The sequence below is a fragment of the Cottoperca gobio genome, chromosome 16 (genome assembly GCF_900634415.1).
Source record: "Cottoperca gobio chromosome 16, fCotGob3.1, whole genome shotgun sequence".
NCBI classification, from domain to species: Eukaryota; Metazoa; Chordata; class Actinopteri; order Perciformes; family Bovichtidae; genus Cottoperca; species Cottoperca gobio.
This window is the reverse complement of record NC_041370.1, coordinates 18,354,009-18,478,791: the sequence shown is the minus strand read 5'-3', so window position 1 is coordinate 18,478,791 and position 124,783 is coordinate 18,354,009. Positions and strand designations below refer to the sequence as shown.

The 124,783-nt window shown below is 39.8% G+C and overlaps 8 protein-coding genes across 14 annotated transcripts; 2 read left to right on the top strand and 6 right to left on the bottom strand.

The window, feature by feature from the left end:
- Positions 1 to 7,617: 7,617 nt before the first annotated feature.
- On the bottom strand, positions 7,618 to 30,863 carry LOC115021697 (proline-rich transmembrane protein 1). The gene is made up of 3 exons (XM_029452298.1): positions 30,240 to 30,863; positions 29,778 to 30,038; positions 7,618 to 8,672 (listed from the first exon to the last, which is right to left on the bottom strand). Exons 1-3 carry the CDS (start codon positions 30,381 to 30,383, stop codon positions 8,529 to 8,531), a joined length of 549 nt encoding a protein of 182 aa, XP_029308158.1. The 5' UTR covers positions 30,384 to 30,863; the 3' UTR covers positions 7,618 to 8,528.
- A 4,611-nt stretch (positions 30,864 to 35,474) lies between these two features.
- Positions 35,475 to 47,203, bottom strand: fxyd3 (FXYD domain containing ion transport regulator 3). The gene is made up of 8 exons (XM_029451466.1): positions 47,021 to 47,203; positions 40,096 to 40,151; positions 39,279 to 39,311; positions 38,922 to 38,945; positions 38,581 to 38,655; positions 38,432 to 38,468; positions 37,615 to 37,658; positions 35,475 to 36,201 (listed from the first exon to the last, which is right to left on the bottom strand). Exons 2-8 carry the CDS (start codon positions 40,127 to 40,129, stop codon positions 36,182 to 36,184), a joined length of 267 nt encoding a protein of 88 aa, XP_029307326.1. The 5' UTR covers positions 40,130 to 40,151; positions 47,021 to 47,203; the 3' UTR covers positions 35,475 to 36,181.
- Positions 47,204 to 50,006: 2,803 nt separating this feature from the next.
- On the top strand, positions 50,007 to 96,170 carry hpn (hepsin). Of its 3 annotated transcripts, XM_029450900.1 has the most exons (14): positions 77,654 to 77,707; positions 78,428 to 78,437; positions 79,694 to 79,853; positions 88,055 to 88,162; positions 88,363 to 88,404; positions 89,036 to 89,165; positions 89,252 to 89,371; positions 89,536 to 89,576; positions 89,858 to 90,023; positions 90,110 to 90,300; positions 91,095 to 91,190; positions 92,773 to 92,915; positions 93,085 to 93,249; positions 94,668 to 96,170. In XM_029450900.1, the coding sequence occupies exons 3-14, from the start codon at positions 79,817 to 79,819 to the stop codon at positions 94,710 to 94,712; spliced, it is 1,284 nt and encodes a 427-aa protein (XP_029306760.1). In that variant the 5' UTR covers positions 77,654 to 77,707; positions 78,428 to 78,437; positions 79,694 to 79,816; the 3' UTR covers positions 94,713 to 96,170. The 3 variants fall into 3 exon arrangements, with proteins under 3 accessions (XP_029306761.1, XP_029306759.1, XP_029306760.1); XM_029450901.1 differs by lacking the exons at positions 77,654 to 77,707; positions 78,428 to 78,437 and adding an exon at positions 50,007 to 50,126; XM_029450899.1 differs by lacking the exon at positions 78,428 to 78,437 and having other exon boundaries at positions 77,653 to 77,707.
- Positions 55,339 to 61,761, bottom strand: LOC115020877 (uncharacterized). Of its 2 annotated transcripts, XM_029450905.1 has the most exons (7): positions 61,417 to 61,761; positions 60,656 to 60,761; positions 59,628 to 59,654; positions 59,044 to 59,249; positions 57,227 to 57,374; positions 56,532 to 56,654; positions 55,339 to 56,443 (listed from the first exon to the last, which is right to left on the bottom strand). In XM_029450905.1, exons 2-7 carry the CDS (start codon positions 60,753 to 60,755, stop codon positions 56,397 to 56,399), a joined length of 651 nt encoding a protein of 216 aa, XP_029306765.1. In that variant the 5' UTR covers positions 60,756 to 60,761; positions 61,417 to 61,761; the 3' UTR covers positions 55,339 to 56,396. The 2 variants fall into 2 exon arrangements, with proteins under 2 accessions (XP_029306765.1, XP_029306766.1); XM_029450906.1 differs by lacking the exon at positions 59,628 to 59,654.
- On the top strand, positions 63,802 to 67,529 carry cd22 (cd22 molecule). The gene is made up of 7 exons (XM_029450903.1): positions 63,802 to 64,036; positions 64,809 to 65,153; positions 65,251 to 65,472; positions 66,051 to 66,341; positions 66,633 to 66,714; positions 66,815 to 66,848; positions 66,929 to 67,529. The coding sequence occupies exons 1-7, from the start codon at positions 63,976 to 63,978 to the stop codon at positions 66,962 to 66,964; spliced, it is 1,071 nt and encodes a 356-aa protein (XP_029306763.1). The 5' UTR covers positions 63,802 to 63,975; the 3' UTR covers positions 66,965 to 67,529.
- On the bottom strand, positions 69,939 to 77,676 carry LOC115020875 (sialoadhesin). Its single transcript, XM_029450902.1, has 8 exons — positions 77,513 to 77,676; positions 76,576 to 76,718; positions 76,212 to 76,294; positions 75,907 to 76,112; positions 73,834 to 74,097; positions 72,961 to 73,272; positions 71,064 to 71,163; positions 69,939 to 70,614 (listed from the first exon to the last, which is right to left on the bottom strand). The coding sequence occupies exons 1-8, from the start codon at positions 77,559 to 77,561 to the stop codon at positions 70,551 to 70,553; spliced, it is 1,221 nt and encodes a 406-aa protein (XP_029306762.1). The 5' UTR covers positions 77,562 to 77,676; the 3' UTR covers positions 69,939 to 70,550.
- A 6-nt stretch (positions 96,171 to 96,176) lies between the features above and the next one.
- Positions 96,177 to 101,612, bottom strand: LOC115020872 (B-cell receptor CD22-like). Of its 2 annotated transcripts, none has more exons than XM_029450898.1 (10): positions 101,503 to 101,612; positions 101,349 to 101,401; positions 100,799 to 101,137; positions 100,488 to 100,712; positions 99,227 to 99,517; positions 98,613 to 98,691; positions 97,998 to 98,028; positions 97,466 to 97,639; positions 97,264 to 97,373; positions 96,177 to 96,575 (listed from the first exon to the last, which is right to left on the bottom strand). In XM_029450898.1, exons 2-10 carry the CDS (start codon positions 101,386 to 101,388, stop codon positions 96,515 to 96,517), a joined length of 1,350 nt encoding a protein of 449 aa, XP_029306758.1. In that variant the 5' UTR covers positions 101,389 to 101,401; positions 101,503 to 101,612; the 3' UTR covers positions 96,177 to 96,514. The 2 variants fall into 2 exon arrangements, with proteins under 2 accessions (XP_029306758.1, XP_029306757.1); XM_029450897.1 differs by having other exon boundaries at positions 97,466 to 97,642; positions 101,503 to 101,605.
- Positions 101,613 to 103,714: 2,102 nt separating this feature from the next.
- LOC115021397 (sialoadhesin) lies at positions 103,715 to 116,690 on the bottom strand. 3 transcript variants are annotated; one of them, XM_029451834.1, is made up of 19 exons: positions 116,399 to 116,690; positions 116,231 to 116,291; positions 115,304 to 115,402; positions 115,017 to 115,128; positions 114,788 to 114,933; positions 112,793 to 112,913; positions 112,543 to 112,679; positions 112,113 to 112,235; positions 111,700 to 111,846; positions 111,313 to 111,418; positions 110,324 to 110,487; positions 109,959 to 110,108; positions 109,655 to 109,786; positions 107,135 to 107,216; positions 106,953 to 107,001; positions 106,574 to 106,660; positions 106,336 to 106,463; positions 105,759 to 105,886; positions 103,715 to 104,845 (listed from the first exon to the last, which is right to left on the bottom strand). In XM_029451834.1, exons 2-18 carry the CDS (start codon positions 116,277 to 116,279, stop codon positions 105,784 to 105,786), a joined length of 1,935 nt encoding a protein of 644 aa, XP_029307694.1. In that variant the 5' UTR covers positions 116,280 to 116,291; positions 116,399 to 116,690; the 3' UTR covers positions 103,715 to 104,845; positions 105,759 to 105,783. The 3 variants fall into 3 exon arrangements, with proteins under 3 accessions (XP_029307694.1, XP_029307695.1, XP_029307692.1); XM_029451835.1 differs by having other exon boundaries at positions 109,974 to 110,108; XM_029451832.1 differs by lacking the exon at positions 116,399 to 116,690 and having other exon boundaries at positions 103,715 to 104,779; positions 116,231 to 116,279.
- Between the last annotated feature and the right edge of the window lie 8,093 nt (positions 116,691 to 124,783).

Genomic DNA, 124,783 nt, shown 5'->3' with positions numbered 1-124,783 from the left:
CTTGTGGAAATTTTCTCGAACTGGACCTCTGGTATACAGTATACGTGTTCTTTAAAGGCTGCTCACTTGTAATGGCTGTTAGTTATCTGTTAACATTATTATGGGGAAGTAATATGGTGAATTGTACAGATCTTATATAACAGCCTGTTGCAAATTGTTTTTACCTTACTGCAAATTCTGCTGGAGGAAGCCGATAATCACTAAATAAACAGTGAAGTAACCTGAGCCTGTTTCATATCCTGACCAGCTGTAAAAGCCAAACCCAGAAAGGTCAGAGCTGAAACGGATGGAGGCTGTTGGCACTCTCCATATTAGCACAAATAAAAGGATTTCAAAGAAGCAAAAAACAATACTCGGTGTGGAATCAGCTGCTACCATCTGTACCCATATGGAATACTTTCTGAAGCATCACCAACATATTTATTCCACCAAAAATTGAAGTCACTGCAATGTGACATTGATTTTCAACATCAATTGTAGGCAAGGGTGTAACTTTGTTTTGAGAAGTGGGGGACACACAAAACAGGGATCTGGGGGTCCTCCGCCAGAAACATTTTCTCGATTTAAATCCCATTTCCTGCATTTCTACAAACATTTAGGGAATATGGTGAAAAAAAATATTTAAAAAGTAATTCTGCCAGAAAGAATAGTACTAAAATATGTATAAGAAAAAGCCAATATAGGGGCCGATAGCCAAGACTAGAGAGAATCATTTTATAAATTTAAAATGTTTTGTGTGTGATTAAAATTAAAATAATGTGAGATTCAATTTCCACTTTGTTTTTTTTCTTCTTTTATTTATGGTCATATAACTATTGATACAAAATATGACCAGACAAACCAAAAACAGGTAAAAAAATTAATTTAAAAATGGCTTAGGTCGAAGGTATAAGACAAAACGACAGATAATCAAACCGTTAATATAAAGAAATGTTTTCATTGTCCTCCATCTATCCCTTAAATCCCATCTCTCCATGTATACTATACTGTCCTTTCTCCTCTTCTCACCTGAAAGAACCAAACACATGCTTCCAGTACTCATTCACAAGGATAAACTCCTGGCAAATGTTTTCTCTGCGGATTTTATCTAGCATTTCTTTGTGAATGTGACAGACTGCTACATTGTTCATGCAAATTTGCAACATTGTGCTTCTCAGCCAGGTCTTCAACCTCCTCAGAGCACTGAAGCTCCTCTCTGCTTTAGCAGAGGCTACAGGAACAACCATAATAAGCCGTATAAGTGTTTCTACTTGGTTGAAAAGGCCACAGACTTCAGGCTAGTGATTCCTCAGAATAGCTGAGGCCTCTGAAGCTGTACAAGCAGCCTGGGTGACCAGATTTACACAGTGGGCGCCACAGTATACATACAAAGCCAGTGGCTGCATCTCCCTTATCCTGGCCTGTGCTTCCTTTCTGTCGCCTGACATGTTTGCTGCTCCATCATATGTTTGTCCACGCAGACCAGACAGCAGAAGATTCAAGCGCAGCAACACATCTGTGGCAACTTTTACTAAGTTTTCCCCAGTTGTGCTTGAGACTTCGTAAAATAGCAAGCAAGGGGGACCAAATCATGCTCTACATACCTGACACATATGGCTTCCTGTTCAGTTCCTTCTATGTCCTGTGTTCCATCAATAATAATGGAATACTGGAGGAGAGGCAGCTTGTAAATAGAGCTAATGTACAAAGCTCACAATTCTTCTTGATTCCTGTTGCTGTGCAGCTTTGGCTGAAGATAACTGGACATCTACTGGTTTAGTTTTTTGGCAGTGGGTAGTGATTGGCAACTTTGTGTGCATTGCTTTGGACATGTTCTGCACATTTTGAGTTGCCTTTTTCCAGTTTCGGAAACCGGTTTTGAAAAATGTTGGATCTGCATTCTTGGCCAAATTTGATCTTTCATGCCCAAAAGTTTGAGCACAGAAAAAACACAAGATTCCATTGACTCCTGGACTGTAGTGGAGCCAAGGAAATTCACGGTACCACCTTTCTTGGAATCGTAGCGTTTTGTTGGTGAGCTGCTGCACTACAATGTCAGCATGGTTGGGTTCAGCTTTCTGCTTGCCTGCCTGCACTTCTCTGCTTGTGTCTGTCTCCTCAGGTCTCTCCTATGAAATATGAAAATGTGCTAGCCTGTTGCTGACATGTGACATAATTGAAATAAATGATCTGGCCCTTTATGCAGCACATACCTGCAACTCTGAGCTGCTTCTTCCGGTCTCACCCTCTCCCTTCACCTCATCTGATCTCTGATATGAAAGAAGTAGACACAAGCACAACAATGCTGATAAGCTGGAGCCATATCTAAATCACGTTGGTTGTGTGCCACAACCGCGGTACCTCCTCATCATCATTCAGTGTATCTCAGAATAGAGCTACCGATAACCAGAGTTGGCTTCTCAGCTGGTGTGTCGCTGAGTGGGGAGAACCTGTTAGAAACAGGAAGCGGTTTGTGGTGAACTGGTCACCCAGTCTCCCGGCTGCTCGGGAACTGCCGGGGGAGAGCTAACAGGAGTTACCTCTGGTGGGCTCACCTCCAACCCTGCATATTTAAACTACATAATAATACATGGACAAACCCCAATTCCAATGAAGTTGGGATGTTGTGTAAAACGTAAATAAAAACAGAATACAATGATTTGCAAATCCTCTTCGACCTATATTCAAATGAATACACTACAAAGACAAGATATTTAATGTTCAAACAAATATTCACTCATTTGAATTTGATGCCTGCAACACGTTCCAAAAAAGCTGGGACAGGAGCATGTTTACCACTGTGTTACATCACCTTTCCTTTTAACAACACTCAATAAGCGTTTGGGAACTGAGGACACTAATTGTTGAAGCTTTGTAGATAGATAGATAGATACTTTATTTATCCCGAGGGAAATTCAGGCATCCAGTAGCTTAAAACATGACATACAACAATTGCCCATCTACCCCCCCTCCCGCCATTACAAATGTACATTTCAAATAAGACTTAAAATAAAATAAAAAATAAAATTAAGTGTTATAAATAAAACTGTTATAAATACAAAGTGAAAGTAAAAGTACAGGCTGTTGTGATTTGAAATTGAATTGAATCTGAATCTGAATCCCCCGGCCATCACCAGCAGGAGTTGTACAGTCTTATGGCCAGGGGGACAAAAGAGTTCTTGAGCCTGTCTGTGGAGCAGGACAGGGACAGCAGTCTGCCGCTGAACACGCTCCTCTTGCAGGGTGAATGTGCTGTGCAGAGGGTGGTGGGCGTTGTCCAGGATGGATGACAGTTTATCAAGGGTCCTTCTCTCTGCTACTGTCACCAGGGAGTCCAGCTCTGTGCCCACTACAGAGCCAGCCCTCCTCACCAGTCTGTCCAGCCGCCCAGCGTCCCTCTTCTTGCTGCTTCCTCCCCAACACACCACAGCATAGAAGAGAGCGCTGGCCACCACAGACTGGTAGAACATCAACAGTAGTTTTTTGCAGATTTTGAAGGACCCCAGCCTTCTCAGGAAGTACAGACGACTCTGCCCTTTAGTGTCCATATTTGCCGTCAAGTCCAGCTTGTCGTCCAGCTGCAGGCCCAGATATTTGTAGGACCTGACCACCTCCACGTCGACCCCCTCGATTGACACAGGTTGCAGGTGTGGCCTGATCCTTCGGAAGTCCACCACCATCTCCTTGGACTTGGAGGTGTTCAGCTGCAGATGGTTCGACTTGGACCACCTCACAAAGTCCTCCAGGATTTGCAAATCATTGTATTCTGTTTTTATATACGTTTTACACAACGTCCCAACTTCATTGGAATTGGGGTTTGTACCATTATCAGTAAAGGAGGCATAGCTAAAGGAATAACTAACCATGAAACATGAAAAGGAAGAGAGAGATTTTATTGCTAGCTGCCAAGCTACAGTTACAATAGCTAACGTTAGCAGTAAACGACTGAGGATTTAGCGAGAACGTCGCTAAGAGAAGAAGGATAAGGAGAGAGTTGTCAGTGCTTGAGAAGTACTTGTGTAGGTTTAGATATATGATGGGTAGTTAGCCGCTGTGATCAAGAATAAAACAACATAAACTGATTCAAGCTAGAACAGCTAAAGTACGTTACCAGCAACATGTGATATTTGTCAGTCAAAACCCAAATTTATTAAGTTTAATACGATATAAAACAGAGAAAAGCAAGAAATCTCCATAATTGAGAGGCTTAAAACTGCATTATCTGCTGTTTTTGCATGGAAAAATGACTTAACTAATTAACAAAATATTTGGCGATTATTTTTCTGATTTATTATTATTATCATTATTATTAATAATATATTATTATTATTGATCGACTAATGGGTTCACCTATAGTGACTTTACATACATTTATTGCAGGGTGTAACTCAATATGAACTTAAAGGAACATTACGAATGCTTTTGATCTTTGTTGTCTTTTGAAGGGTGCTAATTTACAGGGGATGAAGATGCAGAGGGGGCTTCTCTCAGAGGATGCAAGTTTGAAGATCCATCTGGACTAAAGGCCAACCTGGGAGGTTATCACAACTCTCTATAACAGTAGGAACAGTCAAACATTTATAGTTGTATTTTTAAACCAAATGTTGTTGTTATCAGGTGCTAACCTGAAGAGCGTTAACATGGAAGGAAGCCAAATGATCGGCATCAACCTGCGTGTGGCCAAAATGAAAATCTGAAGAACTGTACCTGCGGGGAGTCACTTTAGCAGGGAATGATGTAAGGAGAGGAGGGATCGGGTAACACACAGGCTTTAATGATACCAATGATCGCAACAGATACCGCACAGAACCGTATTGTCGGACTTAAGAACCAGCACGACAGGGCAGCACCAGTCACTGCTGGACTCTTCTATTACTCCCATCTCCAGCATGGCCTGAAGCTCCGCCTGAACAATTTTCCTCTTGTGCTTATGCAGCCGGTAGGGCCGTGACCGCACAATCACGCCCGGGGGCAACTCTATGTGGTGGTGTGCAGGGGTGTGAACACATCAGCAAAAAGCCTTTGCAACGAGGCAACGTCTGCTCACTGACCCGGTTAAAGGTGGCTGTCACAGAAGACCGGGGCTGGTTTGACCGTTTTTATTACCTCCGTAGAGGCAGAGGCCACTTCTCTCCACTCTTTTTCGAGATTGAGGAGGTAAATTTGTGTTGCTCCCCCCCTGTCCAATCGCACCACCTTGTAATCGACATCCCCCACCCGGCGGGTGACGGAGAAGGGCCCTTGCCACTCGGCGAGTAATTTGGAGCTAGAGGTTGGGAGCAATACAAGCACTTTATCTCCCGGTGCAAATTGCCTCAGTTGCAACCCTCTGTTATACAGGCCTTGCTGCCGTTCCTGGGCCTGGAGTAAATTCTCACGTGATAGCTGTCCCAGTGAATGAAGTTTTGCTCTCAGGTCCAGGACGTACTGAACTTCATTCTTACTCGTGCTCGGACCCTCCTCCCAGTTTTCTTTAACTAGGTCCACACCCGTGGCCTCCTGCCAAACAACAGCTCAAGGGGAGAAAATCCCGTGGATGTCACACCGTGGAAAAGGTGAGGATCCAAATGCAGTACACCAGACGAGGGTTTGACAAAAATCGAGCTTTAATAATACAAAGCCGAAAACACAAAAAATACACAAGGTAACAAGTAAACTGAAAACACAAACCAGGATGACACGAGGTAGCACGAGGGAAGCACAAGGTAACATGGGCGTAACATGGAAGACAAACAGACAAGGAACAATGACACAGACCAGGATATATATACACACAGACACTAAACGAGAGAACGAGACACAGCTGGGGAAGAAAGGCAAGGACAAGGTGAATGGACACAGGAGGATCAAATCAACAGTCACAGGGTTAGGGAAAACACAAGGACAGTAAGCAAAACAAGTCATGACACAAGGGGAAGGGAACCTTTCAAAACAAAACAGGAAATGGAAAATCAAGATCCTGACAGTGGAGGCCTGGGGCACCTGTCGCACTGCGAACAACAGAGGGTCTAACCACTTATCCCAATTTCGGCTATCATTGTTAACGAACTTACGAACCATGTTCTTCAGCGTTTTGGTAAACCGCTCCAACAGCCCGTCGTTCTGTGGATGGTACACACTAGTCCTAATGGAGCGGACGCCAAGTAATCTGTACAGATCGCATAACGTACGTGACATAAAGGACGTGCCTTGGTCAGTTAAGATCTCTTTCGGGATCCCAACTCGGGAGATAACGTGGAACAGTGCCTGCGCCACACTCTTTGCCGAGATGTTACACAGCAGCACTGCCTCAGGATACCTTGTTCCCCCTTAAATTAAACTATAAGGTTCACCACAGAGTACTCGCTGCGGTCCGGAACCTCCGGGGCTGGAATGGGTCGGACTTGTGGAGCTGGGGCCCGGGCTTCGCCCCCCAGGCAGGTTGATGGAACTGGACCCAGTTCACCGGCGATGAACTGCTCCAGTGCCACCTGCTTTACGACTTTTTTATTTCCCTGATTTATGACTGCAGAAAGGTTTTTCTTTTGACATGAAGACAACTATTTCCTCTAAGAATATTAAAACAGATCTTCCTTTCCTCTTGCAATTGCTGACTTATTGAAGATTATTGCACTGGTACAGGTTTGTGTGAAAAGATTGATTCGTATTGTTTCCAATTATGTCTTTGCGCTTTTTCTCATTTCGTAGATCGCTCGGTTCAGCTTTCGCGGTCTACGGAGGACCCGCCCCCCGCGAAAAATGTATGGTTTATGGTCCTTTGGTTTCATAACATTTGTATCATTAGCTATTCGAGCGAGTTGAAACCCAATACTTACATTTAAAAGTATATCCACTTTCCGCTACTGCTGGATCAGGGGGCTACATTTTTTGTCAGAAAATAACTTCTCTGGGCGCGCAATGAATCTTAGGATACGTGCGGCCGTGAAGAATCCATCAGATGTATCCTCCAAATCCGGGAAAAGAAGGCCGCATATGTCTGCTGCATTTTAAGGAGTCTCCAAAATGCGACAGCCCTGTCACGGCTGCTGTGACGTAATCGGTCTACAAATGCAGCCTCCGAAGGCTGCAGCCCCTGAATTGAGACACAGCTTGTGTGTCGTGCTCCTCTCTGGTGATGATGGCTTGCGGTTAAAATAAATAAATAAATAAATAAACAAATTTGAAAGTGGGGGGGGACACAAACGGGATTTTGAAAATTGGGGGGGGGACATGGAAATTACGGCCATGATTGTAGGTACAGATAAGAACATTTGCTGAGTAATAAAGGTTTGCTGCTTACGCACAGTTAGGCTGAGTGTTTGTATATATTGTAAGTATTTATTACAGTTAACTATAAGGATGTACATGCCTATGATAAATTTACAACATATTTTAATGGGAAATAAAAATTACAAATTGCCATGACATATCATGTATCATGTAATACACTGACTTATTTTTGAATGATCTATTATTTATATATTTTTTAATTCAGTACTCTGCTGAAACCTTAACGTCTACGTGAAACTGGCAGGTAGCCACTTGTTTCCTATCCTCTAACTTGAGAAACACTGGCCAAAGAGACAAACCTCTGAAAGAGTGTGATCTGTAGAGTGCTAGACCGAGGCTATGGCTATAAATAGTCCAGACAGTACAATATACTCTCAATATACTTTATTTATAAAATAAATGTGGTATACAAATTTGGTTAAGAAAATAACATAGTCTTTACATGACTAATAACACCATACATATCACACTATGTTTTTAAAACAGAGCCAGAGCCATTGATGGAACAACTGGCTGTGTCAGCCATATTGGCTGCGCTGTTGCCAAGCGTGATTTTGTGTGAAGCTGGGCATTCCTGTAATTAAACAGAGGGCTTTGGTGCAATTCAGAACTAACTGGAAAAAGCGTAGATGACTTTGTAGTGTGCACTCTCAGATTAGATGCACAAAGGCTCAACCTTTCTTCTTTTACTCATTTAGCATGAGCTAAACAAAGACAATTCTATTTTTAAAGTATCCTTGGTTAGTTTTTTAAAATCTTATACTATGTTAGCATACCTTTAGGAGGGTTAGCGGGTGATTTACAATTCTGTTAAAAGGGCAGCAATATTTCGACAATCGTACAATCAGACAAATATCTTTCAATGGTAAAATGGGACAAAATTCAAAATAAGATTTGACACACTACAAATTGTATAATTATAATCATTTGCTATTCAAACATAAAATATAAAACTCTTCGGATAATACTTGAGTCAACGTCTATATGTGTGTTGGAGCAAGACTGACCTAAGGCTGAACTCTTAAGGCATCAAAGTTGAAAATATTTCAAACAAATAATGTTGAAGAAATATACATTTTTGGAAAGTTGTAGTGGCTACTCGCTACAGTGTTGGAGAGTAATGGATTACATTGCCATCTATGGTTGATTATTTTATCAATAACTTTCAGTCGGATGACTTCAAGTTTACCCATTTAAAAAAACAATAGAAAACTCTTTCCGATGACCAGTTATGTACCTGGTTGAGTTTGATTACCGATGTAGAATGAGAATGGAAATTATTAATTATTTACAACCGCAGAGAAGACAATCATGAGGATGACAATCCCGATGCCGACACCCAGGGCCACGTGGTTCAGTGTCCTGGCCGTCTTGCTGCTACGCTCCGCCGCAAGCTGATTCCCGGTGTGGTTGGCTTCACGGGCCTAAAAGTAAGAAAACATATTTATAATTAGACATAAGAATCAGAATCAGAATCATTTTAATTGCCATGTAGGTTTCCACCTACAATGAATTTGCTCTGTTAATGTTGGTGCATAAATATAAACATTTTACAATTAACAATATATACAAAATATAAACAGTAGGGGTAATGTACAACGCATAACACAAGGACCGCCGGCTGAGCAATACGTTAATGTAACATGTAGAGGGGGGGAGGGAGAGGCAGCGTCAGTGGGGGTCTCTGGCCTTGTTGATGAGGCCGACTGCAGAGGGGAAGAAGCTGTTCATATGACGTGAGGTTTTGGTCCTGATGGACCACAGCCTCCTGCCGGATGGAAGTGACTGATAGCGTCTGTGTCCAGCGTGGGAGGGGTCCACTGCAATCTTACCTGCACGCTTCCGGGTCCTGGAGACGTACAGGTCCTGGAGGGATGGCAGATTGCAGTTGATCACCTTCTCCGCAGAGCGAATGACACGCTGCAGTCTGACCTTGTCCCGGTCAGTGGCAGCAGCGTACCAGATGGTGATGGAGGAGGTGAGGATGGACTCGATGATGGCAGAGTAGAAGTGCCCCATCATTGTCTTTGGAAGGTTGAATTTCTTCAGCTGCCGCAGGAAGTACATCCTCTGCTGTGCTTTTTTGATGAGGGAGCTGGTGTTAAGCTCCCACTTCAGGTCCTGGGAGATGATTGTGCCCAGGAAGCGTAAGGACTCCACTGTGTCCACAGGGGAGTCACACAGGGTGATTGGGGCAGGTGTGGCTGGGCTCTTCCTGAAGTCCACTATCATCCCCACTGTCTTTAGAGCATTGAGCTCCAAGTGGTTCACACTGCACCAGGTCACCAGTTGGTCAATCTCCCACCTGTAGGCCGACTAATCCCCGCCAGAGATGAGTCCGATGAGGGTGGTGTCGTCCGCGAACTTCAAGAGCTTGACGGGCCGGTGACGGGAGGTGCAGCTGTTAGTGTACAGGGAGAAGAGCAGAGGAGGAAGAACGCAGCCTTGGGGGGGGATCCGGTGCTGATGGTCCGGAAGTCAGAGACATGTTTACCCAGATTCACGTGCTGTCTCCTGTCAGACAGGAAGTCTGTGATCCACCTGTAGGTGGAGTCAGGCACGCTCAGCTGGAGGTGCTGGAGAATGAAGTGGAGTGCCATGTTGACAGTATCGTCTACAGACCTGTTGGCTCTGTAGGTGAACTGCAGGGGGTCCAGGAGTGGGTCTGTGATGGTTTTGAGGTGGGACAGGACAAGGCGCTCAAAGGACTTCATTACCACAGAGGTTAGGGCGACGGGTCTGTAGTCATTTATTCCTGTGATCCTTGTTGTTTTGGGGACAGGATGAGTGTGGAGGCCTTGAAGCATGCTGGCACGTGGCATGTCTCCAGTGAGGTGTGAAAAATGTCTGTGAACACTGGAGACAGGGTTTGTCATTGTTGTAACTCACCCTGGTGCGTGATGGTACACAGCTGTCCTCACAGAAGCTGATGTATGACGTCACAGCCTCTGTGTACTCATCCAGACTGTTGGTAGCAGACCTAAAAACAGCCCAGTCAATGCAGTCCAAACATGCCTGAAGATCCCCCACAGCCTCACTGGTCCACTTCTTTGATGTCCTCACAACAGGTTTACAGAGCTTTAGTTTCTGCCTGTATGCAGGAATCAGGTGGACCATGACGTGGTCAGAGTGACCAAGTGCAGCACGGGGGACGGTATGGTTGACTGTGACCGCTGACTGTGGTGTAACAGTGATCCAAAATATCCCCCTCTCTGGTCGGGCATAGTGAGGTTAAAGGTTTTTTAACACTTTCTTTATTGTTTTTTAGCATATATATATAGACACTACACAAAGACCGTACACAAACTTCCACATCCAAGACATAACAAAATGAAGTACATTAAAAGTCGCACAAATAACATAATTAAATTAAATTAACTACACAAACATGTGGGTAGGCTATGTAAGGAAATATACAAACATGTAGGCAGATATGAAAGGCTTCAATCCTTCTCCCAGCATAGGAACATTAATCATCTCCAAGTTGCTGACCCAGAGTGCCCTCTAGATCCGCATGTTCCAGATAGTTAAGGAACGGGGCCCATACTTTTTTAAATAGTTCTTGTTTTCCTTTAATTGAATAGGTTATTTTCTCTAATGAGACACATGCAGACAATTCTTTTAGCCATTTACCAATACTTGGACTGTTTACATTTTTCCATGAAAGTGCTATCCTACGTTTTGCCTGTAGCAGACAGAGATTAAAAAAGATTTGTTCTTTCTTCCTTATGTTGTGTGACCAGATGTTGATGGTAAAATAAGATATATTTATTAAATATGGTGGACAATTTGACAAACAATTGCTTTTAACGACACCACAAAGAACAAAAGGAGGGCTCACGTTTTTATCTTGCTACACTCCCAAACACAATGGAAGAACGTTCCCTTGGATTGTCCACATTTAAGTCTGGGATATTACCATTAAATGTGTTTAGCTTTTCTGGAGTAATATATGTACGCATTAGCCAGTTATATTGTAAGAGCTTAAGACGGGTATTCGCTGTTTGTGATTGCGCTTTCTTGCAGGCACCTTCCCACTCATCAGTTGAAAGGTCTTCTTGCAAATCCTCCCTCCAATTTTTAAGTTTCGCTTCGGAGGACTCAGGGGACGCAGATATAAGCAAGTTATAAAGTGCAGAAATTAAGTTTTTCCCCCTACAGTCTTTTAATATTATTTTCTCTAATGGTGAGTATGGAGGTATAGATAATAATTGTTTTTGGTTTGCTCCAATAAAGCTTCTAATTTGTAAAAATTTGAAAAAATGTTTCTGTGGAATGTTGTGTTTACTTGCAAGCTCCTCAAACGACATCAGTTTATCATCATTGAGCCGATATAGATCCTGAATCTTCTGTACACCCTTATCTGACCAAACCTTAAACCCACTATCAGCTCTGCCTGGAGTGAAGTCATCATGAGAATTGGACTAAAACATGAGAGAGAAAGGGGCTCGCCCAAGTACTTCCTCACTTCATGCCAGACTCTAATCATGTTCCTAGTAAGAGGGTTAGTGTTTTCTTTTGTAAGTTTCTTAAAACTAGTTGAGTACAAATACATGGGAAGAGGTAGCTCTCCAGGCAGGGAGGTTGTCATTTGCAAAATAAAACATAGTAGTCCTTAACTGAGTTTCCCAGTAGTACCAGAGAGGATTAAGACACGCAAGGCCCCCTCTATCATAGGGCATGTACAGGAGGGATAAGCGCAAGCGGGCTCGTTTATTGTTCCACAATTTTTTTTTTAAATAATTTCCTTAACTTTGAAAATAAGTTTGGAGGAGGAGGCAGGGGGATGTTTTGGAATAGATACAGCAACTTGGGGAGTATGTTCATTTTTTATATATTAATTCTCCCAATTAAGGAGATCGACATCTACCAGGCTTCCATCTATCAATTGTGCTGGTAATTGACTCCATAATAGGATCATAATTAGAATTCACCACATCTGTTATATTGGGCACTATTTTTACACCCAAATATGTAAAATTATCTGAAACTTTAAACTGGGAGACTGATGCAGTCGGACTACTTCTCTCTTTGGAATTTAATAACATTATGGAAGATTTGGAATTATTAATTTTGTAACCGGAAAATTCACCAGATTTTCCTATCACTTCTAATAATACTGGAATTGATCTCTCCAACTCCCTGAGAAACACGATGACGTCATCAGCATATAAAGCTAAGCGGTGGTCTGATTGACCTATAGTTATACCAGAGATCTTTGGATGAGACCGAACAGCTATGGCCAGCGGTTCTATTGCCATTATAAAAGAAAGTGGTGATAGAGGACACCCCTGACGGCACCCCTTGTGGATCTTAATTTGTTTCGAGGTTGTATTATTTGTAAGTATTTCTGCAACAGGGTCAGTGTACAACAATTTAACCCATTTACAAAAAAGATTACCACATCCAAAGCGTTCGAGGACATCAAAAAGATATGGCCATTCGACCCTATCTAATGCCTTCTCGGCATCTAACGATAAGAGAGCAGTATCTGGCATTTCCTTTTGGCTATGTAGAATGTTCAGTACCCTCCTGACATTATGAAACCCTTGGCACCCCTTAATAAACCCATTCTGATCTTCCTTAATTATCCCTGGGAGCAGGCCTTCCAACCTTTTTGCAAGGACTTTACATAACACCTTTACATCCGAGTTGAGAAGGCTTATTGGTCTTAGATTCTCACATCTATTGCAGGGTTTCCCTGGTTTTGGTAACAATGTAATCAAGGCTTCTCTCAGTGATGGCGGAAGGATTTCATTTTTAAAAGATTCTAATAACATATTTAAGAGGGGCGTTTGTACTTTATATTTAAACCTTTTGTAGATATCTATAGGTAGGCCATCTGGCCCTGCAGCCTTCCCAGATTTCATGTTATCAATTGCATCAGAGATCTCTTGTAACGATAATTCAGCTTCCAGACTAGGTCTGAGTTCTGCTGGGACACTAGGTATATTTTCTGACAAGCTTTATTGGATTTGGAGCTTGTGTAGTTAATAATTTGGCCTCTAATAAATGCTTTAAAAGCTTACCATCTTATAGATGCTGATGTTTCCGATGTATTTGTCTCAAAATATAAATCAATTTGTTTGCCAAGATACGTGACAAAATCCGAGTCTTGCAAACATTTTTGTTGGAATCGCCATTTAGGAGGATCTCGTCAGCCTTGAGTCAACATAAAGCAGTGAGTTTGGTGCATGGTCCGAAATAAGGATTCCATCATAAGTGCCGTCTTTAATTTTAGAAGCCCAATTTGCTGATGTAAAAAAGTAATCAATACGGGAATAAGATTGGTAAGAAGCAGAATAGCAAGAATACTCTATAGCATCAGGCTTTAATTCTCTCCAGATGTCCTCCAAATTGAAATCTTTCATAATATTAAGTAATACTTCCCTGCTTTTGGTGTCTGATTTATCTATGCCTCCTGACCGATCCTTTGTTGGATCCAATACACAATTAAAAACCCCTGCTATGATGTAATTACCAGTAAATGTTGAAAGCGTATAAAACAGGTCCCTGAAAAACTTTGGATCATCATTATTGGGGGCATATATGTTAACTAGATTCAGGGTTTCTGTTAGTAGAGTACCCTGTACAATTAAGTATCTACCAGCCTTGTCCTTGATTACATTTGTTACCTGAAATGGTACCAATTCGTGAATTAACTCATAACACCCCTAGCCTGAGTAGAAAATGTTGCTGAATACACACATCCCGTCCACCTCCTCCTAATTCTAATATCATCCTTTGGCAGTAAATGTGTCTCTTGCAAAAAAACTATTTTAGATTGCAGACTTTTAACTCTATTCATAACCTGTTTGATTTTTTAACGTTTTTGCAAGCCTCTGCAATTCCAGGAAGTAAATGTAACCTCCACACCTGCGACATGACCTTTGACACAGATTAGGTTACCCACATGTACATGAAAATTAAAAATACATTTAAAAACCTTTAAGAAACATAACACGGATATTCCAAACCACACCCAACCCTGTGAACGTTTAACCCCTTCCCCGAATGCCTCCACCCTAATGGGCAGCCCCCCCCTCCTCATGTTGATTCTTCCTCATCCTCTTACAGTCACTGTACTCATACAGCACGTGCTTCAGCTCGACTATACTTCTATTCCTAACCTTTGTTTTACATTACTAACAACCATGTAATCATAAGAAGTCCCACCATACTTAACTAATGTGCAGTGATCTCAGGAGGAGCCAACATATGTAATGCCGTAACACTCCAGATTATAAAAGTACCAAAATAAAATAAATATACGTTCATTCTTCAATTTCTATACTGAAGGCTCCACATGCCCTTGTCATAAAACGGCACTTACCCGTTTTGTTAAACAACCATTGCAGGGCTTAACACAAATGTAGCTGAATAGCTAGTTATCAGAGACAAATTTAACTTACATCACCAATCAACCTAAGAGATGGCCTCAGTAGTACTTATTAACTCAACCTCATTTAAAGCCATTGTTTCCAAGCTTGTAACTTAAATACGCCATGCAATATTGGTGAGATACTGAGCAGTATGGTGCAAACATAAAAAACAAAATAAAAACAACCCAGAAATAAGTGCTAGGTCAGGGCTAACGTAATTAGCATCCCATGTGTGGTATCAGATCCCAATGTTATATAAACACTCGTGACCACCAGAACATATAAACAGAACATATTGGTCAGTGTCAGTCATTCAGTTCAAGTAGTTCAATATGTCCAGACATATCCAAGATGCCCGACCGCAAATACTTAAAGAAAATAAGTCTTGATACCTGCACACAGTTAGCCCATATTAGCCCTTTAGCCGGTCGCAGCCACAGGTTACGTTACTCAGCCTGTCCCTCCTCTCTTGTAATCCTCTCGATGAAGTTCTCCACAGCAGACGGGTTCTCAAAAGTGTGCGACTTGTCCTTGTAGGTCACCAGGAGCCTAGCCGGCAATAGCATGCCATACCGGATCCCCCGGTTCCGTAGTTTCTGACGGACATTATCAAACATCTTCTGCCGCTTGTGCACTCCTGCAGCCAAGTCAGGATAACATCTCACCTGCTGGTCTTTAAATAGGATCTGTTGTTTTGCCCTGGCTGCCTTCGTTACAACCATCCTGTCCCTGTAGTTTAGGGATTTCATGATCAAAGTTCTTGGTATTTGCATCCCTCCTCTGGCCGGTTCTGTGAGCGCTCTCCAGTATACACTATGAACTTAGCGGTGCCAAATCTAACACATCTGGGATCCATTTTTCAAGGAAAGCACAAGCATCCCCTCTTTCAGCATCTTCTGGCAAGTTCACCACTCTGAAATTAGATAACCTGGATCTTGCCTCGAAGTCTTCAACTTTATCCTCTAGCTTTGTGTTTTCAGCTTCAAGCATGTTCACTTTAGCTCACAGGGAGCTCACGTCGTCCTCGGTAGATGAGATTCTTACTTCCCGTATCTCCTTTCTCATCCCCTGTATTGCTGTTAGCATGCCATCAGGTCTTGTGGAAAAGTCCGACTTTAGAGAGCCTATGGCAATCAGGATTTCCTCCGAGCCTGCTTCCCACCGCCCGGCCATCTCAACAGAGGTCATGGCTGGCGCAATGCTAGCGCTAGCATAACTTTATTTAGCTTCCACGTGTAGCTTGGCTGCTCCGAAGTTTTTTATCTTAGACTGAAGTGGTTTTGGTCGTCCTTTAGCTGATTTTCCTGCTGCAGCCCTGCAAATTAGGATTTAAGACAGAAATTGGCAGAGCACTGATAGTTGCGTCTTCCTAGCAAGCCTCCATAACCGGAAGTCCAAACTACGTTTTAATTGTTTTATTACATATGATGAGATTGATGTACTGAATCTGTGATAACCAGAAATGGGCATCGCATTTTTAAAGTATGTAGTATAGTATGGGCCTAAACATAAGTTCAATAGCAGCCACTGTGGCTACAAGTGGCAATTACAGGACAACGGTGAAAGCAAAACGTAGTCTAACGGTTGTAGAGAAGTAGAGAAGAGCTATTAAGTCAGCAATGACTTCAGTTATACAGAAATATCTTCAGTTTGCTAACATTACCCAGCATGAGCTACTGGTCATACCAGACAAAATAGGAATGAAGAAATGAAACCTCTTCAAATGAAAAAGGGTATGTTTTCCTTATGAATTCAATATTAAACTTTCTTCTTTAAAAAGTCTCTTTAAACTCGTGTGTGTGTGTGTGTGTGTGTGTGTGTGTGTGTGTGTGGTGCGTGTGGTGTGTCTTTGGGGAGTGTTTCAGTTGATATGACGAGCAGCTAAAGTTAAGTAGGAGAATTTCGAAATATTTTCAAGGACATTTGACTTTTTGTGTGTTTTCAATTACCGTTTTCCAGGATGCGTGGGAAAACTGAACTGAAATTTTTTGTCTCCAAGAAAATAGCTGGCTCTTAGTGCTCCACTATGTTCACCAGCTATGTGACAGCTGCTTAAAGTAGAATTAGAAGAATGTTTCAGGGTCCAGTAAAACAGGGAAATGCAGTATTGGCAGAAAAACTTTGAAGTTGCACAACAAACATTTCAGTAGGGGTGTTTGTCACTAGTATGATGGAATGTGAGTGTTGGCACGCAAAGAGAAATACCTTAACGGATAAGACAAGAAGAAGAATCCAGGCCTGCCCTGGTTTGGTGGAATAGCATGACTTAGACCATGTCCACAGTAAGACAGTGTGAACATGTATTAATGTTATTAATGATGTCGTAGTAATATGAATACAATTTAAAAAAGGCATAATTTTCTCTCAACTTAGAGCTTCCGTCTACAAAACACTCTCCAGTTAAATTTAAAATGAAAGAAAATGTAGGTCTTTAAAACCACTCATACCTTCTCATGCCCACTGCTGAGGAGCAACTGAAAGTCCTTACTGGTTACATGTTCCTCTGGGTAAACTGTAATCTGTCAGATTTTTAAAAGCAAGTTTCATTTAGAAGATTTGGTACAGTTTGTAGAGCTAGGAGGCCCCAGCTCTAATCCCTTTTTCATTCCCTCTATTTAAATACCATTCAGTGTGCAAATGAAGGCGGAAGAGAAAAAAGTATACCCCAATATTGGGGAAAAAACTCCATAAAAAGGACATAAGATTGTTTTCTTAAAAAAAAAAATGATAAAAAGGTGGTTTCACTGGTGTCCAATTTAATCAAAACATGTGCTGTTAGATTTAAACATGACGCAAGAGGCATGTGGTTCATTTTAAAAGAAAGGTGACGTCCCAATCCAACGCTGTTCTTTACTATTTCAAAAGGAAGCTCAACTAAGCGAACTAAGCTTTAGCTTTAATGTTTTTAAAGTTGTTTAGACAGGTAGAAATTTGGAACAAAAGTTATCTTTATGACTCTTAAGTATTGCGAAGGTGTGTTAAAGCTCATTATATCAGAAGTCAGAAGACTACAGACATGTTTTTCCCTTCTAAAAGCTTTTAACTTGAGAAAAACTTGAAAACCAAATAAAAGCAGAATATATATAGAATGACAACCATTACATCTATAGAACGGCAAGATCTTTGACTTTCCATTAGAGCAATTTTTAACATAAACATAAACCTCTCCTTGAAACCACAACTTTTACTCTACGTTTTTTTTAACCTATTAAAAAACCTGAGAAATAACATATCAATTCGAGATGTTGTTGTTACTGTAGGATAGAACCAGGCTCGCTGTTTACCTCTGCTTCCAGTGTTAAGATAAGATAAGATAATTTAAGATAAGATAACTGGCTGTTGGCTATAGCTTCATACAGCTTCGTAGTTTCATACATATATAGTTTTTACTTTAACTCACAAACACAATTGCTTAGTTTTCCTCTCATCTAATTTCCTTTTATTTATTAATTACATTTAATTAAATAGTACATTTCAACCAGAGAAATTAGAAACTAGATTTGTTTGACAATGACTACGTAGTTTATTTCAGAAAAGTTAAATGCTCATGGTCACTAGTAACAAGGGCATATTTTAGAGCTGGAATACGGCAAAGGGCGATTAGATAACACCCTCAGAGTCGTCATCACCCTCACCGTCATGACGACTCTCGGACTCCCGGTTGCTTTCAGTAAATTAAAAGCATACATTTTGCTGCTTCAACAAGATTAGACAGCTCAATCAATTTGTGCAAACAAGGGCAACTCTGTCCCGAAGCCTGAATCAAGGAAAGATGTTGACTGGAGCTGTTCCCAGTGCAGTACTGCCACATCGCTACAAGGTTTAGTGCTTTAATGTAGTCGCAGTTTATTATTCTTCCACTGTTGTGAAATGTTATGGAAGCTAATAAGTAAATTACTCATGTTTTATATATAGTGTGGTCAATTATTCTTTCAACAAGTTGTTTAGCCCCAATACATACTTCCTACTAACTGATTATATGTAATATGCCATCAACTATAATTATATAACAGACTCTTCAAAGTGGATCAATTAGGTGCAATTTCCACTATCATGCAACATCTAGATTTTTATTATTTTATCACTATCGGAAGATTTAGACAGTGATGATGAATTACAGTAATGAGATCACAACAGTAACAGTTTTTCCTCATTTAGCAGCGGTGCCAAAATCTATATCAAAATCTCCCCAAACGCAATATCCTCACTTTCTCTACTTTAAGCAGACCGAGTAAGGGACAAGCGAGGATTATAAAATATATTTATAAAACACCCCCAGATATTTCCACAGTTTAGCAGTCTGTGATTGCTTATTGGTCGTTCGAAAGAGCTGCTGGCGGCAACGAAGGCTCCACTGACGGTCTCACTGCATATTATAACGAAGTTCAGCAAAGACGGAGAGGTGACGCTAAACATGATGCAAGGTCACTGTAGAAACGTTAGCAAATATCAGATCAAATTCACAGTTTATTAATGAATGTAACATTAGGCCTATGCCTAGATGGTGCAAGTTTTTACTTTACTTTCGTTATGATTTGATTATCTAAACTAAACTTGTTTGTATTGTGGTAACAGCTAATAGAGTTTGCTACTTAACTAACATTAGGGACATCAATAAAGTCTACCAATTTCCTCTACATGTTTATTAAATATCTAACACAAATTCAAATATATTTCAACTTGTGTATTCATTTTTGAATGAATATTTTTATGTCAAATATGTCAATGTTGACTGACCTACATAGCACACATTTTTTCAAAATGGGATCACTCGATCTCTGTACACTTAGCTTGTTAGTCAAATTATAAATGTCAGAATCTCTATTTCGGGGGAAGGAATTGAATTTCAAAAGGATACAGTATATCTCAAAAGTGAGTACACCCTTTAGATTTTTGCAAATATTCTGTTATATCCTTTCAGGGGATAACATTATCCTACTGAAACTTTGATATAACTTAAAGTAGTCAGTGTGCTGCTTGAATAACAGTATAGATTTATTGTCCTTTGAAAATTACTTAGTACACAGCTGTTAATGTCTAAACAGCTGGCAACAAAAGTGAGTACACCCCATAGTGAACATGTCCTAATTGTGCCCAATGATGTTGTTTTCCCGCCCTGGTGTCATGTGACTCGTTAGTGTTACAAGGATTCAGGTGTAAATGATAAGCAGGGCTGTTAAATTTGGTGTTTTGGGCACAATTCTCTCTGAATGCTGGACAACATGGCACCTCATGGCAAGGAACTCTCTGAGCGGCTGAAAAAAAGGATTATTGCGCTTCACAAAGATGGCCTTGGCTATAAGAAGATTGCCAACACCATGAAAATGAGTTGCAGCACAGTGGCTAAGATCATACAGCGGTTTTCCAGGACAGGTTCCACTCGGAACAGGCCTCGCCAGGGTCGACCAAAGAAGTTGAGTCCACGTGCTCAGCGTCATATCCAGAGGTTGGTTTCCAAAAATAGACGTGCGAGTGCTTCCAGCATTGCTGCAGAGGTTGCAGAAGTGGGATGTCAGCCTGTCAGTGCCCAGACCATACGCCGCACACTGCATCAAATCGGTTTGTATGGCCGTCGTCCCAGACAGAAGCCCCTTCTGAAACCGATGCATAAGAAAGCCCGCAAACAGTTTGCTGAAGACAATGAATCCAAGAACATGAGTTACTGGAACCATGTCCTGTGGTCTGATGAGACCAAAATAAACCTGTTTGGGTCAGATGGTGTCCGGCGTGTGTGGCGGCACCCTGGTGAGGAGTACCAAGACAAATGTGTTTTGCCTACAGTCAAGCATGGTGGTGGCAGCATCATGGTCTGGGGCTGCATGAGTGCTGCCGGCACTGGGGAGCTGCATTTCATTGAGGGACACATGAATTCCAATATATACTGTGACATCCTGCAGCAGAGCATGATCCCCTCTCTTCGGAAACTGGGCCGTAGGGCAGTTTTCCAACATGATAATGACCCTAAACACACCTCCAAGATGACAACGGCCTTGCTGAAGAAGCTGAAGGTTAAGGTGATGGACTGGCCAAGTATGTCTCCAGACCTAAACCCAATTGAGCACATGTGGGGCATCCTCAAGAGGAAGGTGGAGGAGTGCAAGGTGTCCAACATCCGTGCGCTCCGTGATGTCGTCGTGGAGGAGTGGAAGAAGATTCCAGAAGCAACCTGTGCAGCTCTGGTGAATTCCATGCCCAGGAGGGTTAAAGCAGTGCTAGATAACAATGGTGGTCACACAAAATATTGACACTTTGGGCACAATTTAGACATGTTCACTATGGGGTGTACTCACTTTTGTTGCCAGCTGTTTAGACATTAACAGCTGTGTACTGAGTAATTTTCAAAGGACAATAAATCTATACTGTTATTCAAGCAGCACACTGACTACTTTAAGTTATATCAAAGTTTCAGTAGGATAATGTTATCCCCTGAAAGGATATAACAGAATATTTGCAAAAATCTAAAGGGTGTACTCACTTTTGAGATATACTGTATATTGCCTAATATTTACCAGGAAGAAGGCAGAAACACTTGTGAAACAGTGTGTGGTGGGTGCCTTTGGAAACTTCCAATAATATACCTATAATTGTTTCGCAGTTCGATTACAGCAAGTAAATATCTTTAACATGTGCAGACCCAGGGTGCCAATAGTGGTTGTGTTCAGTGATCTGTGGTTTGTGCTTAAAAAAACATAAAACAGTTTATTTCAGCAGCGGAAATAACTTGATTCTAAGAAGGCTAAATAAAGGGCTATCAATTAATAGTCCCTGCAAACTAAAGTATTAGGAATATATTCATATAAAACTATAATTCATGCTGGAACCCTGAAAGCTGTTACGCCTCAGACACAGGGAAGGAAGACTCATACGCACGACTCCGGACACAATGGTAAAGTGTGAAAAAACAATACTTTACTTCCGTAAAACAGAATATTAACTCAAAGCGCTCACTAGGAGGATAAACAAAGTTCTCTGAAAAAAACACACTGGTACTTGGCACACTGGAACTCACACATGCTATGACAAGGATAAGACAAGACGAACTGACACACAACAAGGGGAGACAGGACAATTTATACAAGAGGTGAGTGGGAACAGGGGAAAACAATCTGGGGCGGGGCAGACGCTGACGATGGTGGGAAACCACACAAAGACAGGAAGTAAACACAAGACATGACACAAGGGAGGTGAACTCTACAAAATAAAACAGGAACACAAATCCAGAGTCATGACAAAAGCATTTGGCTATGTACCGTTTAATTCTGGGACAAAAGTACAAATCACAGCAGGTTATTCAAATAATATCTATTAAAGTAAAGGCCACGAAACCAAGTCAGAAGATTTCTAGAAGTGAAAGTAATTTTACAACCGTAGATAAACCCAGCTGTGCAATTCCACTGAGTGACTTGTCCCTTCACAGCCATTATCACGAAAGAGTGAGCATGTTCGATTGAATTTCTCCTCCACACCAAAGTAGCAGACATCTGATATCAGTCAGAAACACCCAGCTGAGCTCTGCTTATAGCGCAAAGATTTTAAAAAAATGTACACCCCATTTTATGAAGTGAATAGTGTCAGTGTTCTGATAAATCTATTATCTAACTATAAAATAGGAAGAAAGCATGGCAGATTACAGAGTCTTCAAGTCATGTTTCAAAATCTCAAAAGTGACAAGTTAAGTAAGTTAGATAAAGAGTAACTCAACATATATACTTCTACAACAACAAAAATATGCTTTATATTAATGGTCCATAAATTCTCCTCATGATCCCAATCACATAAACAACCCGAAGCAGCAAGGCATACTTAACTTTACCCTCTCCTAAAAAACAATGCCTACTGAATCCTCATTGAACAAATGATCTTCTGAAACAAAAAGGTTTTATACAATGAACATATAAGCCCTTGACATGGATGTAAAGGGTCTCGAATGCATCTTAGAATCCTTAAATGATATTATACAGACATACACTGCTGCTTAAATTGCATTTGAGGCTTTTTGCAGATTGGCTGTCGACATTAATGTCAGCCCGTCGGATTTTTCCTTCAGTATGTGCTCTGTCTGTGAGTGGGTGTGTCTGCCTGTCTGAGTCATTGTGAGGAAAGAAGGGGCTGGGAGAGCAGAGGGCTGATATTTGTGAGAAAACTGCAGAGAGCAGAACTGAATAGAGCTGATGAAAGAGAGGATGGAACAGATACCAACAGCATGCAGAGCCTTTGTCACACACACAAAGACAAAAAGAAAGTCACGATGGCGGAAGGGAACACAGACATGTGATTTTTGCATTTTACGCTCTGTCTCCGTCTTTATATTTTAACAATGTCCTTAAACATTTCACTTCAACCAAACATCCCCCTCCCCTAACTTTCATTCCAACATGTTGACCACCGATTCAGCCTCGAGCCTTCCTCTGATTGGCTGATGGCTCAGTCAACGGGGAAACACATTCCACTCTGCTCTCTGTCTCTCCTGTTGACACGTGTACTTGTTTTTCGTACTAAACAGTCAGAGATGCATACACATACACACATATATATATATATATATACATTATATATATATATATATATATATATATATATACACACACACATATATCTTTTTAAAACCTAAATTGAGCTTTCTTCAAAGTCTATAACAGTTAGGAGATTTTTCCTGAGCAAACATTTTAGCTTCAGAATGCTGTGTTGTTTTATTGCAATCACTTACAGCACGCCATGCTACAGAGTGCTCAATGATCTCAGCCGCCTTGACTGTCAGGCAACAGGTGTTTGACTTCATGTTGTTCTCTGCAGCTCAGGGGTTTAATACATAGCTGCCTCCAGTGGGACATGAATCCCTAAAGTTGGCATCGTAACAGCGTGCAATGCTCTTGATAAGCAATGCATTCCTAGGGTTATAATATTTGGACTCATTCGGATAGTCGGCTGGGAGATGGCTGTATTCAATCTCTCATGAAATGGGAAGTTGATTAGTTTAACGTGTAAAGAGGAGCAAGAGGAAATGATCTAATGCTGCAAATATGCTGAAACGAACTTCTGAAATACAACTACAGTGCAACAATCAAGTTTTTCCATCATGATGTGGGGTTATTTTATCATTTGCAGATAACTGCTTTGCACTGTAAATACCCCCAGCTAGTTATTATCTGGATGTTCATCATAGGTAGATAGTTTTGGGAAACAAAAGACCATTTGATGATGCTTTCACAGAAGCGAGGAGTGGCTTGGAGCGGTACAAACAGACTGCTGATGTCGGATCCTGACAAAAGCATCTCTTGTCCGGACACTCCAGTAGCTGCTGTGTTGAGAATTTAAACTCTCAAGTCTCATTCTGAGTCCAGCAGAAAGTTATTCTCTTTTCTCCACATTATCAAAGTCGTCCAAAGAGAGAACTGGCACACAATGAGTTCTTGATTGATTGTCCAAGTATTGCTTTTCTCAGCAGGAAAGCTTTCAAAAAAGAAAAACTTGAAATTGAAATGAAGTCCAAACTGGTTTGCTTGAGAAGTCACTTTGCCCTCCTCCATAGAGGCTAAAATGCCTGAGAGATAATGTGAAGTTAGAGAGATTCCAGCAGCCAGCTCCACATCTCCCCACCACTCCCCCTCTCCAGATCTGTTATTTCCTTTCTTGGTTCCATCTCTGCCATCTTTTCCGTTTAGCCTTCTAGATATAAGCTTTGATAGTTTGATACACACACAAAATGGCCACTTCTTTCAGTTATTCTTTAGCTGGTATCCTTCTTTAGCATCTCTCTGGGCTCCATCTCTGCACTTTTCACCCAGCTTATTATGTAAGCCACAAAAGAGAATAATGGGGACACAATGAGATACATACTAACAGTAACTGTTTTCTCTCTCTCTCTCTCCCCTTTGTCACTTTCACCTTTCAAGGGAAATCTAGAGAGGCTCCCTCGTCGTGCCAGACTGATCTCGTCCTAATGACCATGTAATGTGTAGCATTAATGCTATTTAAAATGGTAATTACAGTTCCAGGCTTTGCAGAAAAGTCAGTGTTTGTGAGAAGAACTGCATACTACTTGTGATGCAAAAGTGTACATAATAACCATTTCCCTGAGCAATAACAAACCCAGAAAAACATTTGATGTTAGGGAAAGTATGATTCTTCCTTCCTGTCTGTTAGCCATTTTCATCTTAACCACACACTTCCCAAAACCAACATTTTCAGAGTATTTTCAGAGTACCGGTATTATGTTGCGTTCATTATGTATAACGTTCAGGTTGCAGCAGGTTGGTGTTTGTGCTATAGCAGAGTTCCCTACCACTTCCTGGCATGGCTTTATATGTGTTAGTGGGCTCATTGAGATCAGAGAATGCGAGTGGGTGTCTGTTTGCCAGATGCGTAACTGAGAAGGAAGGAGGGGCAGAAAGAGGGACAGAAACTTACAGAAGGGACCGGAAAAGCAACAGACAATAGTCAACAGTGGTCTGAATAGCAGGAAACACTACAGGGACATAAAGTTAAGTCACCCACGAGGCTGTACTGACGATCAACAAACGATTTCCAACGGTTCGCCAAATCTGATGTAATCTGCTGATTGCAGTATTAACCCTGCATGGTTGAATACTGTTAATTGAGATTCTCTTATTTCCCAGGAATAAGCGTCAAAATATACTAATAAATATAAAATATCCCTTTTCCCACAATATAATACCGGTGGGAAACCAGGATTATTAGCATGTGTGTTTGTGTCTTTGTGGAAAGGTGTGTCCACATACTGAGGACAATTGTTCATACTATACAATACAACTACAATAAATCAATTTGTATGTATTCCACGTAATTGTGAACCAGGAAGTTTAAAGAGTGAAGAAGTCAGTGTAGGGAGGAGGTCGGAGTGGGTCCAAACACACCTGACGCTGGATATTCGTAGGAAAGCGCACGAAAAATAAGGAAAAACGTACTCATACGAACCGTTGCATGAGTACATTGACACTCTTGCAAACTCAAAGGGAGCGTAATGTTAAGCAGAACTTTCATGCATATGAACATTTTGCAAATTAGAATGAATGCCATTTCATGAATAGTTATATCAGTCCTGTGTTTCTCAGGTAATAAAAGTTTCAACCCAAGTTAAAATAGGCCTTTTTATTGTTAGACATAAACAATGCCAGATGACTGCTGAGATGACCTAAAGATTTAATGACTTCCAGCCAATCACCCAACCAAAACCAAAAGTCACCCAGCAGCCACAGTCTCCTCAGTGGCGAGGCAAATCTTACGGTGAAAGTCTTATCTACCAGTCAGCCTGTCTGAAGCGGGAAATGCATCATGGAAACGGCAGGCAGCTACAGCTGTTTACATAACAGCCAAGTTCTTACAGTGGGTACACAGCTTTGTATTGTTTCTGATCTTGTCTGATCGCCAACGGAAAATCTAATTTAATTATATCTATTACTTTTGCAATGTACCACAATACCTTAGACAACGTGACTCTGGGACATTCATGGGTGTTCTGTTTCAACACTGCTCTGCTATTCATTCATGCAGCTACAATCTTAGAGAAAGTGTGTATAAAGGAAAGGAAAGCTTCTCTAAGAAATGTTCAATCTATTTACGGCAAAACTCCTTTTCACATAAATCCCTCTTTACCCAGAGCCCTTAAAGATGGTATCACAAATATATGGTTTACAAAACCTTTGGCAATTTGTTTAAAGATAAAGGAACTTCTGAAGAGCTCTCCTCCCAGTACACTCACTTTTTCAAATACCTCCAGGTTAGGAACAAGAACAATATGGCCATTTACAATCATTCAAAGAATTACCTCTAGATAAACTTGTTTGTGACAAAAGGGGAGTGAGAGGGTTTATATCTTCAAATCATACAGTGGGAAGTTTCAGAAGTGAAAAGCAAATGGGAAGTTGAGTGTAATTTTGAAGAAGAGGGAAGCACTGTGTAGGGGTAGTCAGTATTTCTCCTTTACCACAACTCCTAGCAGGCTGCACAGAATAAATCCTAAGTGCTCCCAGTTCTGCCCAAGATGTAAAACTGGTATAGGCACACTAACACATATGTACAGGATGTGTGTAGGTTTTGGGGATATGTGGTGGTGGTTACAAAACCACTAAGGATAATATTTTAATGTTAGGGACGAACAATTAATAGGGATTTTATCTAAATATGGACTAGTGCAATATCCACATTGCCGCATTGAACCGTATTCTACAGACTGAAGAAAAATAAATCTTCTCCCTGCAATATGTAATGAATCATATCACAACTACAATACCAGTCAAAATAATCGCAATTAGATATTTTTTCCAAATTGTTGTCCTAGTGTCAAGCTGTTACTGAGACAAAGTGTTAGTTGTGTGAATGTGTGTTTGGTTTACTTTTTATTGCATCATAGTCTAGTCGGCTCAGGCCTGCAGTGTTGGGCCTCACTGAGTATCTGTTCATGTATCAGCCTTGAAAGCAGGGGCCAAACAAGGCTGTGGTCTGAAAGTCTGCTTCAAATTACAGTCGCAGTATTCTGTCTCTAAGATGCAGACGAGCACCAGTCACACGACCTACTGGCCAAAAATGTGTTTAAATGGACTTTGCTCTGCACATATTAAACAGAGACGGTTCAGGAGAGGACTGTGCTCTGACATAATGTAGGAACAGCAGAGAGTTATTACTGATCGGAGGACAGACATAGAAACAAGTGGCTATCTATCTATAAGTCTAAAAATAGAATTACCGCTATAGAAGGTATGCCACAATAAGTTGTTTGCCTCCAGCGATCACCCTGGCACACACACGCATGCAGACTAAACACAGTATAGTACAATGACTTTGCAACATTAAATGACTTGTAAGTTTTTTGCAGTATATGATTTATTTGCATACTTTTGAGCATGATACATTTTATCGTATTAAAAGATATTTCACAGCACCTTTAAAGCTTCAGAAAAGTCAACTATCCATGCACAAGTAAGACTCAGTGCATGCACTTCAATGTTTTAGGGCCAAATAAATGTTATATTTGGCATGTATTCATTTTAAGAGATGTGTAGGAAGTCACACAAGAGTGTTTCCCTTCTAAGAATTAAACACAGACCACATGGAAACAATCAAACAACATTTCCTCTGAAAGAAGTGTGTATTTCCTTAGGCCAGGAGTCGGCAACCTTTACTATCTGAGCCATTTTGCCCCTCTTCCACCAAATAAGATTTGTCTGGAGCCGCAAAACATATTTGATAACACGGCTTATAGATTTAATATATAGTTATACTATATTTGTTGCATTTATGAAATTACAAAATTACAATAAAAGAAACTGTTGCTATTTTTATCTGTTTTAACAAAGGAAAACACCAAACTCTTGTGAAGAGAAGGAACAAATACACTGGCATGTTTCGGCCTACTTTGAAATAAATTACACGCAGAACTATGCCGGTATATTTGAGTCCTCCCCATATTTGTTGAATAAAATAAAATAAAAAATACATTATAAAGATGAAATGAATAAAAAATGTAGCCCACTTTGAAATAAAGCTGCAGCCTAATATCTTAAAAAGAGTAAACATAAATAAATAGGCCAGTTTGTAGTTAATTATGTCCGTTTCAGTGTGTTTTCATCCACATGGAGGTGGTGATCACATATCACAGGTCAGCCAGCATTGTTGACAGGGAAAGCAAATGTATCTGTCCACGCAGAATTTAACAATTTTCCTCCGAAACTTATCTTTTTTTGGTTTTATCCATGGTTAGCATACCGAGTTAGGCGGGGGTCTGCAACTCAAGATAAGCCACCTGCAGGGAAAGGCAGCGCACCCATAGACGCAGGAGAATGTGACGCATTTTTTAGTTGACGAAATATTAAAAAAAAAAAAACAGTTTCAGTGTCATAATATCACCTCAAACTCCAAGATAAGAGGTGTTCCCTTTGAAAGATTGTCCACTGTGCAACAAAAAATACATGTTCCATGTTTTGTTTTGTCAAAGCTACAGGGAGCCACTACAGAGGGGTTAAAGAGCCACGTGGCTCCTGAGCCGCAGGTTGCAGACCCCTGCCTTAGGCCAAATATATATATATATATATATATATATATATATAAATATATACAGCATGTAACCCAGGCATCCTCTCTCTCTCTCTCTCTCTCTCTCTCTCTCTCTCTCTCTCTCTCTCTCTCTCTCTCTCTCTCTCTCTCTCTCTCTCTTTCTCTCTCTCTCTCTTCCTCACAGACCTCCAATTCCAGTAACAGTCTGTCACTTCCCCAAACTGGGCACTCTTGCACACACACACACACACACGCACACACACACACAACAGAGTTATGTGCATATTTACCTTGGACTAGATGAATGTTTACAACACAAATAGTTTCCTCAAATCATCTGGGGCTATAATATAAACTGTGATAGAGAAGGTAGAAAGCTCGTCACAAGCTATTCTTTAGCTGAATAGAGGCTTTTCATTTTATACATTTAAAACAATCTCATCAATCCACTGTCATTATCACAAGACACAAAGTACTAACGATACTACTGCAGTATCATTAGTGCTATTGGAATTATTAGACATCTTTCCATCTCTGCAGTCATTGGGAGTAGTTGTTTTACTCCATTTATTTTGGAGTATTCAGACTTTTTGGTTAGTAAGCCAATAATGTTATTCTTACAATAATTTCACTATATGAATACAGAAATGTGTGATGCAAGCTGTTTCTTAATGTATTTTACTCAAAGCTAGAGTTGGTAATCTTGAGAAGCTAGCAAGAGTATGGTAGATTTTGAAATAATCCATTTTCAAAAACCCACCCCTAGTGTTGCAAACCCTTTCCCAATGAAAGTAGCTCGCAGCAATTGCTCCAATAATCGCTAAATCTGGCGAGTTGCCAACACTGACACTGACTTTTCAGGCCTCCCTCCAGAGCCACTGCCCCAAAATCGATTATTTGAACTAAATTAAATGATTGGATGGATTTATTATAGTCCTGCAACAGCCACAGATACCAGTTTTTGTCAGAGCATAAGATATAAAAAATAAGAATAAGAATCAGAATTCCTTTATTAGTCTCACGACGGGGAAATTCACATGAAGAAGATTACCAAGATTATTTAGAATTAGATTGATAGTTTTACTCTGTGTATCCATGCTCCGGTCCGTACAGTATAAACAAGGGAATCAAACTCACTGAGATGGAGTAGATGAGGGCAGCGATTCCCAGCGGCAGGCAGCAGCACACCAGGGTGAAGATGGAGTAACACAAGTAGTCGTTGACAGGGTTAGGCAGCGGGACTTGAGTCACGTAGACTGTGGGCTGGACAGTGACCAAGTCCTGATGCCCTGGGTACTGCTGACCCATGGGGTACGGCTGACCCATGGGGTACGGCTGACCCATGGGGTACGGCTGTTGTCCGGGTGCACCGCCATACTGCGGTGGGGGTCCATAGCCCTGCAAACCACACACAGGAATTACAACGTGATTAATTTATTCACAATAAGCGCTTATCTGTCAAGGAAAATAGACAAATATTTAAGATAATTTCACAAACTCTTCAATGACTAACTTGTTACCGTGTAGTACAGTCGATATAACTACAATATATGTTAGGCTTAGGACAGAAAAGACAAATACAGATGTTGTGCTGCCTACCTGGTTCTGTGAGTATTCCGGGCCGGGCTGAGGGTATCCCGGGTGCGGCTGATCCTGGTAGGGCGGAGGGGGCACATGGCCCATAGAGGATTTCTCATCAGCCCATCCCGCTGGAGGAGCGCTCGCAAACTTACTGGGGTCCATAATGCAACAGCTTGTGCTTTCAGAGTAAACTAATTAATAAGTAAACTAACTTTTTACCGCCGGACTAAATATTTTCTTGAAGTAGGCTTATTTAACAGAACTTTTCCAACTCCACACAATTATCCTTATTCCAGCCCTGCTGCTATAAAGTGAATCGTCCACTTTTGGTGGTAGGATGCAGTTATTTGTCAGAACTGTTAAATCGAGAATAACGATTGAGGGAATTCCGCTCATGACTTTCAAATTAAAAGCATCGTTGACCATGAACAGTTCTCCAGCAAAAGTGAAGCTACAGTATGTCATAATATAAGATTAACTGAGAAGATAAAACTTAAAATAAATGGCTCTTCATCCTCAGCCTTAAGCCTCGCACCTTAACCAAAAACACAATTACACATTTCAGACGTGTTACCCCGAAATAATTTAGGCCTTTATTTTGTAATGCCAACTCGTCTAATTTCAGGTCATATTCTGGCAACCAATGGCTGGTTTAATGCTACCGTCTCCCCCATTGCAGTCATTCCAAAACAATGAAAAGGGAGTGTCAAGGGAAGGCGAGGTTGGGCCTCACAAAACGTTCAGACAGGCATAAACACGACCCTACAAATAATAACCCTCCAGAGGTCTGTCACGGTATACTCACGCACAAGCATGCAGTGTATCGCTGCAACATAGAAACTAACAGTGTCCACTAAGGGGAGCCATAGCCTTTATAAGACTCAGACATGGCTCTCAAGTATTCATTTACAATGACATCGAGTCAGTTACAAATAGAAAAGGAAAAAACACAATAACAAAGAAATATACTAACAGAAAAAGAGGCTATACCATTATAAAATAATAAAAGCCTAAACACTTTCTGATTAGGGAAAAAATAATTCGATAGGGTAAATCATTGTATAGAAGAGGGGTGGGCAATTCATTTTAGCAGAGGGCCTCATGAGAAACTGTCTTTTTTGTGCTCCGTGCTGTGCTGCAGTGGCGGTTCTAGACTAATATTACTCGGGGAGCCTGGCTGGGGCCAAGTGTTTTGTCAGAGGGGCACATTCAACCCGGGACAAAAGAAAGGCAATGTTCAAGCCTTCAATATTTTCAGTTAAGTATAAATAATCTTTTTGCTCTTATGGCTCCCAAATGGCTCTTCTGGGACCTCTAAGTTTAGCCTAATTTTGCAATTATAAATGGTTTGTGTGTTCGTAAGCAATTTTTCATTCAGTGTTTTCATAAAACCCTTATTTTTATGTTTTTTTTCGTTACAAAAAAAATACACAGTTCCTATTGTTTAACATTTAATCAAACCTTTAAATGAACAACTTAACACAGAACCACAGCAAACAGATCAAATAAATAAAGGCTAAAGTCTGAACATTATGACACTTTAGATAAAAGCGTCTTTGAGTTACAAGAAAAGCAGTATTACTATTATACTAATGTATTATTATTATTATTATTATTATTGTTATTATTAATAATAATAATAATAAAAGTCTTTAGTGCAGTGATTCTTTTTCGGTTTTCGCTCATTTCTTCACTTTCTCCCGACCTGCTGCATTTAAATCCCCCGTCTCTCTGTGTATCTGGCCTGTACCACTACACTCGCTGTCTTTGGAGCGTCTGCCCCCCTTCCTTCTTTCACATAATGGTATGATCCTAGTCTGTCCTCGCATGTGATTGACCGCATAGTGTGATAAATAAAGTCCCGCCCCTGCCTGGACCGTCGCAAAATCATTACTTTTTGTATATTGTACAATCTTCGTTCGGAAGGGGGCACAGGTGGGTCCAGGCACAGTGTTACAGGGGCACTGGCCCCTGTGTGTGTGTGTGTGTGTGTGTGTGTGTGTGTGTGTGTGTGTGTGGGTGTGGGCGTGTGTGTGTGTGGGAGCAAAACAGAGGGGAGGAGGGAATGTGAATGCGCCAGGGAAGAAAAGAAAAAAAAATTCACGGGGCATCCCTGGAGTAGATGTTACAGGCTAAAAAGTGTGTCCTCACTGCCAGAGGGCCATTTTGCACCGTCCCCCCCCCCCCCCCTTCACGTAGCTCCGACAGATTGATTTATGGAAATTGACTCGCAGGCCGCACACAGTGAGGGCGAGGGCCGCCAGTTGCCCACCCCTGGTATAGATACATTCAAATAATATAAATGTAACATAAAATGCAGTATAATTACAAGTTGCTGGTTTAAGATCAGATTTCTTAATTCTGAGTAGGCATACACTGGGACATGTCATACCAGGAAAAGCACAGGTGTAACTACCTGACATAGTAATAATTACAACTGCTTTTCCTGTTAAGACAAGTCATCAGGACTTGTCTTAACAGGACCATATCTTATGCCCATATGCCATGGTTATATCAATATCTTGCTTTAGTCTGTTCTGCCCAAATTTATTTTTAGTATAGCACTCAGGTTTTCATAAACAATGTTTTTATGTTATTGTTTTGGTGTTTTAACGTTAACATTTTCAAGAAATAACTTTTGGGGGGTATTTTTTGGGGTGCTGCCTCGAGGCAACACTGTACCATAATGGTAAGTAATGAAAAAAGAGAGTTATTGTTTCAAATTTGAATTTTTTTTTAAAGACATAGGAAAAATACTAAATATTCTCAACAGGTTAAAATGCATGCCACTTAAAATATGAAAATAGTTATTTTTAATATTTGAACAAGATTACATGAATGTTGGTAACATTGTAGCATTATGGAACAAAGAGTAAGCATATTTCATCTACCTTTACATGAGCTATTTAACAAAACAATCTCTCTGCTTATGGACATTTAGGAAGCAGTTCTTCTCAGCAGTGAAGCATAGGTAAGTGACACACTTTGAACACTGCACTTTCACTATACAGCCAGGTTATTTGCACCGGCCCTTTTTCTCCACCCACACAGGCCAATGGTCAGTGTTGTCCTGACGCACAGGTGTTGATGGCACTGATGAGGCAGGACCTCTGCTCTTCTTCTCAGCCAGGTCTCAACATTCTGTGATGGTCTCCCCTCTTCTTCAAGACTTTCCTCTCGTTGCAAAGGCAACTTCAGCTTTGAATTTCAGCAAGCTGTACACTTCTTTCTTTGGGATGACGCAGTCCCTGCAGTACAAGAGTAATGCATTGACTAGAGTGAAATCCCTCATGTGGAACACGATCTTGTGATACCACTTCCTTAACCTGACCTTTGTTCTGTAGAGAGCAATCAGCGAGTCTAGAAGATCCACTCCTCCCATACTCTTATTGTATGCATGCACAACACTTGGTGTCAACATCCTTGTTCTCAGGCTCATAGTCTTCGTCACCCTCACTTTCTCCTTGCAAGTTTGCCTGCAGCTCATCTTCATCACTACTCAATCCTAATTCATCCTCTCTAACATCAACTGGGAGTGCGAGTTCTACCTTCTTCTTCCTTGAAGGGGCATAAAATGATGTTACGTTCATTCTGTAAATGGAGGACAAATGTGACGAAAATATAAGCTTGTGCTCTGCAAAGAAGACTCACAAAGTTCACTGTAATAGTAAACTATAGCCTACAGTGTACAGTAATAGCCTGAACTTTACTTTACTACAACATCAAATGTATCTAGGTTCAATTGTATAGATAAAAAGAAAATGATGACTGGTATGCTTTTGAACAGTATATACCTAAATACACAATACCACAATGTCAAGGTGAATCAATAATGGTACGGTGTTGCCTCAAGGCAACATTTGCATTTGAACACATTTCCATTACTTAATTAGCAAATAAACTACATTAAACTATAACAAATTAGCTTTACTCACCTATTATTGTGATTAATATTTTTTCCAGACAGAAAAAGGGCAGGAAATTACATTCAGACAATTTTTGTGGAGAGAAATGGCTGAGCTGGTCCTTGTGGGACAGTCTGCAAAAAAAGGTATTCAGCATGGCCTCCAGTCATGTGACAAATTCAAACACTGCTATTGTTCCTTATGGTCCTGCCTCTTTTTCAAAGTATTGCATTATAACTGGGGATGTGTTGTGTGAATGTAAAAGGTCAACAATGGGTATATTGCCTAGAGAGGCAACATCATACCACAGAGGTGTGTTAATATGAAGAAATCTTTGTATTTACGGTTGAAAAGACAATAAAATGCCTATATAACAACTTAATGCCCCTTAAAATCCATGTACTCAGTACTCATGTCAGTTACTGTGTTTGGTTAGACCTCCTCGCTCTGCCAACAAAGCTGGCAAAAGATGAAAGTTATAGGTTGCATAACTTCTTCCCTTGAGGGTTTTCAGTTCAGCAACAGCACAACTCACCCTCAACAACTATTACTACAGCATCTCCACCTGCTGCTGGTTTAGCATCAGCTTCATTGTCAGACCAGTGTCCTCTTGTGCCACCCACACTGCTTTAAATCAGGCTGCCCTGCTCGTGCTACTACACACATACAGTAATTACCTGCATAGCTCTGACTATCATCAATCTGAGCAGAGGTGCAATCAGCTTTAACAGAAAACACCTGTGTGGCTATGGAGAGCCTTTAATATCTTTAAACAAGGTTAGGATTTATTTTGTAACAAATCAGTTGTTAATTTGAAGAGCTGAACAATGTCATTTCATCCAGTCCATACTGTGGTGAAATGTTGATAACTTCCGAGCAGAGGACTGAATTTAAAAAGAGTAATAACATAGCCCAGCTACAAGACAATTACTAGATATAGTTCAGAACCACTGAAGAGTACAACTTAAACATCAATAGCACTTTAACTACACTCTAGATTCAGATGATATTTGTCACGCTCATATTTCTAATATTTACAGTGAAATCCTGGAGTAGCATACTCACAAGGATCAGCTAAAAGGCAATACTTATAATTCAATTAAGAGTAAACAAATAATAATAGTAATAGGAAAAAATATACATTTTGTTTTAGGAACATGAAATTATAAATTCTGTTAATGTAATACTATTAAAAAGTCCTTGCTGCTCTAATTAATCACAAATAAATAAAATCTAATTCAAATTTAAGTGGGTCTTGGAACCTCTGGTTTTGAGTACAAACACACACACACACACACACACACACACACACACACACACACAAACAGAATGCCATAGCTCTTAGTCGTTTGTTTCAATGGTTCTTTTATAGAAACATGACAGAGTGTTTCTGTATCTCTGAACAGTGCAATCCACTACTTTCCTCCATAAAGCTAAACATGGGAATTAACAGATTATTATGATTTATCAACAGTACTTTAAACACTCATGAATATGTGGATTCCATATATGTGACATGAAAGCATGGACAGTGGGTTAGGATGGTCACAATAAGCGACTAATATCTACACCAATGTTTACCGTACACTCACAGCACAGACAACTAAAGTAGTGTGAGACATTGACGCAGCCTACAGCATGTGGACACAAAAAATGGATTTTTTTGGTAATAGGTGTGTTAACCATTGTATGAGGTCACTTTCAGCTCAATCAACCACAACCATCAACAATGAATGACAAAACAGAGAATTATTGAAGACATTCTCAAAAAGTTTTTTATGACAGTTTCCTCATGGCAGAGCCTTTTCAACTTCTAAATACCAAATAAGGTTTGGTTGATTAAAATGAAAGTGACAGCATATGTGTGTGTTTGTGTGTAGGTGCAGGCTGCAGTAGCTCACACCTCACAGCCGGTACACAGACTACCTTCTGTTGCTCTCTAACAAAAAAACAAAAGCCTCTCGTTGGATGTATCAAATCCTGCTGCTGCTGCTGCTCCTCCATCTTATCTGATGGTTGCAGGTTCAGGAAGTCAGTGTTTGTTCTGGTTGACATCTAGCATTCGCAGGAACGACCTGCAGAAAGACAGACGCACACACACACACAGACAGGAAGGTGAGTTTTCAAATTAAGATGATCAGTAAAATGTGATCAGTAACATAAAACACTGGGTTATACAAACGTATAATCTATTACTTTAAGTTGTTTTTTGATTACTTTTCTCCAAAATTGAAGTTAAAGACCAACTCATCTAATTTGCGATGTGAATCACACAGGTATATGTATACAGCCCAATATCAAAGTTTAACTTTATATTTCATACTGGATATTCTCCGGTGCCGCTTGGTGCACAATGGACGTCCCGAAGGGGCTGTGAGTCGATTTACCACATTTAACATTTGTTCAATTTGTTTCTCTGATAAATTAAGATCCAGGTGTTCAGGAGGTTTTTACCGGGAGAAGAATTATTCTCAATAAAACAAACAAACTTATATAGGATATCATTCTCTGTATGTTAAGATTGAGATAAAGACTCATGGTGCCACTCCTCAGATAATGAGCAGGGGAAAGAGAGATGTATATGTGTATGTGTGCCCATGCAAGTGGAAATTGCCAGCGCATATGTCCCTGTGGGCCCCTGCTGATACGCACGCACACACACACACAGGCTACCTGCATATTTTGTCTACATCACAGCTGTTAAGTCAAAAGGCAACAGGGCATCTTTTATGGCTACACTACTACGTTAAAAATAAAATAAAAAAGTATTGTTGCCTCGCACCACTCTCCCTCTCCCTACTTCCCACCATACTCTGCATGCTAGACACCCATAGTCCCACCACCTGTTGAACAGCGAGGCCCATGGTATCTGAGGCCAACACTATGGGAGATTTCCATACTGTGTCAATATGCGTGTGAGAAACAGATGGACGGAGTAAATATAACTTTAGACCATAGCAGGACATCAACTGGGTGATGAGATCTTAGTGGGGATAAGAACCTGTGTATACATATGCAGTATTGTGTTCTTGGGGGGCAAAACAGCATTTATTTAGATGTGGGAATACAGGTATATTTATTTACAACAATTTAAGTGTATTAGTGTGTTTAATTTTATTTAGTATATAAGCATTACTATTATTACTTTTTTAACTAAGTATTTCTTTACTTAATATGTATTATCACTATTAGTATCTCTCCATGTAGAGAAGTATTTACCAATGTACAAGGTGAAAATCTTCTGTTGACATATTCAGGCAACAAGAACTACTAATTAAATGTCCCTTGTGGGTTAATTCATGTTTTATATAGTTATAACAAAGAAGTGAAACCCGATGAAGGAATTATATTAATTCAGATGTTCCAAGTTTCCTCTCTTGAGGACGGCATCAACATAACTTTGGCTTTTTTTATTTATTTAGATAGTGTCTCACCCACGACAGTTGAACAGGTAAAGAGGGGGTTGCTGCTAGGTGAACAAACATTACCTTGGTCAGAGAGCATCTGCTGAGCATTGCTTCCTGTCCTCCTTCTGCAATGAGAAGAAAGGAGAGAGTAAGAGAAGAGAAGAACCGGAGACTTCTATGATCTTTGGAACTTGGCCATATGAACTGTATATACAACATTGTATTAAATCTAAATAGTTTCTTGTTTAGTTTCCACTGGGGCTATAGGAACAAATTTCAGGGGTTGAATATATAGCGAAAAGTAATATCGTCTTAGCCCACCAGTGAAAACAAAATGCTTTTGTCACCAACATTTCCTTTTTCCGAATCACAATCTCACCATCAGAAGAGATCATGCACCTATGGAGATCATCACTCGACAGCGAGCAACCCGAGGGCACACATGATAACGCTACACCCTGGCAAGCTTGCCGATGTAGCGCATGAGCGGGGAACCACAGACTATTTGCGTCCCTCTTCCTCATCAAAGGGTTACCAGCTGCCCCCAAAAGACAAATTGACACTTTATTCCTTTTGTGCCTAAGCTTAGTTATGACTAAGCAAGAAAGCCATCACCTGGAGGTATTTCTAAAGGTTTATTGGTCATTTTGAAAAGCCCTCTAGTGGACAGAATGTATAACCACCACATGCTGATGGTGGCATTGGCAATGCATCAGCCTGTCTATACACTGTATAGGTACATAGTACATTTTAATAATAGAATCAAGTAGAGCAATTTGAATATAATTTAATTAAAAAAATAATAAGAATGGAAATGGGATTATAAAGGAAGATTGACAGCCATAGTTTCCACAGCAATTACACAAGTGTTTTAATGTTTAACTGTGTAAAGGGTCACCTCTTGTCCTGGTTGAACTTGCACCTGCAGTGGCCACCTGAAACAAGAGAAAAGAAGAGTTGACTTTTTTATATCCGTGTATTTGTGTGTCGTTTGAGTTTATGACTCTGTACGTGTGGATCAGGGTGTGCGTGTAATTTGCATCTTACTGAACAGGATGGTGATGCCAATGAGACAGAGGACAGCCGCTAGAATCAGGCCTCCAACACGCAGCCTGTGGTAGTCTGCACAAAGAGGACATGGTTACCACTTGAAAATATATAACCATGCAATATCGTTGCAGTGTCACGTCATTTTAGATTTGATATATTGCTACACCCCTAAATATAACTAATGTATCTCAGCAAAGAAACATACAAGCTAATTACACGAGTAACACCTTTATGTAAAAGATTATTTACAGTAAACTGCTCTTTAAGTCAATGATACAGATCAGCTACTTTATGACTAAATGATTGTGAAAATAAGACATTAGAAAAGAATAGATTACCAAAGTTAAATGGGTCCTCTTCCACTGCAGGAACAGAAAGGAAACGGATCAGTTGCAAGTTGGTTTGAGCAGCAGATGAACGGATATACAGAAACAGACACATCTCAAACATGATAAAGTCAACAGTGAAGTAAGAGGACCAAACACAGTGGCCTAGTTCGACTATCAAACCAATACAACATAAAAGTGTTTTTTTTTTTTTAAATGCCACCTTGGACATAAAAAAGACTGTTATTGTTCTCTTATTATGTTCAGATATAAATATAGATTTATTTATTGGATGAAACCTACATATTACTGAAATATGAACTGTAGTTGGGCTGATAGAAGGGAAACAAGACAGGTTAGTGTACTTACAGTTCTGTTCTTCTGCAAACCCCAGGGACACAACTGCAAGAGTTCAGAAAATACAAACTTTACACAATGAAACACAATTCCAGCATCCTTTTCTTTATTAGGGATCAAGGTTGGAAAAGACAAGAAAAATATCCCATTACTGTTGCTTTATTTGGAAAGTATAGATTCATGTGGTATTAACGCTGTTAAAATAGTCCAAATAGTTTCAGCTTCTGTCATTTAGAATCATTGACAAAAGAAACTGTCAGTGTCAACGAATAAAACGCCTCTTACATCTTTGCTGCGTTTATCGGAAATCCAGATCTGTTTAAAAATGTTACATAAAACCCTGCCTGCCTGTTTTATCTCTCGTCCTCCTTATCCATCCCATCTTCTCTCTTTTACAATGTCATGGTGTCATGTTGTCAGGACTGTAATTGCAGGGCACCTCATTTGCCATCTCACCGACAGTGTTAGGGATTTGCTATTTTTACAGTATATTTCTATAGAACTGTCCAGAACGTTTAAAATCTATGGTGACGGGTCAACCAGACGGCCAGTGATAGATGATCTCTCTCATCACTCATCCACTCGGCTGCCTTTTGTCTCAAAGTGTCACAAAAATATAAATACTTGAGCAATGTGCTGATGGAAGACAGACCTGTTCCTCTGTGAAGAGGAAGTGGAGCAAACGGATCACAAGTTCTGATTGACTAAAATGGATTGATGCACAGACAATGAATTCAATGGGGGCGTTACTAGTTTAATGAAGGAGTTCTTGGGGATTTGTAAAGAAAAACTGCAATTAAACAAAAATATTTTTAGAAGTTTTACTCACGTGTCATCAACACCAAAGCACAGATCTTTGACATCTTCACGCTCGAGGCTGTTTACCTGCAGAGATGAATACAAACAGTGATATCAACTAAAATATCGTCGACAATAAAGAAGGTAATTAGATTGATGTATACCAATTATTATTGCTAATTATTATAATTTTTAGCTTCCATAGCAAACACATCATTATCTCCAGTCCCAATGGCAAAAATAATCACATTTTAAATGTGTGTGTGTGTGTGTGCATGTTAGTAAACTGCCCTCCAAACTGGCTCACACCAGCCAAACAGAGTCAACAAAGACCTGATGCAACATTTAGCCTTCTGTGTTTTCCACTAACAGAACTTAAACACACAGAAACAGAAAGTGATCACTCTCACAGTACATGTCCCCACTCCCTCTGAAGCACAAAAAGAAATCTGATCAAATATAGATAGAAACAAAAGTGGTCTCTTGCGCTCTTTCACTCAGAAACTGGATCTGATGTTGATGGGTACAAAGTGCTCTAATGGAGCTTTAACAGGAAAACTAAATCACTCTGCGTAATGCATTACACGGCTGCCATGAAAAAGCTCTATAGCTTTAATCTTCCTTTTTCTTGTTTCACTGTAATCTTTCACAACAGGCTTAATCATAACATAACATATAGATATACAGTGCAGTAGGTACATGTGGTCACCCGACTGCCCAGATTGTTCATCTTTCAAATGAGCTTTCACTTGCTGACGAAAAAATCCATGAGAACAATGTTAAAGTGCACTCACCCTGACAAAGCTATTCCTGAATTTAATGCCATGGTAATCTTATTTCTAGTGTACATTGGTCTATAAATGGTTAGCTTTGAGCTTCTTTTTAGAGTACCATCAATCAAGAGATATTTTTTATTGCCTGCTAATTATTATTATTATTATTATTATTATTATTATAATAAACTGGCTCAAAGCTTGGTCCTCCCGAGCAGAATTTACAATAATCCTAATAATATTATCCTTAATGAACACAAGCACATTTCCTGACAGCGGCAATTCCATCCCACACACCGTCTGAGTGGCTCTGTGTCCACGCTGTGTTAGCTGCCATGTTGAAGCAGCAGCAGAGGTAACATGTGCACTGGGAGGAGACACACCTTAAGTAAAGCAGCAGTGATTTTCCACTTAGTGCACTTCTCTTTTGAGAGTCCTTCACAGTTTAGAGTAAACACACCCCGTGCCCATTTCAAAATGCCGTTCACAAACAGTCACGTGTGAGTGGAATGCATAAAAATCTTTAGGATGACATCAAATTCAAGTTGGGTTGACTGCCTGACTGTTTATCTTTACTGTACTGTAAGAGATGATCTGCTCTTCAGCAGTATGGGAGTATGTAGTCAAATCAGTTTGCCTAGTGCGCTGGTCTGAATTCCTGCTAAAGCTACAGCTTAGCCTGTACAGCCGCATGATCCGTCTGTACTCACTGTTTGCTCCAATGTGAGCTTCATGACTTCATGAAAATAGTATTGTAAAACAGAATCAAACGTAGCTTTTGCTCCATCAGGCACCTTTAAGCTCTTCGGATCATACCGACAAGAGTATCTCTGGGGATGAAACTCAAAAGCTGTCAGAGTACAGATTCTGCTCCTTAGTTTTTAAAGTATCTGACACACATACAACTGTGTCCTATGAGAATCAGTGATTCCCAATAAAGGAGGATATAAGTAAAACAATGCGTCTTCCTGCTCTGCTGTTGGTATTTGGAGTTTGGTAGAAAGAAGAGCAGGACGAGTGCACCTCTCCTGGTGCCTCTCCACAGCAACCCAAGGCAATGCCGGGGGAATGTAGAGGATGGGAAACAGGCCAACAACCACGAGAGAATAGTTTACCTCAGGAGAAAGACACAGAGAGTAGAGAGAGGAGACACGGGGGGCAAACTGAGGGTGAGACTATTAGAAAAAGGAGGCAGAGGAGAGAAAGGGATGAGCGGGAGAACTGAAGGGGAGTAAAGAGATGGGAAGAGAGTGAGGAACAGAAAGCAGGAGAGTATAAAGGTGGAGTATAAAAGAGGTGGCGCCTCCCTGTTCCTGTTTGAAGATCATATTCTAAAGCAAATGTTAGTGTAAGGCAGAGCCAGGTGGTGATTGCAGCCAAAAGCACCCTGGTGGTGGATAAGTAAGGTATTATAAGATGCTTGCAAAGCAAGTACTCATACAACACAACATTCAATATTACATAACACATTTTCAAATAGTCCACTAATTGTCTTAGATCTGATTTAGTTAAAGTGCATTTAGCTTTTTCATAAAAAACATATTCAGTTGCAGCAAAATGTTTGAAGTAGGCTGATACCAAAGAAGGCTTTATTACACATATAGCTTAAGAATTTCTAAAGATGAAGACATCATATGAAGAGTAATTTATTTCCCCCTACCAACAAATTCCCCGCAGAGCCACTCGTCTCCGCCTGGTTCCAGGGAGAAAGAGTTTTCTGTTCTGGCTCTGTCATGCTACTCTGCCTGTCTGTTTTATTGTTTGCCTCTTTTTCTTGCTGTCTTTAGGAAGTTTTTTACTGTTTTGTCTCATGCTCTACTGTCTCTAAACCCGTTGCTTCTTTAATCCTGTATGCTCTCTCTCTGTTGGATACTCCTTTCCACTTGTGTGAAAAGCTCTAAGAATCACCTGTTTGTTGGAAACCAGTTTCACACTGCTCTTCTGCCTTTGTTGAGCTGCCGTCTCCTTTCCAATCTTCTTTAAAGCTCTCCTCTACTACTTCACGTCTCTGACACACCTCTGCGTGTCCTTGCTCCTTCACCCCTCTCCTCTCTTCTTGTTAAGTCTTTTCCACTCATGTATCCCTTCCCTTACAAAGCACAGGCTTTCTAGGCTCTATGCCCATCTCACGCTCATACACCATCATCTTCTCTCTTACACCCCACTCGTCGCTTCCTCTTAGCCAACAGTACGGTTACACAATAAACTGCAGGGTCGCCAAAAGACCTAACTGTTAAATGTAGCATCGTTCACATGATCCCACCCATTATTATAGTACTTACTAAGTTTAAATATAAAATATTCTGCTGTGAAAAATAGAGACTATTTCTACATAGTTCCCATAAAAAAAGTCTCAGATCTGTTGATTATCAGGATCAATCGCTGCTGTTGATTTTTTTATTTTATTATGTGAGAACCACAAATGTAAATCTATTTAATTCCATTGTAGTGGGGTGGAGCCCAAAATATCTGGCAAAAACCATACAAATATAGACACACAGAGGGACACAGTGCACACATACAGAGAAAGGCCACCAGTTGGCTTTGAATTTGAGACACGTGTTTACTCCCTTGTGACTAAACTATGTGACAACACATATACAGGCACCCCTACTGCACAGCCAAGTGTTTTGAATAACATTTGTCAATAAAGATCTATTGAAATATGAAGCAAAGCATTCTACTACAACAGCCAAATGTTAGAAATCCATTCTTAAAACTGCTCAGGGTCAGAGGGCAAATGTCATAGGGAATCTGTAATACATTACCCTATTCATCATTTAAAAAAACCAATTGTGTATAAATTCATTTTTTTCTGTCTTCTTAATGCTACTTTATTCCAAAAACCAGAGATTCATTTTGCTTCCTCTCATTTGTAATCACATGACTGTTACAGGATGTGGTGTGCACAGTACATATGTGTGTCTCTATTTCTCCAACACTCCCCCACACAACTTTTTGAATGCTGAACAGTGTGGGGGGGCACAGGTGGGTCCAGGCACAGTGTTACTGGCCCCTGTGTGTGTGTGTGTGTGTGTGTGTGTGTGTTGTACTGCACTACAAAGACAGCTGCCTATTCTCAGTGGCATTTTTTATTCCTAAATTAGCTTCACTGAATTCCAGTGTGCAACACTGTTTGTCACCAGGATTACTGAAAAACTACTGGCTTGATTTTCATAAAACTTGATAGAAGTGCCATTCTAGTTATAATATATAATAGGAAAATATGCAAGGGATATAGAAAGGAAACACATCGGGTGGTGGGTATTCAATGAAGGCAGTTCACTAACCATGGGATGCAGAAATAGAAAGGAAAAGTACAAACAAGATATCAAGTTGGGAAATAAGAGTGAGCAAGAGAGGGAGAGAAGGAGGAAGAAGAATTAAAGCCAACTGGGAATGCGAGAGGGAGACAGGACGACGAAGGAGAGTGCGGTTGGGAAAGCGAGGGAACGAGGAGAGACACAAAGAGATAGGTAGAGGGTAAGAGGGAGTGGAGCATACTAGAGCCATGAGTCACACATGGTAACCACAAGGCTCGCAGTGAGCGGCTAGCAACAGACTTCATGCTCCTCACTCTGCAGTCATTATCAGCTGATTAAAGGATGGAGGACCTTTCCCACATTTCTTCTCAACATTTTACTGAGAGACACTTATAGTTTTGTATTTAACAGTTATAACATAACTATAGAGGTGCAAATACAAATATGTGGACTAGCAACCAAATTGGAAAAGTTAAGCTGTGTCTCTGCTGACCTGTAAATCAAAGCGCTGTGGGTACACAGGGAATGCACTGAAGGTCACAGTCACAGTAAAATCAATGTCTTCTTGTTGAGGTTTCTAAATTTGTGTTTGCGAGACACCAAAGTGCTGTGAGGAAAGGTGAGGCAGAAGTTTGTCTTGCCTGAGAACGCTCTCACTTTTCCCCCTCCGACTGCTTTCCCTCGCTCGCTCTCGTTTTTAAGGAATTGTAGTCATGTGAGGAGAGGTGAGGACAGTGAGCTAAGTTTGTTTCACCCGAGAAAGAACAGACAACTCTGTCTTTTGCCACCTTCGTTCGCCCTCCCTCCATCTGTCTCTCACCGCCTCACTATTCTCCCTCTGAAAAACTGTGTTCATATAAGAGGAGACGACGGTGTATTTAAATCTCTCAAAAGCTAAATACAGTAGACATGCCGCAGTTAGACAGTTGTGAGTTGAATGTGTGACTCTGTCTTTCCCTCTGTGCATTTGTTTGAAATGATCAGTTAAGTTTGCTTTGCAGATGCAGAGCACAATGTAGGGAAACATTTTGATACGATATGTTAGAGTACTAAAATATCCAAAGTACATTTAGAACTGTCGTTTGTGTATAAATTATTTTGGAAACTCTGAAATCAAATCTGTCTGTTGCTAAGCAAACATTAATGGATTGCATGGCAACATATTGATTTGTTTTTTGCAGAAGATTCACTCCACGACATCCACATGGGGGCATTTGTGCCCTCAAATGGCTTGCTATAAATAATACAATCTACACATACCACACACTGTATAATTCATGGATGATAAGAAGACTAAAGGATATCTGGTCTTGCATTGCTAAATATCACCAATCTACGATGTATATTAGTATTCAGAACTTCGTTATTATGTGGAGTTTTGGTGTAATTTACTTTTATTGGTGCCCCTACTTATGTCTACCTCAGTTACCTATGTCCCACATTTGAACTTTCACAAACAGAAGGGATCTACTTGTTTCAGGACAGACATGGTGTAGATAGCTTGCCAAAGAGTACGTTAGCTTTGCAGCATGTCTATGGTCATAGCAACATCACATGCCTTAAAACACAATGGATGTTACTACTGCAGTGCATTCTGTGCCTCTTGTGCAATTCATTTATCACTGTATACGGGTCGGTTTTTGGTGTGAAATAAATATTTGCCCTCAACCGACACTAGAACCTGATACCCATGCATTCTGCATCTGTAAACATGGGTCCCAGAAACACATTGACAATATAAAACTGTTTGTACATCTCTATCCCTTTATAATTAGTATATACTCAAGGCATTTAGCCACACACCTTTGTGCCCACAGTGTCAAAATTATGAAATATGCCTTATATTAGAGCTGAAAGAATTAGTTAAATTGATGACGACAAATTGATAACCAATAAAATGTTTACAACTTTTAACAATACTCAAAATGCTTGCAGCTTCTAAGATGTAAAAAAAAAAAAAATCATTATTAATCCAACAAATAATACATATTCAGGAGACCTTCCAGTTCCAGTATCTATCCATGTGCCACATAGTAGCAAACTGTTATCACTTCTCTTATCAACTGGCCTTTTCTCTCTCTCTCTCACACACAAGTATGACAATATTGAAAAATTCCATAGCAGGACTTCATTGGTAGTGTTAGTGGTAGTAAAGTTGTTAAATGTGCATTTTGCTATATATATATATATATATATATATATATATATATATATATATATATATATATATATATATATATATAAAATATATAAAATATATATATAAATATATATATAAATATATAAGAGTCCAAGGTGTACACACAACGTCCTCCGAATTTATTTTGTCAGTTTTTCTCTTAGCTATTGGGTTTAAACAATGACTAAAAGTACAAGCCGACACAATTGAATCATTGTATCCTAACTACTAAAACAACAACCAAAACGTTGAAATGAACAGTGTGATCAAAACGCTTGAATGAAGACCACTGGCCGTGTTACGCACATTGGCCAGTGGGCGCGTGCCGTTCCGTCCTGGCACTGGGTGGGCTCGAGTAAAAATGTCAGCCGAATAACATCATTGGCTTATAAATTATGACTGATGTTAAAGTACTCTCACATTTTAAAACATAATATACTTTGGTCTGGGGGAAAAACACGCTTCTGTGTTTTATTTGCGCCTTTTTAAGTAACTTATTTGGTTAGTTAAGAAGAAGTACGGAGATTTAACAAGTTTTCCATCGTAAAGGAACGTGTTTGGAAGCTAATTTAAATGCATCCTTAAAATTAGCCTCTCGGGCCTCAAATGAGCTAAACTGTGCTTCTTTTGCCTTAAAAGATATTTGCGCACGAGCTTATCTGAAAAAATGTGAACTTTATAAACATATTGATGAGAGTATCTCCTGAGAAACATGGGCTAATGTCTTTGTTCAACACTTACCTCTCACAGGTTGTATTTAGCAAAACCGAGGAAATGTCTTCCAAGAAGGCGGATATCTGACTCAGAACCAGCGACTTTTCTCCACACAATCCGCCAACACCCTACCTTCTTCAGCACTGTGACACTCAACAGGTTGGCTTGGTTTTAGAAAAGGGGGCTGAGTTTGAAATGCTGGAGTTTTGTGCGTGAATCCTGATCCTGGGTCTGTTTCTGCGGTCCGGCTGAAGACGAGCGGGGCGTGGAAGCGGATCCAGAGTCAGTCCGGACTGAGAGCCGGGAGGAGGAGTGAACCATTAATGTTTGCTTGTCGAGAACGATGATGTCGAAATTTGTCGAGTTGGACTGATTTACTTACTAGGATGTAAATTATGGGCTATTAATATTTAGAGGCATAACACAACGACACTACGGCTGTAATAAAGACACATGGTGATAATATTATAGTATAGTAATGTAATATCCGGTGCATAATAACAATTAAAGTTATAGTAACTTAATGAAAACTCTCAATAACTGAAGTTAAGGTCATTAAAGGTCAAAGAGGAAAACAAGCTACATTAGGCTATTTAGCTACTTGTTAAAAAAACACTGGAATAATGAAATGTGGTTTAGCATAGTGACATTTATTTTTGATGTACACACCAAATGTTTTCATCTAATCTTGTCAATATTGAAATGGTTAACCACATGAACTAGTTCATCATACAGCAAAACATGCAATTAACAGAAGGCCATAATGACAAAACATTACATCATGTTCATAATCACACACTATTTTAGTATGCAACATTATGGTAATGACGTAAGACGCAGCATATGTTAATTGTTAAGGTTTATGTGCATTTTCAGGGATAAACATCTTTGTGATTATAATTTACCCTGATTTACATATCAGTACAGATTTGGGCAAAGTGGATACATTTTGAAACTTACTCGTTACATGGCAATCTTTGTTTTCACATCTTGCATAAAAGGTATATCTTTGCACAGGCCTGTACAGGCGTAATAATCTGAGCTGGTGTGTTTTCCTCTAAACCCCCCACCGCGCACCCAAATCTCTCCCCCCCTTGCCTGTCAGCTCTTCTTCCTGGCCGAAACCGGTTTGTCAGGCCGCATATCAGATTTCACTGTTGTCATCTTCCACTTTTCTACAAGGTAAGAGAGGGTGGTGGGTGTGGCAGTTAGCATGGCAGTTTGGGAAGAAAGGCAGGGAGGGAGACAATGAAAGGGGGAGCAAGTCACATGTTAAAGTTCAGACATAAATTTAGAAAACAACCTACTTGTTCTTCCTGGAGCACCTGGTGTCTGTGAAGGAAAAGTAGGATATGTAACTGAAGTTATGTCCACTTAAATAATTTGCTTTAATTGGTTTATCATACTGGCTTGTTTATCTGGGCAGTTTCAGAACTTACAAAGTAAAACGCAGAGTCCTCCAACAAACAACAAGCTGGCACAGATCAGGCCTCCAATTCGTAGCCTTTGATAGTCTGTTAGAAAATAATGTTAGAAGTTAAGACAAAGCAAAACGTCAATTCAAAAGCAACTCACATTTGGTTCATGATTTATCTAAAACTTTGTACGAAATAATACATTTTTATATTTCTTTTTTACAATCACATGTGCAGTGGTTGCTTTTGTTGAGATAAGTGAATACATGATACTCTGCACTAATCTTTATATAATCCATGCAAGGAGTGAGATGCTAGGTTGTAAAGTGAAGATTATAGGAATTAGGAGATACGAGTGTTTGTACTTACTGTAAGCAAATGGATCTGCAGACCAAACACAAGAGGAGGAGAAACAAGAGAGGGGCAAAGAAACATTATAGACAAGACTCGCTTCAACGGATGTTCAGCACCTTAAACTACAACAAACTATAAATGTACAAGGTGGCCCTCACAACACATTAGCCCATGTTTCTGGGTCTCAAATTGAGTCTTTTTTAAGAATCCATTTTGGGAAGGTAACAGTAAATGTGTCCTGAATTTTGCCATTGTTATGGAGACAGAAGTAACTCTGTTTGATTTCTTCTTAACACCAGTTTCACAACAAACCAGTCTCAGGTGAAAGTGGAGTTTGGGCCTTACTTGCTTCAGTTTCCATGAAAAGGGTGAAGAGCACTGCAAGAAAGTCAGACAAAGGAAATGTTAATTTGGTTAAGTGGGTGTTGTCTTCAATGTATACAGCCTGTTGTTAAGAAATAGGAAATATAGTAGTTTTTACTTTAAAAAGTGTCAGGGTCATTGAATTCTTTTTGAACAAGTGAGCTTTTGTATGACTCCCTTGAAAAGAACATTTGTCTTTTCAGTTTTATTTACCTGCTATAACAGCCACAAGAGTGAGATGTCCCATCTTTAACACAACTAAGAGTCACATAGAAAGAGAAACAGATAACAACAGAGAGAGGGGGAGAGAACATGATTGTGAGAGAGAATAAAAGAACAGTTTTTTTCCCTTCACTTTGTCTTTGTTTCTCACACGTACACACATACACATGCATACAAGCAATAAAGCACACACTTCTCCCTCTCCCCGGGAAGAGAATGTCCTTGTTATGTGAGAGGTCAATGTCTCGTCAGCAGGGATGCATTCTGGGTGTTTGGAGAGTAAACAGTGGATCCTTTTTTATCTTGTGCGAAACCCAGCAGGTTTCCAGACAACTTTCCTTCAAACTCGAGAACAACTTAATCACATCGGGCCAAACACTATCATGTGCTTTATAGTATCCAAAGATACTTTCTCTCACGTTCAACTTCATATGAGTAGTTATTTCTGACTGTATAAAGATGTTGTCTTATGTAGCATCCAAAATACAGCTTTTCAGAATAATTAAACAAGTTTTATACTTGTATAATATACATTTCCAAATATAGGCATAGTCATAAGTGTAATTATTAAATTGATTAAGGTGATTACAGATCAACAAAAGCCAGTGTTTTGTTAATTAACCTTAAAAGAAAAGAAAAGTCATAGACCAACTGTATCGTCCTGCTCGTGTTAGTAGCTAACTCCATGAATGAGAATGTTTAATCTACATGCAACGGGACTTTCAGCGACCTCACTGTAACCTCTGACTGATCTTGGACACCCTTGGGCCTCCATGGAGGTATGTTTCACTGCACTTTGGAAATCCAGTGCGTTTCCTCTCTTCTGCTTTTTTTCCTTCCCTCTGAATCAAACTCTGAAAGTTATCCATTCCCAGATGTTTGTTATTTAAACCTTGCAGAAGCACAGTGAACTTAGCAACAGATAAAACATGTTTCATATACTTTTTACAAGTCTGACAAGGACATCAAATACTGACTTGATGCAAGTAACTTCTTGCAGAGATATACAGCTGGCACAGTTTCAGGAAATGGACATCAAATGAAAACAAAGACAATACATAAATACATAATACTCCTAATCTTGCAGTTTTAGTCACTTATCTTCAATCATGGCCTCTGTCCTTGATTGTCTATCAGTTTAGCATGACATTAGCCAAGGTCAAACTGTAGACAGGCCTGTGTCTTCCAAATCCTATGTTTTATGTTTTAAAATAGACTTTCTGCTTGGGTTAAAAGTGATTTCACAAAATACTTAGTTGTTTCCTTCTTACTTATGTTCTGCCAACAGCCCCTGCTAACTTTACTCTTTCGTAAACAAAATCACTGCAGTGATGGGCTTTTTAAACATCTTGAGATCCTAATCCAATTTGGAAAATGTTCTGTTGATTTAAAGATAGTAAAACCTAAAATCAGCCTATATATCATTATGGGGCTTGTCATACATAGCCATAATAAACAGAAGCCCCACATGACCTTTACAATACAGAGAGAAAACATATACATTCACTTTTCATCACAAGCATATTTGCTATAATATTTGTTATACATTTTCTCCAAAGCAATTTAAAAGCTCATCATTCAGTACATTCCTTTAAATGGCCTCTATCTACCACATTCATTCCTATCATTATTTTTGAGTACAAAACATTATGTTCTTACACACTAAAACAAACATTCAACAACAATTATAATTACACAAGAATCACAACCCTTACAACCGACTTTTCACAGAAAGGTGACCTTGACCCATAGCCTTGACTCCCATCCTGCCTTGCTCCACCATACATGCGCTTACCTGAGCTGACGGTTCAGGAGCAGAGGAGTGTGTGTGAAGGTTCCAAGACACTGCACGTTCAAAAGTGTGTATTTTCTATTTTACCTGAATAAGTAACGAGCGCTCCTCCTCTTTGTTTGGGATATAAACATTAGTGTTGGCAGCGTGTCCCGTGTGATTGTGTGACGTGCTTACGTATGTACAGGAGACCAGTGGCAATGTTATTCCATAAACATCTGCGTGTGTATAATGATGGAGTGAAAGTCATTTCTAATTTCTTTAGAATATAAAACATGTCAGTGCAAATGATCAAACACAGAAGGCAATTTCAGTTCAAAGGCAGTCATGAACATAACATCTTTAGCCTTTAAAAAAGAAAGAAATACATTTGGTGCAAATCTGACTGCTGACTGCTTTACAGTGTCTGTGATCCACCAGCTGGAGTGCTTTGGACACACCGTTGTCAATGAAGAATGGAAATACTAAGAGAGGTACTAAGATACTAATAGAGGGATGATCAAAGGAAATCATCTCAACAGATGAACATCATCTTCACAGAAAAAAAGAAATTTCCTTTAGCTTTTCTTCTTTTCCAGTGGAGTGTGTGTGTGTGTGTGTGTGTGTGTGTGTGTGTGTGTGTGTGTGTGTGTGTGTGTGTGTGTGTGTGTGTGTGAGTGTGTGTGTGTGTGTGTTCTGTCCTTCTTCCACTGACTTGATTGTTGTCTTGTTTTCTGGCTCTGTCATGTATCTCCCAGGGCTCTTCTCTCTGTGGAGTAGATGCTGTGTGTTGGTCTTATGGTTGACAGGCCTTTTCCTTTTGTACTAACCCTGTGCAGGAAGGAGAGATTTTCACATTGACTTCATAATGATAAGTTAAAACAAAAGACTTATCAATTGCCACATGTAACTTCATTAAGGATTGATTCAAACTCACAATTTGTCTTGAAAGGGACCATTTTTAAATTGGGAGTTCAATCAATGAGGTTAAGATTAATGACCACACAGTTAAGCAGTTGGAGTTTGTTTGTGGTACAGCGTGTAACAGCACGCTTCCAATAAATCCCATATTGTACATTGGTGGGTGTCTGTATGTTGGTGTATTAGGGACATAGGTAAAAAAAAAGAAAAAAAAAAAGAAACTGAGCCGGGGGAGGGGGGTGATATTCCCAAAGAAAAACTCCAAGAATTCCGAGATTAAAGTCTTACATTTCCGAGAATATGTATTTTGCTAAGATTAAAGTGGTACATTTTTAGAAAAAAACACAATTTACGAGAAAAAACATGAAAACCTCTGAGAATAAAATCACTTGTTATTTGTCAAGGGACCACATCGCTTCACTTTGCACAGTTGGATCAACCTCATCAGACCACGCATAAGGTTGTACTCCGTCCAAGATTTGTTGGTGTTGCCCCTACAGCATATACAATGCATGTGTGCAGAACTATGTGAGTGTATGCATGTGTCACAGTAGTGATCTGTGACTATTTATACCTTATCCTATCACACACTGACAAAGCCTCTCAACAAATACAGTACAGAAGTACAGAGGCGCAGACACAAAGAGACTGTTGTTCAAGGTGTGTGTGATCCAATGTGTGTGCGTGTAAGTGATAATACAAACATTTGACAGCAGATAGATGGCAAGAGAGAGAGAGAGAGAGAGAGAGAGAGAGAGAGAGAGAGAGAGAGAGAGAGAGAGAGAGAGAGAGAGAGAGAGAGAGAGATACAATTCACACATTGGCACAAATCTTTACACAATGTCCAATTATGAACAAACTCTAGATGCATAATTACCTCAAAATTATTTATATCCAGTTTAAAATGAAGTCTATAACACAATATGAGATGAGTGAAGGATGAGGAGCCACTAACAGCGGGCTGAAAGTCCAGACCTTTTCTTTAAGAAACTTTAACCATAAAATTAGTAAAATATGTACAATAGTTCAACAATGAGGTTACAACTAGATAACAATGCAACTTAATAATAATATTAGCTCTATAAAGAAATACAAAGATGTTTGCATGTTGGCTGTTGCTTACTCCAATGCAATCGTGCTTTGCTTTTGCTTATTTTTGTTTGTAAATAAAAACTAATTTAGAGCCGCAGAGGAACACATATAGTGGTGTTGACAGAAATGACTCCACATGGTTTTGCCTGTTTAGACAGAAATCTTTGCTACAGAGCATGAAACCATATCAGTTAGTCTAGATTTGACTCAATGGTCCACCATGAGTGTGGGGAACATAGAGGTTAGTTGCAGGTCAGTTAAAAAGATAATAAAAATGGTCAAAGTTGGCTCTACTGCTAAATTCATTCAATATGGACAACTGTTGCTATTTAACTTGAATCGTGATAGTTTAACCTACACTTCCTCAGGTATTGATACGTAGTGAGTTCAACTGATTCATTGTCAGTTAAAGGTCATCTTGAGAACATACACTGAACAATGTAGGTTATCAGTGAACACACACACACACACACACACACACACACACACACACACACACACACACAGCGCATGCGTCTCTGTTATGGTGGTATTTAGAATGTTTGTCCATAAACAGTAAAACTAAAGGTCTAAGAACAGGTTAGCTTACATTGCAGTGAGTGAGACTAGTCAGTCAGCAAATAAGCTTCACGTAGATCTGAAAATATCCTACGGAAATTAAATTCTTAATATCGGCTCGCTTTCAAAGTCATATTTGGAAACCCTTAAAACTTACTGGAGTGGAGGAGTGTTGTTTATTCAGGCGGGGTATGGGATAGGACATTTTTTTGGTCTCATTCGATCTTCTGTCACACAAACAAAAACCAACCAAATGTAGCCCATCATACTGTAAACTGATCACTGTAGGCTTTATCTTCATTGTGGAGAACATGAAAAAATCAGAATATGACAGGAAACCTATCATGAGTGAACCGAGGTGTAGTTGAGCAGCTGAGTCAACACGTTGCTCCATACTGCCTCTGTTGAATCAACCAAAAGACGAGGCAGAATTCTCTCCTGCTGATTACCCTGTGTGTGTGTGTGCGCGTGCGTGTGCGTGTGCACGTGCGTGTGTGTGTGTGTGTTTGTGTCTCCCCGCTCTATCAGGTGTCACAACATGCAGCCACGGGATTGAAGACTACAGTCAAAAGCAGTCAAACACCAGTTGTCATGTTACATTGTGTAGTGCTCAATTAATTCTATTCTCATGTAAAGTAGAGATTCTTCACAACGGCTATGTGAGCAGCTGTGTTTGTGTAGTATTATTTGAGTGAATTTGCTATGGGGGAGGTGTGCAAAATGTTTGAGTGGCTGGTATAGATTTACATTGAGAGATTAGCAGGGGTTCTGAAGCAAGTACAAATGGGGGTAAAAGGTAATTTCCTCCCACTTATATTTTAGTTGCATGTTGGAGTATTGTTTCTTTTACTTTTTCCCATATAATAAAACCAATAAAACGACATAAAGGCAGAAGGATAAATGACAGAAAAACAAAAAGATTGTGGAGGTCACATTCCTGACACAAACTGATATATAAAGAGTTCACCACCAGGGGGAGGCATGAGACGTACCAAAGTTGTGTTCACTAGTCAATCACTGCTCCATGTGCTGCTCCTGTTCCCCATGTGGTTGCACATTACAGTGTTTGCAACTAGTCCACCTAACATTTATTATGAAGCAGCACCAGTGTAAAATCCCCATGAAGCAGCACAATAGTGGTCGTAATAAAGAGGACACCCAGGTTCTAAAGATGAGGGATACAGAAATAAATTACTAATAATAGGACTTTAACCCAGGAGAGCGCTGATTGTGTACCACGTGTAACCAAAAGTCTGTTGACTTATTTACGTTGACTACTTAACTTATGTACGTAACTTAATTTACGTAACAATAGTCGTTATGGTCTCTTCCTAAACCTAACCAAGTAGTTTTGTCTTTTTTCTAGGTCGCGATTATAGCTCTACTACAGGGTCGATAGGCAACAATAATATGAGAACAAACAATAAACAAAAGCATATTACAGTAATGTTATTGTAAAAATATCAGAAAAGTTAAATGGCAGAAACAACAAACATCAGCAACAGCATAAAAATAAATACACCCTTTATGTAAAGACAATGACGATAAAAGCATTCAGACAACTTACTTCAGAATGCAAATATATGAAAACTCTTATCATCACATCTGACTTACTTCACTGACCAATTCCCCAAATAAAAGAATAACAATTTCTTCATTAGAGATTTAATTGAATAATTTGGCAAATAAGAACAAACCAAACGCAACATGCTCTGATGGAAACAGAACGTTTTTGTTTAAGTGTTTTGTATTTACAATCAATTCTTTTAAAGTGAATATTTCTCTCTGTTAGAACCACTATTCGGTTTGTAATCTGTGGAGTGAGTGCTTCCCTCAAGTGGACAGTCTGTGAAAGTGTACCTGACTAACTGGGTGTGACAAACACAGCTGGGACCCCAATCAGTGAGGATTTTACCTTCAGAAGTTTGTTGTAATATAGCTTTAAAAGATATGTCGCAGCACACAGAGCAGCTACTCTTCTATTCCTCATTTCACCGGCGCCTGCCTGCAGACTATCACTTACTCAACACTTTCACAACATCTCTGTAAACACTTACTACTATATTTAGTAGCAGGGACATATTCATATTCATATGTGGACAAAAACTATTGAACTTGTATGCCTCTGTTATGCCTTGGAAATGGAAAGATAAGATTCCTTTTATTCACCGATGTGAGCTGTATCCAACAATAATGTGCAATAACAACTATTGTACGTATAAAAATGACTTTAGAACAAATGATTTAGACTGACTGCTCTTCAAATCCTACAGTTTGACTGCTCACTCTACACATGTAAATTGTTTTAGCCACATTAGAGAACACATTTTTACACATGATTTATAAGGTATGTACCATAAAGGCAGTGCAAGTTGACATATGACCCTACACCAAGTGGGAAAAGCAATCTGGCAGAATAATATTTGTATGTGTATTTATTTAAGTGCTTAATACTAAATTATACACGGTTAGGCTTTGTATAATGTGTGCAAGGTCTAATCAATGAGGGCAGAACAAGGAAGTGAAAATATCAGTGGTCAGACTGGATCCGGCCATAAAAATGTCTGGCATCATCTCCAGACCTGGGTTCAATCCAGCTTTTACTTCACTTAGATTGATTCAAGGATTTAAAAAGAGAAACAATGTGTTTCCTTTTCCATTCTCTGTTGGTTATAAAGCAACATCAAGCAACAGCTTTCTGTCTTGTTTACTCCTTTGTTACTATTGTATTCATATCTTCTGGTTCTTTTCCCCCTAAAAAGCACAAATACATCACACATTAATAATCAATTTGCAGTTTGTAGTCAATGCATTCACCAGTGAATTGAAGCAGTGTACTTACTGAAGCACTTCTGGAGGGTCTCAGATCTCAGCAGCATGGTATATGATAAACCAAACACCAACAGGATGCCAAAGAAGCCCCCAATGGTACAGCCAATGAGAATGGCGTAGCTGGTGCCGTCATCTAGGAGTGAGTATAGCAGAATGAGGAGAAACTATAAGTTAAAAAAAGAAGAAACTCTTCTGGCAAAAAGTTCAAATGCCTTTAATCAGATGGCTAGACATATGCTTGTACATGTAAAGATAGAGCAGGGTTAAAACGGAAACTATAGCTTCTTCTTTGACACCACTCTTAGGTGTTATTCTGTTACTATTGATTTATTTTTAATTACAGGATGTGTCAGAAGTGAGAATATAACTTAAAGCCCCTATCACTATTTTTACATGGAATACTTTTTACAACATGACGAACCCTAAAAACCAAATGGTACATCTCAAAGGGTTATTTCTAATGAATAATGTCCAACAACAACAACAACAAAATGAGGACAACTGATTGTAATCCAGCTCACGCTTAACAAGTACAAGCATTGTGCATTTTATTTCAGAATTTCACCATGATATAACCTTCTGATTAAAGGCTTTTAAACTTTTTTGCCAAAAGAGTGGCTTGGACCGTTCCTTTTTTATGTACACGAATGAATTAAATGAATAAAAATGTGTATTTATGCTGTGATTAACATGCTGAGTCTTCACCATAAACGTGCAGGACGGCAGCAGGTGCATCAGGATTCTCTGAGTGCTGACATACGACTCTTGTGCCATTGTCGGAGAAGGAAGTTCCCTTAAGGGTCCAAACGGCCAATAACTCGTCTTTCTTCATATCACAACTTCCATAGAGAGCCTGAGGAGAGAGACAGGGAAGTGAATGTAGAGGAGTACAGATGAGAACTGTGAAGAAAGAACAAGAGATTGAAAACGATATATACATATATATGTGAGTTGGTCCTCTCTGGGAACCATCACCTTATCATGGTAGAGAGGTTTGTGTGTCCCTATGAACCTGAGAGCTGTGTTGTCTGGAGCCTAGTGCTCCTGGTAGGATCTCCCAAGGAAAATTGGTCTCAGGCGAAGGGCCAGACTGAGAATGGTTAAAAAATGACCTCATGAAACAGAGGGAAAGGAAAGGAGAGACCCTGCCAGGAGGAAGCCTGGGGCCCCTGTCTGGAGCCAGGCCCAGAGGGAGGGCCTGACAGTGAGCGCCTGGTGACAGGGTTTGCCACGGAGCCCGGTCGGGCACAGCCCGAAGAAGCTACGTGGTGCCTCCCATCCATCCATCCATCCTGTGGGCCCACCACTCATGGGAAAAACCGCTGGGGTCGGGTGCACTGTCACACGGGTGGCAGTGATGGTCAGGGACCTCGACGGACCAGACCCGGGCAGCAGAGGCTGGCTCTGGGGACGTGGAACGTCACCTCTCTGTGGGGGAAGAAGCCGGAACTAGTGCGGGAGGTGGAGCGCTACCAGTTGGATCTGGTGGGGCTTACATCTACGCACAGTCATGGCTCTTGAACCGTACTCCTGGATAGGGGTTGGACTCTATTCTTCTCCGGAGTTGCCCAAGGTGTGAGGCGTCGGGCGGGCTACGTTGGGGTTCACCCCGGTGGACGAGAGGGTCGCCTCCCTACGCCTTCGGGTTATGGGGGGGAAAACTCTGACTGTTGTTTTTGCCTATGCCCCAAACCGCAGTTCGGAGTATTCGGCCTTCTTGGAGACCCTAAATGGAGCCCTGCAGGGGGCTCCAGTAGGGGACTCCGTAGTTTTGCTGGGAGACTTCAACGCACACGTGGGAAACGATGGAGACACCTGGAGAGGCGTAATTGGGAGGAAGGGCCTCCCTGATCTAAACCTGAACGGCCGTTTGTTGTTGGACTTCTGTGCTAGTCATGGAATGGCCATAACAAACACCATGTTCGAACATAGGGATGCTCATAAGTGCACGTGGTACCACAGCACCCTAGGCCAAAGGTCAATGATCGATTTTGTGATCGTATCATCTGATCTGAGGCCGCATGTTTTGGACACTCGGGTGAAGAGAGGGGCAGAGCTGTCGACTGATCACCATCTGGTGGTGAGTTGGATCAAGGTTTGGGGGAAGACTCTGGACAGACCTGGTAAACCCAAACGGGTAGTGCGGGTGAACTGGGAACGTCTGGAGGTATAGTACTTATTTTTAAATATTTCATATATATAATTAAATTTTGCTGATTTTGCTGAGCTGATATGCTGTCTCTCTCGCACACATTTCATTGTACTGTTGACCCTGTGTTAACTTGCATATGACAAATAAAACTTGAAACTTGAATACAACAATTTGACAACAGATAGATGGCAAGAGACAGAGAGAGAGAGATCAGACTCTTAAGTAAAGCCTTACCTTGTGAGAAAATGTTAATCAATAAAGTTAACAACTTTTGAAATCTTACAGTCACAATAACATAGTATTACTCAGGTGAAGTGGAGAAGAAAGTGAGGATGAAGAGAGGCTTTAGTTTAGATGGCGACCACCTTACCTGGGGGATATCTTCCACGTAGCCTGACGGGCATGTGAGGCTGTAGTTGCGGTGATTCCCGTAGAAGGTGAATGTCAAGTTTGTAGAAGCTTTGGGAACTCCACAGCGAAACACTGCAGGTTTTCCCACAGCCACTGTGACGTCAGCTGGGCGCGTGCGGTAACTGAGAGCTACAGGGTTTGGTGCTGAAGTGGTGGTGTTTTCAGCTAGAACAGTGATTTAGTGTTGTTGTGTGAGATAAAGAGGAAATAACAAATAATTGGATAAAATGACTAATAATGTATATTACAGAAAATTAAAGACATATTTATTATCTAGTGTAAAATCACTTTTGTTTAAATTAAAAAACCCAATGACTTCAAGAAGTATTGAAATACTACATTTGACTACTATGGATCAGAAACGTAAGAAACCAGTGAAGGAACCAAACGCAGACACAACAGGGCACTCAGTAGAATGCAGCTAGTCTTTCTCTCTCAGCTCTCAAACACAGAAGAGTTGAATTACTCTCAATTGTCCCTTCTGGCCCCCTTACAGTAAAGATGGCGGCGTATCATGCTAAACTTTAGTGGATCATAACATACCTGGTTTGGAATGACTCTGCAGATGCTCTGGTTTAAAATGAGAAAATTAAGCTTTTCTAAGTATGTCAGTTTTAGAGACAAAGGCCAAAATGTTGCCTGCTTTTAGCCTGACAATTGACCATTCGACCCTCGATGCTGCCTGGCCAATCATAGCGTAGCATCGGAAGCTCCGACTAGGGTCCCACAAATATACAGCTCAGCTTCATAAACTGTCATGTAAACGTGTCAGATTTTCATTTTTCATTTTTAGGATAGTTTTGTTGATTTCGGAATAGTCATAGTTAATGTGAATAGTATTGTGTAATAGTGATACTCGTTACCCGGAGAGGTTGGAAGGAGATTACGTTTATAAAACTTTACGTTTCTATGTTTCTATGAGTGTGTGTGCACATCATTATCAAGTGTTAGCACTTTTATGCTACCCTAGCTACTGAAGGTATACTGAGATTGTAACAGTGAATGAAGAGCTCAGTGCTGCTCCTTAATTTCATTGTCGGTCTCAATCTGTTAACGTAAGCTTCGATCTTTATCTCTTTAACCTGTTTTCACGGCTGAATCAGTTTGACATCCTGGATATATCCTTCTTATGCATATTGTAGACCCTTACATCTGCTTCTCTCGGAAATCACTTTTTAACATCTTTTTCTTAAACATTATTCAGGTATTCAGTTAGTGACAGCTGGACGGAGTAACAAACACTTACTCGAACTGAATGCTACCTGCATCTAACATGAGACCTAAAGCAAAGTCTGTCCACAGCCCTCATAAACATTTGTATATTCCAAAGACCAGAAACCTGTGTTTCTCTGGAAGATTTTCTTGGAAGGGTGGAAAGATTTGTGATACAAAATTCCTCCAGTGACTTAATTCCTACTTACAGACTGCAAAACATTAACCAGGATCAGGGTGAGGTCTTGTTTTGTTTTGTGTGTTTTCAGTTTAGAATATATCCATTTTCATGCACCTGGAAACTTTAAGCAGGATTTAAACAAATCTTCTATTTTGTAATCCTGGATGTAGTTAGTTACCTGAGGAGGGTGCAGTGAGTTGGAGCAGAGTCAGCACCAGCAAGCAGATATGAGAAACCTTTCTATGTTTCCTCATCCCTACTTTCATCGTCTCCTCCATTCTCTCCTATTGCATAGGGTAATTTGCAAACGTTTGAAAAATGTAAATTAACTTTTCATTCTACATTAAAGGAATACAATAGTACAAGACTCCTTGTACTTTCCTTCATATTAAATGTGATGTGCATGAATGTGAAAGGTTGATGTTAACTATAACCTGAGGGCAGATAACCGGTAAAATTATTATTTACACGATGATGATTTTATACAGATACAATGTGTCACTGCTTTATATGAAAAGGCTGCCAGTATTACAGGATCCATCAAACTAATTTGAGAAATAACTTTTATCGTCTATAGAAATATTTTTAAACCAAAGATTTTATAAGAATAAGATAACAATATTTGGCCTGAGTAGCATATAAGACATAAAATTATCCAAATTAATATTTAATAACTATTTCTAAAAATCCTTTGTCACATTTAAACTGATTCTACTTATTGAAGGCCTTGATCTATTGAATTAGGAACAAGTAATGTTGACTTGATGGATAGACAAATCAAAAATGTTGAAGAAAACTAACTATTATAATTCTATCACCCATAATCATGACTCTTTTGTCCCCAAATCTGACAAGGTTTTTGTAAATATGAGAAATAAAGTAAAACTTAAAAAAGCATCTTCAAATGTAAAGGAAGACCGTGAGATGATTAAAACTAACCTTAAAATGAACGGGAAATTCCCCAGAAGGACTGCAGGCAGCTTCCTTATTCAAAGAATAAGTTCCTTTAAAACTACACCCTCTTTATTGCTGATTATTAACTTCTCAGAAGACACCTCCTCTCAGCAGTTAGTCTGACATCTACTGTCTCAATAAACAGTGAATTTATCCACGTAATGCGGACTCTGTCTTCACTGAGAGTGTGGATCTCTTCCTCATTCATTTACAAGATGCAAAATAAACAGGTTGAGCAGCCCTGAGCCAATAATAGCTGTCACGTCAAACTCTCTCTCTCTCTCTCTCTCTCTCTCTCTCTCTCTCTCTCTCTCTCTCTCTCTCTCTCTCTCTCTCTCTCTCTCTCTCTCTGTCACACACACACACACACACACACACACACACACACACACACTAGCTAACAAACACTTACTGGAACTGAATGCTACCTGCGTCTCTTATAGAATGAGCTTGAAATACTTGGGGAACACGATATTACTTTCAAATAAGTTCCGTCTGTCTGAAGGACAAGCAGGTCGACCTGCTGCCATCACAGCAGTAATGGCACCACTTTTCAACTACCGTATTTTCCGCACTATAAGGCGCACTTAAAAGCCTTTAATTTTCTCAAAAAGCGACAGTGCGCCTTATAATCCGGAGCGCTTTATATATGGATTAATTCTGGTTGTGTTTACTGATCTCGAAGCGATTTTGTGTGGTACACGGCGCTCTGTCAAAATGTTTTAGTACGACCTTTGTAAACTACAAAGCCGCACTGTGCTGCCTATTTCTATGTTTATAGAGTTGGGACATGTTTTTTGACTCAGAGTGAGCGCTCCTTGGTTTGTTGGTTTGCTGGGGGCGTGTCAGAGTGAGCGCTTCTGCTTTGCGAGGATCTTTGTTTACGGAGCTGCGAGATCAACACGTGGAGCAGAGACGCTAAAAAACTGTGTTTGTGTCTGTGATGCTTGAGCCTTGGAAACTATTTGTCTTTTTACGAAGTAAAATAAGAACAGTAAAGTCAAGAAAGCAAACCTTGCATCTTTATTGGAGGACTTTTGCATGTTAGCTAACTGTCTAGCTACGCATAGGGATACGCGCTGTACTTGCATAACACGCACCGCTTGCAGCATTACGGCTACCGTAGTCAGGAGCGTCGCGGAGTAATACATACTGTGCTTCACCATAATATTACAGTGTGTGTGTATAAGGACCCCAAAATGGCACCTGTCAAGAGACACGCTTACGACGCGGACTTCAAACTCAAGGCTATCAGTCACGCAGTAGAACATGGGAATAGAGAGAATTCAACATTAATGAATCAATGGTACGGAAGTGGAGGAAGCAAGAAGACGACGTTTGATTTGGCGGTATCAGACTGTTTTTTTTACGTGTTACAACTGAACAAGGTTGGGAGTTATTGTGAATACGCTCATTAACGTTTGAACAATGTTGAGTTATTGTGAACACGTTTAATAAAGTTTGACTGACTGACTTATCTGACTGTTTTGTTTCGCTTAATGCGCCTTATAGTCCGGTGCGCTTTATATATGAAAACAGATCGAAAATAGACCATTCATTGACAGTGCGCCTTATAATCCAGTGCGCTCTATAGTGCGGAAAATACGGTACATACTTGCACATGTTTTTGTTTGTGCCTTGTGCCAATTACTATAATTATAGTGTGCCGTTTATTGAGACAATGGATTATATAACAAAACTCTACAGCCATGCTAGCTGCTCTGTGAGGCTGAACGGTGCTTTGAGCTGAATGCTACCATCAGCATGTTTACATGCTCACAATCTCAGTGCTAACATGCTGAAGTTTACCATTTTAGTGACCATGCTAGCTTTTGCTTATGGCACAAATCTAAGAAACAGTCATATTCAGTTAACATTATTTTCCAGAGTTATGGCAACCCCTCACAATTATAGTTATCCTGTAGTTTTTAATACTTAGGATTTTTGTATAGATAGCCACTCTACTTGTAACTATGTAGAAGTTCTCAGGAAGCTTAATGTCTTCAGGGTGTCTTCACCCCACCCCTCTGGTAATTTGCACTTTTTGTAATAGGTCCGCTGAACTGTATTTAATTGCATATGACTTAACTTAACGGTGAAATATCATGAAGAACTCACTTTTTCAGTGGTTAGGCACAAACATTTGGGTTTCTTGAACTGTGAAATAAAACAAACCCAGTCAGTTGTTTTTTTGTCAGAAAATAGGATTGACAAACCATTCAGACAAGTCATGGTACAGATGCAAGATTGAGGAAATTAAGTTCCAACCACAAGTTCCCCATTTACAGATGAATTTAGTTTTTCTACATTTGCCCCTCCCCATGTGTTTCGATATGTGCTACATATGTAATTTTGTAGTTTATGTAGGTGTGGACATAACAAGCTGACATTTCACATAAACATGCAGCAGCTAAAGGAACATCATTCTCGTTTATCGTTTGTTTGAATATCACTCGTCCACAACTTCCCTCCTGATACACGGTGCTTGCTGTCGTGCCCACTTTTGAGAGTTCAATTCCCAAATCTCACATCCAACTCGAAATTATGTGTTTCGCGTTGATGGAGAAGATGTTCGCAATGCTGGTGCTTCTGATCCTGAAGTCAGGTAAGGAGAGATTCATTTTCCATTTTCGTTTCATGACAAAGTAAAACATAAAATGTATTTCTGGTCACTCTGTTTCTTTCCATAACTACTATTTTTATTTATTGAGTTATTTCAATTTACTTTTATTTATTCTATTTATTTTGTTATAAATACTGTAAATTCTTACAGCAAGGGAATCATTTCATTTTCTTAGGTGATAGGAGTGGCTCACACCATTCTCAATTCCCCAAATTCAATTGTTTTCACCTAACTTAGTTTCAGCTTAATTTGTTCATTAAATTTAATTATTAATTCTCACATTTTTATAAATATTTTCAATATAAATATTTTTATACTTTTTATTAAAAAATATTTAATACCTTTTTTTTACAATCAAGATTTTGGTTTGCGTTTGTAGTCCGAATAGTATTGGCCAATCTTGTTTGAGCAGGCTTTGCTTGAATGTAGGCAAACAGTCCGTGTTGAGAGCAAAAGAGGTGAAACACATTGGCCGAAATGTAAACCCTGAACCCATCGGCTATCGTCTGAGGACGATTAAGCTTTTTATTAGAGAGTAAATCGGCTGCTTGTGAAACAATCCGGTTGTAGACGGTTGCAGAGGCCACTTAATCCTACACACTGGACCTTTAAGTCACATCCTAAAGTTAAATAATTATTATTGTAGAGCAGTATGTTTCAGTTTCCTCTGATGATTGTTGTTTTAACTCTGCATATTCAGTAAACCAATAAAACTAAATAAAACACTTTACCTGACATCATGATCTCTCTGCAGGAACTGTGGGTGCTGGTCGGTCAGTGACTTTTGAAAACCCGAATCCTTGTGCTTTAAAGGGATCATCGGTGGAGCTCAGGTGCTCATACAACTACACCGATGGGGAAACTGTTGAAAACACTGTATGGCACAAAGGGGAATTAAAAAATGGCACCTGGAGACGTGTTCAGCTCTCAGATCTTCCTTCATATGAAAATCGTTCTGAATATTTTGGTGACCGTCAGCACAACTGTGGCCTGGCAATACATAACCTCCAGGATAATGACACAGGGCATTACTACTTCAGGTTTGATACGAAGACCATAGGATGGCGGAGTAAAAAATCGGTGTATCTGACTGTCACAGGTAAAATGATTCTTCATTGAGTGTGACCCTTCAAGTTTCATGTTTTCAGCTTTTCTTAATGTCATGATCTCTGTTTCTTTCACTGACTGCTGTCCAGAGCTGAGAGCCAGAGTTTACCCTGACAATGTGAGAGCAGGAGACTATGTGACTCTTGAATGTTCAACATCCTGCGACTTTTCCACCACAGTTTGGTTTAAAGATGGACGTCAAGTAGCCAGACTGGAGTTCCAGGCTCAAGCAGAGGATTCTGGGAATTATGTATGTGCTGTCAAAGGACAGGAGTCAGTGCGATCTGACCCTGTGGCTCTGGAAGTTCATTGTAAGGATGTTTATTATGACATTGTTGGCTGAGAAACTGGTATTTCACTGTATGATACAACTTTAAGGAATAGATCAGCATTTTGGGAAAATACGTATTACTGCTTATTATTGCGTATTGAGTTAATTGATGCCCCTTTCATGTCTGTCCATTAAATAAGAAGTTACCAGCAGCATCCAAATAGCATAGCGCACAGACTGTAAACAGGAAGAGAAATCACAAAGTAACAAAATCCACCTACCAGCACCCATACAGTAAACTAATTAACATATTGTATCTTGTTTATTTACTCCGTACACAAACTGAAGTGTTTAGTTGCCTTTGGTCACAACCAGGCTAGCTGTTCCCCCTGTTTCCAGTCTTTGTGCTAAGCTAAACTAACCAACTCCTGCTGGCAGCTAACGTACAGATCTGAGGGTGGGATCAGTCTTCTCATGCTTTGACAAAATATGTTAAATATATTTGGGTTTAAATGGTCAGGAAAATCCATAAATATTATTATTTTTTAAACTTGCAGAAAAAATACATAATTTAAGTGGATATATACAACAGCACAGTGGTTGTGTTTTTTATTATAGATCCTCCATTAAATGTATCTGTCGAGATGAGTTATTCTGGCCAGCTGACGGTGGGCAGCAGTGTGAATCTGACCTGCAGCAGTGCTGCTAACCCTGCAGCACACAGCTACACCTGGTACAGCCTGGGTACTGCTTCCAGTGTCAGCTCCATGCTCCAGGTGGGATCAGGACAGGTGCTGTCTCTCCCCTCTGTAGACACGTCCCACACTGGACTCTACTTCTGTCAGGCCGCAAACCAACTGGGGGAAAACAACTCAACTGAGGTGTTGCTGACAGTGGACAATCCAGACAGTGAGTATGCAAGGAAGATTTAGCAGATGAGCATTGATACACTGAGCAATAACAACCTAAATAGCTAATCCATTGGGGAATTAAACATTGTATTCATCACAGAACCATACATCTAGATTTTAATCCAAAACTGGTTGTTAAAATGTGCTGATTTGATAAAATACAGTAACCTGGAATTTAAACCAACATCAGCTCAAGTTTTACAATGAATTTGTCGAACATTTCTAACTATGCTTGAAAATCTGAGATGATGTTAATTTCTCTCATAGTTTTTTCTTCCTTTACTAACAGTTAGCCGCGTCATCCTCTTTGTTGGTATTGGAGTCAAAGTCTTTATTGTCCTGTTGCTTCCACTGGTTATTATCTGGTTATGGTAAGTTAAGTTATACACAACACTCTTCATTTTGTACAGTGACATTTCATACTATGACTGTGAGAGTTCAATGTAAACACTTCTTATTTCATTGTTTAAGGAGGCAGAAACGTAATTCTGCTGTGGATAAAGAGGTAAGAAGGACTTCGCTGTGTTTAAATAAACTACTGACAGTTTAACAAGAAATGTCTAATGTTGCCCTGTTGTGTTTCAGGAGAACAGCCATGATTACGAAAACACGCCTAAATAGGTCAAAAGAACCGGGTTACACAGCAGGAAATTTTGACCTGAGCCTGATGACATTTCATTACACTGGATACATGACTCAGCACAAGAATGTCAGTGGCTGGTATGCTGATTGGAGCTCAACCAAAAGACAGACAGAGTTAGAGTTGAACAGCAAGTTTGCTGGCACGAAAAATGTTACAACTCTCTTTCACTCCCGACTCGTCTGTGAATGTCTGTGTAAACGTTCTGTCCTTGTCAAGACATAACATTATTTTCTTTCATCAATTAAATACCCAAACCTTACAAATGTTACTAAATGAAGCTATTTTGCTGTGAATGTATTGTTGCTGAACATCTTTCAGTGGTGTGAGTGGTTCACTACTGGCAAGGGTGTAACTTTAAAAATGTTTCTCGAATCCTATTTCCTGCATTTCTACAAACATTTAGGAACTATGGTGATAAACGTTTTATTGAAATGTATCAATTAAAGTTTATTGAGAGTTGAATGTATAAGTTTTCTGCATATTTTTGTTTTGTTTTCTTATTTATGTCTTTTTACATTTGAAATAAATTTAATTAAAATCTGATTTGTTTTGCTCATTTGTAATTCTGTGTTTAGTTTTCTATCAGCTCATGGTTCTGATAAAGAACACAACACAACAGAGTGGAGATGATGATGTGTGCAAACAGAACAACATGGGTTGCAGAAGAGAAAACTTAGCTGTTAAATTCAGAATGTTTGATGGCCTTATTGAACACCATGTTTCTGTCAATATAACTAGCTAGTAAGCAGGAAGACCAGAGTGTATTTTAAGTTGTTTAGTGTGACAGCATTAGTATGGGGTTTCAAGGCATTATACTCACTCCATATTTTTATATATATATAAATACTATGCAAAGAGGCTGTGCATATATTGTTTATATATATATATATATATATATATATATATATATATATATATATATATATATATATATTTAAGCAATAGCTCACGACAGGCCGTGGTATATGGTCATTATATCACAGTTAAGGGGCGTGGTTCGGTCCGAAGCGAACCGCCATTTTTCGTCAGAAAATAACTTCTCTGGCGCGCAATGAATCTTGGGATACGTGCCGCCGTGAAGGATATATCTGACGTATCCTCCAAATCCAGGAAGAGAAGGCCGCATATGCCGGCTGCATTTGAAGGAGTCTCCGAAATGGGACAGCGCTGTCACGGCTGCTATGACGTAATCGGTCTACAAATGCAGAAGGCTGCAGCCCCTGAATTGAGACACAGCTAGTGTGTCCTGCTCCTCTGTGGCGTTGATGGCTTGCAGTTAAAAAATATTAATAAACTAATTTGAAAGTGGGGGGGACATGTCCCCTCTGTCCCCTCTGTCCCCAGTGGAAATTACACCCATGACTACTGGTACAGCAGCCTGTATCCAGAATCATTGCGCTCAAACCAGGATATGGCGCCCTCTTGAGTTTAAAACAATCATGTAAATTATGTTCTGGTAAACTTGTAAATGCTTTGTTACCTTCAGATGGCAGACGTTTGGTCAATATGGTATTGGTGATTGCTATTCAATATGTGTACCTTCTGGTGAAAACTACGGACACCTGTAAACACATTTCATACCTGCATGCATAAAAATTAACATTTCAAAATTGCTGCTTTAACAACTGTATAGATTATGTTTTTATAAGGCATCAACATCAATTTAAATGAAAAAGTGTTATTAACATGTTTTGGTATGCAATAAACGTCCTGTTTACAATTTGTTTCTCCAAAAAAAGGCAATTATAGTGTTGGAAAAAGGAAAGTACAAGAATCTTTTCATTAAATCTAAGATATCACACATTTTGTATATCTTGGTTTAACTCTTCAGTACTCTCTAACCCTAACCCTAACTCTCAAGTGACATACACTGTAGCTTAAAACAGCTTTAGAATTAGAAGTCCAGTATACATGATGGAATGAGTAGCATTACAATTTGTGCACAAGTAATTACCTCTGATTCTCAATAAATCATCCCCAAATTTGTTTTCTTCTTACCTGTATTGCTATTTATGAAGATACATTTTTTTAGGATAACGGCCGTAGAGATGTCGGCCTTCTCGCGAATATAATGGCACTAGATGGCACTCGGCTTGTGGTGCTCAAAGAGCCAAAATAATACATTTGAAAAACTCAACAGCATTGTCTCTTTCCAGAAACCATGACCTGGTTACTCAAGATAATCCACAGACCTTATTGTGAGCAGTTTCCTTTAGGAACTATTTTCTTTATACCAAACTACTATAACTTGAGTAACCGGGTCATGATTTCTGTAAAGAAACAATGTTGTTGAGTTATTCAAATGTATTGTTTTGGCGCTTTGAGTACGAAAAGCCAAGAGAAGGCAGACATCTCTACGGCCGATATCCCCAACACTCAGCAACACACACCAAAACAATCTAGTTTGATAAATAGCACTACAGGTAAGAGTAAATATATTTATTTTGGGGTGAACTGTCCTTTTACAGTAAATGCAACCAAATACCACAACTCTTGACAACTCTCTCATTTTGTATGTCAGACAAAAGCTAAATTCTATAAATAGACTAATGAGATGGTGAGTTGATATCAAAGAACATTTTGTAAATGGATATCCGGGTGTCAGAGTCACTGTCCTCCTGGTTTTCATCCTCAGGCTCTGGTCAGTATCTGTTAGAGCCTTATCATACTGAAGAGTTTACTCAAAAGCACACAGATGTGACCCAGTGCTAACTGCAAACAGCATTTAATTGGATCATTATGACTGTATTTTCCGTCATCATCTTCATGTTCATCCCTAACAGGCTTTCAGTAACAGCTGTTTTCTTGCTTATACATCACTGGGTGCACTCGGTGGCGTGTTGTTTAAGCGCTAACAACGACTTTGGATGTCATCTGTGGTCGTCACATGTGATGAACCATGGAGGATGGATTCAAAAAATTCACAACAGTTCAACTGACAAGAGCACAAAGTAGAAAGCGTTTGGTAATGACTTTATGATTTTCAGTCTATTTTCTCAGTTATAATGAATACATGTTTTCTTAAAGATGGCATGGTTGAACCCTGGCAGTAACATTTAGCTTATCCTAAAAGCACAGTAAAACTTAAACAAATGGAGCAAAAGATCAGATACGAGCCAACAGAATAAAGATATTCACACAGTTTTTCTTTAGCTTCAGTTCTGTCATTAAAAAAATAAATAAAAAAACCATTTACTCTCTTAAAGCACAAATGAGCCAAGTTCATCCTTGTTGAGGTCCGTACATTGAAATCCAGGAATGAAGGGTTTCAGAATTGACCTGCGTGTTTGAATGTACAGACATGTCTATCATATGGTCTTCAGGTTGGCCCACTCTGAGTTAGCGCCACTGTCAACAGTCTTGGAAGTTGTTTGTCTTCTGTGTACATTATTTCAGTCATGAGATCAAGCAGCCCAATTTAGGGGTTTACTTGGCAACATGAGGCATGAAGGTAAATGCACAAGAGTGTCCAAGACTATTGAAACAAAATCTACCTATCCTGAGTTACTTTAAAGGTATGTTCTGGTGGTCGTAGGGTGTTTGTACTTTGTGCTGAAGGAGGCCTTAAGGTGCCGTATCAGTTGTCTCTGTGAGGACATACGGCTGATGTCTGGATGACTTCTGTCTCCTGAAAAGACAGGCAAATAATAATCAAAAAAGTAGCACTGACAATTTCACTATTAAGTTAACGTTATCATTATTAGTTTTCTAAAAATATAATAAATTATTTATTAACACTGTATGCAACCAAAACCCAGACACTGAAGATCTTTGGTTGATATTCATAATGCTGCAGGCATCACTTCAACCTTTTAGCTACGTATTATGGTCACATCTAGATTGGATTATTATTATTATATATGGATATAGTTTACAACATAATTTCACATAGCTGAAACAGTGTTACACACTGGATCTTTAACCACACATACTGTATACTTTTAAATTACATTATTTTACACCCATTCAATGGTACATTACAGTGCCTCTTAAGATTCCTGATGCTAAAATGCTAATAGAAATATAGCAGTGAATAAAGAAATATACTGATCAGCTGTAGAGAAGCCAATAACTCACCTCCTCAAGAGAAAGGCCACTATGGCTATAATAGCCAGAAGAACAGCGATGGTCACTCCGATAATCAGCAATCTGCGTCCTGAAGAGTCAGACGGGTCCGCTGTTGGTGTGGACAGAAAAGGGGTTAAAGCCAGAACTGTCTCAGGAAGTATTCTGTAATTCAATGTGCATGTGGATGACTATAGACCAGGGGTCGGCAACCTTTACTATCTGAGCCATTTTGCCCCTCTTCCACCAAATAAGATTTGTCTGGAGCCGTAAAACATATTTGATAACACAGCTTATAGATTTAATATATACTTAAACTACATTTGTTGCATTTATGAAATTACAAAATGACAAACTGTTGCTATTTTTACCTGTTTTAACAAAGGAAAACACCAAACTCTTTTGAAGAGAAGGAAAAAATACACTGGCATGTTTCGGCCTACTTTTAAATAAATTAAACGCAGAACACAGAACTATGCCGGTATATTTGAGTCCCCCCCCATATTTGTTGAATAAAATAAAAATAAAAATAATATAAAAATGCACAAAACAATAAAAAATACAATATAAAAATGAAATGAAAAAAATAAATAAAAAGAGTAAACATAAATAAATAGGCCAGTTTGTACTTAATTATGTCCGTTTCAGTGTGTTTTCATCCACATGGAGGTGGTGATCATTTCTTTGGCTTTTAAACAACCTAACAGCCTCACAAATGTCCCACAAAATGTCTTTCAACATCACATTTTATGTTGTTTACTCATTTCTTGCCACATATCAAGCACACAGGTAAGCCAGCATTGTTGACAGGGAAAGCAAATGTATCTGTCCACGCAGAATTCAACAATTTTCCTCCGAAACGTATCTTTTTTTGGTTTTATCCATGGTTAGCATACCGAGTTAGGCGGGGGTCTGTAACTCAAGATAAGCCACCTGCAGGGAAAGGCACCGAGTCCATAGACGCAGGAGAATGTGACGCATTTTTTAATTGAAAATATTAAAAAAAATATATTTTATTTCAGTGTCATAATATCACCTCGAACTCCGAGATAAGAGGTGTTCCCTTTGAAAGATTGTCCACTGTGCAACAAAAGCTACAGGGAGCCACTTCATAGGGGTTAAAGAGCCACATGTGGCTCCTGAGCCGCAGGTTGCAGACCCCTGCTATAGACGTTACCAAAAGCATCCTGGTACTGAGTATGTACAATGTAAATGTGTAAATGTATTTTTCTATGTATTTCTCTATTTTTCAATGCAAAATTGTCGAAATATTTTAACTAAATATTGACTGACAAAGTCATATATTTTTCAATTTTTCTACTTTCCTCTTTGTATTATATAACAAAATACAAAATATTTTGGATAATAAAAAGTGGCTAAACTAATAAATTACAGGTCATTTAGCAGACCCTCTTATACATTGAAGGCTCTTACATTGAACTAACTACACGGACAGTCCCCTTGGAGCAACTCAGGGTTAAGTACCTTGCTCAGGGGTACAATGGTGGCAGCCTGGTATTGAACTCCCAACCTTCTAGTGTTTTGTTTGGAAGGTGTACCACTAGACCACTAGGTCATCACCACCACAAATAATTTTTACTTTGATAAAGCTAAGTTTCAGATTTATTTAGCATTGTCAAAGGTTAGTCTATACAAAATGCCGACTCCAGTAGCTGTGAGTCAATCTGTCACCTCCGTCACATGGCTTTAAAAAATAAATTGAAATTAATTTTGTACTCATATATGCACATTTTATAAAAGAAACCTGCTCAACCCTTCAAATATTTAGTTTAGGGTTGGCCAGGTGTTATTATGGGACTATTTTCTGCATTGGGACTGGATTGGGGAGCAAACATGGTTGCCTCTGAAAACTGCGAATGACTCTTCTTCAGAATCTTCCTTGACTTACCTTTGGGACCTGTGAGTGTTACGCTGTCAGTCTGGGATCCATGCCTGTTGCGTGCTACACAGCAGTGCTGCCCATATTCTTTAGCGGAGATGTTGACACTGCTGAGTGTCGGGCCTCGTCCTGTTGGTATAGCTGTGGATTGTCTCGCTCGATGAAAGCTTTTGTCTGCTGTAGGGAGACATGCTGCACCCAGGTACCAGGTGAATGTCTGGACAGGCGGGTTAGCATCACTGCTGCAGGTCAGAGTCACAGGGAGCCCATCCTGTAGCTCTCCAGCAGGAGAGACTGAGACAGCTGTGCTTCGAGGAGAGTCTAGCCAGGAAGGAGATGAAAGGTCAGTTACACCCGACTTCAAGTCAAATGGGATTTTGTCAAACCACTGACTGTTTTTACATCATTTATCACAGCAAATTTGTCAAACTGTACAGAAAACCTTCTTCATCCAGTGAAGAAATTCTCGTATGAAGTGTCCAGTCAGAGGCACCTTCCTTAAAGGCCACTTTAACAACATATAACAACTAAATCAGATCTCTTTTTTAAAAAAGTCACCGTCCTTAACTAGACATATGGAGTTAAAGGTATAATAATTTAAAATGTCTAAAAACGACCACACCTGCTATATCTTTTTGTTGAGTTGTGTATGCACATTATCCCACACCTAGAGAAATCTGTTATTTTCTGACTGCAATGGTGGTGAAGACCAAACAACAACTCCCATGATCCCCGCTACTTCACTTGAAAGACTTGATTGAAAGACCCCTAGTAGCAGAAAATGACATGTTGTGTGTTTAACTTATGTTAATGTTAACTAATGATTGATAATAATATGAATTTAAATCAGGATAAAACTTCATTAGACTTCATTAAACTTACACTCTATGTCAATGGGCAGCATTGTTGAGTTCTGCACTTTATCTCCAGTCTGTATCTGACAGTAGTAGCTGCCAGAGACATCAGGTGTAACCTCACTGATGTCCCACACCTGTCCAGTATGTCTCGGGCTGCTACTTGTGCTCTTGTACCATCTGAAACGGGCCTGTGGGCCGGCCACAGGGCTGCAGCAGGCCAGACGTAAGGCCACGCCCTCTGTGATGTCACTGAGAGGACTTGCTGACACTGTGACTGCGCTGGAGGAGTCTAGAGAAAACAACGGTTAGGAAAGTAATAAGTTTACTTACTTTAGATACTTAACAAGACAAAATTCGTAATTTGACTGCTTAGTCAATCCCTGTATTTCAGCAGGGCAAACGTATACTAATTCCTTCTTTAAATATATTGACATGCATTGTTTTTGCTTTATGTAATGATGTTTCGGCAGGACTGTTTTCAGAAGTTTAGTGATTTGTTACCAACAATTGTTTGACAATATTTGTCCACCACCTAGGACAATATTTGTCCCCTCCTATCTCACTGACCTCATCTCCCCCTACCAACCCCCGCGGTCCCTCAGATCCACCTCAGCTGGTCTCCTTTCCATCCCCAAATCCAAGCTGCGCAGCTTTGGAGACAGAGCCTTCTCCAGGGCAGCACCAAGGCTCTGGAACTCCCTCCCCCAAGACATCCGTGACTCTCAGTCCCTCTCTATATTTCAGTCCCGCCTCAAGACGCACCTCTTCTCAACTATCATTTGCTAGCCCCCTGTTAACCGTATTATTTATTACTATATTATTATAGTATCATTTTTTCTTTTTCTCTTTCCCCTTTTGTTTTCTTCTTCCCTCGTCCTAACCCCTCCCCCCACTTCCCCTACTATTGTAAAGCGGCTTTGAGGTCTTGAAAAGCGCTGTATAAATTAAATTTATTATTATTATTATTATTATTATTATTATTATTATTATTATTAATATTATTAATATTATTAATATTATTAATATTATTATTATTTGTTTTATTATTTGTTTAGGGCCTTAGCCAGGATTTTAGAAATACTGAAGTCAATCCAAACCCCAGTTATATAAATTATTCTATTATTTTGGATATATTTTCACTAGAATTCATTCATTTAGCATTCACACTTATTTTATTATTCAGCTGCATGAACAATACAATGGCACATGACATGAGTTGAAATTCTATTCAACTTTTCTCTGATTGGGTTTACGCACAAAGGGTGACACAGCATGACAAAAGAGAGAAACATGTATATGAATAATGTCGCCTTTGACATTATGAAACACAACCATTATTATGTCAAGCTGAGTTAATACATTATTTATTTATATACAGTTAGCGGTCAGTTTCAGTTCTACTTCTTATAAAAAGTGTCAAACACAGAGTTGCGCAAAGGAACACTTGTTATCCAAGTATTGAAGGAACACAAGTTAGCAAAGCTTAAATAGTCTTAGTAGTTTGTTTCCTGAACTATAACTATCAAACAGCTACCACTCAGTACTGTTATTGTAACTGGGCAGTTCATCCCAGGCAGACTGGCATGGAGCAACAGACAGACAGGCATGGAGCAACAGGCAGACAGGCATGGAGCAACAGGCAGACAGGCATGGAGCAACAGGCAGACAGGCATGGAGCAACAGACAGACAGGCATGGAGCAACAGGCAGACAGGCAGCGAGACAGTGAGACACACAGACGGACAAAAACAGTCACAGCATAGAGGAAGGACAAATAAAAAGACTTTGTGGTCTACTGTGGTGGATCAGGGCAAACTGATTTTCAAGATTTTGAGTTGCATGTGAAGTACTGTATGGTTGAAAATTAAGGCACAATTGATAAAAGTCAGCTCCCTACTTTGCATTTAAAATATTAAAACGCCATGTTGGCTAAAAATATACAGATATATGTGATTTGGTGATGTTGTTACTATTTTAAAGCTTTCTATTTTCTTAAATACTTTGCAACTCTACATATTATGAGCTAGGGATTGATGATGTATGATAATTATGGCAAATATGATCAGTTGTAGCATTAGTTGTAAATGAAATATTCCCACCTGCCACCAGCAGCTGTACACCACTCTGCTCCGGCATCTTCTGTGTAGGGTGGCTGGTAATGACGTAAAACACATAAGCTCCACTGTCCGACTGTCTCACATCAGAAATCCTCACAGAACAGTTTTTTGATCCTGGTTGTCCCAGGTACTCCACCCTGTTCTGGTAGGATGGATCTGGGAAGATACTGGCACTGTGGAAGACATATCTGAGACGGACAGACGGACATATTTACTGTGTTTGTCTAAACCCTGTGCTATGAGTGCTTCACTAAAATCACGGGTGTTCTGTGCATCCTAAACAATACCTTGATGTGATACAGCGACTGTCTTCGAGACACCACATCTCAGACAGAACTTCGTACCGTTGTCCTTCTTCTCCTCCTCCAATCTAATAGAGAAAAATAAACAGAGTTGCTATAGAAAACAAGGAGCTTTTAAACAAGGGATAACGCACTGTAACATAGCAGATGCTATGCTTACGTTAACCTGATGCTAGATGTTTAAACCACTCCCAAAACTTTAATTGTAAACCTTAAGTAGTTAGTTTAATACAGTTATCCTTAATCAACCCCCCTATAGCTTCATTTGGATTGCAGAGAAAGTGTTCTGGTTAAAGACACATTGCAGGATATATTGCAACTGCTAACAATGCCTTCTTTATTGAACTACCTGAGCAGCAAGCCCTCCCTCTTCCTGGGTCTCATTAGAACTTTGGGGGTAGTCATAGGAACAAGGGAGAACCACGGAAGAACCAGTCACAGCACAGATCGGACTGGAGGGGAGACGAACTGACCAATCACCTGCAAGAATACCTGAGGGGCACAGGATATATATATGTTAACATATAGCAAGTTACTATATAATAACTATCAAGTTACTGTTCAATGTTGCAAAATTTCCTCAAGAAATAGTTACAGGTTAAAGGTAAAAGAAAGTCACAGTTGCACTGTACGCTGTGGGTATAAATAAAGCATTTTATTACAGAATTAGAAAATAATGATAATAACATATACATTTTAAGAAGTTACAGTATTAGTTAATTCACTTTTTTCAGTATTACATAACATTATCCAGAGACAGATCAAAGTAACTGACACATACATGAGTGTACCCACACTACAATGTGTAATACTGTTTTTATTGTATTTTCCAGGTGTTATGGCCTATTTGGACATTTATTTAAATACCTAAAAAGACACAGAGAATGTGTCTGCTCAGAAGGACTGTACTTGGTCTCAACCTACTGGATGTTTTGTTGTCTCTTGTAGCAATGTAAAAAAGTAATCAAATAAGTCATAGGGAGAAATATAAAAAATGTTTTACTTGCAACTAGAATATAGATACATTGTGCAAGTTGTTCTAGTTCTAGCCTACTTGTTACCCTAGAACGATGTGTGACAACAGCAATATGACACTTAGTGAAGGTGTTGCACACATGCCACTGAAATAAACGTCCAAGCAAGTGTAACCACACATCAGCGTTATTATTTGTATGCCACATTAATGTCACTCTAAGAATGTCAAGCTCAAGACTTTAAGTTCATTCTGTTCAATAAGTGTTGAAACTACAGACCAAGTATACTGCTAATTTCACACAGGGTTTTACCTTTCAGAGAGATTGAGAGCAGCAGCCAGCAGCTCACACGTCCACCCATCTTCTTCTCTTCCTGTTATTGCTTTTTTCTGTTACGGTCTCTTAATCTTCCGCCTTACCCTGTCTTCTCTTTTGGCTTCAACCAATCTGCCCTCCTCTACTCTTCAGTAGTGATGTGCCTGCTTCCTGCAGAGCAAAGACTTAACGGTTAGACTGTCTAACTTCCTTTTTATTTTCAACAAGGAACTGGGGTGATGACTATGCTTTCAAGTCAGCAAAGGGAATTTACTGTATATGAGTGTGTGTATGTGTGTACAGGGATACAGTATGTGTTTACTGGCTCAATAGACATATGAGGCTTCACACTTGCTGAGAGAAAGCTCTATAACAAAACTGGCATCATTTAATCACTTTCCAGCCTATTTATTGTGTATTATTACTATAGGACAGTGTGTTCACCTGCAGCAGGTCTGCATCCTGTGAGAGCTCGTGCCCTGTTTGTTCACTCGGAAACGTACGTTGACGTCACTCGTGCCCCTCTTGTCAGCAGAGCTGGCCGCTCACAGGACGACCACACAAACCGACAAAGTTGGGATAAACTTTCAATAACTGTCTGAATTAGTCCAGTTTTCCAAATGTTTCTCTCTTTTCTATTAGAAGCGGGCGTCGGTGGTTTTGGTTGATAGAAGCGGTCGCTAAAAACGTTTTTGCTACCCTTTTTCTTCTTCTTTCTTTGGGGTCAGTAACCTGTGAAGAGAACAAAAAGGATTTACTGCAAACTGGGATTTATCTGTGGCGGCGTTTAAACAGTATTGTCGCCTGTCTTCGAGGCAGAAGTTTTTTTCTTGCTTTTTCTATTCTTCAAAGTGGACTTAAAAAAAAGATTATATTTGTCACTAACGCATGCCAGTGCTCCACCTGCTGCAGGAAAAGACAGGTGAGTCCCTTTCTGGAATTTGTTTAAGCCCTATAGTGTTTTGCTAACCCTAAAAAGGAACTAGCTACCTACTTTTTGTATCATTACATACTTTAAGTTGACCTTGCTGTAGGCTATACTAACAACTAGTAGTTAGAAGCTTTTTGAAATGAAACATTTTTCAAGAAAATAAAGAAACCACTTTGAATATTTGTAATTATGTCGACGTCACAGTTTATGGTGTTGAACCCTTTTAATGGCCTTTGGTCTGTTGAAGCTGTTTAACCATCTCTGTCTCGAGACCTCTGCAGTCTGAAGTGATACAAATATCAAAGCAACGTTAACATGTTATAGGCCTTTTAGGTTGTGTTGCCTGTAAATTGTATTGTATAGTGATACAATAGGAGCTATGACTTTTCTATAGTTTTCTATAGATACACTTTAACTATAAGAAGAATGCCTTTGTGGTCATTTGCTCCGTGTTGTCTGATATAACTTGTTGTCCTGTTTGCAGGGCAGTGAATACTGTAACTGCTTTGGTGATAAAGACAACATTTCTATATATGTACTGGCTTAAGAAGCAATTAGGAATTGCAATTAAGTTACACATACTTATAGAAAAGCAGTTAATATAAAATAATTTCTTATATGGACTTCATACAGTTGTATTTTCATTGTCAGGCTTCCATCTTAGAAATAATTAGAACAATGACAACTTCAGGTGTGTGTGTGTGTGTGTGTGTGTGTGTGTGTGTGTGTGTGTGTGTGTGTGTGTGTGTGTGTGTGTGTGTGTGCGTGAGTGTGAGTGTCTGTGTGTGTGAAATAACTAATAAAACAAAGTGAAAACAACAGAAACAGACCTGTGATATAACCTGCCGGTATTTTAGAGCATATTGGTAAAAAATTGAAGTAGGCTTTATATTATGAGTGAGTATCTGTAGTAGTGTGTAGTTATGTAATTAGCATTCTAGTTTGTGCCACAACTAATTTGTCCTCTCACTTTATATATATATATATATATATATATATATATATATATATATATATATATATATATATATATATATATATATATATATATATTACATATATATATATATATATATATATATATATATATATATATATATATATATATATATATAGTATGTAAGCTTTTCAAAGTGCATCTTATATAACTCTGTCTCTCTGTCTTTATTTGATATGACATGCATAAAAGTATTACCTACAATATGGTGTTTGTATGTCACTTAAGACCCTCAATATTATATTACCAGGCAAAACTGACAAGGCATTAGACCACCTGCCCTGAGGAGTCAAGGAGAGAAGGAAGGACGGAAAAAGGAAGGAAGGAGACAGATCGTTGTCTTTTGTTGCCCTCAGCTTCCTACTGTATACAGATGTATGCTGAGAAAGTTCTCAAGGAGGGGAAGATGGGTGAGTTGTTCTCACTCTCATTCTACTCCATCACGCACACACACACACACGCACGCACACACACACACACACACACACACACACACACACACACACACACACACACACACACACACACACTCACATGCTGTGCTGGTCATCCTGTTTTCTGTATTTGGGACCAGACATCAGTCCACTTGACAGTTAACCATTAACAGTTTTTTTTCCAAAGCTGACTGGCTGTCTCTCTGATGTTCACTGAGTTTATTTTTTAAGTTTGTCTTTCAGCTTGGAAAACATATATAGACTAGTTCTGAGAACATTTCATCCAAAAAGATCCCTGTAATTCCTAGCCCAAAAAGAAACGTGATGTTGATAACTGGGGCCAGAAATAACCCCGGTCCTTTATACCAAATTACACTAAATTGCAGCACATTATATTTATAGCCATAACAATTATTTCTCCTTGCAGTCATAAACACACAACTCACTGTACCCACGTCACTGTTAATATGAAGCTCTCCTACCGTATCCCAGCAAAAACACTCCCATCACCATCAGTGAAGCCAACATTTAAAATGAAACCAGAATCCACATCTGGCATTAGCTGCCGTCTGGTGTTGAAGTGTGAGTCAAATCTGCAGCTTTATGGCTTCTAATCACTTTATTTTTAATGTTATATGATGCTGTTATAGAAGTGAAGATACGATTACTTTCTATATTTGACTGTTGCTAGAAAGCACTCCTGTCAACATGAACTGTGAAACTCAAATATATGTTGGCCCCTTTATAGATATAATGAATTCATCCTTTATATGTTTTTACCCCATAACCCCTGCCAGACAACAGTGCACATACCTTACATTGCAGGGACAAATTGAGTGCCAGGAGAATGAATCCAGTAGTCTCCCATTAAGTCTTTAGTTGAAAACTGACACCATCTCCACATTTTCTGCTGTTCTTCTTATCAATGAGTCTTCTTGGGCCTCTGGTCCTTGTTGTGCTCTGACTTACTTTCTGTGTGTGAACATGGTCAGCATAACGTTTGGTTTTGTAGTTTCTGTTGCCTGACAGAAGGGAGTCCACCCAGATGTAATGATTCAGGCTGTGTCTTTGGTGTGTGTAATTACAAGAGAAACACAGTCAAGCCAAGGAGTGGCACATGTGGTGCGGCTTATTTTGTGTATGTCTGCGCTTAGGTGGGAGATCTATTTCATCTATTTTCAGAAACAAGCTGTGTTTACCTTAAACATGACATGCTATATGTGTGAACTAGTACAGGAAACACAACTATGCACAATCACACACACTCACAGAGCTGGCGGTATTTCTAATCAGACTAATAGTTACTGAGCAGAATATGATTGTGTTTATTTTTACTTTTCTACCATGACAACCACTACAAGTATGAGTCACAGTTTCTGCTGTGTCTTCATCTGTGTGTGTGTGCAAGGTTTAATTCTGCTTCTGTACTGTACTTTGCTTACCACTCCTATCACACCTAGGTTCACATCAGTCTACTCAGGGAGGCGATATTCTTCAGTATTTATTTTGAAAATCATTGTAACCCCTTTTTCATGTTTAAATTGGAGTGAATGTTTGTTGGAATTTAGCTCAGCCATGTTTGATGGACCAGATACCAAAACATCTGATCTGTCAGAGCCTCTAAGAGGACAAAGGATAATACAGCAGATGCTGACTATGCAGTGAGATGTGGAGGGGCTAAAGAGACCTGAAGAACGACAACCTAATATTTAAAAAACGTTCTGTAGCATGGAGCTTGAGTTTGGATTAGTTTGTTGCTACTATTTTCAAGGTCAATAATTAATTTATATTCCTAACTTCAAGACGAGAAGTAATGAAAGCGATATTGATGAAATTATTACTGACTTCTGAGCTTGCATGTCAGGTCCATCTCCCTGACAATAGAGCAAACTGTGAGATACATTTGGAAGCTCTGAAAAAAATAATATATATACCTTTGTTTTGTCAAATACCTCTATAGGACTAGATAAGGATGAGTTCCAGAGGGTTCTCCACAGAGAAACAGACTTATACCTGGTAGCCATGACTTCTGAGAAACTGTTTTTGATTTTGACTGTTTAATGTGTGCAAAGTTAAGGGAATCCCTCCCAACATCCCAGTGAATGAGTCATGACTCAGTGAACCTTTTCCATGCTGCTGGTCATGTGACTCATGGATGAGGGTAGAAATAACCAAAAACTAAATGTATGTATGTGCAGTATGTTTGTGTGGATCACAGCCTAAGTGATGATTCATTCTTTGTTCTCATACCAGCCTTATTTACCGCAGCGACAACAAACCATGGCAACAAAGAATCCAGTCACGCTGTGGAGCAGCCCTAAATGTTCACAACAGTGATGCATTTTACCTTTTTACCTGTTGAAAATGCATATTTTTGTTGAGCATAAATAAGTAAATTTTTTGCTTACAAGCTTTAACAAAGTACGAGATATATTTAAGAGTATTATGACACAGGGGCTTAAGAAACCTTTGTTAGTAGATCATTTGTCTTTTGATATTGCTGTGAAATAGCTATTTGTTATGTATTTAAACAAATAGGCTGTAAATGAACAAGAAATGTTGTGTGACTCGTCAGAGCAACGTCTTTGGAAGTTTAGTGTCATACATAATTAATATTTAGTATAATTGTTAATTTTGCAACATCTAATACAGAGTATAATGTTCATCAACATTTACAAAACAATACAGCGCCCACTGTGGGTCATTGCTTAATTATAGCAGGTGAAATTATATATCTATAAATATATATATTTTTTCTAAATGAACTATAATATAAATATATTCCAATTTAACAAGACCGTATTGATATGGAGACCTCTGTTCGAATTTAGGCAACACTGCAAACAATTCTAGCTTTTACTTTGACTATTACACACATGCAGACACACAGGAAAGGGGGGGGGGTTTCAGGTAGAAGTGGACACAAAAGAGTGCTTGTTCTGTCCTATTTTGATTGGGTAGAGCACTGTGTTGGGGGAAGAGATCTGGAAAGAAAGAGGAAGAAAGAAGTTTGGGGACAAGAGGGGTGGGCAGCATCGTTGTAGGTGTAGATGTCCTGGAGTTAAGATGTATGGAGGAAATGTTGGGGTATTTCCTGGAAAACACCATCTGAAATAATGAACAGGGTGGGAATGTTCCTCTGATAATATGTCCAGTGGCATTCATCAGATACTCTTTGGGGCTGTTTCAGAGACAGATCTTAAGCCTAGTTCCAGACTAAAGTGCCTGTTTAAACTGTTCTAACTCTAAGCGACCTGCACAGACTCGTCTTAAAATAGTCCTAGATTTAGCTTGTTCTGGATTAAACTAAACTGGTTGCAAGAGGGAGGATTAGAGCTACTCTAGGACTAAATTGAATCCCAAATGAATCCTTCAAGGAGGCAGGTTTAACCTCTGCTTGAGTCCAATTGTTTGTTTGTGAGGCAGCATGGACTATTTGGAATACCTAAATGAAGATGAACATGCACAGCAGAGGCCAGCCGGACGAATAGTTGTTGATAGGAGTAATCCATTAAATTACTATGATCAAATAACTTTTCGAGACCGCTTTAGAATGTACAAAGAAAATGCAATGCAAATAATATACTTGATTGAGTCTAGCCCATAAGTCTATGGTCGCGAAACTGTTTGTAGATAAAGCAAATATTATTTTAGAAAAAAGTTTTCTCTTGCACGTTCACATCCCCCCCCCCACAATTTGCTTTAGTAGCGTTTTTTTATATTCACTAAAGTTTTTGGAACGTATTCTTTTTGCATCTGCCATACCTAGATTCACATCAGAATTGGTGTTTTTGAATCCACTCCTGGCTTTCATGAGCACCATTACACCAACAGCATGTGCTCATACTTAACCTAACGAGGCTTAACCCAGGTGTTCTCGTTTACTCTTACTTACCTTACTCCAAAACTCTATAGCAGGGGTTCTCAACGGGGGCGCTGGAAGCAATATTTTAGAAAGGGGGGTGTTCACGTGTCTTTGGGGGGCGTTTGTGTGTACAGCCCACGAGGTAATTCATATTCAAACACACGCAAAAAATCTACACCAAAAAATAAATCCAAATCTAGTCAGATATAGAATATAACCGGCGACTGACTGTTTTTCCTGGCCAAGGTCAGGGTCCTTGAACTCAACATGAGCGGAACGTGTCATCACGTGGTCACGTCATGTCAAAAACTTCAATATTAAACTGTCTTTGACATCAGCGAACGCAGCATGGCGAGTGTAACAAAGAGAAATGTGGATGCGGAATGTTCCAGGAGAAATGGACGAACGATTATTTCTGTGTGGAAGTAAAAGGCCAGTGTTTGTGCGGACGCGCTTGCGGTCATGAAAAAGGCTCTCGAGCTGCATTACAGCACGAAACATGCCAAACTGCACGAGCTGAAAGGACGAGTCGCGTGCATTTGAATAAAGTTAACATGGTGTGTTTTTAGACTTTTATTTAAAAAAAAATTGCTGTTTGAAAAACAAAAACAAGCGCCGTCCCCCTCAGCCACCACTGCTCGAAAGCATTAATGTTATTCCAAAGATGCACCAGGAATAAAACTAATCTGAATTAATGTTAAAACACTAACACTCTGGTCGGGACTTGGACCAGCAGCAGACGAGCTGCACTCTGGCTGCTCGTAGTAACAGAGCTAACATCAGTAGAGCTAACATCAGTAGAGCTAACACCAGCAGAGCTAACATCACTAGAGCTAACACCAGCAGAGCAAACAGCAGAGCTAACACCAGCAGAGCAAACAGCAGAGCTAACACCAGCAGAGCTAATACCAGCAGAGCAAACAGCAGAGCAAACAGCAGAGCTAACACCAGCAGAGCTAACACCAGCAGAGCTAACACCAGCAGAGCTAACATCAGTAGAGCTAACACCAGCAGAGCTAACATCAGTAGAGCTAATATCAGCAGAGCAAACAGCAGAGCTAGCACCAGCAGAGCAAACAGCAGAGCTAACAACAGCAGTTTGAATGTCTGACCCTGATTGGCTGCAGTCTATGACACAGATTAAAGTTTGAATCTTCTTACCGTTGCATTTGTTTAACACTCCTGAATAAAATGTATTTGTTTGCTCCCTGGGTACATGGTGTATCAGGGCAATTGAAGGTAAAAACAACAAAACATTTTTTAAATAATATATTTATTATTATTTTGACATTTTATTATGTAACTTCAATCTCAGAGAATTTGAGTTTTTATAATAACATAAATATAGCCGCCTAATAATAAGAAAATATTATAAGAATTGAAATACTAAATTAATATAATCAATATGTAATATACATTATAAATACTAAGAATAATAATTAGAATAATACAAACAATAATAATAATAATAATAATAATCAACATTAGAATTCAGGTGAGACAAACAGGAAGCCTACATTTTATTTGATGGGGGGCGGTAAGGGACCTGGATAATGGATAGGGGGGCGCTGGTTGAGAACCACTGCTCTATAGTCTGCGACTAACTAAACTAAACTCAAGCCACCTTTATGCTAGAGACTTAAATGTTTTAGATTAACTAGTCCACATTAAGGCTATACCTGGCTTAAACTAAACTCTGCCCATTATGTTCACTTCTTTTTGTTTGACACTTTTACATTTTTCTGCCTCAATTTCCTCGTCTCTCTCTCTCTAACCTTCAGGTCCCCATTGTTTATCACAGTTTTACAACCCAAGGAACAATAACACTATTATCACTCTGAATGGATGTTTGGAGGGGAAGCCTGAGGAAGGGAGGGGGAAAAGAGGACAGGTATGGATGAAGAGGAGGAGCAGACTGGAGGCACAAAGAAGGGAGGAGAGGGAGAGAGATGAGTACAGAGAGAGGCAAGGAAAGGTAGAGACTTTTTAGATAAATGCAGTGACGGTGCAGGTAGAGTTGGCCAGGGAGAGGTTGTACTGTAGAAGGAGGGAGCAGATGTGAGGAGATATCTTAGAAGGTGGTTAAGGTCACTGGATTATAGGTCGACACAGCTATCAGATATCTTGATAACAACGTAGAAATTCAGCAACTGTGGGGCCAAACAGTGTAAGTGGTTCTGTACAACACTGGTTCATTGTCATTCCTTGAGTTGTTTACTCCCACAGATCAGGACACAAGACTCAGAAGTCTTCATACAAACTAAGGAAACTGACTTTAGGTTTGGAACAGTGCAATATCATTTTGGTTGTGCATTCAGTCATCCAGCATCCCAGTGGGTCCTTTTAATGTCTAAAGAAGACATTAAAAATACATTCTTACTAACTGATGTGGGTACTATCCTGACAAATACACCTTCCCTATGATATGAACATTGACATTTGATAAGACTAATGTCACAACTCTATCGAACCATTTGAATATAATTGTTTTTGTATTTTCATTATTTTCTACAATTGTTTTCCAAGAAAATGAGAATGATAGTGATGTAAGAGAGTAGGGAAAATGTTGGAGGGAGACAGTGGCAGGAAGGAAACTGGGCATGTAGAATGTTTTCTTTGATTTGATTGGCAACACTCATATATGTAGAGTATCTACAGTTGCTTCCTGTCACATTGATGGAAAGTATTATTATTACAGTCCTGATTCTCCAACACAATGTAATGAATGGAAAATCAACTTACGGCTCACTTTTCCTGCTTGTTTTTCATAACAAATAACTACAGAGACAGACTCTAAATAGCCAATATTAATGTACTTTTAAACATTTTCCCTCTCAGTGTGGACACCTTATTTTTTCCTTCATCTATTACTAAAAAGAGACAAAATGATTTCCAAATTGAATAGAAATGACACAAAGCTGAGACTACTTTAGGTTAAGGTTTCCAGGTTAAATTTGTCTCTAGCGGGTTGTTTTTACGGCAGACATTTTGTCATGTCATAGCTGAAAACACAGAGGTGGAATTAATAACATAATGATGGCTGCATTAGATTTACCAGTCATGGCTTAAATGTAGTGAGGCCATCATAAATGACATTAGGAACACCTGCTTTTGCCTGCTATGACAAGTCAAATGTGCTGTGGAAATGCCGGCAAAAATGACTTCCCTACCACTAATACAGGGGAAAAATTATATTATACATTTCAGATCCTCATCACTGGTGTAAATTCCAATTAATGACGGCTAAATCCATTTACTGTGACAGTTTCACTCCAGATATTTTGACTTGCAATACAGGAAAAGCACAAGTGAAATCAATAACATTAATGACAGCTGCATTGCATTTAGTTAAGCCGGCCAATGGCTCTGGTGTTGTGCATGCTCACTCACTGACATGGCTTACTCAGAGACTTAATGGAATGGAGCCATCCTTAATGAGATTTTTTACACCTGTGCTTTTCCTGCTTTGACAGGCCAAAATGTCTTCTGTGAAAAGGGTCTATTGTGCATGCTGGCGCACTGTCCCACGGTCATGGCTTACCTGGATACTTGAATATAATGTAGCCATCGTTAATGTGTTTTTTCTTACCATGACAAGACAAAAGAAACATTTTCTTACCATGACCATAACTAATGAGATTAGTTATGGCTCTGTACCGTCATAAGTGTACTAGTAAATCATGACAGTGAGTCAGCATGCACTGTCCCTGACACACTCTACACAGAGCAGCAGAGAAGAGGATAACGGGCAGAAAGCGACACACTGAGAACAACACCCAAATGTAGGTGCACACACATACTGTACGTGCACACGGAGCAGACATGGCACTATATCCTAGTTTAAAAGTTTGTTCTTGCTTTGTGGAGAAATGCTAGACTTTAGACTATTGATCTAATCTGTCGTTTGTACTTTTCAGTCTGTGCCAGGAAATGTGCACAATGCCCCTTCACATTGGGACAGTGATCTGATACTGGTCATTTGCTGATGTTTGTTGTAGGGTGGCTTAGGCGTCCAAAAAAAGAGCCCAAATTAAATACAAGCAACTTTTGCAATGTATTATTTCGTCAAATACTTGCATGTTTATCTATAACATTATAAGCAACAACACAGTTCATTTTAGGTCACTTTTATACTTTTTATTGTTTTGCAGCCTTCTTCAGCCACCTGTGTTTGTTGGTATGTTATGTGATGGTATTGTCGTGCTGCTGTAGATGTGCACTTGCATGTGTGCATTCATGTTTGTGTTTCTGTGTGTATACTGTCGAATGAATGTTTGCACACTCATGTGTGGTTGTGTGTGTGTGTCTGCAGGGAACAGGGGAATCTCTCTGACCTGTGTGTTGACCCCCTGCCGTGTCATTGGGGTGTGTGTGACACTGATGACCCTGGCAGCCATGGGAGCAGCCGTCTGGGCCGTAGGTCAGACCATGTGCTTTCACACATACACATAGAGGAGGTTTTTGTCAAACATATGACCATAATCTGTTGTTTTTGATTTCAAGTTGTTTATATTCTGTAGTTCTATCAAAATCTGATGGTCAGTCTTTCATTATTTGCTTTCATACTGTACATTGCATTGCCTTGACAAATGCCTGCTGTTTTTCATTACCCTTCTGTAGTTACATATTGCACAATGGAGGAAGACACAGGACTGTATGATGGTGAGTAAGAGGGAGATTGTTTAAAATGCTTGGATTTCTAATAAGAAGTCTTATACTCTATTTTAAGTACAGCTATAATAAAGATCCGATATCACTGGGATACCTGTGTAGTCTTATTGTCTACAGAAGAGCTTTAATTCTTGATTTCTGGTTATATTAAGAAAAATACTACCGTCAAGGAGGATACTGTATGTTTTTGGTCCTGTTTGTTTGTTAGCAGAAACAAAACACAAACTTCTAGATGGTAATAATGTAGTTACTTGAGAGAAAGAATCAAATACGTCTCATGATTTCTATAGTATATGTATATAAAACAACAAGAATAATGAGACATTCACATTTGTTTTTTAAAAGAGGTACTAGAGTAGCTGAAACTGAAGTAGCTTCACTGCCAATAAGTACAGGCTCAACTCAGAGGTTTAATGGACAAACAAGCAAGAGAGAATCACGTTTGTTTTCTTTACTATGTCACATGTCACAGAACATAAGCAGAAAACTATCTCTGGGCGCATAAAAGTGACACAAATGATCATCCGAGTGAGAAAAGAAATAAGTAATGCTACAGGTAAGCAGGAGTGTGTGCTATTGTTCCAAGCGTGTTTTCAAAGTTCCCCCGTGTCGTTCCCTGCAGTCCAGGTTAATTCTGCTGACCAACGTATTAGAGTGTTTGACTCCGCTGAGAGGAGGTGGCGTCAGGTGTGTTCATCGTCAGCCAATGAGCTGCTAGCTAGCATCAGCTGTGAAGAAGTGGGCTTTGTCAGGTGAGATATCTTTACAATTACATCTCAAATAATGTTTTCATGCAGCATAATGTGACACAGCACTGAAGTGTGTGTGTTTGTCTCAGTGTGGCGAATTACTCCATCACATCAGTGCCAGAGGCCAGTGGAGATGGTGGGGAGTTCTTCTGTGTCAGACAGCAAGAGCTCAGCTACGGCAAGAAAATCAAAGACTCATTGTTCCCATGGTAACAAACACCTGTCTCACAGCAGTCTAACCTTCTACCACACTGTCCTCTCTGTTGCTCCTGCTGCCTTTTCTTTCACTCATCTAATCTGTTGACAGAGAGTAGTTTGGATGTTTCCTTTTTCTCTGTCAGGCTGTTACTAACTCTGTCTGTCTTTGTTTCAGTGACTGTGAGAGCCGGGAGGTTCTCACTCTGTTGTGTCAAGGTAAGATGTGAGCTTAGATCTGCATCCATTCTGTCTGACACCGCTCATCTTTCACCACATGCTGGGCTTGTCATCCTCCTATACTCTGTTTTTTTTGTTGCTCTTTTCAGCCTGTTTCTGTCATTGTTTCTCTCCTCTCTCCTTATCTCACGTTCACTTAGCTCTTTATTGCTCTGATTTTCTTCTCACACATTGATCTTGCATACACTTCTATCTTTGATTTGTTAATCCTTTCACCTACAGTTTACCTAGGGAGCAAACTTTCTCCTCTCTCTCGGCAGACTGTGGCAGGCGCAGTTTTGCAGCAGACCGTATAGTTGGTGGTGTGGACGCCAGGCAGGGCAGTTGGCCATGGCAGGTCAGATTGGAGTACGATGGAGTTCATCAGTGTGGAGGAACCATCATCTCAAACCGCTGGATCGTCTCAGCAGCTCACTGCTTCCGAGAGTAAGTAATCAAGCCTGAATTTATGCAGAAGTCACATTTTATTTTTCAACACATGGTGGACAAATTTGATTATTTTTCCATGCTAGGCGGTATCGCTCCGTTAATCGCTGGCGTGTGCTGCTGGGCTCCATCTATAGTAAACCAGTCAACGCCAACGTGGCAGAGGTGAACACCATTGTTTACCACAGCAGCTACCTGCCCTTTGTAGATGCTAGCATTGATGACAACAGCAGGGACATCGCTATTTTGGCCCTCACCCATCCCCTTGCTTTCAACGGTAGGTCACGCACACATACTCATCAAATAAGAAACACCCATTGACAAATACTTGAATATTTGATTGCATGATAATGATTAGAGATGAGGAAGAATGGAGAGAACCAACGAGACAGAGTCAGTCACAATGGTCATTTGCCTGCTTAATGTCCTGTTTTGAGTCAGCAGGACAAAACTTATCTTATTTACCTTAATAAGTTATATCAGCACGGAACAGGATGTGTCTTTTTAATTCCAGGACTTTAGTTCAATATGCACATTTTTATAGTGAGACAGGTACAGTAGTTCTTACAAGAGTGTGATTCACACTGGTGTTATAGGTTTGAGAGAGAGAGGTTAGCTTTGTGTTACAGTATACAATACAGCTCTGCACATTTTTAACAATGCATCAACTAAATAAAATTAAATGCACAGATATTCTGTATTAACATCATCTGTACTGACCAAGAAGAGAAAACAGAATGCTGAAAACCGTGCAGAGATATGGACGGAGAGGAACAAGGCAGTGGCTCAAGTTTCTGAAATGTAAATGAAACTTGATTTACAGTCACATTGGAAACTACTTTTTAGATTGTAGTCATTGATGTTGATCAATAACACCTCATTCAGCAGAAGACACTTGAAATGACATCTAGTGTTTGCCCTTCATAATTAAAACTACAATATGGTCAACAACAGGTTTTACCGTTTCCTGTCTCCCTGTCCTGACACAAGTTGCAGTAGTTTGTATGATTGTGTGTAGTATTACTATGTACATGCGTTTACTTATATCCTATTACATTTGTTTGTGTGTAGAATATATTCAGCCTATTTGCCTGCCAGCATACGGTCAAAGATTGATCGACGGACAGATGGGAACAGTAACGGGCTGGGGAAATGTAGATTACTATGGTGAGTCTATATTTACATGTACTGTTACACTCTTAACTGTATTTATTATTATGTATAAAATGTATTTGCATTTCTTGTACAAACATGCTCAATATCATAAAATCATCTACATAAATACATGTTACAACCCTTTCTGTGGTCTAGGAGTGCATAGGGAGTAACATAAAAGGTAATGTAAATAAGAAAGGGTGACACCCTTTAAAGTGTAACAAGGTAACTTAATTTATTCAAAAACAGATTTCAAACACAAACATGCATCACAGAAGCAACTTAGCGTCAGGGTCTCAGAGGCCAAAATAAACAAAAACCCACACTACCTGGAAACAAAAATTCACTAACCTGTTAAATCAAAATCACAATGCTAAGCTTCCTACCTCAAAGTAAACAGGAGAAAAATGGGAGACAAAGGAAAAGGCAGAGACCCCCTACCAGCTTCTTTAAAAAACACTAAAGCTAATAAACAATGAACCAAACAGTCCTATGGCTAGTGATGGCAGTGTGATACTGAAGCTTCGATACGTGCTTCAAACTCTGGACTACAATTCCATAGATCCCCTGCTTCGAAGCCTGCTTCAAATCACGTGACATATGACGTCCGAAGCCGTAACTGCTTCATTGCCTGAATAAATCACCGGACTGGTTCGCGGTCCAATCAGGTGATTCACTGGCACTGCCTCGTCTCGATTCTGACAGGTTGAGACAGTTTTGAATTTGAGCGCCTCAACACTTTATAACCGCAAATTTGTGTGTTGTTTTAGTATGCGTTGCTGCTGTTGAGTTGTTGGTATTGCGTTTGCATTGGATCATTATACAGCCAGACAACTAGCGAAACAATTTGTATGCACGCCAGCATCATCTGTTCCTTGTGAGCAAGTAAAGAAAACAAATCTACATCCCACATATATATATTGCCAGGCCCCAGTGGCGCAGCTCGTAGAGCAGGCATCTCTCATTCAAAGGCTTCCCGCAACAGCCTGGGGTTCAAATCTGACCAGTGGCCATTTGCTGCATTTCATTCCCCTTCTCTCTATCCAATCTTAAACTCAATAACACATACACACAGTCATCAATCTTTATTTTTAAATAGAACATGACGTTCAGTCTTAGATGTGTGCGTCAAAGATACTTTAAATCCACTGCAGCCTTGCACTTGCACTTCGCCAGTAGAGGTCACTGTACCTGAAGCTTCGAGTAATGAACCCATATGCGAAACAATTGGCTGAAGTGGTTCAGTGCTTCACAAAAGCTTCATTTGCCCATCACTACCTATGGCACGAGCAAGGACGACAGCTCCTGTAGCAGCAAGGCAGGGAAATCAAAAGAGAGAGATCACCGGCTCCAGGAAGGTTATATGGCCCCACTGATCACTAATGGAGCTCAGGTGTGGGCAGAGGCGTGGCCAACCTGAAACACAGGAGAAAAGAAACACACAGCTCTCTTCCAAGAGGCTGGGAGAGGCAGTGGAACGTAACAACATAGAAAGGTGATAGTAGAGTAATTGATCATTGCAATACTTTAAAGGGCAGCAATAGCAATTGACAGTATTATTGTTTTTAATGTTTTTGCTATTTCTCGATTGCAGGGATTCAAGCAGATATTCTCCAGGAGGCGAGCGTCCCCATCATCAGTGACACTGTCTGTAACGGTCCTGATTACTATGACAACCAGATCACCACCAGTATGTTCTGTGCTGGTTATGAGAAAGGTGGCACTGACGCCTGCCAGGTCAGAGTGTGCCTGTGTTTATGCTTTCTGGCGCACGAATGCTTTAGGGTTTCTGGTGCTTGATATGTTATTGCATTCCTATTTACTTGAATTTCCAAATAATGCTTTTTCTAAAATGAGTAGTTACTGTATGTTGTGTGTGAACTGCTCTAATCCTCTGTGGCTTCAGGGAGACAGCGGCGGTCCTTTTGTTGCAGACGACTGCCTGTCTAAGAGCAGAAGGTATCGTCTGCTGGGGGTGGTGAGCTGGGGAATAGGCTGTGCCATGGCCAAGAAACCTGGCGTCTACACCAGAGTGTCCAGATTTCTGCCCTGGATATCTACAGCAATGAGGGTGAAGGACTGGACTCTTTATGTATCTTATCATAGGAACTACTGTTCTTATTTTTATTGTGTTATCACTGTGATATAGAGATAGCAGTGCAACTATCACCAAATGATATCACTGACAATTATTACAGTAACAGAACAGTCTTGTGGGCATTCAGGTCACAAATATAATCAGTCTCATCCTCATTACACAGGGTACAATACATAACTTGCTAACACATTATATGTACCTTGTGTTTAGAGTTCATAGAGAAATTAAAAGTAACCTGGAAGAAAACATGAATGCTTTTAGTCTTCTTTAAAACATGGGGTCGTGGTGCACTTCAGCCTCTTGGGGCCACAATTAGTATTACAACAACAAACACTTAAAAAGAACATTTTCAAATCAAATCAAATTTATTTATATAGCCCAATATCACAAATGATAGACAGTGGTCTTTACAGACTGTACAGGTTACGACACCCTCTGTCCTTAGACCCTCACATCGCACAAGGAAAAACTCCCTAAAAGAAACCCCAAAATTAAAGGGGGAAAATGGAAGAAACCTCAGGGAGAGCAACTGAGGAGGGATCCCTCTCCCAGGATGGACAGACGTGCAATAGATGTCGTATGTACAGGATAAACAACATAGTACAAATACAACATTTGACAGAAATTATGTTGTGTTGAAAAAGAGAAAGTATGGATGAATCCAGGAAAATGTCAATAAGGCTTCCCGGTGTCCAGCAGGACCAGGTCAGCAGGCGCAGTCCACGATTCATGATCCTGACGTAAACTTTATCAGTGGCAACCTGCCACATGAGAGACAGACACTCTGGAGATGATACCCCGGATGATGAGTTAGTAACAGACATTTACATAAATGCATACAGATAGAGAGGGAGAAGAGGAGAGGGAGGGGAGGAGAGAGGAAGAGAAGGAAGAGAGCAGGGAGGTGTCCCCCGGCAGTCTAAGCCTATAGCAGCATAACTAGGGGCTGATCCAGGGCAAGCCTGAGCCAGCCCTAACTATAAGCTTTATAGTTAAATTATTAACATTTTAATTATTAAAATTAGTAGATTTTTTCCATATTTTTCATGGATGAAAAAAAAGAAAAGAAAGAACCTATAAAGATTACCCTGGCATCTTTTTTTCACCCGTTCTTAAGTCATAAACACAGCAGAGAAAAACAATACATACAATAATTTTCTTTCACTTTCCTCTCAGGGCTTCCGTATTTTCCCCACCCCCACACACACACCAAACATGTAATCGCCAAATTAAGGAAACAGTGTTGTGCCACCAGCAAATACACAAAGTTACGACATTTATGTTACATGCATGCTTCAAGATTGGTGTTGAAGTTCTGGTCAACTGCAACTATAATTTCTTCTTGTGACATTATGTGTTTAACAATTCCTGCTCTCATCTCTCTCTTTCAGAACTATAATAACTCGCCGGGGCTTCACAAAATGGCCCGAACATGAGATTCCTGCCCTCATGTTTCACTTTTTCTACTCTTGGATGACAATATTAAAAAACCTGGAAGATGTCAGGGGCAGATGGATGTTGGGGGATGAAAGGCTGTAACGTTCCCCTCATATGACGGTTCCAGATTCTCCTTCTTACCTAAAACTTTTTTCATTGAGAATTTAATGTTTTCCTGAATCTTACCACAACGTAAACGCCTTAATAGATACACAGACAGAGCTCTTTAAGAAACATAACAAGAGTTATGGAAGTTTAATAACTTTGTTATTATGAAGTACAAAAGTGAAGTAAAAATAAAATCACTTAACTGGATTTAAGATACCAGTTTAGTCAAATGTAATGAGATTGTTTTCTTGAAAGCACGCCACAATGAGTGCAGACTGCACTGTTGATTTATAATAAAGATCACGCACACACGCACGCACACACACACACACACACACACACACACACACACACACACAGACAGTTAGAGATCTAAAATGTCAGTAATTTATGAGTAATGCTCATGGATAACTAAAACATTCCTTATTGTATTTTATTTTGTAAAATCACATAAATCTCATTTTATAATTAAACTCTTACCTGTGTGATACATGTTATGCCTTTTTATATTCATTAGCCTGACTTTTTAATGAAAAATAATCATTCATTCAAAGTCTGTCTTTATCAAATCCACACATGATCTGGTGAAGATGATGCTTCTATTGAAATCATTATTTTGTTAATGTCTTGTAAATATTTGTCAATGTCTTGTTTATGTAGATGTTTATTTGAGACACACTACATATCTTAAAGCCAGGAGTGCAATAACAACCTAAATCATGTTCTCAAAAATATTTCTTTTGCTGCACCACATATTGATAATCACATTTTAAATGCTAATGATGTATCATCATATTAACTGGCAGGAGTGTGTATACTCAACCATCAAATCATAATAGTATTGTATACTAACACTCCCCCTCTGCTCCTACAGTCATAATGAACATAAACCACAAAAAAGTAATTTTAGCGATATGCTAAATCCTGTTACTTGCTCACTTGTATGGTTCAGATTAAAGTGGCACAAAGAGGATGCTATACTTCTATATATTTCTTTTTATGAGACACTGACCTTACATATCAAAAGAAGAGTGTTTTTTTTATTACATTGAGAAACACTAAAGAAAAGTAAAGACAAATGGAGAGTATCCACTCAGTGGACACTAGATGTAAAAAGGAACTACAAAGTACATTTTAACCCTTTCTGGCACTGATTTCTAGCTCTTTACTAAACAGGATGTGATGTCATTTGCATTCATAAAGTCCCAAACTACTCACCATCAGTTCCCAATTTGAAATAAAATTAATGTTTGTACATTTATGACAATTGTGTGTGCAAGAGAAATTAATATTGTAAAATGTAAATTGTAGCAATGTGTATTTTATTGAAATAAAAAACCCTTGCCGTAGTCATGTCTTTCTTTATAAATCTTTAATATTTACTGAACAGACTGCAGTAACAAATAATTAGACACTACAGAATATGAGAAAACAGAAATCTTTCTCCAACCATCCCTTTAGTATATACAAAATATTCAACACTGGTATTCAGCAAGTATTACTGTACAAACTAGAAGAAAAAAGCCTTTATAAACAGTAATATAAATGAATATAAATACAAGAGATGCTCTTTTCAACCCTCCTGAGGGACTGAGCTTTGAACTTTTCAAAACTATTCTAAGAGTAAGACGCCACAGGACAACATGCTTGATGATGAAACCGCACTCAAAGGAGTGAACGTGTTCAAAGTCACTCAGCTGGATTTAGCCACCGAAGCGTAGATCACTGAGTCGTCATTTTCTCCAGCTTTGGACCTGAGGAGGAAATTATAGTATTAGTGAATTTTAACCAAACTGCAGCCTGAGATGGCGACGGGGTGACAGCAGCAGCGATGCACTCTATGATTATACACATATTACAAGTCGGGTTTCAAGGTGGATTATGATATTTGAAACTAGATTAGATATTTAGACTTGTATCTGTATCTGAAATGTTGGGAGATAAACATTTACAGAAAACATGAATAAATAAATTGTAGTTTAATTCTGAGCAAAATTATGATCATTATTATTGTTTGTAGAGTTGTTTGTTGTTCTCAGACTGAAGGTGAAGCAATTGCAATCAGAGGTGGTGTGATTGTGTATGAAGTCAATGCAAAGATGCAAGTGATACAAATTTATGTTCGGAGGTGCAAATGGGGACAAAGATTGATCATTAAAAATGTAAGGAAGATAAGTGCTTTTATCTCAAATATGTTCACTAGGATAAAGTAAAATATAAATGTTTTCTTTTCTTTGGAGGGGGGGATTTAGCACACATGAACTCAGTTATTGTAAAATCCTACAGTTCTAGTTATCAACAATGAGAATCCTTTTTCTTTTGTTACTTCGCTATTTAAGACAGAGTAAGGTGACTAAAGGCTCCACTGCATATGAACTTGACTGCACCGACAGTGAGTAATAAGGTGCTGTGATCAGGTCAACGTTTGGACATTGAACTTACCAGGAGTCACGCAGCACTCTGCTGTTGTTCATGTGATGTGGAAGACTGGGGTTTCTGGGTGTAATGGTCACTGTTGAGTAGGTAACCTCATCTTCATAGGCTGGGGGGTCCTGAGGGGAGAGGAGAGGAGCCGCTTTATTCAAACTGCCATCGTTGTGAGCAGTGATATTACGTGAACATACAGTTTGTGCACCATATTTACATCATGTTCGTGGTGTGACTTCCTCTGTGAATGAGGAGCGCTGTCCTGAGTAGCGGTGACAGGTGGAGGAGAAGATGGAGTAGAAGGTGGCAACATGTAGATGTTGGCGTTAACACTGTCTGATGGATCTAAAGAGCTCAAGCCTCTCCCACTGAGCCTGGAGTCATACACAGCCTGCTGAAAGGGACAGAACAAAAGTTGGATTAAGTTGAATGATCCTTTTACTTCTCTTTATTTTACCCCTGTATGTGCCTATTGGGAAACTACAAACATTTTACAAAACATTCTGGTATTACATGTGCAAAACGTTCAGTTTATAACATTTCATAATAGGGACACACCAGAGGAAACTGAGAAATCTTACTTTTTGGCCTCGCTAAATCAAAGAGACTGAGAATACCTTTTAAATATTTTAAGTCCCCACTTAAAGCTCTTTTTCGTCTGTACTTGTGAGTCTGAGAGGGAACTTAAATCTGCCCTAAATCCTTGTATGACATTAATCATAAGACTTTATATTTAATGACTTACTCACTTTATTTTCTGCACGGGTCCTCTGTTTCAGCCTACCAAGACAACAAAAAACAAAACAAATAAATATGGAAAAACATTAATGATTAATGCGTTTTAAAATATTTCTCAAACATTTGAGAGAAGTTGTAATATTAGGAAACCCAGCTGTAGAAAATGATTAGTGTTTTGGAAAAAATAGCTTTTAAGAGATTTCTTAAACCAAAACTCAAAGATATTATGTGTCTTTGCAAATAGTCAATACAGAAAATATGAAAACTGTTTTTATAAAGTATGTATTTTTGAATAGATACTAATGACACTGAAATTAAAAGTTTCCACTTTATTATAAATCATCATTTAATATGTTAAAACACAAAACACACCTCCAACTTTAAAAAATAATCAACATATTTGCCAATGACATGTATGCAAACTGAGTATGTGGTTAAAAGTTGCAACAGAGAGGAAATTAAGATGACACACATAGCGCATGCTGTCACGTGTGCTACCATGACAACATTAGGTGAAACACATCAAACAAGTTACACAAAATGTAGAGAAAGAGAAGGCGATCAGTAAAAATGACATGAGTCATTCGGTCAGTGCCACTTCATCTCTCCATCCTCCATTGACTCACCAGAACAAAAGAAGAGTCAACACAAGCGTCACCAAAACAGAGAGGCCGATTCCAGCCAAGATTAGGAGGGACAGGCCGTCTGAGGAGAAACACACTGCAGGGTTACAGTACTGTTGGTAAGCACTTCTGCCTTATGCCACTTTACACCCTTGTGCCTCACTAGAGACATTTTATTTCATTTTGGAGGTTCAACCTCAGCTCCTATAATAAGTCAATAATAAACTGCAAAAATGTATCCATTGAAACCCATTAAATACACAGCATAAAATCATCCATTATTTTCCATCAGGCTTTCAATTTTTACTATTTTCAACCAGTTTGAGTCATTTTCTTGACACATGGAGAAAATACATGTTTTACTCCTTTCATGCACAAAAAATCAATGTTGTTGCAAATCATTGACATGTACCAGACTGTGAAAAACATCCCTCCAGCATTTAGTATACAGAAAAATAAATTGTGCCAAAATCGATATTTTGATATATCATATTTTTATGCCAGTTCTTTTTACCCAGACATTTTCATCATCAGAGCAACTTTATTTAAAGGGTTAAACACAAAATTAAGATGACATTTCTAGAAAAACAGCTGTAGTTGATGAAGATGACACAAACCAGGATTCTTTCTCTTTATGACGAGCAGCACCTCAGTTGAGTTGTTTTCCCCTAGTTGGTTTGCGGCCTGGCAGAGGTAGAGTCCAGTGTGGGACGCGTCTACAGAAGGGAGAGACAGCACCTGTCCTGATCCCACCTGGAGCATGGAGCTGACACTGGAAGCAATACCCTGGCTGTACCAGGTGTAGCTGTGTGCTGCAGGGTTAGCAGCACTGCTGCAGGTCAGATTCACACTGCTGCCCTCAACAACATGTGGCGGGTCCATTGAAATTGAAATGTTCTCTGGAAGGTCTGAAAAAAGTACAAACACAACACATGTTAACACTTTTGTTCTGAAGAGAGAAGTCAAAGGTTCTCTCACAGTAATAGGGAAAAAGACAATTCGCTAGAGCAGTGTATCCCAACCTGGGGATACATGTGAGGGCTCACACAACAATTAAAGGAAATAAAATGATAACTGGGCTTAAAGAGAAACTTTGCCTTAATTTATTCAGATTTTTCTCTTATTTTGGCTTTTTGTCTATGGAAGCATTGGATACGTTCACCTCTCCAGGCCTCAAAAAACAATGCAAGACAGAAAAAAACAATTTTTATGGTTGAGCTGCTCACAACTAAGACCACACCCTGTAGTTATGGGTCATTATGAGGTATGAGAATGACGAAGGACTGTAATTATTCAATTATGTATTTGTTAAGATATCACAGTCTTCTAGACTACATTTTGTTGAGACATCATCTTAAACTTGATTTGAGTATTTAAAGTTTTAAATACTCAGGTATATTTCTTTAAATTATTTTTAAAGATTAATGAACGCAGCATAAACAAATATAAGACATATGAAACAGTTATCATTTGAATATTGTAATTGTTTGTGTGCATGTATAAAAGTGTGTCATATACACAGTATTCATATATTATGAATGACTGTGACCAGAGGATTGTGCAGGTATGTGTGAGGAGGAGGAGGAGGAGAGCAAAATACATGAACAATAAAGAAAAAGACAAATTGTAATAATATAAATGTTAATAAAGATAATATTAACAATAATAAAATAATAATAATAAAACATAATAATAAAGTAAAATTGGAGGTTAAAAAAAGGATGTATCAGAAGCACATTTGTTTCTGTCAACATTCATCTACACTGCACAGCCAAAACATCAAAGTATTAAGGGTCACTTTTAGGCTTCAAAAGAACTGAGACACAGGGACATCGATAACAACTTGAGCTCTGAAATGTCCGTTATCCATGTACTTACATTGAACATTCAGAGCCACCGAGGCAGATCTAACCGTCTCTTGTCCCAGGGCGGCGCAGTAGTAACTCCCAGCATCCTCTCTCCCGGCCTGGAAGACGGAATTAGATACACGCTGTCCATCTCTGAACCACACAATGTTTATAGGTGTAGGGCAACCTGACACACAGGTCAGACGGACATTATCTCCCTCCGTTACAGTGCTTGGCTCTACAACTGTGGTCAACTCTGATTCAGAAACAGAAGCAGATTCATTTTACTAAAACAAATTTAACACATGAGGAATTTACCTTTTTCCTCTATTTAGTTGTTACCTCTTACGGACAAACGAGCAGATGCTTTACTTGTCCATGTGTTGAGTGTTGTCTCAAAAGTAAAAAAGTATGCTCCTTTATCAATGTGTTGTACATCATTGATCTGCAGACTGCAGTCACTCCAGCGGTCCCCCACATATACAAAGTGTTCTGGTGGTGAAGGGAGGCGTGAGAGTAAAAACCGTCTCCGCTTGCCAGATACATACAGGGTTTTAGACCAGCCGACTGCAGTGACCATGTGATCTAAAGGATAGTCATACTCGCACTTAATAACTACTGATGACCCTTTTAAAGCACACTGATCTCCGGAGGTCACCCTCCAGTTTCCACTCCAGGAACCTTTGGGCAAAAATAAAAAAGATACAGTCAATTTATTTAAGCCATAGCTATTTTCCACAGAGGATTTGGTAATAGGAGCCATACAATAATCACATTAGACAATACGAAATGCAATAATTTATTTCAAAAGTTCTAAGCCAAAGTTGCATAATCATTTGATTGCAGATAATAGTTTTTCTAAACATTAATAAAATAAAAAAGCTTTCCTTACCTGGTATTATTATCAGAATAATCAGAATCAAACTCTCCATTGTTAAAACCAACCTGCAACATCATGACACAGGTCACAGATTACTATACAGACGGTTTACAGGAGAGAACAAAAAAGAAACACATTTGTGTATATCAAAGGTAATAGTACTCACCAACCAAAGCAAGCTGGCTTCTTACATTGTACAGTCCTGGGGATTTGATTTTGTGGAGTGGAAAGCAGAAGTGGGAGAATGTCCACTCTCTGTTTCCTCTCTTATTATCGTCATCACTTTATACAACATTAGAAAGCCTCACGTCATGTGATGGGACCCGGGATATGGCGAAACAAGACAGGAACAAGTGTATATGCGGTGAAATAATAAACTACATGCAATCAAATTAGTTGTGTAACTATATTTTGCAGTAGCTTGCTGGTAATTCAACTGCATTAATATTTGGATAGTGATTCAAGTAAAATTACTTTTTTGCAAACTACTAAAACTACAAACAATTGTGGGCCATAAAAACCTGTAAAAGTAAAAAGATTGGCCCATTGTTTAGACCAATCAGTGCTCAAGCTGTTCATTCTGTGTTTGTAAAAAGGTTGAAGACGAGTTTAGTTGTTAAGATTGTACAAGTCAGATGTTACAAAACTAACGAGTAAGACAACAGGCTGGTGCTCAGGTCGGTCAAATGGTCTAAAAAGACACAAGTTAAATATTTTATTAGCGGGGTACTTTGTTTTTTTTGGTTTATGTACGTATGTGAACAAGAGGGCATTTTTTTAAATGAACCTAATATATTATGTATTATTTTTTTGTTATAATTTCGTATCACATGTACAAGAAGTTCTAATTAACCAAACTAGATTTCTCCCTAAAGGTGGCTTTGCTGTAGTTCAACTTCTTCCAGTGAGAAGTATTTGGCAACTTGAGTATATACTCAGTATCCAGCACCTGCACTTTCTCTCACATGTCTCCACATGTCTCAGGGTGTCTGTGGGATGTTTAAACCTGACAGATTGATGGTCATCAAACATATTGTACTGGCGTGTCCCACTGCTCGTCAAATAGAGTGATTGTGCACCAACAAACTAAATGCACAGCTGGTTTCATCCTGTGTCACCTGTAGTGTGGATGGCTCCTCAGACATTCACAGGATTTTAGTGTTTGAGCTCCTTACAGGCTGAATGTCCATGGATGAGATGCGGTGAGTAAAATAAAGTTGGAAGATCCACATTAATTATATTCATTATATCTTCCATCCTCAAGCAAAAGACACTGGGTGTGACTGCTGTGTGATCTGACCACAGAAATGTATGAACTGTTTCTTAAAACTCAGACAAGATGTTTCCTTTTGTCTTTGGAAACTGCAGTAATTTAAAAATGTATTTCTTCTGAAGGTTTTTAGTTAAAAGCCATTTATGCAGCACAACAGAGCTCTTTCTACGATACATATTTATGACCAACATGATCGATCCTTGTCCACCGGGTGGTGTTACTGGACTGTGTAGCCGATGTAGGCAATACAAACCGCTGGTGGGTTACAACACCAAACCTGTGAGTAAATACAATCCATAATTATTATTATTTGACGATGCCTGACGAAGGTGGAAATGTTGCTCTTACAAAAATAAATAGCTTTTAGGTTTTTTCCCCCCGTTTCTTTTGCTACAATTATTATGACATCAGGAACCATTATTAGTTCTGACTTTTTATTGTCTTTTCATAACTTTAAGCACATTATGCCATCCAAACATTTCCACTGCAGCAGGAAATGTCACAATAAGAACATGACAGTGACACATTTAACATTTCCTCTGCACCATGTGGGTTAGAGAGCAAGATTTCAGGGGGCAAAGGTTGATGCTTTAGTAACTGATCGTGATGTTGAGTGGTATCTGATGCAAAAAAGAGGTTGAGGTTTCAAAAAGAATTTGTAAATTCAATGTGTGGTTGTTCTTTGTGTGGTTTGAAGCTCTTATGCCAGTCAGTATCGTTTCAAAATTTCCAAAATATTGCAATGAAGTTTGATTTCCTCACATTTTGTAAGAGCATGTCTGCGTTGTGAGATACCGTCAATTGAAAGATGGACAATTGAACACACCAACAATGCAGCGACCAGCTGATTCTTATTGTTGTGAAAATGAGTCGGTAAAATAGTGTAATCTCCTGCCCCATATTTGTAATCACAATTAAGGGATAACATAGTTAATCAAACAATAAATGCATAAATGAGTAGGTTGGATAGTTTTTGGTCATTTTTTCCCTATAAACTGGTCAAATCATATCTCACTACAGGAAGCAGGAGAAAGAGAACATTTTAAATGTATTACTCAAATTAGTGTGCTGTGGATTTACCTCAGAATAAAAAGAATGTGCATGATGTTTTTGATAACATGTCTTTATTGCCACAATATTGTTTTTGTTAGCAAAGCTGGTATGTACCCAAACATGAATCACTGTCAGGACTCCATATCTTGTTTAACATCTTCAGCAAAAAAACAGATAACATTTACTGTAAGTCACTTTTACTGGAATCAAAGACACTTTTAAGTTAACATGGCTTAGGTTTGGTTGATTTCAATGACTGTCTGATGCATTTATCAAAGCCTTCTTTACTTGAGAGAAGATCGTTCTTAAAAATCTGATGGAATTCATCCAAACGTGGATCCAAATGTTGTATCCCTCTATTCTCACTGCTGACTACACTTACCTGACGCTTAAACTCATTTTTAGTTGTTGCACAATTTCAACACACATTCAAGCTACAAGATTTGTTCATTTATTTATCTTAACAAACTTAAACAATCTTATGTAACAAACTAAAGCATGTCATGTTGCATTATTGCAGGCTTTGACACTGATTTAATGGAATCAAGTTATATCAACTGAATAAATGTTGCAGCATCAGCAATCAAAATAAAGCTGTTAGATTTAGAACATTGTTGAATACAGTGTGGAAATTCATACATGTCAAATATTGCAAATACTCTTCTACAGGTTTCTTCCACTAATTCGTCTTCGAGTTTCATTTTTATTGGAATTATGTTTGAATACAAATGGTTATCACGTTTCAATGGTCAGAGGATGCAAATAGTGCTGTAGTACCATCATACTGTGTCATCTACATTTACTTGTATTTCAGTGTCAGCTATGAACTAAGGAGCAACGGTAGATATAGCCTGTACTGTGGATATGGATGCAAGCATAATGGCCAACAGGGTGAATTTTACTTTTGTAATATTTTGAAGCAGTTCTGCTTCATCAGGCAGCATACAGTGGTAAGATGCATAGAAAAAGAGGAAAAGACATGCGACACGGTTTAGGAGCTGGACTCCCAGTCAGCAACAGGACCGCATGTTGGTGAACTACGGAGAATCCATAACGACACGTCAGACCCAGAACAGCGTAAGGCGTCATCAAAGGTCACTAGGAGTCGTCTCCTGTCCTACAATGTGAATGTAAAGTAAAGTGATTGATTGATTCACATGAGGAAGACTGATGTGTTGTTCAGCTGAGGAGGAAGAAGGGAAAGGACAGTGGAGAACATATTAGAATAACAGAGCAGAAACATGTATATAAACCTTGAATAGAACAAAACTAAGACAGCGTATGAGGGCCATTGAAGGTAAAAAATAAACAAATGCGGAGCCGAGGGAGGAGCCCAGTATTCCAAGAAAAAACTCCAAGTTTAAAGTTGTACATTTACGAGAAAACACTTGGATATTCTCTGAGATAAAAGGAAAAACAAAAAAAATGTAACAGCAAAGAAGCAAACATTATTTTTCTTTGTTCTTTGGTTCTGTATTCCTGCGTGGTTGTGGTTGTTGCACCACTGAGACTCTTCACATTTAGTACATTATTCAGTCAAACTCATTTTGTGTGCCATTCTTTTCTTTGCAGGATTATAGTAAAACCTCATCAATTTTGAGCATCCTATTGTATGTGCTGTTATCATAGGACTTACACATTCCCATGTACATAATATATAAAGTTATGTAGGGACCATTTCAATTAAAGAATGCACAAAACTGGGGAAAAAAGTGCCTCTGATGTTTGACAATAACAATACTGAGAGTTGTAAAGGGCCACAGGGGCCCATTGTTGATCTCATACTTTCAAAATATGGCCCTGATAGTTTAAAACATTTACAATAATGGTGTGTATACTATTTTAATTCTGGCTATTTCATTTCTGCTATTTCATACTATTTTAATTCTGCTATTTTTATAATGGTACTTCAGACTCATTTACATCAACATTACATTATTGTACTGTAAAAGCGTATTATTATTATAATTATTATTATTATTGTTGTTGTTATTGTTATTGTTATTGTTATTATTATATTATTATTATTATTATTATTGTTATTGTTATTGTTATTGTTATTATTATTATTGTTATTGTTATTGTTATTGTTATACCTGATTTGCTTTTTTCTGCTCCCGGTCAGTGGCGAGGCTGGTGCAGTAAAGTGTAAACAACTTTGGAGGAATCCTTCGGCTTCTTATCACCACCCAGTGGCAGGTTGTGGACCTGCACCTGGTCCACACTGAACCAACAGCAACAACAAACAGAAACCATATGAGATCATCTGGACATCTGACTCAGATCAAATAAAAAAAGCTTCACTTTGCTCCAGAACCATTAAAATGTTTTTAATGTCCAAAACTGGGATGAGAAATGTATTGTCCTCTCATAAACTGGAGGAAGGTGTTGGATATCGCAGAAGAAAGAGAGTTAAGACAGAGGAAAAGACAAAGAGTAGAAAGTGTAAGGAGACTAGAGAGAGAAGGTGATGACAGGATGATAAAGAAGAAAAGCAAGAGGCCCAATGTGGTTGTAAAATAAAACGCTAGACATGAAACAGTAAATTGCTGCTGTGGTCAAAGACCGAGTGAAAAGAGGAAGAAGGAGACAGAGGGAAAGTAAAACAGACAGAGAGAGATGTAGGTCAGAGGACAAGAGGAAGTGACAGAAGTGAAGGAAGATGGTGTTTACCTGGACAACTTGGAGTAGTGGACAGTGAAGTAGTTGGGGGCGGGGCTTTCAACTTCTGTGATTGGTGGAGCGTCAATCAGAGGAACGATTGCGGGGTGGGCGCTGTCACTCAAGTCCTCCGGCTCCTCCTGCACAGGCACAAACACACATGCAGAGATACGTAAACAATTCCGATCATTTGTTATATATTGTCATTCTTTTCCAAGAATACTCCAAAATTGTGTACTGAGGTGCGTACCGGTATGTCGGACATCTTGCACTTTCTCATTGGAAAGGTCTGCTGGGCTGTCTCATAGAACATGGTGTCAGCGGTCACTGACGGACGCTAGGGTGACACACACACACACGTACACGCACACAAATACACACACGCACACAGACACACACACAAACACACACGCACACAGACACACACAAACACACACACAAACACACACACACACACACACGCACGCATGCACACAGACACACAGACACACTCAAACTGAGGGTTGTTTTTAATCAACAGACTTTGATTGAAAATTGCATTGTGGGATGTTGCATCAAGCATGTTTAAAAACCTGAAGATGTTAGGTAATTTTAATAATAATAATAATAAGATATAATGAGTACTGTACCTTGTTTGCTACTTCTCCTGACTCCATGTCGACTCTGTGCATGTTCTTACTGTGAAGACGGACAATATTATCAAACCATAACCAAGTGACGACTCATAAACCAGGAAACTGGTTGTTCTTTTTTAATCATGTGGAAGAATACAGAAAAAGCAGTGAGTAAACAGCAGTGTACTTCCTGTCACCTGATCATAATGGCCACTGTGAGAGTGATGAGTCCAGCAGACACCCCTACTGCTGACGCCAGGGCAATGACCTTCAGACGACCTGCCAGTGGGAGGTTAATAGAGGTTATCAACATGACTAGAAACAAGAAGAAAAGAGGGGAAATGAGGGATAACATGAGGTCAATAAAAATAGAAGTGCAATAGATATCAAAATAGAAGCAGACAAAGTGAGCTGTGCATCATCTTCCAGGCGTCTAGACTTGAGACTTGTGTTTCCAGTTCTGATCTCTAAACCTAACTCCACTTCTTCAGCTGTCTAGACTCAAATAGTAGTTTTCCACAACACCTCATCACCCCTTTCCTCTCCCCTCATAGTGAGAGGGCTTTACATGACTCACTATGACTCATAGAAAAACAGTCAGAAACCATGAGACCATACACAACTCGAGCCCGGACCTCATGCTGCGATAATGACAGGGAGGTTTCATCACTCATCATTTCAGACACACAGAAACCTTTCCAAACATCCCTCAGAGAAACACACTTTTCTGGTGGTCACTGTCTGAGATAGTCAGTTTTTTACAAAGATGTAAAAAGTGGGCAGCGGTGTTTCACTACACTTATCAGAGACACATAATCTCTTCCATTACACTTCTTAAAGTGACAATGACATGCACAGGGACGAACGTGACCACCACAGTTAACGCAGCGCAGTATCAGCGAACAGTTGTCAGCGGAGATGAACTACTAAAGGCCTTCAGACAGTGTGAATGTAATACTGACACGTTCATAACTCATAAAAAAATCACCAGATAAAAAAAGAGCTCACATTGTGAATCGTAAAGCAATTAATTTGGTGCCATGCCATTGTTCCGACGGCCCAATATTCCTGAACCCCAGTAGAAATATTTTTTTCCTACCATGGCGAAGGCATGACCCATATTCTTACCCTAAACCTAACCAATCTCTTTCTTCATGCCTAAACATAACTGATATAGAATTATTTAACTTGTCCTATCATTATTCCAAATGATAACCTCTATTCAAATCAGTTTGTGTCTCTCCCTTTACGTGAACAGGCTCAGTACAGACAGCCTTAGGCTGAAACATTCTAGTGTCCGGAGATTGCCATTAGTGCCGCCAGGGACAGCTGTTTTATAGGGTTGCCAGGCTACTTAATCATGCCCTATGAAGGCAGAGCCATAAACAAAACTTTCTCTCAGACAACATCGGAAGCATATCAAAACAGGGCCATAGCTCAGGATAGCAACTGTGACGTTCATCCTATCTACAGGTGGCAGCTTCTTCTTTATGGAGCCTAAACATGTTCCGGCTTGAGGTAAACATGCTTATTGTCTGCCAAGAGTAAGTTAAATATCCAGACGAGAGGAGAGTTTAGCAGAATTGATGGTGGCTCCAGCATGAGCACTTCTCTGTGTTCTGTTTGTGTTGACATTGTCCATTCTCCTTGATGATCAAGTTTCAATAAACCTGCAGTTGTAAGACATCAGCTCGATCTCCAGCAGTCTCCTTGGTTTTCCGGTACTTCGCTCATGGATTTCCATCACACTAACCAACCCAACCAATGATACATAAGCACCTCTTACGCTCCCATGCCATATGTAGCGAGTTTCATTGATTATAGTGGGAGCTTCGTGTTGCAGCAGCCCCTCCACAAATGGAAAATGTAATAAATCTACATGCCTGATGATGTCATTCTTTATATAGCCTGCCTATCAATTGTTTTGTCATCTCACGCCTTGACTACTGCAACTCCCTCCTTGCTGGACTGCCTACATGTGCCATCCGACCTCTACAGCTCATCCAGAATGCAATAGCCCGACTGGTCTTCAATCTACCCAAGTTCTCCCACACTACGCCGCTCCTCAGCACCATTCACTGGCTACCAGTGGCGGCACAAATGTGCTTCAAGACTCTGGTGCTGGCCTACCGTGCTGTGAATGGATCAGCCCCTTCCTACATCCAGGCCATGGTCAAACCATACACCCTCGACCCTCGGCCAATCTGCTTGCTGCTCCCTCACTGCAAGTGGGACCCAGATTTCCCTCAAACAAAACCCTCCTGTTTGCTATCCTAGCTCCAAAATGGTGGAACAACCTCCCCATTGTTATCAGGTCAGCAGACAGTCTTCACACCTTCCATCGCAGACTGAAAACTCTCCTGGCTTATATGTAGCTAATGGTTGAATTCATATTCTATTGTTTCTGTTTGTTTCACTTTTGTTTGGCTTATCTGAAGCTATTGTTCTGCACTTATTATTTCACCTATTTGAAGCTAATGTACTTGCAAGGTTCTTGCTGTTCGGAGTTGTATCCTCATGATTGTTTGCACTTACTGTACGTCGCTTTGGACAAAAGCGTCAACTAAATGAACTGTAATGTAATGTAATGTTTTCAGACTCAATAAACAGATAATATTTGGCCGGAATTTCTCCCATTTTTCTGGGACATTGAAAGCTTTCAGGACACGTTTTCTAATACGATACGATAAAGCGTCCAAGCGCAAATTGTGATGCACCTCTGACTCGTACAGTGAGGACAGGAGAGCTGTGGACTCCGATTCGATTCCTGGCCTCACAGTAGTACTGGCCGCTCTCTCGAGGGCCGACCTCCGAGAAGGTGAACACAGGACCGGACTTGCTGCCCCACGCTGCATGGAGCACAGAAAGCTGTTTCAGTTGGTGTCGGAGGATACAAACCGACAAAGGCGCACAGAGCATGACACCTTACCGACTACAAACATTTAGCACAGGTTATAGAGTTAGGTATTGATGATTTTGTTATGTTAACCTTGAGGGGAACCACATTTTTAGGATGCTAACATTGTACAGAGCCACCGTCCAGAGCTAAGCGGTGCCATGTGAAGTTGTCCACGGCCGGGTTGGCCTGACTGCTGCAGGTCAAGGTCAAAGGTCGGCCAGCATCCACCACACCAGAGGGACGAGCAAGAACTGAGGTGTTCTTAGGAGGGTCTGGAGAGAGAGGAACAGAGAGATAGACACAGAGGGTTAAGGAAGGTTTTTGTATTGTAAAGGATGTTGTGCAAAGAGAAGAGACTGTGTCTTTGGATAAGTATTAGTATTTATAACAGGCAAAACTAATCCTGATAAATCCTGATAAGAAATATTTAAAAAACACTCCCAAATAGGCCACACCCACACAAACAAACAACACAGCCACTACTTACAAAGTACAGAGAGTGTAGCAACAGGGGAGGTTTGGTATCCTAAGCGGTTCCACGCCGTACAGTAGTACTGACCAGCAAGGTGAGCACGCACTGAGGGGAACGTCAGGTTCTGGAAGGTTCCTTTAGACAACACCTGGTCGCCTAAGATACGATACCAAGCATACCTGCAGGAGGGAGGGTGGTGGAGATGATGATTATGATGGAAATGATTTACAGGACTGGGCAATTTCCTATAATAACATATTTGGTTGTTGGTTGTTGGTTGGATTATATAACACTGGATTTAATATAGGTAAATATTTATCAATATTTCAATGGTTTTGTCCATATTGCCCAGTCCTTATTTACAGTGATAGAAAGTAAAGCCGAACTTAAGTATAACTGTGAGGTGCTTGTGCTATACTTGAGTATTTCCTGTTTATACTTCTACTCCACTACAATAAAAAAAGTGTATGTTTTACTTCAGTTACTAGTTACTTTGAAGATCGAGGTTTTATATACACAATATATGCTTGGTTTATAAAATATGATGCCTTATAGATTCATTGTTATAGATTATACTAGCCAACAGTATAAAACATAGTTTAGATTTGCTTAATTTTGAGCAGCTATAACATTAAATACTGCTTACAAAGTAATACATACGTAACAATAATCCAACAATAGAGTCATTCTGCTGCTTTTACTTTTGTACTTCTACTTAAGTATGATTCTGAATGTAGGGTTTTTTTTACTTACAGTGAGGGATTGCTACTTTTACTTAAGTAAAAGATACTTCTTCCACCACTGTTTATATGCAACACCTTGAAGCAAAGTGAAAGTCTGAACTAAAAAAGTTAAGAATTTAGATGGAAAGAGAACATTTCAAGATGACAAATGCAAAAATCATGATAATGATGACAAAAACAGAAAACAACACCACGATAAGGAACAAGGAGAGGAAAACATCATTGACATGAATAAACCTGAAGGAGAAGTATTAGTCATACCTGCTGGCAGGAGGGTGGGCGTGGCTGACGCAGCTCAGGTTTACATATGAGCCTTCTCTGATGTCAGCTGGAGGACTCACCAGCACACGCGTGTTCTTTGGAGAGTCTAAACACGCAGAGAGAAAAACAGGAGCATCGTTACCGCCATGTTTAGTCCACAACACCGATTGATCCTTTTAACAGCTTCTCATCTAAGAACGTGGAGTTGAATGGAGGCAGCCCTGGTGCCTATCAAACGTGCTGAGTGGCTGATAAAGTCAACCAATCACAAGCAAAACTAGGAGATATGACATATATAAAGCTTAGTTTTAGGTATGAAGGAAAGTAGCTATGTGAGTCAGGAAAAACATAGTGTAATGTTATCAACAACATTAACAATACACTTACAAGTGACATTGAGCTGAAGTGGTTTGGAGCGGTCTGTTCCCAGTGAGTTGCGCGCTACACAGAAGTACTCTCCTCTGTCTGTGTATTTGAGGTGGGACAGGCGGAGCTGAGGCCTAAAACTGTCTGGGATGCTGCCACTCTCCATGTCTGAAGAGCAAATATAAACATGTCCTTTTTCTTCTTCAAAGGTTATGAAATTCTATAAGAAACTTCCAAAATATTAGTTGTTCATAAGTGTCCAAGGAAAACGTGATCCTCCTCTGCTTCAGCAAATCATTAAAGGACTTTTGCTTATCAAAGTGCAGGGCAAAACTTACATTACAGCATATGTCATTAACTCAGCTCATATTCACGACACAGTGAACAATAAATTGTCATCATATGCTGTATATTGGCAACATGCTGTCTTGTACCTTTGAACCATGCAAAGCTCTCTACAGGTGGAGCTGCGGCACTACTGCAAATAAGAGCGACTGACTCCCCCTCTGACACCTCCCCAACTGGGAACACTGCTATGGAGGTGGAGTGGGGACCATCTGGAGGAGAAGAGATTGAAAACAGGAGGAAGAGAAAAGAAGGATACATGAGGAAGACATGGGGACACCAAGGACAGAAAGGGAACATGTAAGTGCAGTTTACACTATATCAAACATATTTAAATCATTTACTATTCAGGGCCAAAAGCAGGTGTGATCAGTCTCTGATCATTATTTGCCACAATACAATTACAAGTTTTTCTACTTGTGTTTTCGGTGTTGTGTCCCAAAATAAATACTTGTATCCAGCTGGTTGTAGGAGCAGGTTTTGTGAACACTGTCTGTTTTGGTTGGCTTGATTACTCACATCCCAGAGCTACCGTGAGTGGCGGAGACTGTACATTCTGTGGTGGGATTGGTCGACAGGCGTACGTTCCAGCATGCTGCTGGTCAAAGCGGTTGATAATCATCCATTTCTCATAGGAGCCGAGATTTAGTCCATTCCTGTGTGCAGAGCATCATATCATGTCTACAGTGCTAAATATCAACGACAATATATGCTCTGATCCACTGTCCACTGAGTGACCAATAATGCCCTCACATGTACAATAACACACCTGTACAGTGCAAGGCTCCTTCCTGCAGCAGCACATCCTGTCGCCTGGCAGCCTACAAACACAGTCTCTCCGAGGCCAAACATGTTGCCGGGTCTTGCTGGATGCACCTGGACCTGGAGTTCTGAAACACACACGGACATTCACACACGCATAAACACACTGTCTGGATGAGTCCAGTGCAGGATTGTTAAGGGAGGACACAACAGGTGAATAGGGTTAAAGTTTTTTAACTATTATACATCACAATTCATATATAACACACAAAATTTCGCCAGTTGAAGACTTGCATTAAGACAATTCGTTTTTGTGTTAAAACTTTTCTGAAATGTTATGTTTAAATATGCAAATTATGCATTATCTTATTAAATATTTGCATAACTTTCCGGAACAGAAATCTGAGCATTGGATAAAGCCAGGTTAAACATTCTGGTTTCATTTTGTTGACATATTAGAGTTAAAGGTTTTTATTGACGGGATCTGGTATCTCTTAGTATCACTTCATAAATCAGAAAATACTGTCAACAACCATAAAATAGCCACAATTTTAGGAATAAAATGTTATATAAAACAGAATTTTCTTGATTTACGAACAATCCTTCTGTAAAAACCTTCAAAAAATAGACAGGCATGGATACTGGAAAGTTTGGTGTTTAAAAGTGCTACTGAAGTGCATATTTCTTGCTAAGAGTATGAGAACCTCCCTTGTGTCATGTCTTGTGTTTACTTCCTGTCTTTGTGTGGTTTCCCGCCATCGTCTCTAGTTCCTGTTTCCAGTCAGTCAAGGAATCCAGGACTTAGCAGACCATCAAACAGAGTTCCAAGCCTCTGTTTTCTCTGAAGTACACCTCCTGACAACAGTGACGTCACTAGGTCACTCGCCTGCAGACTGCTCCTCCAGTGACGTCACCCGCTGCAGGTTCCTCTTCTCCTGCCTCGGTTCCTGCTGCCGGGCCGCGACAGCCCCCTGTTTCTGCTGTTGGGCCGCGACAGCCTCCAGTTTCTGCTGCCGGGCCGTAACAGCCCCCTGTTTCCGCTGCCGGGCCGCGACAGCCTCCTGTTTCTGTTGCCGGGCTGCGACAGCCTCCTGTTTCTGCTGGCGGGCCGCGACAGACCCCTGTTTCTGCTGCCAGGCCGCAACAGCCCCCTGCTCCCGCTGCCGGACTTCCGCAGACTCCCGTTCCCGCTGCCGGACCCCCGCAGACTCCCGCTGCCGGACCTCCGGAGACCCCCGTCCCCGCTGCCGGAACTCTGCAGACATCTGCTCCAGCTGATGCCGGGCCGCTGATGACCCCAGCTGTTCCCCAGCTGTTCCCCAGCTGCCCCTCGAGACCCCAGCTGTTACCCAGCTGCCCCTCGAGACTCCAGCTGTTCCCCAGCTGCACCTCGAGACCCCAGCCCCTGTGCTCCCTCCGTCCCTTGAGACCCCAGTTCCCGTGTTCCCCTCGACTCCCGAGACCCCCGTGTTCCCCTCGACTCCCGTGTTCCCCTCGACTCCCGAGACCCCTGTGTTCCCCTCCACTCCCGAGACCCCCGTGTTCCCCTTGATGCTCGAGACTCCCGTGCTCCCCCTCACTCTCGAAACCCCTGTGTTCCCCTTGATGCTCGAGACCCCCGTGATCCCCCTCCATCTTGAGACCCCCGTGTTCCCCTTGATGCTCGAGACCCCCGTGCTCCCCCTCACTCTCGAGATCCCTGTGTTGTTCCCCCCGACTGTCGAGACCCCAGTGACTCCGGCCCGGCCTCCTCGCCGGCCTCTCCGCCAGCCTCCTGAGCGGCTCCACCCGCCTCCAGCCCAGCGTCCTGAGTGGTTCTGCCCGCCCCCAGCTCGGTCTTTCCACCGGCCTACTGAGCCATGTTGGCCCCTGGATTAGCCCAGACTTAAAATTGACCAATGCATGAAAAACAATGGTTTTGCCTGTAGTGCTTCACCTCATGACACTAAACATCTGTGTCACAGCTGAGACGTTACAGCAGCGTTTGCGTGCATGAACCTACCTGTTACATGGAGAGTGATGGTGTTCGGGGAGGTCCATCTCCCCAGTGGTTGGTCTGTCTCAAACCTGAAGTGGTACTGGCCTGCATCAGTCAGCTTCACAACCCGAATCTGGACAGAGCAGCTAGAGTAGCTGCCCCCAATGTAGCTGGAAAGAACAATTAATTTGTCATACGTTTATGCATTGTTTCACATTTACAGCTTTCAAATGTCGCTGTATGTTTCTCCTACCGTGTGCGTCCGCGATATGACAGGCTGACCTCGTTCGGGTCGGTGTGGTGAGTGAACTCCCTGCGACCATCAGCAGACACACGGAACCACATGACCCGCTTCACAGTGTGACCTGTGAAGTAACAGAAAACCACAAAGAAATATGTAAAAAGTACCTTAATATATTAATTTTTTAACCTCATCTTAGTTGCTTGGAACTGAAACCAGAGCATGTTATGGCTTCATTAATCATTATACATTTTGAAAGACACAATTGAATAGAGAAGGTTTATATGTGGATGTGATACCTGATGGGTAATCATAACGGCAGGGCAGAGTGACAGTTGTTCCTGCCCACACACAGATCTCCCTCCGAGAAAATGACACACTCCACCTGCTCTGGATACCTGCAGGGCAATTTAAAGGCACAACATTTTAAAATTATAAAGAGAAATGCAAAATACGCATAAGTAAGTAAGTACATACACACATGAACAGTTAAAAAGATGCAAACTAAAATGCACACACAGTCTGCACACCTAAAAGCTTATGCAAAGCACACCAGGCTGATCACTATTCGCTGAGCATCACTCAGCTTTTCAGTCTTTTCACTATTCGCTCTCATGTTTTTATGAAGAACAGATCAGGGATCCAAGCATCTACTGGCTGTCACATTCACAAAAATTGCTTGCCATATAAAATAAGCTATTAAAGGTTGGGAATACATACTTGAAGACTAAAAGGAGGTGTGATTTTCAACTGTCAATGGTTTCCTTCAATGTGGTTCCTCAGAGTAAGACTTGTCAAACCACAGCTCTGATCCGCTCAGAGTGTGACATATAAAATTGAAGCAGTGAAAGTGAGCCTTGATGTGCAGCCGTGGTGTCATCCTGTGCTGCTAACTGCCTGCCTGGCTGACTACCTTGCACAAAAGGCAATCAATACTTATAAATAACTTGAGCGTAAAGGCAAGGGCACCTGGCTGCAAGACCTTATGTGCATAATGGATCCTATAAGACAGTCAATCGTTGTTCATCTGTTGTTTTAAAGTATGTGTAACATATTTATGATAGTATATGGAATACAAATGTCTAATAATCAAGGAGCTGCCAGTTCATCTCTCATCTTCTTAAATAATAACAATATACTTATTAAAACATTGTTCATTTAAGTTCTCGCACCTCACAATTAAACAAAGTTATAATTGCTGATGTATTCTTATGTTCTTCTCTTACCTGGTAAAGCTGTAAGGATGGTGCCCAGAACTAACGCACCTGCCAACATCTCCGCTGAGCTCTGTAATGTCACCGGAGAAGGAGAAAAGCACAGGGGGACAGAGAGGTGAACAAAACATTTATCAGGAAACAAAACGCCGTCCAGCTGATTAAATGTGAAGCACTCACCCCTTAAAGTAGCTTCATTCACCTCAGACAGACAGAGCAGGGTTTGAGGGATGTATGCGACTCGATCGGTGATGGAGGTGAGTTATTAGAGCGTTGATGAGCGTTCGATGGGGATGAGAATTGGATGGTAGGAGATGGAAGGGGGTGTGGAAGAGGCAGAAGGAGGAGTAAGAGGAAGTTATTTCAGCCGCCTTCCTATATTCAGTCTTTTAAACTTTCATCTGTTTCTATTTTCATTTCTTTCCCACTTCTCCTTCTGAAACTGTGTTTTAAGGTCTACTTTGTGTTGTTGTGAAAATGTGACATCCTTGTGATCATGTACCTTTCACAATTGTCTCTTTTGATTGAATGTCATTAATGGACTATTTATAAACTTTATGGAGTTTGAGGAATTCACTGCATTTTCTCATCTAACTCATCTAAGAATATTTGCAAAATAAGTATTCCACATTAAAATGTCTAAATACACAAATGTTGAGTTGTGTTCTTATATTTCATATAAGATATAACCTAAATGATCTGTAATTTTTATCAAATTAATTTGGTTGCCTGCAATAGGAACGTATGCCCTTAGCGCAGGGGTCGGGAACCTATGGCTCGCGAGCCATATATGGCTCTTTCGATGACACAATATGGCTCGCAGACAATTTTGAGCTGACATTTTTAGTAATTTTTAGGATTTGTTTTGTTTGTTCTCCTTCTCCTTTTCTCCGCCCTGTCTCTGACTGTAGGTGTGTTCACACATGTGTATGTCGGTAGTGAAGCCCCTCCCTTTGTGAAACGAGCAGAGGAGAAACTGCGCAAAGCAAGCAGCCAGGGGTGTCAAACTCAATCACAGAGTGGGCCAACATTAAAAACTGGGACTACGTCGAGGGCCAAACACGGTCCACATTTATTGAACAGGATACGCATATTGGATAAAGTGCAAAAAGATATGGAACATATTTAAGTCAACTGCAAACGGATTGATGAGCAGTTTTAATTTCTGAGCTGCAAAGTCGCTCAGTTTATCAGCAGAATGCGGTCGGGAACACAGCGGTGGAGATGTTTGTCAGTGTTTGGAACACAAAGTCTCCTTGCTGCATCTGAGTCTCCCACAGGCAGCTTGGCATCATACATGTCCGTGATCACACGGCCCTGAAGCTGCAGTTTTAACAGTGAGATGCTTCATTATGTCGCACAAACAGTCCAGCTCACATTGTCCCAGAGATCTGTGGTGTCTTTCCCTTTGCTTTCCAAAAACTGGCAGATTTCCTCACGCATCTCGAAAAATCTATTCAGCACTTTCCCTTGACTCAGCCATCGCACCGCCATGTTCAGAAAATACTTAAATGGGCTCTTATAAAGTTAACTGTCTGTGTTACGGTGCTTATTACATATTCCATCTCCAGAGCTTTACAACACAGCACTTGCTGGTGTATGATGCAGTGATACACCGTCAGCTGCATCTTCTCCCTCATCCTTCCCACTAATCCGCTCTTTTCACGCAAGCGCTCCATCTGTCTTCAGTCCCGTCAGTTTGTCCCGGGACAGTTTAATTTCGCACACATTTAGATACTTCCTCAAATATGTATTTTCCCGTGGTTGGGCCATGCTTTGATTTAATTACCAAAACCGTGGGGCCAGTTATGATAGACATATGATATTTTCTCGCGGGCCGGATATAATTGCCTTGAGTTTGACACCCGTGCAGTAAACACAGAAACATGCTCATAAATGAGATAAATAACATAAGTGCTTAGTTTATTTAATAAAAGAGCACCTGTTCAATGAAACACTGATACCGCTTTTAGTACTCGGAGATGTGTTATACTTAAAAAATGCAAACATAAAGTTGCATTCAATTTTATTAAATATATGGCTCTCAAGGAAATACATAAAAAAATATTTGGCTTTTATGGCTCTCCCAGCCAAAAAAGTTCCCGGCCCCTGCCTTAGCGCATGCGCCAGCCTTTTGGTTGTCTGCCAGGAATTGCCATGAAATGTACTATTAAAGTTTAAGCCATATTTTTATGATACACTTTTTAGACTTTGGTTGTTTTTAACTATATATTTTAAACGGCTGAAGGATTTTAGTCATCGGACGTCTAGGTCTTAAGTTATCAAGAAACAAGCTGAGCAAACCTTAGCGTCAGCTCTGCTCGCAGCCCTTCCATCCTGTATCCGCTTAACAGCATTGGAGAAATACTTTTTAATGTGAAACTGCTTTATTCAGTGTTTTTAACGGTTTAAATCACCAGGTCCATTTGTTTCAGAGAGTAGGAGGTCTCTGTGGATAATTCGGCTCCCATTAAAAACCACCTGAACGATGAACAATGAAAGAACCCTTACTGGATGGTGACAACTCTGATGATCCCACGTTACTTAACAAGGCCAAGGTCTTTTTTTATTGCTTAGATTGAGAGTCCCCTAGCGGCAGAACATTTTATATACTGCATTTGAAGTTATGTTCAATAACAAAAGCTGGAACACAACACTAGCATACTGTTAACATAATGTTTACTGTATATAAATAACATGTACAGTATTATTCTGTCCACCAACTCATGAGAAACATGTCTGGGTCACATGCTAAGTGCTCCACTAGCTAGTTCTTTGGTTCTGAGCAGGTAGTGTACAGTTGGTATATTAGAGCTTTTTTTGCTGCCTACTGTAAAAGATGCTGATGAAAGCTGTGAGACTGAATCAAAACAAAAGTCCCTAAAATGCTTCATAGGAGAACTGCGACAGGTGATGCCTCTCTGTGGGTTCATCTCTATCAAAGATATGTATTTGACCCCGTGTTCATATAACATGATTGATGAGAGCATCGTTAATTAAATATTCATCTGGATTTATAGACATAAAGAATATTTAGTGATCAAGATTTTCTGTGTTGTAAAAGCAAGTCAGTCTTCACTCTACTCTACAAACTTTGACCACCATGATTGACTGATTGTTAAAAAGACGAACATGTATGGTTGATTTATAAATTGAGTTCAGGCCTGTTGGCGTACATTAACATGCATAAGTTAGGGGGACATAGACTCGGCAGCCCAGATGTCCTCTCATCCACTGCTCTAATTGAGAATTGCTGGCACAGAAATCTACCCACAAACAGACGTGGGGAGGTTCGAGACCTCTCAGTCAACTGTGTCCACTTAGCCTGATGAGTCTAAATGACTTTAACATCCTACCCTGCCACAACTTGGCCAATAGATGTCAGTTTAGCGTCCCGACTCGGCCAATTGGCTACTTACCCCTGCTTTGACCCAGGAGTAATGATGATGTACAGTTTAACTTTTCAGTCAATCTCTATTCACAGGCATCCAAGTCAGGGAAGGAAGGGGGGTTAACTTTAAAGTTTCAGGGATGATACATCTGGAAATGAACGCTGACTTTTTACTTATTAGCCGTCTGATCAAAGGTGGTGGAGGGGGGTAGTATAAGGGATCGGTGCTGATGTTAGGAAACATGGATGTAGGCCGATATCCCATTTATATCCTTCATAGAGCTTAGGATCCTGAGGCCTCTTTTTGTTGCTCTTCACATAAGAACATGAATATTACTAATGACTTATGTATAGACAGTGTATTACCTACAGACGGACGGCACACCCCCAGTTTGGAAAAACAGACATAAGAACCGACACAGGAACAAAGCAATGTACTGCTGTGGACTCAGTTTAAGTGCACGCCATGATTAGAATATTTTAACCACTTAACCTTGCCATCAGACAGCAGCTTCCAATGAGGAACGGAAACCATTATCTATGCTCTCTTCAAAACCACCAGACTCCTTTGACAAAAACGATCATTTTACCTCGCTGGTCTACTGCTGCTTTGATCGTTTCGTTTTTTTGTGTTATTGTGTGACTTTGGTGAATCCAAACTAACCAAAGTTACAAAATAGCACAAACAAACTAAACCTGGGGGCGTGCCCACCACCATATACTTTACTTTACTTTACTTTACTTTACTTTACTTTACTTTACTTTACTTTACTTTACTTTACTTTATTTAGGGTCCCCATTAGTTATAACCGCAGCAACAACTATTCTTCCTAAATTATATAAAAATAAAGGAAAGTGGCTCACATTCATATTGTCACCTCAACAGTACACGATTAAATCCAATAATAGATATACTAAAATAGATATATAAAAGTATACAACTCAACAATATTGTGTACAACCACCAATATAATAAAATTTAACATGTAGTCAAAACTGATTTCATTGTTAATAACTGCTGTTCTTTTAAAAAAACGATTTTACTGGTAATCTCCAGTATCTCAATTTTTTTCCAGTTTGACATAGCCCTGTACATTACTGTAGGTAATGCACCGACTATGGATAAGTACCCCATACCTTAAAACATCCAAACTATCCCTTTAAGATTTTGTTTTTGGCATTTATGCCTTTATTCGATATGGAAACAAGGGAAAAGAGAGGCTTATGACATGCAACACAGGTCCTCGCCTCAAATCGAAACTGTGGACGTTGTGGTAATGTGTTACAGTATGCCTCTTAACCATTAGGCAATCAGGACAACCCCTAAAAAAATACAATTTTGTTTAAAGAGGTCTGCATTATGTTAAGTGGAGAATTTGAACTCGACTTTAATCAGCAACCCTAATAAGGAACAGAAATTCTCTGGTCAGGAAAGTTACCTTCAAAATATAATCAAAATCCTCAGGATGTGAAGTTCAATGAACAATATATTCCAGTTCACAGATTGCTAGGTTGGATTATGGGTTGAAACCCGAAATGGGTCGCAGGCCCTCCTCTAGTGGGTCTCCACATGACAGGAAAAGTTTGTATGATTTAATGATCCTGGATCCCAGGAAAAAAAAAGTCATTTTGGTCTCTGGCTGAAAAGTTTTAAGAACCTTCCCCCTCCAAATACTGTCTGTATTATGTTGAGTACGAAGAGTGGTGGGCTTTGAGCTTAACCTGTAACCACAGAATGACTTCAAAAGGATCACGGCACACTAATAGGTCAAAGCCTGATGTAATCTTAATCGAAAGCAGACCGGACTAAACGAATGAAGAGAAACAGATGGATGGAGCTAGATTAAGTGTGACTGACCACAAACAGAGAGAGAAAGAGGGTGAGAGAGGGAGGAATGAGAAAGCTTGTAGGGGAAGGTAGGAGAAGGGGGGAAAAAAGAGATGAAAACACGATGAGGTAAGGTTGCTAAGGTTGGAATGAAAGAGAGATGAAGCAAGAGAAACAGAGGAAGTTGGGAGAAAAAAGGATGAAGAAAGTATTAAAAGAAGGGGAAAGGTTTAGAAGAGTGATTTGTCAGAGGAGAGAGAAAGGAAAAGAAATGGAAAAAAGTGTGAGAGGGAGCAATAGACAAATGTATGACAGCGTATCCAACCCTTACGGTAGGGAAGGTATCCATCCACTGACCGCAGCCTCCAGGCCAGATGAAGTGTGACCGTCTGGTGGTCAGACTGGACCTGAAGATTTTCCGCTGTTGCAAAACACTTCCTGCCTGCTGTTTTCATGTAATGTGACCGCTCACAGTTTGCTCCCCTGCCATACTTTAAGTTGTACAATATGTTATTTCTATGTTATTCCTTATGCCCACAGATTAGACTCTTGGCTCTCCGGGCCCTCCAGCCTTGGATGGACTCCACATAAGCAAATAATGATTGGACTGTCCAACATGTGTTAGTCTTCAAATTGAGTGGTGCTCTCCGCGGGGGAAGTCTGGGCAACAATGACGATGATCAGAGCTACAATCATATCTGACAAGGTGATATGTTGTTCCTGTGCTGTCTTTTAGTAGCTCCACATGATGACTTGATGAGCGGGAGTTTTGCCGAGAGAATCATTGAACCAAAGGGGGAATTAAATAAAAGACATTTAAAAAAACAAGAGCGAAAGAAGGGGGTTCTACTTTGTAAAACTGATATACCTTTAGCCATTTATACACTTGACTTTCATAAACAAGCAAAACCAAACACTTTTTAAAACTCTTAAATCTTTAAAACTTATTGGAGCTCTATTAAATTCACCCTGGTTTTGCTCGTTCCTGCCCCATTCACAAACTGTGCTGCAGGGTCAGATTTCTGCTCCTTGTCTGCCAGAGACCTGTCTGTGGCTGCTGTGGTATTCCACGCTGAATGAGTCATGTCTGGTGGTTATTATGGGCAGGCGTTTGGCTCCCCCCCCCCCCGTCTCTCACCCCGTCTAGTGGCAGCAGACAAAATTACATCTTTTTTTGAGCCTTGTCCAACCGAGCTGACAAAGATCAGGTTCTCAGTTAAACAGGCTAGATGAGTTCAGGAAACATTTTTGGTTAGTGATGGAAGAATTCATCATGGTTTTAACTTTATGTTAGGTTGATTAATGGCACTTTCTTGCTTTAAAATAAAGCTCATGAGAAGGATTAAGCATACATCCTATTTCAAATGTGCTGGGAGATTTATTTAGTTGATTTCGCACAAATTCTTGCTTTTTCGTTCTCTATGCTAAGCTAACCGGCCGTTGGTGGTAGCTGCACACTTAGAGCACAGATATGTGAGAGGGATCGATCTCTTCATCTAACCCGCTGCAAGAAATGTGTGTTTTATTTGCCTAACCGTAACCAGATGTCATAACACTGGCAGAAAACATTCAACACAACAGAAATGTTGGAAATATATAATCCAGTTCTAGGTGACTATAAGAAAATGTATTTGCACACACACACACACACACACACACACACACACACACACACACACACACACACACACACACACACACACACACACACACACACACACAGATAAAACTGTTTGTCATTGAGCAGAATTATTGCTTTTGGGTTTCCAGATAGTAGATGTGAGGAAAAGAAGAGCACACCTTGTTCTCCTCTAACATCCACATGTCCACATTTTCCCAGCTGGGAATCTTGTTCAGTGACACAAACAACTTTCTGTCTTTCTTGTGTTCTCAAATATGAGTAAAGGCCATTTCCTGGTTGAGTCTGAGAGAGAACATGTGTGTTTTCTGTGTGTGTATGAGAGAGAGAGACAGTGTGTGGGAGTCTGTCTGTCTGTCTGTCTGTGTGTGTGCGTGTGTGTGTGTGTGTGTGTGTGTGTGTGTGTGTGTGTGTGTGTGTGTGTGTGTGTGTGTGCATGTGATGGTTTTACCATGTGCCGAGTCCCTGTATGGGACTGAATGAAGTCGGATATGAGGGAACCTGTCAGGTCTGGGCTACTGTCGGAAACCTTCCTTATATTACCTCCTTCTCCTCTTCCGCTTCCTCCTACTTTATATACCTGAAGATTGTACAAGACATCCAGGTTATACATATTGTTTTTAAGTTAATACTGTATCATTTTTAAGTCACTATGAATCATTTGGAAAAAGTTTAAATAAATTGCTGTTTTGTCATATTACTGCTATTGTTTATGTTTTGTATATGTTTTTTAAAAGAAACAGAACATCCCTGCAAAGACAGATGGTTAACGTTGTCATAGTAAGGCTTTAGAGTATTAGGAACAACACACCTCACTGAAACCTATAACTGAATAAAGTTATTATTAATCTGAGAGTTTAAAAAGTAAGCATGTTCTTCATCTGCAGAATGTGGGATATAAAAAAGTGATAATTGGCTCTTGAATTTACAGCCATATCCAGTTTTGCATATGCAGCTGAATGATACATAAAGGATGCAGGAAATTATTTGCAATGCTACGATTTCTCAAAGGAGAAGATAACAAACCAGTCTTGAATACATTTACTATTGTTTACAGGTTAAAATGAAAAATGCTGTTAAAAGTGTTGTTAGTGTTCACATGGTTTGTAGTGTAGCCTTTTTGCTAAACATTAGCACTGCTGTTTAAGAATGATTACTTAACAATGTAATCATTCAATAAAATAAACAGCATAAAACACTAAATACTTCCGTCACTATTCTTTAGTTTGCCAAGTTTATTTTCTGGGCATTAAAAACATTATCACAACCACAAAAGAAATTCTCACCAAAAAAAAGCTACAGTTGGTAACTTTTATAAAAACACCTTTTTGTCATATTTTCTGAAATGGTCACTTCATCCTAACAGTCGTGCATGAGACAGATAATCTGTGGAAACAAATCATTGCCTCCTCCTAGTGCTCCTCATGGCAAGATGGCAAGACGAACTCCGATCAAACTGTCAAACTACGCAGCACAGATCAAATATGAAATCAAGATTCTCAGTCTCAAATGCTTTTGCAAACATATGTTTAGAGTACCTTTAGCTGTAAAATGAAAAAGGTTGGTTCTTCTAGGTTTTGTCTCGACTGTTTTCAACATGGCGACTGGGTCACACACTTTCTACACTAATGTGTATAATGTAAATGTTTATGAAAACATTTAAGACAAGAAATAGACAATGCAGTCACAGAATCGTGATTCATATTT

Coding starts and splice junctions, on each gene's coding strand:
- fxyd3 (XM_029451466.1), bottom strand. CDS start 40,129: ATGTCAAAGATCTGTGCTTTGGTGTTGATGACAC. Junction 38,946..39,278: donor GTTTGCAGAAGAACAGAACT/GTAAGTACACTA, acceptor CTGTTCCTGCAG/TGGAAGAGGACCCATTTAAC. Junction 38,469..38,580: donor TGGCATCACCATCCTGTTCA/GTAAGATGCAAA, acceptor CTCTTGTTTCAG/GTGGCCACTGCAGGTGCAAG.
- hpn (XM_029450901.1), top strand. CDS start 79,817: ATGTATGCTGAGAAAGTTCTCAAGGAGGGGAAGATGG. Junction 79,854..88,054: donor TCTCAAGGAGGGGAAGATGG/GTGAGTTGTTCT, acceptor GTGTGTCTGCAG/GGAACAGGGGAATCTCTCTG. Junction 88,163..88,362: donor AGCAGCCGTCTGGGCCGTAG/GTCAGACCATGT, acceptor ACCCTTCTGTAG/TTACATATTGCACAATGGAG.
- LOC115020875 (XM_029450902.1), bottom strand. CDS start 77,561: ATGGGTGGACGTGTGAGCTGCTGGCTGCTGCTCTCAATCTCTCTGAAA. Junction 76,113..76,211: donor AGTCGCTGTATCACATCAAG/GTATTGTTTAGG, acceptor TGTCCGTCTCAG/ATATGTCTTCCACAGTGCCA. Junction 73,273..73,833: donor GCTGCCCATTGACATAGAGT/GTAAGTTTAATG, acceptor CTTCCTGGCTAG/ACTCTCCTCGAAGCACAGCT.
- cd22 (XM_029450903.1), top strand. CDS start 63,976: ATGTGTTTCGCGTTGATGGAGAAGATGTTCGCAATGCTGGTGCTTCTG. Junction 65,154..65,250: donor GGTGTATCTGACTGTCACAG/GTAAAATGATTC, acceptor ACTGCTGTCCAG/AGCTGAGAGCCAGAGTTTAC. Junction 66,715..66,814: donor CTGGTTATTATCTGGTTATG/GTAAGTTAAGTT, acceptor TCATTGTTTAAG/GAGGCAGAAACGTAATTCTG.
- LOC115020872 (XM_029450897.1), bottom strand. CDS start 101,388: ATGGAGAGTTTGATTCTGATTATTCTGATAATAATACCAG. Junction 99,518..100,487: donor GGTGGCTCTGAATGTTCAAT/GTAAGTACATGG, acceptor TACTTTTTTCAG/ACCTTCCAGAGAACATTTCA. Junction 97,643..97,997: donor GGACCCGTGCAGAAAATAAA/GTGAGTAAGTCA, acceptor TGTCCCTTTCAG/CAGGCTGTGTATGACTCCAG.
- LOC115021697 (XM_029452298.1), bottom strand. CDS start 30,383: ATGGACCCCAGTAAGTTTGCGAGCGCTCCTCCAGCGGGATGGGCTGAT. Junction 30,039..30,239: donor CGGAATACTCACAGAACCAG/GTAGGCAGCACA, acceptor TGTGGTTTGCAG/GGCTATGGACCCCCACCGCA. Junction 8,673..29,777: donor CCCTCATCTACTCCATCTCA/GTGAGTTTGATT, acceptor TCTTACTTTTAG/GCCCGTGAAGCCAACCACAC.
- LOC115021397 (XM_029451834.1), bottom strand. CDS start 116,279: ATGTTGGCAGGTGCGTTAGTTCTGGGCACCATCCTTACAGCTTTACCA. Junction 115,129..115,303: donor CCGTTATGATTACCCATCAG/GTATCACATCCA, acceptor GTTACTTCACAG/GTCACACTGTGAAGCGGGTC. Junction 106,661..106,952: donor CAGGAGAAGTAGCAAACAAG/GTACAGTACTCA, acceptor GTGTCACCCTAG/CGTCCGTCAGTGACCGCTGA.
- LOC115020877 (XM_029450905.1), bottom strand. CDS start 60,755: ATGGAGGAGACGATGAAAGTAGGGATGAGGAAACATAGAAAGGTTTCT. Junction 59,655..60,655: donor ACTCACTGCACCCTCCTCAG/GTAACTAACTAC, acceptor ATTTTAAACCAG/AGCATCTGCAGAGTCATTCC. Junction 59,250..59,627: donor GCAGAGTCATTCCAAACCAG/GTATGTTATGAT, acceptor TCACTGTTCTAG/CTGAAAACACCACCACTTCA.